At 41.7% G+C, this 144,179-nt stretch overlaps 2 protein-coding genes across 3 annotated transcripts; both read left to right on the forward strand.

Moving 5' to 3' along the window:
* Nucleotides 1-23,374: 23,374 nt before the first annotated feature.
* RIPPLY2 (ripply transcriptional repressor 2) lies at nucleotides 23,375-26,689 on the forward strand. Its single transcript, XM_074946866.1, has 4 exons — nucleotides 23,375-23,687; nucleotides 23,875-23,950; nucleotides 24,314-24,378; nucleotides 26,524-26,689. The coding sequence occupies exons 1-4, from the start codon at nucleotides 23,611-23,613 to the stop codon at nucleotides 26,687-26,689; spliced, it is 384 nt and encodes a 127-aa protein (XP_074802967.1). The 5' UTR covers nucleotides 23,375-23,610.
* Nucleotides 26,690-29,297: 2,608 nt separating this feature from the next.
* On the forward strand, nucleotides 29,298-111,585 carry CYB5R4 (cytochrome b5 reductase 4). 2 transcript variants are annotated; one of them, XM_074948051.1, is made up of 16 exons: nucleotides 29,298-29,421; nucleotides 32,139-32,292; nucleotides 38,807-38,907; nucleotides 42,986-43,070; nucleotides 48,664-48,705; nucleotides 52,991-53,045; nucleotides 54,511-54,568; nucleotides 54,711-54,804; nucleotides 60,733-60,765; nucleotides 61,866-61,988; nucleotides 80,500-80,640; nucleotides 94,278-94,430; nucleotides 95,074-95,224; nucleotides 100,434-100,520; nucleotides 109,714-109,878; nucleotides 110,941-111,585. In XM_074948051.1, exons 1-16 carry the CDS (start codon nucleotides 29,344-29,346, stop codon nucleotides 110,993-110,995), a joined length of 1,575 nt encoding a protein of 524 aa, XP_074804152.1. In that variant the 5' UTR covers nucleotides 29,298-29,343; the 3' UTR covers nucleotides 110,996-111,585. The 2 variants fall into 2 exon arrangements, with proteins under 2 accessions (XP_074804152.1, XP_074804153.1); XM_074948052.1 differs by lacking the exon at nucleotides 29,298-29,421 and adding an exon at nucleotides 31,708-31,913.
* Nucleotides 111,586-144,179: the final 32,594 nt, after the last annotated feature.

Consider the following 144,179-nt stretch of genomic DNA (forward strand, 5'->3'; position numbering starts at 1 on the left):
GTCTTCCAACAGCAGCCAATGCCAGGTGCTTCAGGGCACCAAAACAGGACAAATAGCAAGTGGCAGTCAGAGGCTTTGGGACACCCAGAACATGGGGTTGCATCCCTGACCATCCTGACCAATAGCAATTGATGGACCTATCCTCCATGAATTTATGAAATCCTTTTTTAAAACAGTTATACTTTCGGCCTTCACAACAGCCCATGGGAATGAGTTCTACAGGTTGACTGTGCATTGTATGAGGAAGTTCTTCCTTATGTTTGTTTTAAACCTGCTGCCTATTAATTTCACCCGGTGACCCTGATTCTTATGTTATGTGAAGGGGTAAATAACACTTCCCTATTCACTTTCTCCACACCATTCATGATTTTATAGACCTTTATCATTACCTCAGTTGTTTCTTTTCTAAGCTGACCAGTCCAAGTCTTTTTTTTATTTCTCCTTCTTTGGAAGCTGTTCCATACCCCTAATAATTGTTGTTGCCCTTCTCTGTACTCTTTTCCAGTTCTAATATATAGTTTTTTTAGATGGGGTGACCAGAAGTGCACGCAGTATTGAAGGTGGTGAATCCAGTTTCTTTGGCTTGAGTAGAGCTGCATCACATTACATAAACAGAAAATTTGGCCCTCCATTTTAAAATCCCTTCAGCTTTAATGTAAGTGTAAAATGTAATTAGTAACATGAGAAAGAAATATGTTGTTTTTAAAAAGATTTTTAAAAGATCTGACATTGGTCTTTCATCTCTGACTTCGAATCTGGCTCAGGACAAAAATGAACTGAGTTTTAGACCTTGTCTACACTGCCAAGTTTTTTCGCCAAAAGGCAGCTTTTGATGATGAAACAGTGGAGGTGTACACCCTGCAATGCCACTTTCAGTGACAAAGTGCCTCAGTTTCATCGACCAAATAAAACCACTTCAATGAGAGACATAGGGCTTTTTACGCAAAAGTTTCATCCACAAATTGCCAGTGTAGACACCACGCTTCATTTTATCACTTTAACTGGCACCTAAAGGTGGCACCTAAAGGTGCCCATCCTGACTGTTCTGGTCAGCAATTTCAACTCTGCTGCCCTGCAGTCACGTAAATAACCTTCCACCCCTCTCCCATTAAAGCCCTGGGAATTTTTGAAATTCCCCTTCCTGTTTGCTCAGCATGGAGAGCTCACATCACATCTTCCCAGGTGACCACGGTGGCTCCATGCAGCAAACGCTCTCCTGCTTAGACCAGTGGAGAGCTGCTCAATCTGCTGAGTATTAGGAGAGAGGAAGCAGTGCAGTCCCAGCTGTGCTCCAGCTGTGGGAATTTTGATGCCTGGGGCAGATTCCTTGAGGGTTGTGCAAAAAGGGCTATGATCAGGACATGCTTCAGTGCAGAGCGAAGATCAAGGGGCTGAGGCACACGTACCAGAAGGCAAGGGAGGCCAACCATCGCTCCAGTGCTGTGCCTCAGACCAGCCATTTTTATAAGCAGTTGGCTGCTATCCTCAGCAGGGACTCCAACTTCACCGCGAAGGGCCCTGTGGATACTTAGGTGGGTGTGGAGGCGGCGAAAAGTGGACCTCCCTGTGACAACAAAGTCATTGATGAAGAGGTGGAGGCAGAGGATGATGTGGAGCCCACGGCATGGACGCCCTGTGGTGCATCCAGTCAGGAGCTGTTCTCCACTCCAGAGGTATCTAGCCAGTCTCGGCAGTCTCAATCCAGCGAGGCAGAAGCAGGAGAGGGGACCCCATATAAGTGTTTTTCTTTGTGAAGTGAGTAGGTTGGTTGAGGTCACAGCAACGTACAAGGCTGGCTGTGCTTCTGTGTGCTGGACATTTCCCCGTGCAGCTGGGCAGTGTGGTGGAACAGACCCCGGTCGTCGGTGGGTGGGATCGAACCTGGGACCTCTGGAGCTAAATGCATGAGCTAAAAGCCATATCGCCATTAGCTAAGACTGTAGAGCAGACTCATTAATTTCTCTCTCTCTAAGTGGTCTTGGTGCCATTAGCTGGGACAGAACACCACACCCAGAAGGTGTGTGGGTTACATACTTCCCCTAGCTGAGGAAGTGCGTCCCGTGCTTCAGAGACTTACCAGTTGAAATCCTGGAAGAGCCTCCGCTTATAATGCTGACAGACCCCGGTTGTCGGCAGGTGGGATTGAACCTGGGGCCTCTGGAGCTTAGTGCATGAGCCTCTACTGCATGAGCTAAAAGCCATAGGCCTGTTAGCTAAGGCTGTAGAGCAGACTCATTAATCTTTCTCTTACTCTCTAAGTGGTCTTGGTACCACTAGATGGGACAGAACACCACACCCAAGAGGTGTGTGGGTTACAGATGCACACCAAGATTTCATGGGAATCCTCCAGAGAGATCTCTAGGAAATGTTCCTGGAGGTACTGGGCAATCCTCTGCCAAAGAAACAAAGAGCTGCTTTGTTCCTTCCCCCATTGAAGGAAACTTTCCTGCAATCACTTGTGCAGAGACCAAACCAGCACACCGGTGAGCAGCATAGGCGCCAGGGTGGAAGCTGCAAGAGTGTAGTAGATGCTCCCTTTCCTCCCTGATTACCCTCAGGAGTGAGATGTCTGGCACAACGAACCCTGCCTGTTGAAAAGGGTGGGAAAATTTAGAATATTGTCCGTAGCCCACTACACCGCAATCCTGTTATATTGATTTTCTCCCCACGTACAATGACCCCCAACCTAGGGGAAACTCACCATGCCTGGGGTACTTGCCAGCATGTGGGCTTCTCAAGGTTCAGTGTGGAAATGACTGGTATGTTAGTAGAAGTGTATTTTACTCTCCTGTTTCAATGATGTGTGTGCGCTTAACAATCATGAGTCTGTATATTGTTCTTTGTGCTTCTGCAGATGTGCCCTTGACAGGCACCCCCTACACACCAGCAAAGCGCCTGTGCTGGCTAAGGAAGCACCAAAGATGAAGCAAAGAAGACATGTTCCTGGCAGTGATGGACTGCTCGAAGACCCAAACACAGAGAATGCGGGCAGCGGAGGGAAAAAGAGAGTCGGGAAAGAGCAGACAATCTGGCCTACTCTAGGGCCGCAACGGAGAGGATGATCAAAGTGATGGAAAAACAAACAAACATGCCACAGACCCTCATAATGCTCCAGGCTGAGCAGATGTGTGCCCAACCTCACCTTCAGCACATTCAGAACTCTCTCCCATGCCCTCCCCAAACTCCACCTGCCATTTCCTATCAGCTATCTGGCATTTCTCAGTATCCCACTCACTCCACCCCCATGGAAACATTTTTAAATGAGAGCTGGACTTAAGCACAGCTGTGAAAGTGAGCCCTCCCTCTCCCCACAAGCATTTGTGTGTGTGTGTGTATGTGTGTGTACACTGTGAAGTATTTTTTGTGCACTAAACACTTTTTTTAATTATAAGAACAAATTTCTTTCAAGCAAATTGTGATAGCATATACCAGCAACAAATAAACAAGCAATGAAATCAGTTGCTTACATTAAATCCTAGGCCACAAACATCACAAGTGCTGCCTTGCAAATACCAATTTCATTAAGTATTGTAGTACATGCATAGCAACATTCATTACTGGTTATCATCTTCCAAGTGTTGCCTCAAAGTGTCCCTGATTCAAATCGCCCCCAATTGTGCCCTTCAAATAGCCCTAGTATCTGGCTGCTTGAAAGCAGCTGCCAGGAGTTCTGCCTCAGCAGTCCACCCCTGAGCAAACTTTCGCCCTTACCTTCACAAATATTGTTCAATGTGCAATACGCGGCTATGACCATGGGAATATTGTCCTCACGGAGGTCTAACCTGCCATAAAGGCATCACCAGCACACCTTTAATTTGCCAAACACACATTCTATGGTCATCCTGCACCTGCTCAGCCTATTGTTGAACTGCTCCTTACTGCTATCTAGGTTTCTGGTGTAAGGCTTCATCAGCCATGGCATTAAGGGGTAGGCCAGGTCTCCCAGGATCACTGTGGGCATTTCAACATCCTCTAATGTAATCTTCTGGTCTGGAAAGAAAGCCCCTGCTTGCAGCTTTCTGTATAGGCCTGTGTTCCTAAAGATACGAGCATCATGCATCTTTCCTGACCACCCCATGTTGATGTCAGTAAAACACCCGCGGTGATCCACAAGTGCCTGCAACATCATGGAGAACCTTCATATTGATGTACTCTGTCGCAAAGTGGTCCAGTGAGAACATTGGAATATCTGTGCCATCTATCGCCCCTCCGCAGTTAGGAAAATGCATTGATGCAAAGCCATCCACTATTTCACACACATTGCCAAGAGTCACAGAATCATAGAATATCAGGGTTGGAAGGGACCTCAGGAGGTCATCTAGTCCAACCCCCTGCTCAAAGCAGGACCAATCCCCAACTAAATCATCCCAGCCAGGGCTTTGTCAAGCCTGACCTTAAGAACCTCTAAGGAAGGAGATTCCACCACCCCCCTAGGTAACCCATATGCCTGTTAGCTAAGGCTGTAGAGCAGACTCATTAATCTTTCTCTTACTCTCTAAGTGGTCTTGGTGCCAGCAAGTGCTTCACCACCCTCCTAGTGAAATTTTTTTCCCCTAATATCCAACCTAAACCTCCCCCACTGCAACTTGAGACCATTCTGTCATCTGGTACCACTGAGAACAGTCTAGATCCACCCTCTTTGGAACCCCCTTTTAGGTAGTTGAAAGCAGCTATCAAATCCCCCCTCATTCTTCTCTTCTGCAGACTAAATAATCCCAGTTCCCTCAGCCTCTCCTCATAAATCATGTGCTCCAGAACCCCTAATCATTTTTGTTGCCCTTCACTGTACTCTTTCCAATTTTTCCACATCCTACTTGTAGTGTGGGGCCCAAAACTGGACACAGTACTCCAGACGAGGCCTCACCAATGCCGAATAGAGGGGAATGATCACATCCCTCGATCTGCTGGCAGTGCTCCTACTTATACAGCCCAAAATGCTGTTAGGCTTCTTGGCAACAAGGGCACACTGTTGACTCATATCCAGCTTCTCGTCCACTGTAACCCCTAGGTCCTTTTCTGCAGAACTGCTGCCGAGCCATTCGGTCCCTAGTCTGTAGCAGTGCATGGGATTCTTCTGTCCTAAGTGCAGCACTCTGCACTTGTCCTTGTTGAACCTCATCAGATTTCTTTTGGCCCAATCCTCTAATTTGTCTAGGTCCCTCTCTATCCTATCCCTACCCTCCAGCGTATCTACCTCTCCTCCCAGTTTAGTGTCATCTGCAAACTTGCTGAGGCTGCAATCCACGCCATCCTCCAGATCGCTAATGAAGATATTGAACAAAACCGGCCCCAGGATCAACCCTTGGGGCACTCCGCTTGACATTGGCTGCCATTGATCACTACCCGTTGAGCCCAGCCAGCTTTCTATCCACCTTATAGCCCTTATAGAGTCATGGTCCTTCACAGCAGGATGCGATTAATGGCCCTGCATACTTTTGTTAATGCAGCCCCAAGAGTTGACTTTCCCACTCCAAGCTGATTTGTGACTGAGTGGTAGCAGTCTGGAGTTGCCAGCTTCCACACAGCAATCACTATGCGCTTCTCTACCGACAGGGCAGCTCTCATTCTTCAGGGACAAGCTCAGCACATAGTTCCAGGGAAGTGGCTTTCCTCATCCGAAAGTTCGTCAGCCACTGCTAGTCATCCCAGACCTGCATAAGTATTCAATCCGCTCATTCAGTGCATGTTTCATGAACCTAAAAGTGATGGTCCACCATGTGCAGCTGCTCCATGAATGTCAAAAGCAATCTCATGTTGATCCTATCAGTGTCGGACAGCACATCAGGCAACTGTGACTCCCGTTGACTTCGGAACTTCAAGATTAACTGCACTGCCATTCGCAATGTGCTACTGACGGCTAGCAGAGCATGGGAGAGCAGCGCAGGATCCCTGACGGGGCGGGCAGAAATCAAGGAACGTTGAAAAATGCTGTGAACCAAAGATGGAAGCACATGGAATGCTGGGATGGAAAGCAATGCATCATGGGACAGCAAGCCCAGACCCATGATGCACTGCAATCCACTCCGCCTTCCACCAAGACTTAGCGGCAGAAGGTGAAGAGCTGAATTGTGGAATAGCTTCCCACAGTGCATTGCGCTCACTGTCGATGCTACTGACCCAAGTGTGGACACGCTATGACAACAGAGCAAGACAGTTTGAACGTGTAACAATGATTTTCTTTTAGCGCTTTTGGATCGTCAGTACAATTTTCAGTGAAAAAACTCTGACAATGTAGACGTAGCCTGAGATTACTGAGACTAATCTACTCATGGAGATTTATCTGCATCTGACACAATTCTACTGAATGGTACACTCAGCACTGGAAAAACAGTGATGCTGCAGATAAACACTGAAATACACAGGCAGAGCTGAGCGATAAAATGTATTTTCTCTCTAGCTATAGCTAGTATGATTGTATTGGTTTCATTGACCCTGGAAATCACAGTTATAGGAAAACTATGGGCTACATCATGCTGTTTCATAGAAAAACCATAAGAAAGGGCCAATTTAAGATGGAAATTCAAAGTTTCCAAAAAGTCAAATGTGTATCATGATAATGGGGGTTTAATGCTGCAAATGTACAGCTGCCCCACGATCCATAGGCAAATGTCATCTTAGTGCCAGAGCATCTGTCCAGAGTTCACCACTCTTCACTACTCACCTACCAGCACTGTTCCCTTGGAGTCACGATGGGAGTTATGCTCTCCTTACCACATCTGGGCCCCAAATCCTCTCTCTTGAAATGGGTTTGAAAATTGAGAGCATTAATGCTGGCAGCCAGTGTTATTTCACTGCAGGTTTGTTGGGGAGACGATGCCATGTAGGGGGTCTCCTTATGTTATGATCCTTCCCTCACACACTGGTTATCAGTGCTCCTTTATACAAATGTGTTATATTTATACAAATATTTTATATAAATACATAGCATATTTATTTAAAGGGACACTGATACTTTGTTAGGGCTAAAAATTTGCCATTCAGAATCAATGGAAAATATTTTATATGTTTGATTTATAGTTCATAGGTGTTTATAAGTATAAAAAAAGTGGAATTTTTTTTTATTCCTCAGCATAGCTTTTTTTTTTTTTAATTCAAGCAGGGGATGCTTAACTTGTAGAAACAATAAAGATTCCATTAATAAAATACAGCGCAACAGAGTAAAATGATTTTCCCAAGTAAGAAGTGTGATTAGCACTTCCTTGTTAGAAGCCCTCTCAGGACCATTTGCAAAAAAGGTCTAAGCTCTGTTGTTTATATTAGCACTCTGAAACTTGTCTCTGAGCTGAAACCAGTCCTTTAAGTTTGCTCAGACATACCAGGGAAGTGTTAATGTTTACTGAATTCAGATGCTGCTGCTTAAGAACCTTAATTAAATGGATCGTTCCTGAGTAGCAGAATAATGTGTAAAATGGAGAGATGTGAACTGTGCACTGACAAGAAACCCACTGTGTACTGTGGGTTAAAAAAGTTTATTTTCAATCAAATAATCAACGTCAGAGGGTTTTTTTGCGGCGGGGGGAGGAAGGGGCAGCGTTCTTCATGCACCTAGCAAATCCGATGAAGTGAGCTGTAGCTCACGAAAGTTTATGCTCAAATAAATTTGTTGGTCTCTAAGGTGCCACAAGCACTCCTTTTCTTTTTGCGAATACAGACAAACACGGCTGCTACTCTGAAACTTATGTTCTCAGGTTGTTGTTTTTTAATATATATTGTTAAATGAGACAGTGGTTGGCACAGAGCTGTTCACCTTTAGTTTAGCACTTTGAATCCTGCCTAAGGGCTGGTCTACTCTGAAAAGTTCTATCAACTTAGCTATGTCCCTCAGGAATGTGAAACAGTGGTGTAAACAGCACTAGGTCAATTAAGAATTCTTCTGTTGACCTAGATACCACCTCTCCAGGAGGTGGATTTACTAGGACGGGAGAACCTCTCCTGTTGCTCTAGTGATTGTCTACGCTGAAGTGCAACTGCAGTGCTGCAGCTGTGCTGCTGTTGCATTGTTGGTAGTGACCAGGAACTGTTCTATGATGGCTGTTAGGTAGCGATGAGCAGAATGCCGCATTAAAAAAAAAATCCCAAACCAAAACCCCAATATTCTCCGTAAGTTTAAAATACATTTTCTTTACTTGTGTTCAGACTCATTCTCCATTTTCTTTGAGAGTATTCTAGCAAATGTGTTTATTGGCATGAATGCTCATGAAAACAATGAATGTTAAGCAAATATTGGAGAATACTCATGGAAAATACATTTTTAATTAATATGTATGAATATTTGCACTGGAAACCTGATTGGATGAATGTTGCTTTTACAAACAGGGAACACAGATATATACTATGTGTCCAAACAAAGCTAACTATGCACCAATCTTTTGTATGATAATTCTTGGTCAGCTCATTGCCGTTAAATGTAAGTGAAATCTGAGACGTGTTAATTTCAAATAACAAAGAATTTCAGAATCTGTTCATGGACAATTTTCAGAGAAAAAAAAGAGGTGACGTTCTCAAATACATTATTTGTTGGGAATTATTTTCTCAGCTCTACTTTCACTGGCTTGTTAATTGTAAATTGATTTCAGCTAATTCCTAGTGTTTTCATCATCAAGCCATCATCCCAACTGGTGCCATGGTTTGCAGCCTCAGCAGCAAGGCCAAGGACTGAATAGGCAATGGAAACTGAACTACAATCTCACGCCTAGGTCCCTCCAGGCAGGGTTGGGAGGAAGCTTTCACTGCCAGTGCTTTTGCTACCTCAACTATTGATAGAAGAAAAGACAGTGGGCCAGAGTCTTATTTTCCCTTTGCCCACGGCAGTGGAATTCTACACTGTTGTAAAGCTGGTGAAGGCAGTGAAACTGGTTGCTGTGCCTGCTATGCCACTCCTCCCCAGCATAAAGGATGTGCTGGCAGAAAAATAGAGTGTGACAGGCTGGGCCGGGGCCATAATGGTGCAGCAGCACTCTGTTACACCAATTTTCCACTGGAATAATCTAGAGCAGCCCCTGGAATTCTTTAAATATCTCTGGGGCTGAAACAGGGCGCCATAACTAGCTCTTTAATGTCTCCTCCCCCATTCCTCTGAACTAAGTGGTGCTTGGATGCAGAGGAGAATTCAGCCCTGTTAGTCCAATACTTTTCATGAGCAGTATATTCAATAAAACATGTTTAAACTATGCAGTTAATATGAACTGTCAGTGATTAGAAATAATGACTATGAAGAGGGAAATTGAAAGCTCTGTGTAAAATTTCCCATATGTGTTAGGCATCCAGAAGCCTTTGGGTGTTTTACAAAGAAATGTTGATTATAATTATAGTACTAAAGCATCTTCATCTGCCAAAGAGTCTGCCATGCACCTGCTCTTCTACCTTGGAGAGATGGTGATGAGGGAGAGTAGAGGGTGTGGAAAGGCAGGGACTATTCAGAGAAAATGGAAACAGCAGTCTTTTCCTTTAGAAAAGCACAGCTGGCCAGATCCTACAATCTTTCTGCATACAATATTCCCACTGAGTTCCATGTGGGGGATCAACTGTAACCCCTCCATTGTTACCTCTTGTTCATGCCCATAGACAATCCTTTCAAAAGGCACCTAAATGGTAAAATTATTTTTGAAACATAACTAAAGGGACATTTAGTGGTAGCCTTGGAGCCTGATATTTTATATTTGTGCATAAAGCAGGTAAGGAACGAGCAGTGCCAATCTGAGCTTCATCACAACAGTGATCTATAAGGACAGGTGAGGTGGCAGTTTAGACCTGATTCAGATCCCATTAAAATCAAAAGAAAGACTCTCTGACGTCAGTGGGAGTTGAGTCAGGCTCTACATCTCCATCCACCTTCCATCCTTGGACTCCCTTGTACGTTGCCAAGATGGTGCCAAGTATGACGACTTTTCTGACCAAGATAGGCTGCCCACTAGGAAACGGACTGAAGCACCAACCCACTTCAGATGAGCCGCTCCACAGCTATTAAATGATACTACCTTTCAGTCATTACAAATCTGGGCCAAATTCAAAGTGATAAAGTGAGAGAGAGGCCCCAGTTCATCCATGTCTAACTTGAAGCAGATGAGCAGTCCTACTGAAACCAATGGAATTTCTGACATGCTTAACATTAGACACTTGCTTAAATACCTTGCTGAATTAAGATCTAAATGTCCACGTTCCATGCCCAAGTCCTCTAAATCCTAACACTCTAAATGTCGCATGCATAAAAAATAAATGAATTAAGGCAACCTTAAATATACATATGTAAATTGGTTTTAATGTTATTCAAATCACTTGTTTTAAACAAACAGGCATTTTAAACAATACTATATCTTCTAGTATCAATCTAATGCTGATGATATGTACAGTAAGAGTGATCTCTTCCATTGCTGATCTAATGATCACCCCAGATAATCACTTTTGTGATGACATAGAAAATATGCTGAAAATATCTTGTACTTAAAAATTATTGCTTCATAATTGCTCCAAAATGAAAATGTCAAAAACCTGCTGGAGTCGGGGGTGGGGGATCCAAGCTCCCCTACCAACCCCCTTCTACATTAAGAAGGGACTGACTCCCCACAACCACTAGGTGACACTTCCAACAAACACCAACTATCACATGAGGAACACACAATTAGTGACCACCTGTGAAATGTTTGGTTTAAGCAACTTGTCTAGCGTCACATAGAAACTCTGTGGCACAGGCAGGGATAGCATCCAATTTTCCAGGGTCGCACTCAACTGCCTTAACCATGAGTCTGTCCTTTCGTTTACTGCAGTTTTCTGCTTTCTTCACTATATACTTTCCAATTTCTTCAACAAATGAGAGAGGGGGGTCCCACAGAGAACATATGTCTTCTCTACACATTCCCAATTCGTCCCCAAAGCAGGACCATCCTGTGCACAGGCAGCCTTAATTCTGGCATTTCCTAACGTTTGAGTGTTTGACTTTGCAACCTTACTACTGTTCTTTAAACAGTTGTTTTGTGAGTAACTTCCTAGGTTTTGAAGAAAAAAAAACAACCTTTCCCTCCCCTCTTCCCCCCCCCCACCAGAAATGTCATTTTATGACATCATATTGACACCCAGATGGTTCATCAGCAGGGTTGGGCCTTTAGATCCACTTCATAGATTTCTGTTACTTGAACTAACAGAATAAGTGATAGCAATAGTAGTTGTTATCCTTTATGTGCACGAGCACTAGAGGGGGAAAAAAGGTACACTCTGCCAGTGGGTTACACAGATATTTGCTGACTGTCGAGGAATAGTGAGACTCAGGGATCTCTGATTCCATTCCAGGCTCTGGAGTGTGCTCTAGTGAGCACAGACTCTTCTGCCTGTTCCCCCAAAATTTGAACCTTTCTTCCCCATCTTCTCCAGCCTGCCTCTGTTCCACTCTTGTCTCTTCCTCTCCCCACCCCGGTTCCTCAATCCTAATCCCATTCTATTCACCTAGCTGGAGTCAGTCTCCAATCTTCAGGCTTCTCATCCCAATCCTCAGCAAGTCCTAGTCTGACTCCTCCAGACTCAAAGTCCCAGTCTCCCCCTTGTTGCCCAATTCTTTAGTGGTTATTGATTATTAGTGATTTCCAAATAATTCTGATTTAAAGAGCTGGGGAATTGTAGACTTCTAGTCCCAGAATCAGGCACAACAGAATCAAGGTTATCCTGTTCAATATCTGGTTGTGAACCTTGGTGGGCACAATGTAAACATTCACAGTCAGGGCAAAGCAAAGCTTTAACAACGTTTATTAGCACAAAGTAAAGACATAAACACTCCAAGCCACAAGTAAAAAAAAAAATAGCACAAATACAGAATGAATGCAGTATCTTATACCCTTCTTCACATATATACTTACACGCTTTCTGATGGTGAGAGACAAAAGTCCCACTCCGTCTCTGGCATTCCAAACAGGCCTGAATGATCCAGATCAAGATTGACCGAGTGATCAACCGACAACCCTTCTTAAATGGTGGTTTGATCTAGTATAGGGCTTCGGGCCCATCATGAATATTCATTCAAATACATTCAGTCTCCATGCCCAGCCAGTCCCATTCTTTATCCCTGGATCCTAGTCTCAGTCTCTGCCATAGCTCCGAATCTCCTTGTCCAGCCAGTCCCATTGTCCCCAACTCCCAGTCCCAGTTTCCCTCTCCTTATCCCTGCCAGCCTCCAGATCCATTTTCCACCTGCTTCCCAATCCAGGCTCCTTTTCCCAATCTATTCCTCTGACCCTTTCCCTGATTATTCCTGTCCCCTTTACATTTGAATCAGCTTCCTCCTCCACACTGCCTGGACCCAGTAGTGGGGGGCGGGGAGATGAGAACACATGAGACAGGCCTCGTGTTCTCAGTTAAGTTGCCCAGACCTGAACCCAGCAAAGTCTGCAGCAGCCCAGAGCTGCAATTGCAGGGAAAGTCTTGCTCAGCGCTGAGTTGGAGCATGCCCAGTATGGATCAACTGTTAGGGGAAGTCTCTACTAAATATGTGCGAACTGTGATTTTTCAAAGGCTTATAACTTAGCTAAATTTGGGTGGATTTTTAAGGGAATAGCAAAACAAACACCACCCTTTGCCAAATTTTAAGTCCCTGCTCTAAAGCATGGGGTCAATAGAACTTATTGAAGAAAAGGTTACCAGAATTTTTTAACATGGGCTAAACAATGTATTTTCCCTTAGCCTCATTCTTGGAAATGGCTGAAATTTTCCAAAAATATTCAGTGTGAGGCAGACACCTAGCATGGAAAATTTCAGACCAAAGGGTCAAAGTTTGGCAAAATTATAAGCTACTAAAAGCAGGACCTTATAATGGGAATTACTGGGCAACCTTAATAATAGGCAGTGCAACCAGCTGTGTCTATAATTATTTCAGATACACTGGCCATACACAGTTGTCTTAACTAGGACAGGGAGGCTACTACTAAACTGTTCTACTAGTTCTATATTCCTTGTCTCTATTATGCTATAACTCAGGGTTTCTGGGATTTGAGCATGCAAATAAGATTTGAAATTCTGCTATGATGGAGTTTAGAACTTGAGGATATCAGTGGTCTGAATCAACTCCTTCTCTGTGGGGAAACAGGCGGGAAAGGGCAAAGGCACCAGGGAACTCTGCCAGAATTCCACTTACAGCTCCTGCAGAGAAGCTACTTTAGCAAAAGCCGTAGTCCCATTGTTAGGGGGTGCTAGCCTTGTACTTGGGAAAGTGGGGTTCAATTCCCTTTTCTGCCACAAGGAACTTGGGCAAGTAACATATTCTCTTTGTGCCTGAGTTCCCCATCAGTAAATTGAAGATAATAGCACTTCCCTACCTCACAGGGTGTTATGAGGATAAATACAATAAAGACGCTGGGGTGCTCAGATACTATGGTGATGGGGTGGGGGGCATGTAAATACCTTAGATAGAAAAGTTCTCTCAGCCTTTAAAATGGTACAGTTTGCTCTTCTGCGAGCTGCCTCCCTTCCCAGCTGCACCAGGCGCTTGTTGGCCACAGCTGAAGGAAGATCTGTGTCTTGATCTGTGTACTTGGTGGTGGTGATGCCCTGTTGCCGGAGGTTAAATACCACATCACAGGTTAAGTGTCATCATATGTGTTCCATGTGATGCTCAGTGCTATAACAAGGTCACAGAGCAATAGGGGAAAGGAGAGGACAACACTGTCTCCATCACTGACTATCTAGACAGGGAGGTTATAACTCAGAGTTGGAGTGGGATGATTCTTCTATTATCTAATTTCTTATTCTTTTCTGACTGTATTTGATGTGTTAGAATTAAATGCATCTCTACTTCATTTAACCTGGCTACTTTCTCACTTTTTTAGGGATTATGGGGCAAAGTCTGCCATGCCACACTGCAGGCATTGAGGGCCCTGACTGCAGCAAATACAGTATGATTACGCTGGGTGGTGGGTGAAACACTTCTGCTGAGGTCCACCATCAGTGATGCATCAGTATTTCACCACCCTCATTATCTTAAAAGGTCAGAAACAAGCAAGACTTCCTTAGCTGCTATTCAGCACCAATGCTTCTGTTTGTCTTTCTGTATGTTATTTCAAGTGCTTATAATCCCATAGCAAATAATATGCCCATTTAAAAAAAAAAGTGGTTTGTCACATTAAATATTCTTGATTCTGCAATGTGCAGTTTACTCATCTGGATGCATTATCTTTGCCATTTGCCAGAGTGTGCCTGGGAGCACACAATCTGGTGTCTGGAGTCACATCCTGTCACATATGCACTGAGAAGCCTGCAGTGAACGCACACTCTCTCTGCAGTCCTCAGTCAGATACCCAGAGTAGCAATGTGACCACCATTTAATTTTCAAGTGATCAACAGGATTAAAACACAGGGATTCACAAGACACAAAGGAGAATTTTGTATCTCCAACTACTGGGTATTTCCATAGAGGCATGCTGGAAAGGGAATCCTCCCTGCAGCTCCACAGAGCAGAGCCAATCACTCTGTAGATATTACTTCGTATTTGTTGATGGCATAGACCTAGAGCCTTAGCACCTCTATTGTGCGGAATGGGGCTAATGAATCCATGCAGTATTCGATCTACAAGTCTACCCATCCTGTGTAATTGCACTCAGGGATCCCCATGGAACTTGGCTCTATGGCATGAAGAGGGTGCAAGGATATGTGGCTTCCTGAAAAATTGCCCCTCTCCTCCACGCAGCAGGGCTGCACCAGTTTTGTTTTTTCTGGGACCCTTCACACCAGCCAAGTAGATGGAAGAACATATTTTACACTTTGAGCAAAAAAAGACAGACTTTAAATAATATTACAGTCTAATTCAAAATCCAGGTGGGGCCTTTTACATTGTCTAAGGACAACATAACATAGGATTGAGGGGATGCAGGATCAGGCCCTTTGCTATCAAAATAATGTGGTGACAATTTTAAACCAACAGACATCCTATGTGGTAAGCAAACAGCATATCAGGGCCATAATAGTAACACAGTATCTTGTACAAAATGTACATTTTGTTCATATTTTGCTAAATCTTTTTAAAACTTTGCACTAAGAAGTTGAATTTTAAACCTGTTCATACCCTGTTCTAACTTAAGATAATAATACTTTGTTATTCCTGCCAGTTTACAGCTCATAACCTAATCCTATGCTTATGCACTGCCCAGTTATCAGAAACTATAAATTGTGTTTCAGAGTAACAGCCGTGTTAGTCTGTATTCGCAAAAAGAAAAGGAGGACTTGTGGCACCTTAGAGACTAACCAATTTATTTGAGCATAAGCTTTCGTGAGCTACAGCTCACTATTGGATTTTTTTGTTTAATTAATGGCCCACCCTTGCTCATACACTAGTAGTCCCAATGGCCTGATCCAAAGCCCAGATCAAAAGGCTTTGGTTCAGGCCCTAAATGGGAATCAAAGTATGGCTTACATCCCATGCACTCCCAATTGATTTTAATAGTGTAGAATCTAGTCCATTGTATTCAGAATTATGTCTTCAAATTTTGTGCCACTCTGTTACTGGGTACTTATAGATGCCAATTGACATAGTAAATGAGCACCTTATAATCTTTGTTCCATTTCTCCTCATAACACCCCTGTGAGGTAGGGAAGTGCTGTTATCCAGATTTTACCCATAAGGAACTGAGGTACAGAGAGACTGAGTGGCTTGCCCAAGCTCACAAAGGAAGTCTGTGGTGGAAGAAGGAATCAAACTAATATTTCCCAAATCCCCAGCTACTGCCCTAACCACTAGACCATCCTTCCTCTCAAGCACTTTAGAAATATACTTTAAACCTGTTAATTTTTTTTTAAAATAAGGATCTTTACCAATGGAAAATCAAAGTAAGGGGACATTCTTGTGGTAGCAGATAATGGAGAAGCACTAGGCTTTCTCAGATGGTCTGTGTTAAAGAAAATGTGTGACGAGGTTTTCTCTAACACTCTGAGGGATAGACTGTGCAACCCTTACACGCACACACTTTTGAGTACTGACTCACACAAATAGTCCCATTAACTTCAGTAGGACTACTCATGTGAGTAAGTGCTTGCAAACATGAGTCAGGGTTTCAGAATCTAGCCATGAGAATAAGACTTTTTATTAGATCTCTTTATGAATTACCGCGGGACAAATTGCAAGAGATACTGACCACTTGCAACTTCCACTGATGTCAATGGGAGATGACACCACTCACCATTCTACAGAAGGCATACAACTGGGTAGTTCATTTAAGTTATTTTATTATGTGTATTGGTCATATTGATGCTGCATAACTAAAGGGTATGTCTTCACTGCAATAAGGGTGTATTCTTAAATTGCGATAGCTAATGCAGCTTAAAATAACAGTGAAAACACAGCAGCTCAAGGTTTTACTTAGGTTAGCAGCTTGCATTCAAGTCTAGAGGGTTTATCTGGATGATTGCAAAGCATAATGAGATGAAATGAACTCTGACTTATCCTCTGGACTTGAAAAATATCACTAGTTATTTCAAATACTTAAAAGTGCATTTCTATTGTTTGTATCAAACAATATGGAAACTATAATGGATTCCTGATGTATCAGTATATTCCAACTAACAGTAGCAGGAGTATGGAAACAAGAGATCTTGACTGATAGAGTTTATGCTACATTAAGTCAAAGGGCATAAACAGATATCTTGAATCAGGAACAAGTGTTGACTTATTGAGGGCTCTGTCAAAGTCATAAATTAGTAGGAGAAAATATGACAACAGAAAGAGGGCAAGTAAGCTCCTTTCAAGAGGGAAAGCACCAATTTACAGCCATAAGTAACTTGAGTGGATTGATTTGTTGATTGAGTCTTATTCTTTTTTCAAAACCAAAATTACCTTTTAGTTTCATTTATGTATTTAGGCCCAAAACATGATTTCATTGTATTAAGTGATAAAACTTCCACCTCATAGGAAATGCTGAGCGCTGCCTAGACCTTAGCCCTGTTTTGGATACTTTAATAATATTCTGGAAACTTTTCATCAATACAAAATGTTTGTCAGGGTGGCAGGGTTGGTAACACATTGTGTGCTGTTCTTTGTAAATTCATATCTTGTTTTCAAAGTATATAGGAAAACTGCATTTCTTTCCATATCTGAAAATAAAAAAATATCTGATGCTATGTACTTGAAAGACAGTTAGTACCAGATTTTCAGTCAGGCATGTGTAATTGCATACATACATTTATATGCACCTCATTTGTACATACAAATCCCAGATGCGCAAATGAATCAAGAACTTACATGCATTCATGAGTCATGACCAACCACCTAACTGGCCGAATGTGTAAATAAATGCCTTATTTGTGTACACGCATTGGATAGCTGCATGCATAAATTAGGCAGACACCTAACTTTCAAAATATGTCTGTAAAATTTTATCAGAACTGGCAACATGAAGATGGAAGTGGGCTATAAACTACCAATTACTAAGAAAGTGTTTTCCCCTGATATCAGGATTTCCCCAGCTGACACAGTCTCAGCCAATAGAAAAGTGACAAGCTAATTACACTGGACCTGATCCTGCATTTCTAAATTTATATAGTACTCTTTCCATAGGTGTTGGAACTAGTGGTGCTGCCGCACCCCCTGACTTGAAGTAGTAATAACAACCCAAATACATGGTTTCTACCTTCAGCAACCCCACTATAAAAATTGTCCCAGTACCACTGACTCTGACTACATAAATAAGATCTGTAGGATCAGGCCCATACGTTTCACATGTAAGCTGGTACACAAGACTTTACATAATGTATTATGTTTTATTAATAACCAAGAGGTATCCATTGCTGTTCACAGAGAGGCTTCTATGAAGCCAGCTGAATGTTTTCAGCCCAGCTATTCCCATGTCCAAGTGTGATTAGCACTGTGTTGTCAGATCTTGCTCTGAGCCATTTGGGAACACGTTCCTTGTTTGTAATAGCAACCTCATCTGCCCAGACCTCTGTGTTTACTCTTCTATGTGTCCTATTAAAAGTATATTACATTACCAGGTGTTGAACTGCTAAAAGGTATACAAGTACTCCAAATCAATTTCAGTGAATGAATTACCCTTTGCTCCTGATAAATATTTGCTTGATATGTAGAGCTAAATTGTGTTCTCAGTTGTATTGGTGTGAATCCAGAGTAACTCTGTTTGAGTGACTTGTACTGCCCTTGACATTTTTTAAAATTTAATTTTAACAGTATTTTTTTATAAAAATTGCACTGTGGCTAAATAAGACTGAATCCTGTAAGTTTACATGTGCAGCTGCTTTGAATGGGATAGCTATTAATGATAAATAAATCCTTAATGCTGACATGTTCTGTATATTAGAGACTTTTGGAAGATGTGACATTTAATATAATCCCTGAGTATGTTTTGTTGTTATTTATGAAAAAAGTAGAAAAGCCTCATTTGTTAGTTTCTGTTCCTTTCTGTTTTTAAAGCAGAATGTATTAGAGCATGACAATTAGAATTACTCTATTAGACTTACCCTGGAGTTACATAAGTGTAATTGAGAGCAACATCTGGTCCAATATTCATATTGTGTATTTTTAAAAAGCTGAGCTACAAATATCTGATGCAGAACTAGTATCTGAGGCATACAAAGAGAAAAATTGTGTTAATTTGATTAAGCAAGAATTAATGAGTGACTCAGCCTCAATCACAAAGATTCTCTTCATATTGCACTCAGAACTATACTAGCATCCACCAAATTTAAAAAAGGTTATTTATGAATTGTTTTGTTAATCATAGTTGACCACTATTTCTTAAATGGTTGTAGCATGGTTTTAATGTGGATTAGTGTCTAGCATAGACAAGACATTGTCCTATGTATGCATTGCAAGCTAACATTCCTTTGCTGCCTTCTGTGCTAACCAAACGAGGGAAGCAAAGGGGTCTATGACAGGAGATAAAGCTATTCTTCTATACTGTGTTTAACAATGCCAGTCATACTCAACCTTCTTGCTACTAGGTCAGCCATGGTAAAGTATTGCAAAAATAACTTTATCTTAATAAATGAGACTTCACTACAAAACTGCAAGGCTATGAGTAGTCATGTAGCATGTAAGCACACAGTGGCAACAACAGCTGCTAGTCATTATTTTCTCCTCATCTCTTCAACACCTCTGTGTTTCAGTTTGCTTTATAAGTGGTAAGTCACTCTTTTCTCAAGAGATTTTCTCATACAGGGTAGGTATTAAAAGGAACTCTAAACTCTGGGGCAACTAAGGGTCACCAGCAAAGGAACTCAACTTTGTTTTTTTTCTTTATTTGAACTGTGCATCCTCTCTTCAACCTCTCTGTAGATAAGGTGGCTCACCTTGGTAAATTACGAAATAAATAATGCTGTGGCAATTCATCTTTGCTGTTTTGACAGAGACTCTTTTCTATTTTTCTTCTACAGGCAACCTGGTGTCCACCTCTTTCTTCTGTTCCAAGGCTTGTGTTGATGATTTTCGCAGAACTTAAGTGTGAGCTACAAAAACTGGTTCTCACTTCAGTCATGCAAAAATGTATTCTACCATCAGACCGTCTTTAGGCATCTGATTTTATGCACTAACTGTAGGTTGTTCCATGCTGACAATTTGGTAACAGAGGAAAAAGACAGAGAACCTGGCTTATGATCACACACTCAGATAACTGCATAGACTGCTTTATGCCCTCATCTTATCCAATCCCCTGCTTGAGGATACCAGATAGGTATCTACTACAATGTAGTAGGAGCATTTTGTCTAGTTTAGTTTTAAGAACATAAGAATGGCCATAGTGGGTCAGACCAAAGGTCCATCTAGGCCAGTATCCTGTCTTCCAACAGTGGCCCATGCCAGGTGCTTCTGAGGGAATGAACAGAACAGGTAATCATCAAGCGATCCATCCCTTGTCACCCATTCCCAGCTTCTGGCAAACAGAGGCTAGGGACACCATCCATGCCCATTCTGGTTAATAGCTATTGATGAACCTATCTTCCATGAATTTATCTAGTCCTTTTTTGAATCCTATTATAGTCTTGGCCTTCACAACATCCTCTAACAAAGAGTTCCACAGGTTGACAGTGCATTCTGTGAAATACTTCATTTTGTTTGTTTGTTTGTTTGTTTTTGTTTTAAACAAACAAACCTGCTGCCTATTAATTTCATTTGGTGACCCCGAGTTCTTGTGTTATGAGAAGAAGTAAATAACACTTCCTTATTTACTTTCTCCACACCAGTCATGGTTTTATAGACCTCTATCATATCCCACCTCAGTCGTCTCTTTTCCAAGCTGAAAAATCCAAGTTTTACTAATCTCTCCTCATATGGAAGCTGTTCCTTATCCCTTTTTTTTTTGCTCTTTTCTGTACCTTTTCCAATTCGAATACATGTTTTTTGAGTTGGGGCGACCAGATCTGCATGCAGTATTCAAGATGTGGGTGTACCATGGATTTATACAGAGGCAATATTATATTTTCTGTCTAATTGTCTATTCCTTTCCTAATGATTCCCAATATTCTGTTTGCTTGACTGACACTGCACATTGGTTGGATGTTTTCAGAGAAACATCCAAAATGATTCCAAGATCTCTTTTTTGAGTGCTAACAGCTAATTTAGATCCCCTCATTTTATATACATTGCTGGGATTATGTTTTCCAATGTGCATTACTTTGCATTTATCAACACTGAATTTCATCTGCCATTTTGTTGCTCAGTCAGACAGTTTTGTGAAATCCCTTTGTAGCTCTTCGCAGTCTGCTTTGGATTTAACTATCTTGAGTAATTTTGTATCATCTGCAAATTTTGCCAACTCACGGTTTACCCCTTTTTCCAGATCATTTATGAATATGTTGAACAGTAATGGTCCAATTATAGACTCCTGGGGAATTTACCTCTCTCCATTCTGAAAACTGACCATTTATTCCTACTCTTTGTTTCCTATCTTGTAACCAGTTACTGATCCGTGAGAGAACCTTCCCTCTTATCCCAGGACAGCTTACTTTGCTTTAGAGCCTTTAATGATGGACCTTGTCAAAGGCTTTCTGAAAATCTAAGTACACTATATCCATTGGATCCCCGTTGTCCGCATGCTTGTTGACTCCCTCAAAGAATTCTAGTAGATTGGTGAGGCATGATTTCCCTTTACAGAAATCACGTTGAATCTTCCCCAATAAATCATGTTAATCTATGTATCTGATAATTCTGTTCTTTACTGTTTCAACTAGTTTGCCCAATACTGAAGTTAGGCTTACTGGCCTGTAATTGCCTGGATTGCCTTTGGAGTCTTTTTTAAAAATTGGTTATGTCACATTAGCTATCCTCCAGCCATCTGGTAGAGAAACGGATTTAAATGATAGGTTACATACCACAGTTAGTAGTTCTGCAATTTCACGTTTGAGTTCCTTTAGAACTCTTGGGTGAATACCATCTATTTTAACCACTTCAACTTCATCCACTATAGGAGGGGGAAAAATTTCAAATAACTACATATGTTGCAGTGTAGCAGAGTTAGTAAGGGAATCTTACACTTTAAATATTTGATTTCTTATCCTTAATGAAATTGGGAAATTATATAGCCAGTGTTATTCAGAAGGTCAGATTAGATGATCACAGTGGTCCTTTCTGGCTTGGAATCTATGAATGATTCATTGTGCCATTTTTTACACTGAGAGCAACTTTTGCTTCAAAATTTGCTTCCCTCATACCCCTCTTAGAAGCCAATGAACAGCTCCAATCTACAGATGGTGTACGCCTAGAGATCCAATACATGAAGGTGATCTGGGCAGAGCACATCACAAATGTGCAGACGGTTAAATGCATAGATTAGATAATTATTTCTCTTTCACTGTAAGAGCTTTGCCTTCTTCTCTCACTGATTAAATAGCAGAAAGATGTTAAGTCTGTATCTACATTTCTGACTTGGAGCTCTGGGGGGGGGAGGGGGGAACAGTTACAGACTTAACAAACTGACTACACTTACCACAGCTAACAATATGGCCATTTTACACATGCTGCTGTGAATTAAATAGTATGAACTGCATTGTGCCCAAACACAAAAGGAAAATGCACAAGGAAACTTCTGCCCATATCTGCTTTTGGGCAGAACTTTGCTTGTAACTAGTACCAGAAAGCCAATAGTCTCCCCCAAACAGTGCAAACATGCCTCCTGGTTGTGTCACTGGGCATATTTCATCATTTTGGGGGCTGTGTGTGCTCTAGTTAGCTGGGCTGACCCAACAGGGAAAGGAATGCATACTACACCCCTTAAAAGGGTGGCAGAGCTGCTGTTGAAGCATGCACTCCCAGACCCATGAGTTCCTGCTGTTTGAATCCCCCCAGAAGTGTTGTTATTTACTGGCTCTTCTGTTATGCTCATTGTTTCAGCATCTGAACATGTAACACACAGTATTGAATACAGCCTCACAATACCCTTTGAAGCAGGGAAATTATGTGGATTGTAGTTTAAAGTCTGGCCATTTAGTACCACATGCTGTTATTGCACAGTGTACATTTTCAAAGTTATTTGTAGTTGTGCATTGGAATAAAGCATCATTGCCATGTGAAACAGAATGAATCAATGGTCTGGATACAGGCAGTGCCTTGGGGATGGTGGTTGGGCAGGATATATCCTATAATTTAAGAAACTCCCATAAATTAACAGAATTGTTGATATCCGATGGGGGAATATATAAAGTGCAAAATATTTTCTTTCCCTCGGTTAAGAAGGTAAATATTCACTAATAATAGGTGAAGTGAAGTAGGATTGTACCACAATGCAAAGCCATTCCCACGGGACATGTCACTTTCTCCACCGTCACCATGTGAAGTTCCTTTGTCTGCCTCTCAGCACTGTGTACTGCCCTAGAAATGGTCAAATGCAATTTTAAAAAGTACATTTTTTGCAAAGCTACACTGTGGCTAGATAAGATTGCATGCTGGAAGTTTGCATGTGAGAGCTGCTTTGAAAGGGATAACTGTTAATAAAAATAAATTAATAGATAAAGTAAATCAAATCATGAGGGTTGAAATATTTTCTATATCAGAGACTTGTAGAAGAGATAGCATTTGATATAATTTCTAAGTATGTTTTGTTATTAAGTGAATAAATAAATACAATTTTAAAGGCCTCATTTTTCATTTTATGTTCCTTTATTTCTGCTGAAGCAGCATGGATTAGATCCTGGGCAGTAAGTAAAGCTCCTAGTCAAGCAGACAAGTATTTTTGCGCCAGAAGTGGTGAGTATTTATTCCCTTCAGTGGTAGCAGCTAGGATAGTGCTTCAGTCCCTGCCAGCATCAACCCGTATTGCAAAAAGTACACGAAACTGGGAGAGTCACTTTAGTCTTTCCCACACTCGCCATTTCACAGCCCAGAAGCGTGGGCTTTTTTTCATGACAGCAGCCGTGTCTGTTCAAGTGTGATTAACACTGACTTGCCAAATCTCTCCCTGGGCCATTTGGGACTTGCACGCGTCCACGCTCCTTGTTTACACTGATGCGCCTTCACGCGTAGCCTTTTTGTTTATCTGACTAGCAAAGGAAAGGGAGGGGGTGGACTCCTAAATAGTCATTAGCCGGGGACTATAAAAGCCCCACAGCCTCGGGCTAGCGGGAGAACTGATCTACTTCAGGATCATCATCGGCAAAGCAGCACCACTCCCTCGTCCGGATCCCGTGCTGTAGCGGCGGAGCATGGAGAGCGCACACATCTGCTGCTGCCCTCCACTTCACGGGTTTAGCTCCCGGGGATGTTCCAAAGGACAACACGGGTATCCGCACTTCCTCCAGCCCAGCGCACGCACCGCGCCTTCCTTCCGACAGATCTATTGCACTTGTGATCACACGCCTGGTTTCCCCATGTCTCTTTCACCCATCGGGCTGTGGAAACTGAGCAGCCAGTCTAGGGTTAGGTGAGTGTTCATCTCTATTTAACAGGCTGTTTCCTTGATTCCGCAGGGCCGGGGAATTCTGGAGGCCTTGGATCCCCGCCCAAAGCGATGCAGAGAGACAGCTGAGAAGAAATCAAAGCGTGGTAAGTGTCTCAAATCTGCCAATAATACTGCCCTGGCAGGGAGATGGAGAGGACCAAGCAGGTTTTCTTCCATTTGACACGTTCAGGATACCGTGCAGGTCTGTGACTAAAAAATAATAATAATAATAATAATTAATAAAAAAATTAAAGCCCAAAAGCAACAAACTATCTATCTCCCAAACAAGATCTATTTGGAAAATAATCTGTGCAGCAGTAGTGAAGAGCATTTCTGAGGTTAAATGGCAATGTGTAGTTTAATAAACCAAGAATACTGAATACGGCAGTAAATTAACCTGTACTGTTTGCCATGTTATATTTAACAGGCGAGGAGTAAATTTTGTCTCCTCTTTTTTTTAATCCTAGCTGTACAGTCCATGTGGGATGTCAGAAGCCTCAGGAAAACTTACCCAATATACACATCCAGTTAGGTAAGTTCCTATTCAAGGAGTAACAGGCTCTTTAGTGACCCTGGTGATAATTAATTTTACAGCTGTCATGCTTCTGAGGCAGACTTTATGGCCTTTAGTCTCCACCCATAGCACCAAATGTATTTGTGGTTGTATGTACATTAGATGGTCTGAAACCAGTTGAGCAAAGAGTACAGCAACCTTTTCCAGAAATGTGCTGTGCATTATAGCCCCTGTCTAGCAAAGCACTTAAGTACCTGCTTACTTTTAAACAGTGTGAGTAGTCCTATTGATATCCATGAAAGTACTCATATGTTTAAAGGTATGCAGGTGCTTAAGTGCTTTGCTGGATTGTGGCCTACCAAAATAAATGTTAAAAACTATCATACCAATGATACTTTGCATTTATAAAGCTGCTATTATTCCAGAGGATCCAAAGGCATTTTACACTTTTCAAACAGAACTCTCCTCACCCATCCCCGAGGTGAAACTTGACAGCTGTTTGATAGCACACACCACTAACAGCTCAGGTCAGGAAGTAAAGAAGATTACTATAGCTGAAACTGTAGAGGATCTATCTGTTGCATGTAATGAGAGCTAGTCATTATGGTATCCAGGTGATTTAAGAAGGCAGAATGTAATTACATAAATTAGTATTTTAGGTAGGACATAAAGTGCTCACAAATTTAGGCCCCGATTCTGTACACACTTGAGTAATTGTATTGACCTCAGTGGGACTACTTACATGCAAACGTGTGAGAGAGTCTCTTCAGAATTGTGGCTTTACACACTAAAAGTGAACAGGAAATGTGATACGGACTACTTGAGTGAAAAAGATATGATGTTCAGAAGAAAGATGTAGCCTAGTATAATTTGTTATTTACAACTGACTTAGAAAGTATTTTTTTGAATAAGTAAATAAACCTCCTCTTATATTAATTTTGTTTCTGTTATGGATGATATGTAACCAGTGTTTATGAATCATTGCACAGGGAAATATATTAAATGGTGCTGGTGACAAAGTGGTTAGTGTCCATTTATCTTTAGAAACTTATGTTTCATTTCTTTGCTTTTTAAATTCACCTCCCATTTTTGCTTGCAATTTGTTGTGATTAGTTGATAGTGTAAATTATATTAATTGGCTGTCCCTGCCAATAAGGTAGGAAAAAAGTCTAATTGTCGTCATTGGTGTTTATAATCAGTGGGCACAATATGGGAGATCAGTTTGAAAAACTAGACCCACCGGACAAGAGTTGCATGTAGTCCACAAGTGGGAAGAAAATATAGGTTTTAGTTTCATCCTGAGAAGTTTCTCTTGCTCTGAATGCTTTCTTTCAACACCGTTTTATTGTAAATGTGTATAAACCTTGTTATATTGTCAAAAATGAAAAACAGTCCACATACTGTACATACATAATAATGCACTGTAAACAATATAGCATACACAAAGCAAACCAGTATAGCTCTCAACTGACATTTGGATTATATTATTCCCTTTTCTCCATCTTTGAAAACACATGTTATATACTCTGGTGTAGATCAGGATCTCTGTAGTTAGTGAAGTCACACAAGCGTAAACCTGGTATGAGAGGCAAATCAGACCTCGTGATTTTTTTTTTCTTTTAGATTAAAACTATTGAGTTCTGTGGTAAAACCCATGGGCCTGATTCTCTTCTTACATCAGATTTACACCTTTGTAACACCCTAACTTCAGTAAAGTTGATCCTGATTTACATGGGTGTGAGAAGAGGATATGACCCTTAGTAACAAAGCAATGCACACAATTTATGTTAATCTTAAATAGTCTTTGGACCATATTGTAGAACTTCAATTAATTGGGTAGCATGGAGGCTGAGTTACAGAAGTGGATCTCAGGATTCAGGTTAGTTTTTGATTCTACATTTTGTGTGGTAGTAGATTTGAGGCTTCTATTAGATCTGTGTTTTTGACAAATTTTAAATTTCAAAATATCTATCAGATATTCAGATACAAGAGAAACTTTTCTAGTGCTGACTCAGCAAGTGATAGTTGTGTAGGTTGGGGGGAAGAGTTGGTGTCTGTTAGAAACACAGAAGACTTTCCTGTCCTCGGAGGCTGACAGACAAGAAACACAAAGGATAGTATCTAACAATAATAAATACACAAAACATTGTATATTTATTTCAGACTATTTTGGCCCAAGTCAAGGTGCTATGATTACTTATATCAAGAAGCTGAAGCACTTCTGAAAAACTTCCCAGTTCAAGCCACAATTTCCTTTTATGAAGACTCAGATAGTGAAGATGACAATGTTGAAATGGAACAAGATTCAGGAATAGAATCTGATTGCTAACTATATGGAGTGCTAATGCCACCTCTAAAACTTTCTAATTTAAATTTGATGTAAAAATGTATCATAGTATTTTAAAGATAATTTATTTGAATGTAAGTTATTGGTAATAAAAAATTGAAATATTTTGTAAATGTTATAGTATTTTTGTCTTTATCTTTTCTAGTCTAAGGATTGTTTTTGCTTTTAAGGGAGAAAAGGTACAAATTTGAACTTCTTAAAACAGCCGAATAATGTATTATATATTAGAGTTCTAGCTCCTATACTTTGTAGTCCATAACTGACACATTCCCAAATTGCAATTTTAAAATTTACTAAGTTGCCTGATTATTCCTTCCTTTACACTAATTTTTATGATGATGTGACTCTATTGACTTTACCAGTGTAAAAATGGTGCAACAGTATGGAAAAACAGGCCCAGTACAGTGGCTACACGATGAAAGTTTTCTTTATAGTTTTGGTGGAGCATATCAAGTAATTAATCTGGAACAAATATTCTTAGATCATACACTCACTGATTAAATGAAGTTGCATACATGTGCATGGAAACAAGCAGTTTAGAAAAAGGACAAACAACATGACTTTTTCAGTGTAAACATTAGGAACCAAATTCTGCTGTCAGTCACACCCATGAAACTGGGGACAGAATTTAGGCTTGAGAACTGAATCATGCTCTCAGATACATGGGCTTATATTGCTGGATATAAAAGGGGTGGCCAACCTGAACCTGAGAAAGAGCCAGAAGTTACCAATGTACATTGCCAAAGAGCCACAGTAATACATCAGCAGCCCCCCATCAGCTCTTCTCCTCCCAGCGCCTCCTGCCCATCGACAGCCCAGCTGATCAGCGCCTCCTCCTCCCTCCCCGCACCTCCCAATCAGCTGTTTCATGGCATGCAGGAGGCTCTGGGGAGGAGCAAGGGCATGACAAGCTCAGGGGAGGGGGCGAGAAGGGGTGGAGTGGGGAAAGGTCCTGTGGCAGAGCCGGGGTGAGCAGTGAGCACCCCCTGGCACTTTGGAAAGTTGGCACCTATAGCTCCAGCCCCGGAGTCGGTGCCTATACAAGGAGCTGCATTTTAACTTCTGAAGAGCCACATGTGGCTCCAGAGCCACAGGTTGGCCACCCCTAGGATATAGTATAAAAATAGTTACTGATGATGCATGTAAACCAGATGACAGCAAGAACTAAGAAACAAAATTGTGCTCTGACTAATGGGGTTCCATTGCTACAGCTACAAGTAGAATTTGGCCTGACATACAGTAATACATGCCTGCAAATGTGGAGACAGCTGTAAATTAATATAATTTATAGCCAAATAATCATTTGGGGTCCAAGTCTGCTACCCACACTCATGAGTAGTAGTACTGTGCTCAGTCAGTGTTCCCCTTGAAATTACTCAGAGTAAGGTACAACACAGTGCAATGACAGCAGAATCAGACACTTGATTAAAATGTTTTTTTTACAACCAGTCCATTCTCTCCATTTCAAAACCTTCAACATGTGACCTGGCTGTGACTACCTGAATTTGCAAGAGAGCTTGAAACAATAAATATGAGATCTGAACTACCCTGTTGAGTTCAGTGTGTGCTAATTCAGATGTCAATGATGATACTTTATACCTCAACATTAACAGCTGTACCGTTCATCTAAGCATGAAAGAAAGGAGCATTCTATAAGACAAGATTGCATAGATCTTCCTGACTGACTGCTCATGTTGGTGCTGAAGTTGGGTGTGATTGGTTTAATTTTCTTTCTTTCAAGAGTTTGGGAAACTGTCCAGCCTATTAGCAGGCACACTGTCCTTTCTATGTTTTATACTGTACCTCAAGGTCACCTGAAAAGTTACAATGCTTAATTGTGGACCTTAAATTTGATTCAGGGGCAGAATGTCTTTGCATCATGCTCAGGTTTTCTCCCTCTTCCAGATTAATGCAAATAGCTCTTTTCTTCTACCTCTTCAAGGGCATACAAGCTTAAATTTCTTATGACATCTCACTCGTTATATTTTAATAATAATAATAATAATAATAACAACAATATTTTACACTTATAGGGCACTTCCAATCTGAAAATTTCAAGCACTTTACAAACAGTAACGCATTAAACCTCAAAATACTCTGTGGAGACCATATCCATGGCCCACTCCAGTGAGGGGTGGGAGGCATTGTGCTGCTGAGTGGCAGGCAGTCCAGTCAGATGTCCAAGCGAGGTCTTGGCCACTTTTAGCCGATTCCCGGGGCTGTGTTACGAGAGCCGGGGCCACCTGACTCAGTGGTGTCCCGACAAAAAAGTAACCCGCGGAAAGGCCCAATGCCACGGTGAAAGGCGCATCACTGCACAATCCAATGGGGGGGCGGGGCGCAACGCAGCAACCGCAGCAGGGTGGAACGTGGAAGTTGTTTTGCCCCACGTCACAGCCCGGCGGGGGAGGAGAAGGTCTCGCGGGGTGAGGGCGGGACGCAGCACGTCAGCACCGGCCCGTCTCTGCGGCCAGTTGGCGGCTTTGTTTTGCGCGGCTCCAGAAGGAGGCGGGGTCGCTCCCCCGGCTGCTGGGTGGGCTCCGCCTCCCGCGCCTGCGCAGTCCCCTCGCGGCCCGGCCGAGCGCGGAAGCGGCCCGGGGGGTGAGGGCGGCTGGGCGGCCGCGGAGCGGAGCGGGATGCTGAACGTCCCAGCGCAGGCCTTCCCCGCGTCCGGCTCCCAGCAGCGGGCGGCGGCGGCGGGGGGGCGCAGCAAGGTACGGGGCCGGGCTGGCAGGGGGGGCTGGCCTCGTCTTTCCCGGCGGTGGCGGGGCGCTGCCTGCAGGGGGCGTTGCGCAGACCCGGCTGCGGAGCTTGGGCAGCGCCGCCGGAGGCGTGTGTCGCGCGGTTCCGCCCGGGGCCGGTGAAGCGCCGCGGGGGCCTCACAGCAGCCGGGCAGGGAGCAGCCAAGCGGCGCCGGGACGCTGTGTGCCCTCGAGCCTGGCCCGGAGTAGTGGGCAGGCGGGGGCTGCCCCCGCCCTCCCCGGGGGCCTGGGCTGCCGCCCTGCCTTGTGTTTAGATCCAGCTGTGTCCTCGCATCGAGCCCCTGGGGATCGGGCACCTCTCGCCTGGTCACCCGCTTCACTTCTGTAGAGTGGGGGAAGCCTGCGGGGTGCGGATCAGTTCCTCTAAATGCGAAACGCCAGAGCTGTCGTGCAGCGTTACTGTCAGGGACTGGCAAGAACAGCTCACGGATTTCCAAAAGGAAAGTAGAAAGAAAAGGAGGACTTGTGGCACATTAGAGACTAACCAATTTATTTGAGCAGAAGCTTTCGTGAGCTACAGCTTGCTTCATCGGATGCATTCCCACTGTATTTTCCACTGAATGCATCCGATGAAGTGAGCTGTAGCTCACGAAAGCTTCTGCTCAAATAAATTGGTTAGTCTCTAAGGTGCCACAAGTCCTCCTTTTCTGTTTGTGAATACAGACTAACACGGCTGCTACTCTGAAACCTGTCAAAAGGAAAGTGGCAGTTATGGATGTGCAGCAGGGAAAACCTCTGCTTAGTGAAACGTGGTATAATTGGTCTATGGGACTCATTGCCACAAGATAGCAATTCCATGAGTATAGCAGGATTTGGCATCTTATACATAATGAAGATAGTCCACAATTACACTGTTGTATTTTTAATAATTTTATAAGGTTAAAGGGTCTATCTCCTTGCGTTTCAGGGCTGAAGTTAAGGAGGACACTTGCCCTATGGGCTGACTATTTTATAATTGCCCATGTGAAGGTTCTTGCACTTTCCTTTGAAGCATCTGGTACTGGCGACTGTCAGAGTGCAGGACTAGATATATTGCCAGTCTGATGGCAATTCCAGTGTTAACCATAACCTATATGTATTATTTTTGTTAGTTTTATTTATTAAATCTAAACTTACATGTAGTATTTATCAAGGTATATGCTATAAAATTATCTTCTGGGATTTCCTGATTTATTTTTTTTACTTTAATGTTGCATTAATGCTTTTTTCTTCTTTAATTTTATGTAATTTGCAAGTATTGGTGGAACCATTGTGCTGGGTGCTGTACGAACATTTGAGAACATGCATTCACTGTCCTTAGGAGCTTATGCTTGCTTGTTGCATTTTTGTTTCAAGTTTGTTACACTCTAATGATAGCAAAGTGGTAGGAAAGACATGGGTGGTAGCGATAAGACCAGATTGCTACATAGGTTAGGTATCTGCACAGCCTTATGGTTCCAGATAACTCATATTTGTCTTTAGAGAAAGAAGACCCTTACCATTTCCTTGCTAGATTTTCTAGGTTATCTCAGTATTTATAAAGCATAACTCTTCCGCTGATGTTAACGTCACATTTTGCAGCTCAAACTCTACATGAGGATGTTTATATCCAATAAAGCTCTTCTGTTTAGGTTCCTAAATAAGTTGGGCCTGGCTTTCAAAAGCCCTGAGGACACTTGGCTCCTGTTGGCTTCAATAGGAGCAGGGTTTGCGCAGCGTTTTTAAAATAAGGCTCAATTTATTTAGGAGCTTAACTTATAGGCATCTGCTGTGTGAAAATTTTGACCATGTCAAATTTTAAATTCTGATTTCTTATGCAATATTCTCCAGTCCTCTCTTTTTCTCCATATTCTCTTCTGTACCTTCACATGCTTTTTCACCTCTTTTGCCATATGTAGGGCTTGAAAATTAGATCAGTGGTTTAAACCTGCTAGGCACAGATTGGTATTAAAGGTATTAAAGATCAATGCCCAGGTGAGATGCCTTCCGCACCTCCAACTTTTGGGAAAGGGAAGGTCCTGCTAGGATGGTGTCCCTGGATCTTTCTTGCGAATTTCATCTTTTTGGTTTTCTTTTTGGTCAGTCAATGACCAGTAAACTTGAAGATGTTTTCTCTGGGTGCATGAATAGAGGAGGAATAGGTGTATCTATCTCTTCTTGAGCCTCTTAGCTGCTACGCAGTTTGGTGGAGATTCTTCTATCTGATTGATGTGAAGTGTGTGTTTGTAATACTCTCTCTCCCTAAACTGTATTCTTGACTCCCTTCTTTCTGTGAATAGCTCTGTTTCTTTTGCTATTCATAGACTTCCCAGCCAGCAGCAGAATGAAACTGGTGTGACTCTTCACTACTGCAGTGAAGATTTGGTGTCTGAAGTCCAGTTTGTTGTGGACAAATATCTTCCCAGTGGGTGCTCATGTTGGCAGTTGAAGGGCAAGGAGAGAGTGGAGAATGCCACTTGCCTTGAGTGAGTAGATAGCTGTCCTAAGTAGTTTCTCTTTGGTCCATGGTGTTCCCAATAGCAGCAAAGAAAACAAACAAGAGTGTCTTCACTCTATCCATACCCTCTTTGTAAAACAAAACAAAGTAGTCTTTTGAATGTGCACTTTTCCAATAAAAGGTATTACCTCACCAACTTTGTCTCACTTTTCCTTTAGCATTTTACAATGTTAGCCTACATTTTACTTTTTAGGTCCCTTTGAAACCAGGCAGAAGTCTTATGGATTGGATTCGACTAACTAAAAGTGGAAAAGACTTAACGGGACTGAAAGGACGATTAATTGAAGTGACTGAAGAAGAGCTTGCAAAACACAGTAAAAAAGATGATTGCTGGATATGTATAAGAGGTGGGTTATTCATACAAAAAATACATATAAACAGTGTGACAGTATGTGTGTAATTTCTGCTCATTCATAAGGTGGTAGTTTGGGCATTGTTTTACAACTTAGGCCAAATCCACTTTTGGCATAAGTGGATATAGCTCTGTTTAAGTTAAAAGTTGAATTGTTTAAGCCAGGAGTGAAATCTTATTTTTAGTGCACAAATTACAGGGATACCCATTTACCTTATTTCCTCTTCTGCCCACTAACCCCATTATAGATTTATCCTAAACAGAAGACATTAGAAAGGGGCCTTCAAAACAAGAACTGCAGCCATGGTAAATTCCCATGTTGTCAACTGTGACTTGCAAATTGGGAACCCTGGAAGTTGCTTCTTACGGAGCTAATGCATGGTGTGTAGCTGAGCTTCTTGGAAGAGGTGTGCAGCTTGAACAGTAGTATCAGAATGCTTTGTGCTTATGAAACTATAAAGCCTCCCTGGCTCTTGACGGGGTGTGTTCAGGTACTCCCTTGCTATAACTTTTTAGTGAGACTTGGTGTGTGCTTGTTTTCAACTCAGCCATCATGTTGAGGTGAGACCATGTCCATTCCAAGGTCAGTCTATGTTAGCTGGTCCCTGTTGGAGTGTTTGTCACTATACTTTTGCATACCCCACTTGGTGGGTGTTCCATATGGAAAACTTTTTCTCTACTCTCGCTTCCCTCTAAAGCACTCACAGAGCTGAGCATATTTTAGTCCTGTCATATATTTGTATATTAAAATGACAGAATGCAGTTTCTTAAATGGGATCAAACTAAAACCAATATGAAACAGCAAGATCAATATAAAAAAGTTGGCAAAAGTATGAAAGTCAAAATGCTGACATGCAGACAATCTTTACCCTGTCAGAGTTCAAAAAACACCAACAGATGAAGGAGCATTAGTAATAACTTTTAATATTATTGTCTTAGAATATCATGTAAATTTAAAAAAATTTAAAGGGAGAAGTAAGCATGTGTGTAAGCACATGTTTGTATCCTTAGGTCTTCAGTTTAATAATGCAAATTACAGTTGTTTACATTTAGCTGTAGCAGATGTCTGTGGCAGCGAATTTTTTTTTTAAATGACTTCTACTGAATCTGAGACCAAACATTCAGTAAAAGCACCCTATCTTTCTTTGTAGTAATTTAAATAAATGTATTGTGAAAACCAAAGCTCTTGGTATAAGCAGTGTTCTTTTGGATATTGGTTGCTTGTATGCAGCTCAATGGTTAGCTGAGAATAGCATATTGAGCATGTAGCTGTTTGTGTTTCTTTTCCTAACCAATTTCCTCCAAAAATGGCAAAGCATATGTTTGCAGACAGTTTATGAAGATTGAGGTCTAGAAAGAATGACTAAACTCATCTAACATAAGTGTGATGTGGGGTAGCAGTGCCTTCATAGAAATAGCCCCTTACTTTCTGGGCTAGGAGAGGTTGGAATTGTCCTGGGGTAAAGCACTACTTCCTTGAGAAGAGGAGAAAAAGTGCTTTGTCACTATATCGACTTTTTCTGACTCTTTAAGGAGTAGCTTTGATATTCTCTGAATGGAGTTTATGCCATTCAGAAGTTTACTGCCACATGCTTGATCTTGGACATACTTGCAAAAGTATAGTGGTAGTGTAGTCAAAAGAAAGCTTGACTACCACGGTATCTTGCATTTCAATCTTCTTCCAGAAGATCCTCTTCCTGTAGTCAATCCAAAACACAGCTGCAAAATCTTTCTTTCCTGCTGTTCTGACAGTCTCTCCCCGTTCTGGCTTCGCTTCTCCCAAAACATTCTTTAAGGTTCACATTTTTACAGAACTCGATCACACTGCTTCTGCATACACCTCTGCCTTTATTTCCTCCTACAATCCCACCCATTCTTTATGCTCTAAGGCTTTTTTTTTAACTAAACATCTCCCTTTGCATTTTTCAGACTCTCTCCTCATCCCCAAGCCTAAATACTCTAAAACTTTTAAACACCCTTACTGCTTGAAACACTCAGGCTATATTGTCCTGTGTTGTATCAAATGTACTTTTGATAATAAATTCCTCCAGGAATGGTCTTATTACAGTAGAACTTCAGAGTTACGGACACCTTGGGAATGGAGGTCGTTTGTAACTCTGAAGTGTTCTGTAAATCTGAAGAAGAGGTATGAACTTCAGCCACAGGTGGGGAGGGAGGATGTTGGGGCTGCAGCTGCAGGGTGGGGGGCATCGGGGCTTCTGACCCTCGGGGTGGTGGTGGGGCTCCGGGCTGGGGGATCAGGGTTTCTGCTCCGCGGGAGCACTAGGGCTCAGGACTTCAGACCTGGGGGGAGTGCTGAGGCTTGGGGCTTCAGCCCTGCAGCTCCATTCCCAGTTTCACCCTCACTGACGGCGCCGCAGCTCATGGCTTCAGCCCCACAGGGGGCTGCTGAGGTTCGGGGCTTCAGCCTCCCAGCTCTGTTTCAGCCTTGTGGGGGGCACCAGGGCTCCCCATGGCTCTGCTTCCGGTTTCAGCGGGGGATGCTGGGGCTCAGGGCTTTAGCTACAGGGGGAGCGCTGGGATTGAAACCAGGCCCCCCTGTAGCTAAAGTCCTGAGCCCCAGTGCCCCCCATGGGGCTGAAGCCAGGAACGGAGCTGCGGGGCTGAAGCGCTGAGCCCCAGTGCTCCCCACAGTGCTTCCGAGGGTCAGAAGCCCCAAGGCCTCCCGCTCCCAGTGGCTGAAGCCCTGAGCTCCCGAGGCAGTACATATTTGCTGGGTTGGTGGTTTGGTTTTGTTTGTCTCCACTGCTGCCTGATTGATTACTTCCAGGTCCACGTGGCTAAGGCTGCGATTTAGTGCAGAATCTGGTCGGACAGATATGAGATTGAATGGGGGGGGGGTCAAACTGGGGGCTGAGCGGTGGCTTTGTGAGTCTGTCAAACTGAATGTAGCAGCAGGATAAGAATGGCCATACTGGGTCAGACCAAAGGTCCATCCAGCCCAGTATCCTGTCTACCAACAGTGGTCAATGCCAGGTGCCCCAGAGGGAGTGAATCTAACAGGTAATGATCAAGTGATCTCTCTCCTGCCATCCGTCTCCACCCTCTGACAAACAGAGGCTAGGGACACCATTCCTTACCCATCCTGGCTAATAGCCATTAATGGACTTAACCTCCATGAATGTATCCAGTTCTCTTTTAAACCCTGTTATAGTCCTAGCCTTCCCAACCTCCTCAGGCAAGGAGTTCCACAGGTTGACTGTGCGCTGAGTGAAGAAGAACTTCCTTTTACTTGTTTTAAACCTGCTGCTCGTTAATTTCATTGGTGGCCCCTACTTCTTATATTATAGGAACAAGTAAATAACTTTTCCTTATTCACTTTCTCCACACCACTCATGATTTTATTTACCTCTATCATATCCCCTTAGTCTCCTCTTGTTCAAGCTGAGAAGTCCGAGTCTCTTTAATCTCCCCTCATATGGGACCCATTCCAAAACCCGAATCATTTTAGTTGCCCTTTTCTGAGCCTTTTCCGATGCCAGTATATCTTTTTTGAGATGAGATGAGATGTATGCAGTATTCAAGATGGGGGCATACCATGGATTTATATAAAGGCAATAAGATATTCTCCGTCTTATTCTCTATCCCTTTTTTAATGATTCCTAACATCCCGTTTGGCTTTTTGACTGCCACTGCACAGTGCGTGGACGTCTTCAGAGAACTATCCACAATAACTCCAAGATCTTTCTCCTGATTAGTTGTAGCTAAAGTAGCCCTGGTCATATTGTATGTATAGTTGGGGTTATTTTTTCCAATGTGCATTACTTTACATTTATCCACATTAAATTTCATTTGCCATTTTGTTGCCCAATCACTTAGTTTTGTGAGATCTTTTTGAAGTTCTTCACAGTCTGCTTTGGTCATAACTGTCTTGAGCAGTTTCGTATCATCTGCAAACTTTGCCACCTCACTGTTTACCCCTTTCTCCAGATCATTTATGAATAAGTTGAATAGGATTGGTCCTAGGACTGGTTAAATAGTAAACTTTTAACCACACAGCTAGTTACCCCTCTCCATTCTGAAAGTTTACCATTTATTCCTACCCTTTGTTCCCTGTCTTTTAACCAGTTCTCAATCCATGAAAGGATCTTCCCTCTTATCCCATGACAACTTAATTTACATAAGAGCCATTGGTGAGGGACCTTGTCAAAGGCTTTCTGGAAATCTAAGTACACTATGTCCACTGGATCCCCCTTGTCCACATGTGTGTTGACCCCCTCAAAAAACTATAATAGATTAGTGAGACATGATCTCCCTTTACAGAAACCATGTTGACTTTTGCGCAACAATTTATGTTGTATGTGTCAGACAAATTTATTCTTTACTATTGTTGCAACTAATCTGCCTGGTACTGAGGTTAGACTTACTGGTCTGTAATTGCCAGGATCACCTCTAGAGCCCTTCTTAAATATTGGTTTCAGAGTAACAGCCGTGTTAGTCTGTATCCGCAAAAAGAACAGGAGTACTTGTGGCACCTAAGAGACTGTTACATTAGCTATCTTCCAGTCATTGGGTACAGTAGCTGATTTGAAGGACAGGTTACAAACCATAGATAATAGTTCCACAGTTTCACATTCGAGTTCTTTCAGAACTCTTGGGTGAATGCCATCTGGTCCCGGTGACTTGTTACTGTTAACAATAGCTCACCTTACCTGATCACTTCCGTTACAGTGTGTATGGTAACACCCATTGTTTCATGTTCTCTGTGTATATAAATCTCCCCACCGTATTTTCCACTGAATGCATCCGATGAAGTGAGCTGTAGCTCATGAAAGCTTATGCTCAAATAAATTGGTTAGTCTCTAAGGTGTCACAAGTCCTCCTTTTCTTGTTGCTGTTAAGTTTCTCAATTAATTCCAAAACCACCTCTAGTGACACTTCAGTCTGTGACAATTCCTCAGATTTGTCACCTACAAAAGATGGCTCAGGTTTGAGAATCTCCCTAACATCTTCAGTTGTGAAGACTGAAGCAAAGAATTCATTTAGTTTCTCTGTGATGACGTTAGTCTTTAAGAGCTCCTTTTGCATCTAGCTCATAATAATAATGTGCTAATAATCTGGGTTTTCACTGACTAAATGTCCTCCTCATATGCAGTATTCACTACTGCACACTAGATGGTGTAGTTAGCAAATCCAGCAGAAAAATCATCTTTTATAATCTTGCAAATATCAAGGTATATGTTCTGCATTTTCATTGTTCACCCATTTCACTTATATCAGTTTTCTTAATCTTATTGAAGTTACAATTTTATCAAACTATCCACAGGCAGCGTTCTGTTTTTTTTATATCTATTTTAGGCAAGAAGCGTCCACAGTCTGCAGACTTCTGGACATATTGTCACAGAAATTGATAGTAAAAACAAAGCAAAGTATAAAATACTAAACACTGTGAATAGTAATATGGTTGGTACTCGAGGGAGGGAGCTTTTTTTCCCCCTTAACATACACTGATTTGCACACAGCAGAAGAAATGTAATTTAAGTTAGGAACCAGTAATATAGGCATGTGTACTTAATACTTCATAATATTTTGCTTTTATATATAGCAACTGTGGGAGATGTAAAGAAAGAAGCCAGTTCAGAGAGAATCTCTTATTATTGGTGGGTGGGGAGATATTTTAAAACAGGGGTTCTCAAACTGGGGGTTGGGACCTCTCAGAAGGTCGCGAGATTATTACATGGGGGGTCGCGAGCTATCGGCCTCCACCCCAAACCCTGCTTTGCCTCCAGCATTTATAATGGTGTTAAATATATAAAAAAGAGTTTTAAATATATGTGGGCGGGGAAGGGGAGGTCTCACACTGAGGTTTGCTATGTGAAACGGGTCACCAGTATAAAAGTTTTTGAGAACCACTGATTTAAAAGAAGAAATCCTTTAAAATGGACAGGATGTCATATTGCTGAGGGCATGAAGAAGGTCAGTTTGTTTTGGTTTTTTTAAGCTTAGAAAAGTTAAATTTTGTGTAAAGGTATCTTCCTAGCATTCTTCTAAGTTAGGCATATTTTTGGCGCAGAACAAATTTAGTCACTTTTTTAAATCAGTCATCTGTTGTATCTTGATTTTAAAATTTAGACCTTAATCCTGCCGAAACTTGAGCAGTTGACTAACCTTAAACATGAGAGTAGACCCATTGATTTCACTTGGACAACTCATGCTTAAGTCTTTGCAGGACTGGGATTTTAGGCTGCTTGATATTACTTCATTTAATTAAACAAAATAGCTGTTGTATGACATGTAGGGATATGGAATTTTCTAGTCTGCTTCATTTTAACATTTTTCTCCTTGTTTGTTTTTGTATTACTGAGGATTGACGTATAGTGCAGTATTATTTCATAATATTTTTTACGCCAAGATCTCTCTGCTGTTTCCCATGACTGAAGAACATTGAAATACTAACTTATTTGGAGAAAGCAAATTTTAATTTTAAAGTACACATTTTTAATTAGCGAATTATTTGCTATGATTTATATCTCCATTCTTTGATGCAGGGCTTGTTTATAACGTCACTTCATATATGGAGTATCACCCTGGTGGTGACGATGAGCTAATGCGAGCGGCAGGAACAGATGGCACAGATCTCTTTGATCAGGTAAGAATACTGGAAGTAAATGACACTCACTTTGTTACAAGGTGTTCTGAAAACTGCACATTTTCTGAGTTTAAGGCATTCGGTGCATGGGGAGGGGGAAAAAAGTTATTAAAACATGTGCAGGATTTAGGTTCCAATACAGTAAAGCCTGACCATTCTCCCATTTCCACTTGGGTGTTTTAGACTATAGAGTTTGAGTATTTCTCATAGCTAAAGCTCTGAAGAACTAATGAAAATTAAAAATCCTTAGTTTCTCAAATCCTTTTGTAGCAGGAAACTTGCTATTTATCTGGTTTGTAGATCTGACTAATTGTGTTCCCACTTTTTCCACTGCATTGAACTTCTTGTCCTTGATTTCAAAGCCCTACTAGACTTCTATCATGTTATGCCCCATTTCCTCTTCTCCACCCACTGTGTTGGTCTTGATGCACTGTTTGTCCCATTGTCCCACAATGGTTTCCATGCCTTTTTTTTGTATTACTCCTTATCATGGAAACTGTCCCAATTCTGGTCTGATAAATCACTGCCTTTTCTTCATTCATAGGACTCCTTAAGATTAACTGCTTCTCTGATGCCCACAACAGTTGAGTCAAATCATAGAATATCAGGGTTGGAAGGGACCTCAGGAGGTCATCTAGTCCAACCCCCTGCTCAAAGCAGGACCAATCCCCAATCAAATCATCCCAGCCAAGGCTTTGTCAAGCCTGACCTTAAAAACTTCCAAGGAAGGAGATTCTACCACCTCCCTAGGTAACGCATTCCAGTGTTTCACCACCCTCCTAGTGAAAAAGTTTTTCCTAATATCCAACCTAAACCTCCCCCACTGCAACTTGAGACCATTACTCCTTGTCCTGTCCTCTTCTACCACTGAGAATAGTCTAGAACCATCCTCTCTGGAACCACCTCTCAGGTAGTTGAAAGCAGCTATCAAATCCCCCCTCATTCTTCTCTTCTGAAGACTAAACAATCCCAGTTCCCTCAGCCTCTCCTCATAAGTCATGTGTTCCAGACCCCTAATCATTTTTGTTGCCCTTCGCTGGACTCTCTCCAATTTATCCACATCCTTCTTGTAGTGTGGGGCCCAAAACTGGACACAGTACTCCAGATGAGGCCTCACCAATGTCGAATAGAGGGGAACGATCACGTCCCTCGATCTGCTCGCTATGCCCCTACTTATACATCCCAAAATGCCATTGGCCTTCTTGGCAACAAGGGCACACTGCTGACTCATATCCAGCTTCTCGTCCACTGTAACCCCTAGGTCCTTTTCTGCAGAACTGCTGCCTAGCCATTCGGTCCCTAGTCTGTAGCTGTGCATTGGGTTCTTCCGTCCTAAGTGCAGGACCCTGCACTTATCCTTATTGAACCTCATCGGGTTTCTTTTGGCCCAATCCTCCAATTTGTCTAGGTCCCTCTGTATCCTATCTCTGCCCTCCAGCATATCTACCACTCCTCCCAGTTTAGTATCATCCGCAAATTTGCTGAGAGTGCAATCCACACCATCCTCCAGATCATTTATGAAGATATTGAACAAAACCGGCCCCAGGACTGACCCCTGGGGCACTCCACTTGACACCGGCTGCCAGCTAGACATGGAGCCATTGATCACTACCCGTCGAGCCCGACAATCTAGCCAACTTTCTACCCACCTTATAGTACATTCATCCAGCCCATACTTCTTTAACTTGCTGACAAGAATACTGTGGGAGACCGTGTCAAAAGCTTTGCTAAAGTCAAGAAACAATACATCCACTGCTTTCCCTTCATCCACAGAATCAATAATCTCATCATAGAAGGCGATTTAGATTAGTCAGGCATGACCTTCCCTTGGTGAATCCATGCTGACTGTTCCTGATCACTTTCCTCTTGTCTAAGTGCTTCAGGATTGATTCCTTGAGGACCTGCTCCCTGATTTTTCCAGGGACTGAGGTGAGGCTGACTGGCCTGTAGTTCCCAGGATCCTCCTTCTTCCCTTTTTTAAAGATTGGCACTACATTAGCCTTTTTCCAGTCATCTGGGACTTCCCCCGTTCGCCACGAGTTTTCAAAGATAATGGCCAAGGGCTCTGCAATCACATCCGCCAATTCCTTTAGCACTCTCGGATGCAACTCGTCCGGCCCCATGGACTTGTGCACGTCCAGCTTTTCTAAATAGTCCCTAACCACCTCTTTCTCCACAGGGGGCTGGCCATCTACTCCCCATGTTGCGATGCCCAGCGCAGCAGTCTGGGAGCTGTCCTTGTTAGTGAAGACAGAGGCAAAAAAAGCATTGAGCACATTAGCTTTTTCCACATCCTCTGTCACTAGGTTGCCTCCCTCATTCAGTAAGGGGCCCACACTTTCCTTGGCTTTCTTCTTGTTGCCAACATACCTGAAGAAACCCTTCTTGTTACTCTTGACATCTCTTGCTAGCTGCAGCTCCAGGTGCGATTTGGCCCTCCTGATTTCATTCCTACATGCCCGAGCAATATTTTTATACTCTTCCCTGGTCATATGTCCAACCTTCCACTTCTTGTAAGCTTCTTTTTTATGTTTAAGATCCGCTAGGATTTCACCATTAAGCCAAGCTGGTCGCCTGCCATATTTACTATTCTTTCGACTCATCGGGATGGTTTGTCCCTGTAACCTCAACAGGGATTCCTTGAAATACAGCCAGCTCTCCTGGACTCCTTTCCCCTTCATGTTAGTCCCCCAGGGGATCCTACCCATCCGCTCCCTGAGGGAGTCGAAGTCTGCTTTCCTGAAGTCCAGGGTCCGTATCGTGCTCCTTACCTTTCTTCCCTGCAAATAACCTTGTAATTCAGCTGTGATAGTGTGTATATACCTAAACTGTATGATCTTATTGTTCTTCTTCTTTTCTGTTCTTTGTTACTCTTATACATCACCTCTAAACTAGTTTTAGCTCTCTGGGGTGGGGGCAATATTTCCTATTTGTCCTTTAAAATACCTAGCACACTGACTTGGGTCATGTAAACATAATAAAAATTTACAGTAAATAACTATTCAAAGAATCCAAGAGTAACTTTAAAGACTGTTGAATCCAAATACTTGCACAGCATGAAATATAGTGTACAAATTACCGTATCTCCCATTTTCCAAGGGTCCAGGAAAGAAAGATGACCAGTTGTCTTCCACTACAAAAGACAATGAAGCAAAATGGACGTTTAAAAAAATCAAACTCTGATTAATTAAAGGTCCTTAGATATGTACTAATACCTTTGTAGCCCTGATGTTTCTGCCTGTGTTGATGAATATAGCACAAGGTGGGCAAACATTTTGGTCTGAGGGCCCCATCTGAGTATGGAAATCGTATGGCGGCCCATGAATGCTCACGAAATTGGGGTTGGGGAGTGGGAGAGGACTCCAACTGGGGGTGCAGGCTCTGGAGTGGGGCTAGGAATGAGGAGTTGAGGGTGTGGGGGGGGGCTCCAGGCTGGGGCAGGGGGTTGGGGTGCGGGTGTGTGTGTGTGAGGGCTCTGGCTGGGGGTGCGGGCTCTGGGGTGTGGTGGGATAAGGGGCTAGGGGTGCAGGAGGCTGCTCCGGGCTGGGACTGAGGGGTTTGAAGGGTGGGAGGGGGATATGGGCTGGGGCAGGAGGTCAGGGTGCAGGCTCCGGGCGGCGCTTACCTCAAGAAGTTCCCGGAAGCAGCGGCATGTCCCCCCTCCGGCTCCTATGCAGAGGCACGGTCAGGTTCCCAGCCAATGGGAGCTGCAGGGGCAGCGCTTGGGGCAGGGGCAGCTTGCAGAGCCCCCTGGCTACCCCTATACATAGGAGCCGGAGTGGGGACATGCCGCTGCTTCTGGGAGCTGCGCAGAGCCAGGACATGCGTGGAGCAGGGCAAGCCCCAGACCCCACTCCTCGGCAAGAGCTTGAGTGCAGGATTAAAATGTCTGATGGACTGGATGTAGCCCGTGGGCCATAGTTTGGCCACCCCTGACGAAGCATCTCAAAATTTAACAAGTGTTTTGAGTCACCAAAATAAAAACTGACCTTCATTTTCTCACCGTATAGTTTCTCACACGCAGTCAAAATTATAAATATTCTTAAGTGTATGAAAACTACTCTTTTCCTCCATGCAGGTTCATCGTTGGGTCAATTATGAATCCATGTTGAAGGAATGCCTTGTTGGAAGAATGGCACTCAAACCTGTTGCTGCTACTACAGGTATATTTTATAAAATGGAATATTTTAAAATCAAATACATGCAAAATTAGATTATTTGAAAGTCCTGGGACACCTGAAATCCTCAGGTTGTTTGAGAGTTGTCCCTCTGAAGTGAGGGAGAATATTTAGTTACCCATTTCAGACTTTCCCAAAACCATCTGGCTAAAGATGGAGCTATATTATAAACATAGATTTCTATACCTTGTATCCCTCTGTTTAGCTCCAGTTTGTCAGTCACTGGGAAGCAGGCAGTTCAGATAGGTCATCTTCTCTTTTTATCACAAGATGCTACTTTTGATTTCCCCACATCCTGCGCCAGCTCTGCTGGGTTACTCCCTTTGCATAATCTAGAGCAGTTTGTAAAGCTTCAACTCATTTTCATGTGGTATTTCCATTAGATAATGTTTAAAGCCCAAGTGTCAATTATGGGATCACACTTCCTAACATGTACTTTGTGTTTTATTAAGCAGGTTGAATAAGCTAACTACTCAGGTGGTAGTGCACAAGAAAGTGTGTTTCCCTACCTGTGCTTTTTGGAGTTAATTCAAGCTTTGAGGCTTGTTTGGTCTTTTTATATGGAAAAACATATTGGAGATACCACTATTTGTTCTGCTTAAAAAATGCTTGCTTACAGAAATCCAAAACTGATCATTGCTGGATCACTGGATGAGATAAATAAGTTGTCTTAAAAAGTGCTGGTGTGGATTCACAGAGGCTTCAAAGTCAGTTATATTCCTTTTGCCTTCTAGTAATGATCAAGTGGCTAGTAATAGCCCCCACCCCCAAAAAATATTGCTGAGCAGCAGGCACTGTTTTTGAGTAGTAAATATGAGAAAAGTGGTATGGAAACAATGACAGAGTTACTATGTAAAACTGATTTTTGTATGTATGTTGTATGTAGCTAATTCCACTGTAGAATTTTGTACTTAAATGCTGGAATATATGAATGAACCAAAAAAACCCAAAACAAAACCAACTTCCAAGCTAATGGAGTTGAGCTGTGACAGATGAGTTGCTGCCACTTACGTGAATAATCTTTCCAGAAGTACCACTTACATTAATAACCTTTTCAGAAGTACATTGACATAATTAAAAATAAACCAACCTCAGTGGAATCTATTGAATCGATTACAATCTAAACTTCCCTGCAGTGGGAGGGATGCAGCTGGAACTGACAAGAATTTCAGCCAGTCAGTGGGTGATATACAAACTTTGTTCATCAACCGCATGATAGCTCGCTGTGTTAAACAGCTGTGGCCACTCATCTGTTTGCTCCAGTGCCATTTCTTTCCTGTGTTTGTTTGGCTTTTCTCCTTGCTTACTCCACCATGGCATGCTGAAAGCTTGTCCTTCTTAGCAATATCTGCAACACAGGACTTCACTTTGCAGTGGGCCAGTAGTATGAAAATGACTAACTTGTCTGTCTATTTCTTTGAAAGAATAAAATGTTAAATATTTTACTTTAAAATGGATCAAGGTGTATTTGCTGAATGTTTATTGCTACAAGTAAGTAGCATTAACAGATCTGTTTTCCACAATCCACTGCTGTTTATAATCATAATATTAGGGTCTCTGATAAATACCCGTCAGTCAAGGCTATGTTTGACGTTTGAAATATGACAATATTCTTTTTTAAAAGTGAATATAAAATAAAAGCTTTTCAGAAGGAGCAATTTCCTTCAGGGGAAAAAAATCATTTAATGTAGAATTCCATAGCAAAAGGTTACTTTGCTGTTCTCAGCAATTAATAAATTAGCAAGAATAACTTAGGCCTTAAAGTGTCTGAAAGTTAATATAAAGTTGAGAAAATTATCTTGCCAAAAACCTTTTCATTGTGAAGTTGGTGATATTTTTCTAGTCTGTTTATAGTTCAGTTGTGATCACAGTTTGATGAGTAATGAAAGTACTGCTAGCCCTTGACAGCAAAGGGCAAATATTAAAGTCTGTCCTGGTTTTATCCCAGTTTTCTAGACAATGATAAAATAGACAGCTATTGTGTGTATTACACAGTTCTGAAGGGGTGTTAGAGTACTCGCAGATGGGATAACGTTTAGCATATTAACGAAGGTTGCTCTTTAAAATTAAACACTTATGAACAAATACAGGCTAATGGACTGCAGTTATTCACTGAAACTACTTGCTGAATTTTCATGAATAATTCTTGCTGTGTAGCTTGTTTGTGAGCAATTCATGAGGTATTTGAAATCTGATCTGCTTGATCACCTTGGTCTGATTTTGTTCTCTGGCAGAACATCTATTAGAGTCAGCATTCTATTAGAAATGCTCTTGGAAGGGGAAATTAAATTTGCTGTCCATGAATAGCATAAACTTTAAAATTTGCTATTTCCACAGACACACCTGTCATTAAACATGTTTGCTAAAATATTGCTGGAAAGCAAGAACACAGGGTGGAGAGTTAACTAGATTTAAAATGTGAACTAAAATTAGCAGTACACTTTTGCAGTATTTATCCAGCTCTTGAAATTGCTATATTAGCACTAATTTATTAAATTATACTGTAGAATTAGTAAATTCCTTCACTACTTCTCTCTCCCATCTTAAAAAAAAAAAAAAAAGTAGTACCACCTATAGGTAGCATGTTCTACATAGCAATACATGTGGTATATGTAGTGGTTGTAGAAGAAAATATAGTGTGGCATCCAAGAAACTTTGCTTTAGTATTGGACAGAGGTGGGCAAACTACGGCCTATGGGCCACATCCGGCCCACGGGGCCGTCCTGCCTGGCCCTTGAGTTCCTGGCTGGGAGGCTCGCCCCTGGCCCCTCCCCTCCTGTTCCCCCTCCCCCTCAGCTCACTGCACCACTGGTGCAATGCTCTGGGCTGCGAGCTCCTGGGGTAGCGCAGCTGCAGAGCTGCGGCCTGACTCGGTGCTCTGTGCTGCGCAGCTGCCTGTCCTGGTGCAACCATGCTAACAGCCACCAGTAAGGGGACAAGGGGGGCAGGGTTGGATAGAGGGCAGGGGAGTTTTGGGGATGGTCAGGGGCTGGGGGTTTGGATGGGGGTCGGGGCAGTCAGAGGGCGGGGAACAGGGGGGTTGAATGGGAGCAGTGGTCTGGGAGGGGCAGTCAGGAAGGAGAGTGGGGGTTGGATGGGGCGGCGGGGGGCAGTCAGGGGTGGGGGTTCTGGGGGCTGTCAGGGAGAAGGGGTGGTTGGATGGGGCAGGGGTCCTGGGGGCCATCACGATGGAGAGGGGAGGTTGGATGGGGCAGGCAGTCCGGGGGCGGTCAGGGGACAGAGAGCGGGGGTGGATGTGGCAGAGGTCACCGGGGGGCTGTCAGGGGGTGAGAAGCAGGGGGGGTTGGATAGGGGGCGGGGGCTGGGCCATGCCTGGCTGTTTAGGAAGCACAGCCTCCCCTACCCGGCCCTCCATACAATTTCAGAAACCCGATGCGGCCCTCAGGCCAAAAAGTTTGCCCACTTCAGTCTAGGATCTTCAGATGACATTGTGTGCTGTTTTGATCAGTTTCCTTTTGATGGTGAAAAATGGGTGACAGAGGGTAGAGGGTGAATACTCAGACAATGGCTGAACTAATTTGAAATAATAAACAAGTATATCAAGTATAAAAGACTTTGGAAAATCTTGAGTTCATTTGAAATGTTTTAGAGCAATAATGAAGAATGGTCCTAGAAGACAAATTGACAGACTGAGAAACAGAAACATGAATTCCAAACAGCAGTATACTTGTTTTAAAATTGAGCGGTCTGTCTGATATATTTTCTCAAAGAAGCTAACAAATTACCTGATTAAGCCAATTGTATTACCTGAGGTGCTTAGCTACTGTCATGATAAATAGTCGGTATTTCATTTTTCTGAAAAACCAACTAATGATGCTACTACATAGGCTCTTTGGGGATAGTTTTAATACATTAAATATTGAATATATTAAAAATGGGACTATCAAATACACTTGCCAGTCATCAGCCTGACCCATTTTTATGTTGTATCTCCTTCCCCACTCCCTTTTCAGTTATTTTTCTTTAGATAGTCTGACTTGAAGAGTTCACAATCTTACTATATGATTTTACAGTGCCTAACATTCCTTAACTATTACAATATAAATAACATCACCGTTATCCTTGAATCAGTACTGGAATTCTAGGACCAAATTTGTTTTCCAAATGTAAAGATCACACTTTCTACAGATGACTACATATACTGTTTTTATGAAAGATGGACTGTCTGTCATGATTGAGCAAATATTTGACCAGAACCTACCTGGACCATTTTGTTTTGTATCCTTCACTTGTAAAGTCATTACATTTTTAATATGTCTCTCAAAAAGAAAAGGAGTACTAGTGGCCTCAGTGTATTTTCCACTGAATGCATCTGATGAAGTGAGCTGTAGCTCACGAAAGCTTATGCTCAAATAAATTGGTTAGTCTCTAAGGTGCCACTAGTACTCCTTTTCTTTTTGCGAATACAGACTAACACAGCTGCTACTCTGAAACCTGTTAGTATGTCTCTGTAGCTGTCATGTAGTGAAAATGTAAATGAATAGGGAAAACAGTTGTCTAAGTTTAGCTCACCTAATATTTTTAGGTGAAAAGAGCATTTTTCTACTTGTGCTCAGCAGTGAAATGCTTGTCTTCTAGGTTGTGATGTTGGAATCATATTTCACCCTTAAAAAGATTTAGAATAAGGACTGTAAATTTGAATGTTTAATCCAAATACGTATCTTTATTATAGGCAGCACTATCAACCTGTACTTAACTTGCCTGACACTTCCCATTATAAGATAGTGTTTTCAGTTGTCTATAACTTTGTCAATCTCTAACAGTTTGGGCTAAAACTTTCAATGCTAGGTGTTTGACTCACGCTTACATTTTTGAAAGTTTCAGCAAAGTTGTTTCTGAGAATTAGAGGAAAAAATACATTGTCTCATGTGATACAAATAAATTTTTGCACTATTTTGTTGAGAAGCTCTAGTGCTGCCATGCTGTGGATCAAGGACTTGAAATTTGGCAGGGGAGTCACTCTTGTGGCAGGGATGTGCCTTTTGCTTTTCCCATGGAAAAACTGCATGTATGTCCAAGTTAAAGCCTCAAAAAAAATTTGATTCCACGCATGTTTAGTAGAGCCTTGTTAGTTTGGCAGCAAAATTCTCTGAAGATTCCATCTGTGCTAAATATGCTCCATCCCAGGGCTTTCCCTGCAATTGCCTATGCAACCATAATTCAGTCCCCTTGTGTACATGCATTATATAAAGTCTTTAAATACACGATCACATATTTTTTTTCCACGGGATCTGTCTCATTCAGTACACTGGCAACCTTAATTCTGACATTTTCTAACTTTTGAGGGATTGACTGTGAAACCTTAATTTTCTTCTAAACATAGTGTTTTGCATGCAATATATAAAATAGCATCATTTCATTTTGGCTGTTTTATTTCTTTGAGAAATGTTGTTCTGGTTAATCTGTTTGAATACTGTGTTGTAACTTGATTCTTTACTCTTTTATTTACTTTTCCATGACCAGAGCTTTTTTTAGTCAAACATATTTGAGTACTGTGTCTTAACCATAGTAGCTGTCTAGTATTTTAGTCATTGTTGGCTTTCTTGCGTCCTTGCAGAGACTTGCTGCACTCTACCTGAAGAGAAGAAACTCTTAAATGGTAAGTTTTCAGATGGTAAGAATTTGAAGCTTAAACTAAGGAATAGCCAAAGAAGTTAATAGGAGAAGCAACATCTAGTTCAGGGGTTCTCAAATTAGGGGTCGCAACCCTTCAGGGGGTCACAAGGTGGTTACATGGGGGTCGTGAGCTATCAGCTCCGTGGGGGTGACAGCCCCTAACCCCCATTAAATTAACACCCCAATTTTTAATTTATAAGTGGGGATCACACTCAGAGGCTTGCTTCTGAAAGGGATCACCAATACAAAAAGTTTGAAAACCATTGCTAGCTGGTGAACTCTGCATTATACATTTCAATCTGTGGTGTTGCTGCGGTAGAGACAACTGTGAGAATTACAGTTCACAAAATCCTACGTAGGATATGTGAATTTAGCACTGAAAGATGTTTCACCCTAAAGAAATCTACTTTTGGGTTCTAAAATTCTGAGTACAGCTATAAAAATACAGTCCTGAACTCATCTTTGATATCTCAATTTATCTGCTCCTGCCCGCTTTGCTGCTTTAGTGATGCTCTGTCCTCCTGTTTGTCATCTCTTATCTGCATATTGTCTTATAAAGTGCCTTACAATATTCCAGAACAGTTCAGAGTGATGAGTTTGGTAAGGCAATGACTCTGTAGGCAAATGTAACAGGCAATATGCATTCTGCTGTAATTAGTTTATTCACAGTCTTTGGAACCTGTTTTATTGAGACACAGAAAAGTTGTCTGGAACATAAGGTTTATCAACAACTCTTGTTACAAAGTGCTGTTGGACTTTTAAGTTGGAAGTGGAAAAAGGGAGTAACCCCAGTTTTAGTGATCATGTGAAAAATGTCCCGTTTTTAACAGTTCATCAGACTTCCTGTCCCATTTTGTTCATTGGAGCATCAGGTTTGGGTACAACTATAGCAGGGGTGTGCAAACTTTTTGGCCTGAGGGCCACATCCGGGTTGCAAAACTTTATGGAGGGCCGGGTAGGGAAGGCTGTGCCTCCCCAAACAGCCTGGACCCTGCCGCCTATACGCCCCTTCCCACTTCCCAACCCCCCCTGCTCCTTGTCCCCTGACCACCCCCTCCCAGGACCCCTGCTCCTAACTGCCCCCTGGGACCCCACCCCCATCCAACCCCCCCGCTCACTGTTCGCTGACTGCTCCAACACCTATCTACACCCCCGCCCCCTGTCAGGCCTCCTGGGACTTCCACCCCCTATCCAACCCCCCCTGTCCCCTGACTGCCCCAACCCCTATCCACACCCCGCATCCACACCCCCGCCCCTAACCGCCCCCCAGGATCCCACCCCCTATTCAACTCCCCTGTCCCCTGACTGTCCCCTCCGCAGAACCTCCTGTCCCCTGACTGCCCCTCAGGACCCCCTGCCGCTTATCCAACCCCCCCTGCCCCCTTACCATGCCGCTCAGAGCGGCAGGAGCTCGCAGCCATGCCGCTGCCCTGCCCGACAGGACAGCACCGGCAGCGCAGCGCACTGAGGCTGCGGGGGAAAGGGAACAGCAGGAGAGGGGTCGGGGGCTAGCCTCCCCGGCCAGGAGCTCAGGGGCCGGGCAGGACGGTCCCGCGGGCCATAGTTTGCCCACCTCTGAACTATAGTGATCCAAATTCTCTTCTGCCTGTGCACTACCTTCTGCCAGCTGTGAATTGTTGCTTGTTAAAGTCATACCAGACATCTCAAATGACTTCACTAAGGCATTCAGGGGTTCAGCTTCACTAATACACGACATATATTGCAGTACCCGGATACATGTGGAAAAGTAGCTTATGCCATGAATAGGCCCGTTGAAGACAATGACATTACAATACTTGTGGCGTAGAGTACTAGTCAGTGTTAGCAAATGTGGCATAGTGGGGTTTGATAGAAGTGGGTGAATAATTTAGAGCATGTGAAATGCAGAGTTGTCAAGGAAAATTCTATTTTTAAAATAAGTCTCAACTGTAAGATATTTAACTCTTTTGGATAAAAACTGCGTTCCACAAACATAATTAGAAAGGTCAAGATTAACATGGTAATGATTTATTTTTTTAGGTCATCTTCAAAGTTCTGTTCTTGCTGTAGCTTCATTTGTAATCCAGACAAATTCATTTTTGTTATATATGCATGGAGTTACAGAACCCACAAATATCACACCAGAATTGTTATCTTGTTTGCTGGTGTGTATATATAATCCTCACCACAATATAATTTCTAAACTAAGTAGGAAATGCTTCTAACTTTAACTGGAGTTTGATTCTTCTCCCCCTTCCCCGCCCCCCGCCTAATTTATAGCTTGTTAAATACAGAGTTTTTAATAATATGGTATCAGTGTTTCCATGAGGGCGTCAGTTGGGAAGCAAGCCTCAGATTTACTGGGTGGTGGCTCTTCTTTTGGAAGAGTGTTCTTTTTTAGCCCCATCTGCTTTGGCAGCTGCTGTATCACCTATGGTATATACAAATTTAGGAGCAATGCATAAGGATTTGCATTTATTTCGCACATGGTGTTCCCTCCTTGGTTAGTCATAGGTTTGTAAGGCCAGAAGAGACAGTTACAATCTAGTACAGAGGTCGGCAACCTTTCAGAAGTGGAGTGCCGAGTCTTCATTTATTCACTCTAATTTAAGGTTTTGCGTGCCAGTAATACATTTTAACGTTTTCAGAAGGTCTCTTTCTATAAGTCTTTAATATATAACTAAACTATTGTTGTATGTAAAGTAAATAAGGTTTTTAAAATGTTTAAGAAGCTTGATTTAAAATTAAATTAAAATGCAGAGCCCCCCCAGACCAGTGGCCAGGACCCGGGCAGTGTGAGTGCCACTGAAAATCAGCTCGCGTGCCGCCTTTGGCATGCATGCCATAGGTTGCCTACCCTGATCTAGTAGTTTGATCTCCTGCATGACACACACAACTTCTGCATCAAGCCCAAAATATCTGGTTGAACTAGAGAACCTGTTTGATGATTGGTTTAAATGGGAAAATGAATACACTCCCTAGTTACTTATCCTTGTCCATTATGCATAACCATCTCTCGTTAACATGGTTTGTTTTTAATGCATCTGAAACTGATTTTGAAATAAAAAAAAATGGGCACTTCTATCTGAAAGGGATGCATGATAGATCAGAACATGCTCTGTTCAAGGTAATCTTTGTTCTTATCGTGAAAGTGTGCAAGACAGTACTGGCTATACATCAAGCTAATTTTAGGAAAACATCACATTGGTTACTCAGGAGAGTGGTCTTGCCTGACATAAAATCCTTGCTCTTGTTTTGATAATAACCAGCCATCCACAGCAATAACCATTCCTTCCCAACTCTATTTTAACCCTTCTGCCTAGAGTGTTCCACCAGAAATCCTGCCCTCCACTTGGTGTCATGGACCACATAACATTTCAGGTTGTTCATTTTTCGCCGTGCCCACAATGATGCAGTTCAGCTTCTTTTTAGCATCAGTGTTTAGGAAGGAGAATTCAAATCACTTTAACCTATGTTCTCATTTCAGATTGTTGCCTGAATATTATTCTCTCTGTCAGCGATCAGTATTGTTGCTCTCCAAGCAAACTGAACAGTGATTGTTCTCACTATTAGTTTCTCAGACTTCGGTCAAGGTCATTGTGATTAAAAAGTAGAAAAACACTAAAATGAAAGCTGTTTATGAAAGCAGCTAGCTGAATACTACAAAGATCTTGAGCAAGGTGCTTAGTGTAAAGCAAGATTTAAAATGCCTGAAAGTTTCTGCTTGGCTTACTGATGTTAAAGCTGAATTAGTGTATGACATTAAGTTACATACCTGAAAGTCACATTTTATTTTATTTTTATTTTTGGAACTCTAAACATGTCTAAGTCTTGTTTGGGTAAGTTATCTGGGGCTAGCATTCTAATGCTTTGAAAATTAAATAAAGTAAAGTATAAGAGACAGTTAAAGAATATGCTTATACATATAGCTACAATTACATACCACTGGTTTCCTAGACCATATTGCACAAACAGATGCCAATTCCGTGGGAAGCTCATACATCAAAGTTTTTTGTGGTGTACCAGTTGCATGAAAATGAAGTATATGTGAAGTGAAAATTTTTTGGGGGCTTGGAATTCATTTCTTGGGGGGCAATTGTTAAAAAGCTTGTGGCTGCCCGATTACCAATGGAAATGCAAACACCAGGTATCGAGGAGCTATAGCTATTGCATGCATTTAATTTTAAAACTTTCTGGATTTCATTCCTACTAGGAATAGATGTTAACACTCTTGGATGCGTGAATATCAATGCAAATGTGTTAATAAATTCTGATGGGTTTTTTTGTAGGCATGCTTCCTAAAAATAAAGTATTGGATACTTCTTCCAAAGATTTGACTCCAAGGTACTGGTCTATATTTTTATAGTACACTTTTTCTACACATTTTATTAAATAGTGTATACTGTTAGCAAATGCAGAGTACTGACTAATCCATAGAGCTCAAAGTGCTTTATGTAGGTGGGTAGGTGTCATTATCGCATCTTACAGATAGGGAAACTCATGCTCAGTTAACTTTAAATGTTTTACTCGAGGTCCCACAGTGAGTCCGTAGAAATGTGGGAGAATAAAATGTATATTTAGTGACTTTGCACTAGCCTCTGCCCTATGCTGCCTCCTATATAAATATAAAGTTAGTTCTTGATTCAGGATTCCTCCCCATTTGTGGTTTTCTACAGTGCAATAAATATTACTTACTTGAATTTTTCTACATTTGAACAGTATCCAGTATTTATTTTGTTAAAGTATGGAATTTTCTGATATTACATTTTTTAAAGGATAATGGGTAAGGATAATACACTTTGAAGTATACCCACCAGTGTATGATGCTGTGGAGGTTCCCTGTGCAGGAGTACTGATGCAGTTCTGCGGCACGAGGGAAGATTGGCTCCATATACGCTAGTGTAGAATGGGAACAGAATACTATGGAATATACAAGAAGTGGCCAACGGGACTCTGATGACATTGATCTAATTGCTAAAAGCCCAAGGAACAGTGACTGCAGGGGGCTGTTTGCAAGTTGGGGTTGATTCCATTCCCACAACCACTTAATTTTTCTCCTTTTCCTAGTCTACCTCAGGGTTTGTGCAATAAGTTGTGAATCCTATCATTTGGTATGGGGACTGAGGTAAATAGGGAAGAGAAGACAACTCAGACAAACTACAAAAAGAACTAATCTACTTGCAAACACTCTCATTTGCAGTAAGTTTCAGGGTTTTGCTTTCTTGTCCGTTAGTCTAAAAGATAAATATAATAATGTAAGATTAAACTCAAATTCCTGTTGGAACTTAAATACTGTATATCTAATACTTAAACATATTGTATATCGAATACTGAGACATCCATCCTAGAAAGGGGACAGGATCCATGGAAATGAAAATAGGGGTGAGAGTAGTAATATTTATTCTACATGGCCAAAAGAGTCCTCTTAAATGATTTCTGTTCATCCAAAGAATGAACTGCTCACTTTACTCAAATGTCTTTCATCAATAACCAGTTTCTTTAAACCAGTCATGTGCAATTGTGTACACATTCATACAGTTAGTACAAAGTTTATACGCATTCTTGCTTAATCGTACTTTCTAATAATATGATTAACTACTGTATGCTAACTAGTGATGGATAACTAGAGTTCCCGTTTTTTAATGTTTGAATATCTTTCTTAAAATAATCAGTTTTAGAGTTCTCGTCAGGATATAAAAATATATATTGGTATATTATTTCATAGAAAGGTCTGCTTGGAAATTCTTGCCATTTAAATGTATTGTTTGCCCACAAGAATAATTCCTTTTTTTTCCTTATTATTTTTCAGCTATGATTGGTTCCAAACAGATCATTTGGTCACTGTTGTCATATATACTAAACAAAAGGTAAATGCATTTTATCAAAATAAAAGAACCATGAAATCTTACTGTGAATATGACCAACTATGTTCTATGAGTTCTTCAGCATTGTTCTTATGTTCAAAAAGTATTTGAAATTAAATTGAAATAATTTCCTTTTCTATATAAGGGGATGAATTCAGAAATGGTGATAGTTGACCATCAAGATGGTAGACTGAGAGTAGACAGCATTCTGAGGGATTATTCCTATCTCTTGCATATTGGTAAGTGCTTTAGTTTTGCTTTGGAAAACATTAAAATTGAATTCTATCGAGAGTTTAATTTTACTCCTCCCATGTCCCCCCCCCCCAGTAGTTAGTGCATTTGTGTATTTTTATATCTTATGCTTCTACATTTCCCATCATCATGTTCCTATTACGCCTCTGGCATTTAGGACAGTGACGAAGTTCCTCCACTCCTGTCTGTTTCTGGCAAGTCTTTCAGTGGTTCCCCAGCTTTGCCCCAGGTTTTTCAGTTCAGTTTCCACCAGGGTGGATTTGATTTAAATCAAATTGATTTAAATCACTAGTCAGGAAGACTCGATTAAACATGGATTTCTACATAAAAGTGCATTCTTGTTGGTTGTTATAACCTTAATACATATTCTTCACAACTCAGAGATAGATGTAGGTTTTATTTTTAGAAGGTACACACTATACATTTTGAAGTGATTTTATTTTGAAAACTTTTCTGATTAATTTGCAATTATATCAGAAAATGAATGATTGTTTGCTTATTTCATTTACCAAAGGTAATTGAAGCAGATATTTATGAAGTCATTGGGAGGTGAACTATCTCCAATTCAACAGGTTAATCATTAATATTTGGAGGATTTTCTTGCCATGCTGTATTAGGAGGAGAACATCACCAGACAGACATTTAAATTTTTATTTAATTAAAACAACAATGCTATGTATTCTGGATTTTTTCCTTCAAAAGCAACATATAACATTTTAACAAAACAAGCATATGAATTTTTGAATTTAAACATTCAGGATTTTTAAAATGAGGTTTGTTTTTTTTTTAAATTGTGTTAACTAAAATAGTTAAATGAAATATTTAAAAAAAAAAAAAAAAACCAAACTTAAATCGACTATGTCAGCCAGGTCAACATGAGAAACTTAAAATGTTGGCTTCCACAGCTAACTCAGTCATCTTCACCTTCACTTTCCTGTTTGTTCATAATCTGGAAAAGAAAAACAAGCTTTCCTGCTTTTTCAAGTCCCAAACGATTTCTCAATTTGGAATGAATTAATCCAAAGGAAGAAAATATTCTTTCTACACCGGCAGAAGAACTTACTGCTGTTAAAAGTGAGATTATCACTTCAACAGTCTCTGAATCCAAGTGCTTAGGTGATTTCCACCAGTTCACTGGTGTGACTTTCTTTAAAACATCAGCAGCAAACATATATTTCTTGAATGGTTCACCTTTAGCTCTGAAGTTTATTATAGTTGGCATTATGGAGGGATGATTGCTGGATGTCCATGTCATAGCTTCGTCAGCAGTTAAGGTTTGACCCTGGTACCAAGTATTGAGAATATTTGCTAGAAAATGAGCTGGGGATAGTGCTTGTCCCATTCGTTTTTTTTAGTGCTTGTAATTTAACTCTGTCATTGCATATTTCTCTTTTTAGGATCTCACTCGGTTCCTTCCAAATTTCAATAGCGTCAGCAATAAAACAGCTATTTCCCTGCATTTTGTTCAAGGCTACAGAAATAGACTTCAGGGTACTCAGCATGTGTGCAATATGTCTCTTAAGCCCAATGTTGAGAATCCTGGCTGTGACAGTGCCATCTATTTTTTCATGATTTTGTTCACAAACTGTCATCAGATTAGGCCAGTTCTTGATACAGTGCTCAAAATAGTCCACTACTGAGTTGCATCCCATGTCCTGTGGGAGGGTTAGCTTGGTTCCTCCCACTTTTTTCAGAGCAGCTGCTGCAAAGTGGTTGTTACGGAAATATATTGCAATTTCAACAACATTAGCCTTTATTTCTGGAACACTGAAGTCTTTGGCTAGGAGGTGCGTCAAATATGCACTGCAACCGTATGTTGTTAGCTTGGGACTCTCTTCTAAATTTGGTTTCACCTTGGATCCATTTGTATCATTGTCTGTGACCAAGCTGCGTACCAGACATTCGAATTTTTTTTCAGTTTGTCATAGCTTTTACTGCTACTTCTTGTAAGTATTCTGCTGTGTGTGCATTTCTTGATGTATCAATTATTTCTGTAAGGAAGACATTCCCTTCTTCTGTTGTCACACTAGCATATAAAACAGGATCATTGTGGACATTGTTCCACCCATCAAGACTCAGATTAACAATTTCACCCTCTAGCCTTTTGCACACTGCTCAATTTCTCTTTCATAGACTTTATCCAGCAATTTGCCTGCAACATCTGCTCTGTTGGATGGACTGTATCCTGGTCTGAATGACTGAACCATGTTAATGAAGTGTGGGTTCTCAATCATAACGAAAGAAGCGTTTGTTGCATAAACAAACTGGGCAATTTTTTCATCAATTACCTCTTTTTCTAATCTACTGGTTCTTATCACAAGCTTATCTATGGAGGTTTCTGGATGACTGAGCTTTTTTTTTTCTTTTTGCTACAGGAGATATACTGTGGCTATGTGACACACATGATGTGACTGAAACACTACCATTAGCAGATCACTCTGAACAATAGAAAATGATGGTGATCTTGAAGGTGGATAGTCTTCAGAATCCTGCATGTTGAGGATGGATTCTCCTCAACAAAATAAGTCAATTCAGTTATTTAATTATTATTACCATACTGCTCATTTAGTGTTATTCATTGCATTCACTGACACTCAGTACTACTTTAAAGGTGAAATTGTAAAAGGAAGATCTTCTTATTTCAGCTCTTTATTTTGTATCACAACTGCATCTAAAATGATCGTACCATGGAGTAACAACTATATTTTTTGCTCAAACATGAGAATTCAAGAAGAGTCCAGAAGGCAGACAGGCAGTCCTTAAGAAAGAAGTATGAAATAAAAAAGTTTACCAACCTGAAGATGCTACACGTTCCTTTCATCATCTTCAACGCAGTTTCCTCCTGAGAAGGAACACTTCTCATGATGTTGTTTCATGCGGGCAACCAGGCCTTGCATTTCTTTGTTGCACTGTTTGCATTTTACATGCATGCGTGCCCTACCCACAGGTAGGGGAACTTCATTAAAATATTCCCCAACGGGGTCTCTTTTACGGCCTGCTGCCATTATACATTTTCCCTTCTAGTGAGAGAATGGTATGATAGATCTCAAATCAGTGACGGTTATGTGCAGAAAGATCTCAAGCCTTCTGGAATATGCTGCTCAAACAGTTTCACTTTTGTTTCTACTGCCTGTCCCTCCCTTCTTGCATTTATCTCCAGACTTCTTCTCCTTGTTCAGATCTATTCCACCCCCAACAATCTTCTATTCATTGAACTTTTTGAAACTTTGCACTTTGAGAGAGGTAAGGGATTGACTACAAATTTGCAGAGGGACAATAGGGTTGAGGTCCATTATTTCTCACCTCTATATGTTTGTTTTAAAACATTTTTGCTGTTAACAAGCATGTTATCTCTGGAGACAAATCCACAGTTTGAGAACTGCAAAACTAAGCAGTATCTTCTAGTATCATCAGTATTTCTGATGGTATCTTCTAGACTGAGCACTGAGTCCCATTGGGTAGATAGAAAGATTAACCTAAATAATCTATGCAGAAGACCATAAGATTGGGTCCCTAATCCATGAAGTATTGGAACTCATTTACAAAACTTTTCTTAAACATTACGTTAATATATTGTTTCATACGATAGAATTAGAATATATAATCCCTATTCCATGATGAGATATCTTTGAGCTATAATGTATCTTAATTAAAACTATCTTTAGATAAGGTTTTTCTTCAAAAAATCCGATTTAAATAAATATCAATTCCCCTCCCCTTTTCTCCACCCCCCCCCCCCCCATTCAAAATCATTGATTTTTATCCAGCCTGGCTTCCACAGCTCTTAGCCATGTTGTTTTCAGGCGGTCTCGTTTTCGCTTGCCTTCAGGTGTCCATCTTATTGCTACTCTGGTGATGGAATCAGTTTCCATCCGAAGCGCATGACCGATACATTTCCAACGCCTCCTGGAAATGATGGTGCTCAGATCTTCTTGGCTGCACTGTGTCAATAGATCTTGGTTTGAGATTGTTCTGGGCTAAAAGATATGGAGGATTTTTCTGAGGCAGGTTGTATGGAATGAAGGCTGTATGGACACGTACTTTCTCATTCCCCAGCATTCTGCACTATAAAGTAGTGTTGAAAGTACGTAGCTCTGATAAATCTTAAGTTTGGTTTTGGTGTTATATTTTGATGATTTCCAGACTGTATTTAAGCTCCTGAAGTTGTTCCTGGCTTTTTTGATTTTGTTCTGGATGTCCTAGCTACATTTCCCATACAAGATGTTAATTTATATCATGATATTCTGGAGTTTAAGTAAATTGTGACATTTGTCACCTTACAAATATTAATTTACAGTGAATGCTTACCTTTTTGCCATCTAAAGTTCTTTGTATTGTTCTAAGCTATATGGAATGAGCTGTAATAACAAAAACTTAAAATGTTTTTTTGAGTCACTTCACAGTAAGTGAATAATGCTGTGATTGAGTGCATGGATGGGCCATACTCGGGGCAGACTGCAAGAAAAAAGGCAGAAAAGCCCCAGAACTGATGGTTTATTCTAGGTTCATCAAATTAGTAACAAAAGAGTTGTAGTACTACACTAGTTAGCAAGAAGCCAAACACAGTCCCCTTTAGGCATAACAGCCCTTGGCTCCCATCTAGACAACCAAGTCTAATATAGTGAGAGGTCACTGGAAATGCTATTCACTATACTTAAAGTTGTACCAATCCCAAAGGGTCAGACACTTACCCTCTGGTCAATGTGAATCTCAGATCTTGTCCAAAAATCACACTGTCAGGCAATCCTTAACTAAATCTAAGATTTATTAAAAGGAAAAAGAAAGAGGAGTTATAAATGGTTTAAAAGATCAATATGCATACAAATGAGTGTAAAGTCCTTAGGTCAGTTTCATAGCAGAGATTGTAAGGCTGCTGATTTGTAAAAGTCTCTCTGGAATCAATTCAAAGGGTTATAGTCTAATAGGTAGCTAAGGTGTAGAGTCTGTTAAACTTTTTTTCCATGAGAATTCCAGGGTAATCCAAGTCTCCCTGGAGATCTCGGTGCTATGGCTTAGACCTTTCCTGTTAAAGTTTAAGCAGGCCTGAGATGAAAGGATCAGGCCCGAGGTTTCACTTCTATAGCTCTCTAGCAGGCTGACAAGCCTCCTCACAGCAATCGTCACAGCAGGGCTTCCCCCCACCCCCTCCCTGAGGAAGAATAGGCAATGCAGCTTGCCTGTGGACCTTTGCTTTGAAGCTAATCTTCTATTTCTTATGCATACACAAGTAAACTAGGTTTCAGAGTAGCAGCCGTGTTAGTCTGTATCCGGAAAAAGAAAAGGAGTACTTGTGGCACCTTAGAGACTAACAAATTTATTTGAGCATAAGCTTTCGTGAGCTACAGCTCACTTCATTGAATGCATGCTCAAATAAATTTTGTAAGTCTCTAAGGTGCCACAAGTACTCCTTTTCTTTTTACAAGTAAACTAGTTACACTCATTCTCATAAAGCAGTTAGCCAGCCCTCCATTATAACATAGTTTGTTAAACTGACGGCAATGTAGATAATGTGTTCCTGCAGTATCTCGCATCTTTGATCTTAAAGTTAACTGAACTATTCACATACATAATGTAAGGCAATTAAGACATGAAAAGGAATGAGTATGTAGAAGCTAATTTGGCTACATTTACACTTCTAACAGGATATTGGTAAACAGACAAATACACTTAGCATCTACACTGGATTTCTATTACTATAAATTAACAGGTTAGTGATTGCTAGTCTAGTACATCTCTTTGAAATTCACATACAAGTGAATTGACTGGATACAATTGTAATGCCTCTTAAGTTGTTATGGGTCATACACAGGTTGGCTGGTTTGTCAGTGTCACAGATGCTGATAACTATAGAAGGAGAAGGCAATTTGATATCCAATTATATCTAAATAAGATGATGTGCATTTTCTTCATTTTAGAGCTGAGTTATGCTGTTCAAGAGGACATTACTGGTAAGGTGTTTCCTTCCCTCCTGTTCTCTACCCCATTAATTTCAAAACATGGAAACTTAAGTCTATCTACTTTGTTCTGCCCTTCTCCATCTGGCTAGCACATATTCAACAGATAAATAATACCTTTGCCTATGAATAATGCTTTGACACAGCATGCTATTTTGAACAGTCAAACAAAACTTAATTTTTTCCAGTATTTTTGTATTTGAAGCCACAGGAATTAATGTATCATTTTCAAGGGATTTTGCATGGCACTAATGTCATGCTAACATTAAGAATATAGTTCTAAGGAACAGTATTTCAAAAGAAAATATAATTATGTCAGGGAAAATCTTGGTGTGCTGGGAGTGAGCCTCCATATTTTTTCTGCATACATATATCGTTTATAATAAGGGACTCTCCGTAAAATTAGACCAATATTCAGTAAAGTAGTTGGAGAGTGAACATAGTGTGTATGGATTTTTAAAAAGTGTTCTATATAAGAGTCATATAGGGCCAGCTGCCTTCCTGAACTGTCTGCTTTCTTGAGTCATCACAATGGATGCTCAAGTTTTAAAGTGAATACATCTAGATGCCTTGGAAATATTTAAGACAGAATTTCAGCATTATTCTGGTCCCCTGAAGCATCTTTAAAATGTATTTCTTAGTGATTAGAAACATATTCTGTAGTATATTTGCACAAAGGACTTCGCATTAGATTGGATTAATCAGTTTTTGAAATTAATCTGCATATTAAAATAGTCATAAAATAGAGGGGCTTGTCACTTATGCACTACAGAAAAAGTGGTACTATTTATCAATAATTAACTCTGAAATCATAAGCATTAACTTTTTGACCAGAAGAGCAAAATGTAGTTACTAAATATACAGTAGATGCTTTATTAGTCATGCATACTAAGCTATTGTTTTTAATAATACACTGAAACATGTCAAGGAAGTCTGGAAGTACATTTGATTTGACATTTTAGTGTAGCAGAGTAATTTTGTATTTTTTTTTTAGATTATTAGATACTAGCCCTTGCTGAACTTAATGACAATGAAACTAAATAAAATAACTTTCTTCAAAATTTCACCAGAATTCTTTTTCTTTTTTTTTTAAGTACACATTGCTGAAAAAGTGGGAAAAGTGGAGATTGTCCTGAAGAAAAAAGATAATATTCCTTGGAGTAAACTGGGACAGCCACTCGAGAGTCATAGTTCATTTATCAAGTGCACAGACAGAGGTAAACAGTTTCATTTGTTATACAGGACAGTGCGTTTCTCTTCTCAACCACATTTGAGGCAAGTACCTTCCAAACATATTTTACCAACTGGTTCAAAACAGGATTCCCAAGGAATGGGGGACAGAAATGTGTTGTCTCCCTTTGCCTTTTATAGTCAAGCCTTCAGCCTAATGTAAAGAGATTTTCTGGTTGAGAGTATTACTCCTAAGGAAATTCTGTGCCAAAAAATAAAAATTATGTGCACAATATTTTAAAATGCTGCCAAATCTGCACATTTTGTTAGTAAATAAATGTGGCTCTAGCATGGCAGTGGGAAGCACAGGTCACTGGCTGCATTGAGGTGGGAGATTACCCTGAAGGTGGGAGCGTCAGGGTAATCTCCCACCTCCACCGGTACAGGGACTCCGCAGAGAGGCTGCAGCTGACCATGACACAGTTCCAGAAACATCCTGGGACCCTGCCCTCTGTGCCAGGTGCACCAGGTGTGGGTGGGCTGGCTCAGCCCAGCAGGATCCAAGTGTTGAGGGGCTTAGCATGGGGGGATCCAGGTGTAGGGTTACAGGTTTCTGTGTGGGGCAGTCTGGGTGCGGGTGACTCAGTGGGAGATCTGGATGCACAAGGGCTCGTTGTGGGGTTCCATGTGCAGGGGCAATGGGACTTTGCAGGGGATCCAGGTGAGTGAAGGTGGTTGGGTCTCAGCAGGAGGGGGTCTGGGTGTGGGGGGCTCATCAGAGAGGTCCAGGTTTAGCGGGGTAGGGCTTGTCAGGGTGATGGTTCAATGGCCCTGCTTAACAGGGGAGCCCCAGCTGCTGCCAAGGGGATGCCGCATACCTGGCTCCCGCTTCCCACCGCAATTCGCCTTTCTCCTTTTCTTCCCCATTTCATCCCCCTGCCCCATCCCCGCTCTTCACTTCACATTCCCCTTCCCCTGCCCTATTCCACCCCTCTTCCTGCCCCACCATGGACACTCACTGTTACACAGAAAACAGGAAGGCTCCCAGCACACACAAGGGGAGCACGACTGGCACTAGGACCCAGGAAGTGACGTTCAGTTGCAGAGTCAGCAGAGCTGAGATGCAGCCTCCTTCAGCTGGGCAGCTACGCACTTGTAGAAATGAAGCGGGGGGGGGGAGGCGCAGTGGCATGTAGCCCCGTGCCTCTGTTTGGGGGGGGGAGGGAATCCCTCCCCCAAAATTGGTCGCGTGTCTGTCCCCTCCCCCCCACATGGCTTTCCTTTGCTTCCCTGCCATTTTCTTCAGAGAAGAGCAGGTATTTTCTGTGGGACTGCATGCCCGCAGAATTCCCCAGGAGTAGAATATGTAGAAGCTCTGTTAGATGGAGCTCAACTGAAAGGCTTCCTTTCCAAGGGAAGAATCGAAGACCTTTCTTATCTGCAGAAAGCACATGGGAGAGCCAGCAGGTAGCAGCTTGGACCATTCTGCCAGTGTTGGATCTCATCATAATACCTCTGTTTCATATCTACTTGAGGATACCTAAGTGGACACTGACATCCCAGTAAAATAAGCAGTGCAGGGAACATTGCATTTGGGTGATGGATGATCTCTGGGCCTCTTGGTTGTAGTGGTAATCTGATGGTAACTGTCAGCTAAGGAATGGATTTCTAAATGCCTTCAACTCCAAACTGTGGTGACTGCAGATACATCTCTTTTGGGATAGTGAGATCATGCGGATAGACGCTGTGCCCAGGGAACTGGGTGTTTTGAGGGTGGGGCTCAAATTGCCCTTTTTTTCTTGAAATCCGTCTTGCCAATGCTTAAACTGTTTTGTGGTGTGCTGATTGGCCCATATTGACCCCTCTGCATGCCTTTGTTCAAAAGTTACTTGGTTTGAGATCATCTTGTTTCATTTGGCAGAAAAATGGTGGGTTATTATGAATTAAACAAAGGTAGATTAATCTCTTTGAAGCCTCTTTGCCTCATCATGTGGTGCTTTACTGTTTGATCCTTCCTATCCCAAAATTAAGAGCCCTGGTGTCCTGGAATATTAATGCGGTCTGACAAAGCCAGTGGAAAGCTACTTTTGAGGTATTCAGTATCTCTGAGCTTATGTTTCTTATGTGAAAGCTCATTTTCCTGATGGTAGTGAGTTCAGCTTCAGAATCTGTTGACTGTTCCTCCCTGAGATCAGATTTTATAAATATAAGAGATGGTGCTCATAGCAAGAAAACTTGTCTCAATTTTTCAAGTGGAGATAGCTCCGATTAACCAAGTTATCAGCTACCTGGAATATAACCTGAGTTGTTAACCTTCCTTTTTAATATTTCTGAACTATACATTATTAAAATAAAATGGAATGTTTAAAAAAAGAAGAAATATCCTCACAGGCCACGGTCATTTTACAGATGACCCTATGAATGAAACCAGGGGAAGGGATAACTATAGGCTGGTTGCAGAGGTCCCAGTCTGAATCAGAACAATTGCAACAATTTTTGAAGACATATTCCACAGATGTACTGAGACACAAGTGTTTTTGGCTCCAGCATGATATATGTGAAGTCACACAAGGCGCAAGTTGTGATAAATGGGGAGGGGAGGGGAATGCATAGCTCTCTTTTATGGACACGCAGCCATCCAGTAGCTATAAAATCCTTCTTGGTAGCTGTTCTCTAATGGCTCTGCCTGGAAAGGGTTAAAAAGCCTCACTGCTATGCATAGGTAAAAGGAAGTGAGTGGGCACCTGGCCAAAAGAGCCAATGGGAAAGCTGATTTCTTTTCTTTTTTTCCCCCTCTTTCTCATCTCTTCCCTGAAGATGGGGTGAAAGGACTTGAGGGTACCCCACAGAAAGGAATTCCCAAGCCTTCCTGGGTTCTCAAAGGGGTTCTGCGCTTGGGTGGTGGCAGCATCTACCCTTCCAAAGCCAAATAGAAGCTGTAACCTTGGGAGTTAAATACAAGCCTGGAGTGGCCAGTATTAATTTTTAGAATCCTTGCTGGCCCCCAGCTTCTGCACTCAAAGTGCCAGAGTGTGGAATTAGCCCTGACACACGTGTTCCAGGTGGTTTAAAGAAAAGGAGTACTTGTGGCACCTTAGAGACTGACACATTTATTTGAGCATAAGCTTTTGTGAGCTACAGCTCACTTCATCGGATGCATGCCAGGTAGTTTAGTTAATCAGAGCTGTCTGCACTTTAAAATTGTTGTTTTTTTTTTTCTGTGAGGAGTTTTCTGGTTATTTTGTGGCTTTAAATTGCATTGATTTGAAAGAAGCGTGCTGTGTCTATGGGATTCCCCCATTTCTAGGGTTGGAAGAAAGGAAAGAGAATCTTGAAAACAATTTTAGGAGTCTCAGAATGAATGCTTCTAAACACCTCTGATATAGTTTGCAGAAAAAACCTTCAAGATCCAACCCCCTGACTCTCATAACCCTAAAATTTGAGCCCCTTTTTCTTCCCTTGACTTAGTCCTAAATAGCCCTTTCAATCTATCTACATGGTGGTAGTAAGTAGTCCCTTACTCTGAAATGCCCTGCTTTTGCTATTGCCTCTAAATGAGCAAAGTATGATGTTAAAATAACAATGTGGGAAAGTGGTACTTCCTTACAGTATAAGGAATTCTGTTCGCTCTTATGAAGGGTAATCTCCCTGTCTTTGAGTGTAAAATTATCTGTGGGTATGCAAAACCATCTTTCTGAGAGAGAAACAAATTTCCTAGAGAATTGTTGTTTGTACACAAATCTGAATAATCTAGACTTTCAGATTAATTAGTGAGCAAGTACATAGACAGTAATGAGCAAACTTTGTGTAAGAGGTTCAGTAGTTCTTTGATGGGAAGATCTGATAAATGAAGTTGAAGTTTATTCAAGGCAGGTTATTCCTAATTGGACAGGCTACAGATATCCTTGATCAGAAGTGTAGTAAAGGAGAATCTCTGAATATGATGTAGCCAGTTATATAAATAATGCATCTTTTGATTTAATGGGGCTATGAAAAAGAAACCTTGTGTACTAATAGAAATCTTCAGGTAAAGAGATGACTTCTTTGATCAGAAATATGGAGCCAGAGACTTAACCCCTAATTCTGCAAAAACATACCCATATGCTTAAAGTTCTGCACTGAGGTGGGTTGTCTGATCTGCGAGGCCACTTTGGGGCATACAACCACCTGCCCTCTTCCCACATATAAGTAGGGGAAATGTTTGGGAGGGGAGTGGGCATGACCCTTGCGCATCTTTAACTTGCAGTGGAGCCAAGAGGGAAAGGTTCAGGGATCCTCAACTGGCTCCCTTCAGCCATCCCTCTCCACCAAATCTCTGCTTACACTCTTCTCTTTGTTTTAAATATGAATTAAGTAATTTTTCAAAATGTTTCTTTTCAGATATAACTGTAGGGATAAAAAAAAATCTATGGACAGATTGGGAAACAGTCATGCTGTCTTGAGATATTATATTTCATATTGGATTTTGTTTAAGATTGGCAGAATGCATTTTGATGACGTTACTGGTGTGTTCCAGTGCAAGCGACCATATTGCTTCAAATGTTTCCATACTATCATATAACTTGAATGAGAGATCCTGTTTTTGGATGCAAGGTTACTTGGTTAGGTAATGGTCTCTAAACATTGGTAGTGCGGTTTCCGTTTATGCTGTCTCATTTTTTCCCAACTATTGTCTTGCTGTTTTTGTGTTTCCTGTTGATTACATCATGTAGTGAGGAGACATTTTCTTTCATAAAAAATGCTTTGGGTTTAATGGGAGAATTTTTCTAGTGCCATATAAATTCTGACTTACATTTCCATATAATATGTAAGAATTGTCTTGCTTTTGGTTTGTTTCTGTAGCATTTACTTGTTTGAATTTTTAAGCAAGCTTCTGCTATGCTTTCAGGGTCTCTATATATAATATTTATTTTATTCATTTAACTGTAGTGGGACTTGAGACTCTTGTTTGCACTTGTCTGGTTTTTTTTCTAGTAGCTATTTACTTGTATGTATATTCATTTTAAATATCTATCTATAAAAAGGGGAACAAGGACAATCCAGGGTATTATAGGCCAGTCAGCTTAACTTCAGCATGTGGAAAGATAATGGAGCAAGTAATCAAGCAATCGGTTTGTTTAGCAACCGATTTGTCAAGAAAAAATGTCAAAGCAGTATAATATCCTTCTTTGTTAGGTAACAAGCCTTGTGGATAGGGGGAAGTAGAAAATGTGATATATTTTAGTGTAGGGCTTTTTATACTAGCTCACATGACCTTCTCATAAACAAACTAGGGAAATATGTAGCCTAGATGAACTTACTATAAGGTAGGTGCACAATTGGTTGGAAAACCGTACTCAGAAAGTAGTTATCGATGGTTCTTTTTTGAGTGATGTCCTTATGGGTACTCCATTGTAGGTGCGGCGGCAGCACACCCTGCGCCTGGGATTGGAGATCTTCATCAGTAGTGCGCATTGGAACACACGTGCACCTATCCCTTCTTGCTGTGAGCGGGACGTATATACAGCACTGTGCAGTCTGACCACCCCCCAGTTGCTTCTCTACCGCCTTTGGTCTGGGACAGAATCCACAGTACAGCCTGCTTCTCCCTTGGCCTCCTTTGATAGTGCCTTACCTGTTAGTTTTAATGTAGTGTAGTACTTTCTTTTTTTTTTTTTTTAAGATAGAGGAGAGAAGAAGTGTGTGGTGTTTTCGCTTTGCCTTAATTGTTACTTCATAGTTTAGGTTTTTGTTTCCTCATTTCCTGCCCTTCCTGACCAGGAAGCCTTTTGACCTCATCCATAGACAGGGGACATAGCTCCAGGGCCTGTCCGAATCTCTCCGGTACTGGAATGAAACAATGGTCTAAAGAGCCTAACTGGGCAGACTTACAGCCCTTGGCACCATCTCTTGGCTCTGGAGACCAAGAGAGCCAATTTGGGAGCTATGGCAATGACAAAACTGCCGGCACCGATGTCTCTTTCGGCACTAACCAGGACCTCAGCACCCATAAAGCCATTGGCATTGAGCAAGTCCTCCGCATCAAGAAAGTCCTTTGCACTGAGCAAGACTTCAGCTCCACCTGTTGGCTGCTCAGAAGAATGTCTCTCTCCCTGGGCACTCAGTCATGCACCTTCCTCCTCCCCAGGAATTCAGATACCCTAAAGGCCTACTTGTATCTGACATGCCTGAGTCACCATTGCTCAGACACAACTTCTCCCCCTTCCACCCTCCTCTCCGGACACTTGACATTCTTCCCTTTCTTCTTTGAAGATGGCACCTCCCTTTCCCAGCGATGAGGAGGAGGAGAAGAGGAGTGCTCCATCATGTCCTCTTACTCAAGACAGGCTCAAGCAACTTCCTCTGCATGTCCTCACTATTCACAGTCCATACCTGGACCAGAACCCAGGTATGGACCACCGTGGATGCAATCCCACATTCCACTCCCTCCACATTGGCCATACTGGGACCCCTGGGCCATGTATAGGGCACAGTTCGGGAAGACTCTCATGGAGCAAAGCTGGAGAACTACACCTTTGCCTTCTCCATCAGTTTCTTGACCACCAGAGACTGAGCCTCCCCCAGTAACAGATGAGGATGAAGAACAGGAAGAGGAAGCTCCACCAACACTATTTCTCCTCTTTCCCTGATAACCTTATCATAACTTCACCTTCTACTGCTGCTGACGACTTCAAACTTCATCCGGATTCCTTTGGAGAAAGTGAAAGATGAGCAACATAAATTACTTGATATCCTGCACACATCTTCCTCATCCAGAATAGCCCTACCTATTAACAAGGCCCCTGCTAAAGTGTTTTGGCAGACCCCAACATCTATCCCTCCCACCTGAAAACGGGCAGACAAAAAATATTATGTTCCCGCAAAAGATATGGAATTTCTTCTCTCATCCCACTAAAAATTCCTTAGTAGTTAATGTGGTGCAAGAAAAAGGATGCCAATATCAACCTCAATCCACCCATCAGGACAGAGGCCGGAAACGATTAGATTTATTTGTATGCAAGGCTTATTCATCTGCCATTCTCTAATTCTTCATCTCTAATTACGAGGCTCTTATGGCCAAGTACAACTACCTCAACTACTCTAAGGTAGAGGATCTCTGCCAAGACCTTCCTGATGCCAAGAAAGAACAATTCCAAGCGCTTATATCTGAGGGACACCTTTTGGCCCGTACAGCCTTAGAAGTCTCTCTAGACTCTGTGGATACTTCTGCCCATTCCATCGCGACTGCAGTAGTCATGAGGTGGCTGTCCTGGCTGCACCTCTCTGGTCTTCCTAAGGAGGTACAAACTAGTGTGGAGGGACCTACCCTTTGAGGATCCCAAATTATTCATGGAGCGTATGAGTGATTCACTATACTCCCTTAAAGACTCCTGAGCTACTCTCCGCTCTCTCAGCATTTACACATCAGTTCCAAAGAGACACCTGCAGAAATACCAACTTATCCCACGATCACGGCCAGTGGCACTATGACATTCAACGCTGGTGACAAAAGCCCCCTACCAAATGCAGACAGGCAACTCCTCAAGGAGCTACTTATCACGCACCTCTAGCCAAACAACAGTCTTGAAGGTGTGGTCAGATACCTTCTCCTGTTCCAGTCACACCAACCATCTTGACATCTCACCAGTTTGGCGACTGATTGGCTCCTTTCTTTCCATCATGGAGGCTAAATACCTCAGACTGGTGGGTTCTAGAGGTCATCAGGGAAGGATACTTCACCCCTTTCCTATCTATCCTGCCCCGCCACAATTCCTCCCTGTCCCTTTTCAGGAACCCATCTCACTACCCCATTCTATGAGAACAAATAGATCTTCTGCAACAGGGAGTCATAGAACTGGTCCCTTCCCAATACAGAGGGTTTCTACTCCCATTATTTTCTGATCCAGAAGAAATTGGGTGAGTGGTGACCAATCTTGGACCTTCAAAACCTACACAAGTTAATCAAACTGCAACACTTCAAAATGGTTACTCTGTCTACCATTATTCCAGCATTGGAACAGGGAGACTGGTTCTCGGCCATTGATGCATCCAAGATGCATGTTTCCATATCACAATACATCTGCCCACAGATGTTTTCTTCAGTTCAGCATGAGCACTGACCATAATCAGTACAAAGTACTGCCTTTCGGACTGTCAACGGCCCATTGTGTATTTTCCAAGATCCTTGCAGTAGTTGCTGCCTACCTCCGCACACAGGATGTCCTCATCTTTCCACACTTAGATGACCATCTCCTGAAGTTTCCATTTGCAACAGATGCTCTTCATTCCATCCATTTGACAATGGACCTTTTCACGAATCTCAGCCTTTGTGAGAACTTGGAGAAATCTACTTTAGTGGTGGTACAATCCCTAGAGTTCATCAGGGCACAGTTGGATGCCATAGAAGCCAGAGCCTTTCTTCCAGCTCACAGATTTTCGACCATTGTATATATGGTACGAGCCTGCCCCCAAATCTCTGCCAGGACCTATCTCCAGCTACTCATCCATATGGCAGCGGCCACGTTCATGGTAAAGTACACACGGTTACACGTGATATCTTCAGGCATGGCTATGCACAGTATACATACCTCACAGACAGCCTGCACAAATTCTTATCCATGCCAAGGAGGGCCAAGGACTCACTACCCTGGTGGACACAGCCCAAGGACATCTGTGTTGGGGGTTCCTTTCCTTCAACCCATGCTGATCATGGTTCTAATAACTGATGCCTCCTTAATCAGTTGGGGAAGTGTACCTTCACACTCATACACTGCAGGGCAGATGGTCCTTGACCGAATACACCCTACCCATCAACCTCCTAGAGCTATGAGCGATCGGAATGCCTGCCGACATTTCTTCCCACTTATTACACATTGCACCATCAGAGTTGTGATGGACAATGTTGCCTGCCTGTTTTACATCATTTTACATCAAGGCAGAGTAAGGTCCTACTCTTCATGCTTGGCGGCACTGAAATTATGGAACTGGTGTATCCAACACGACGACATGACCTCGGCCACATACCTCCCTGGAAACCAGAACACTGCTGTGGACTCATTGAGCAAGAGATTATCCCACAAGCATGAGTGGGAACTGGATACATGAATCTGTCATCTCATCTTCAACTGCTGAGGATTCCCCACTATAGATCTTTTTGCCACACTGCAAAATTCTCGATTTTGCTCGAGATAGCAGGACCGGGACATAGATATCTGGGAGATGCATGCCTCCTCTCATGGGATGCGCTACTGCTCTATGCCTTCCCTCCCTTCACCCTTCTGTTTTGAGTACTCCACAAGATACAGGGGGACCAAGCCTGTGTCATCCTTATAACTCCAACATGGCCATGACACATCTGGTATACTTACCTCCTTCGCATGATGGCATGCCAACCGAGCTCTCTCCATCAACTCTGTGAGTCCTTTCACAGGATGCAGGTTGCATCCTCCACCCTAATCCATAACTTCTCCACCTGAAACATGGCTCCTCCATGGTTCTGGGATTTGGAAATAACCTGTTTGGAAGCAGATAGACAGATACTCTTGAATAGCAGTTGCAACATGACTAGATGCACTGTACCTCCACCAGTGGGTTAGATTTCAGTGCTGGTGCGCCTCCCATCAGGTCGACGCAATAAGCTCTCCACTACCACTTATCCTGGATTATATTTTACACCTTAAACAATCAGGATTATCTGCCAGCTCCATTCGTGTGCATTTGGCAGCCATCACAACTTTCCACTGCCACATAGATGCCCACTCTGTCAAACACCCACTCATGAAACATTTCCTGAAGGACCTCCAAAATATTTACTCTCACATACAGGATCCAACCCTGACCTGGGACCCTGGCCTCATCCTACGCTCTCTTACTAGACCTCCATTCAAACCAATGGCAACATGCTCCTACGTTCACTTATAGATGAAAATGGCATTTCTTGTTGCTATCATGTCTGCCCGACAGGTTGGCCAAATTGGTGCCCTTACAGCATATCCTCTGTACACACTTTTTCAGAAAGACAAAGTTATGCTATATCCACATACTAAATTTTTACTCAAGGTACCATCCTCTTTCCATATCAGTCAACCTATCCACCTTTCCTTGCTTCTTTCCGAAGCCTCGAGGCAGCACTGCACACCCTGGACGTCAGACGTGTGTTAGTTTTCTACCTGGACAGAACTAAGCCTTTCCAAAAATTGCCACGTTTATTCCCTTCAACGGCCAAAAGATCCAAGGGCGCAGCCATCTCTAAAGCAATGCCTTTCCAAGTGGATCTCACAGTGTATACATCTGTCCTGCCAATTACACAGTTGACAACCTCCTATTGGAATTAGAGCACATTCCACCTGCTCGCTCTCCACTTTCATTGCTTTTCTCAGTAACATCCCTGCTGCTGACATTTGCAAAATGGCCACAAAAGCATCAGCAGACACCTTTGCCCGTCACTACACTATTACTCACAACAATGCAGCAGATATTGTCCTAAGACATACTGTCCTATCATCTGCAGTAAATGCTGCTCCAAAGCCCCAGCCTTCCAGTGAGGGGCACTGCTGTCTAGTCACCTACAGGGGAGCACCCATTGGGACATCATTCGAAGAAGATAAGGTTACTTACCCGGTGCAGTAATTGAGGCTCTTCGAGATTTGTCCCTCTCTGGGTGCTCCACTACCCACCTCCCTTCTGCTTTGGAACTGAAACATAAGCTCTGCAACAGAGAGAGAGAAATGGGGGGTGGTTGGATGCTTATATAGTCCTGTTCACGGCGCTAGAGGGGGAGGTGCACATGTGTGGTCAGATGGGCACTGCAGATGATCTCTGATCCCAAGTGCACATTTTTGTTTGCCAAACATCACCTCCAGCCTTAGCTATCGTTTTGCAAAAACATTTTTATTTAAATGGAAGAATGAATAGGTTTCCCTGTGGCTCACCCATCACTGACTAGATAGCTTGAGAATGAAGCAATGGAAAAATACTTCTTCTTAATTTAAGGAATTGACTTGTTTGCTGTAGATTTTAGCTGACTTTCTGATTGAAATAGTATGGTAATTTATTTTGGTGCAGTTATGGCCTTCTGTATGTAAATCTAGACAAATAGACGTGTGAAAATCCAGACACGTATGGAAATGTTATACCAATAAAATAAAAACCAGCAGGACCTTATTAAAGGGAATAAGGCAAAATGTCACATTTATTGTGAATACAGAAAGAATCATAGTAAGCAGTTAGTTATAGCTATAACATTCCATTCAGTTTCATATTTATTCACACATTCATTCATACACATACACAGGTTCTGCAAGGTTATCATAGTTACCATCCTTAAAGTTGCTCATGCCAAGCCACTAGCTAGGTGGCCTGGACAGGAGAAGGGAGCAGGGCCTTGTCAGATGCTCATCTGATGCTCCTGGAAGTTGGTTTGCAGAATCAGACCCCAAAGTTCTCGCTTTCTAGAGTCCATTTTTATAGGCATTTACTCCTATGCCAGTCTATGGGAATTGCTTCATCATGCTGTTGGAATCAGCAGATGGCACATTCCTGACGGCTCCGTGCTGCCAGATGTTATCTTGTTCTTTGGTTCTCCCATCCTTGACGCTGTTGGGTGGATTCCAGTCTGCCCTCTGGGGGACCTCTGGTGGTTTCCACTTGACGCCTTCTTTGGCCGATGGACGCTGGATTCTTAGGCTAGCACCTCCCTGATCGTTCATTTATTATCCACACCAAGAATCAATCCACTACATCCTCTCTCTCTATTTTAATCACAATTGTTAACAAAGTGAGATAAATACAACAAAAGGGTGGGGAGTCTGTGTGCTGTTTCTGTTACAGAGTATTGCTTTGAGTCTCTGTGTATGTGTGTAGTTGTTGTTTCAAAGCAATACTTTGAGAACAGACTCTGACTTAGGATATACTAACACAATTAGCAGCTTGCAAGTTTCACACAGAGGGAGAGAAACAGTAAAAATAAGAGGCCAAAAACCAGGAGACCTCTTAATTAGTAATACTCTGGAATTTAAACTATGGGGAATCAAACTCATTTGTGATTTTAATACAGAACTTCTTTAATACGATCCAACATAACAGAAATCTGAACAAGTCTGTGACAAACTCTTCAAATTTGCTGCAGAATTTTTTCTTTGTGTGTTGGTAAAACAGAGTCAAGTTAAATAGTTATAGTAATCTAGGAATTATGACAGGTAAACTTGTAAAGGGAACCAATTTACGAAAAAATTTATTTCAATATTTCCAAGAAAATACACAGTTATACCTCAGGACTGATTGATACAGAGAAACGCTTCAAGTGAAATCCTTTGAGATTTTAAGACGTTTATTCCACCAGGCTTATTCCTCATTTTTTTTAAAGACCAAGTGCTAGAGATTTTCTTGAGGAATAGTTATTTATAGGTGTTGACAGTGCCCTCTCTTTTGTTAGTTTTTGTTCTATGTTGCAATGTAGGTGATATTTGAAGTCAAATGTTGTATGAAAGGTATGTTTCAGCAATCATCTGATACTTCAAAGAGAATCAATTGAATAATTAATTGATTTTAATCTTAACTGTAGTTAGGCATATCTTTCCAGTAAAGTGTAAACAAAAAACTGAGGGCCATGGTACTGGCATTCTGTTAGAACATATATTTGTAGAATAAAGGCAGCATGTACCCATTGAAATACACTTAGTACAGTGGTAGAACATAGCAACTGTTCTATTCTTCCAGTCATTGAGACGTGATTTTCTTGTAGGTGGTTTTCTGGAAAGTGCATGGTATGGAAATCTACCCATCAGGAGATAGGTTGAGATCATCACAACCTATTCATACTGCTGTGCCAGGCGGGAATCGAACTCAGGCCCCAGGGGTGACAGGCAAGCACTTTAACACTATGCTACTGACACCAACTTTATATAAGAGACTCTTTAAAGAAACACTATTAGGCAAAAATCATACTTAGTAAAATATTTTTGTTACTTATTACTTAAATTAATCCATATTAAACCATTTAAGTAACTTTTAAACTTTAATGCTTTTTGTTTACTATTTGTACTTCATTTAGTTTGGACAATGAAATTAGATTTTTCTGGCTTCTTTTCCTGGTTCCCATACACGAGCACAGTGATGCAACTTTTGTGGAAAATGCTGCAAAAAGCATTTAATTCAGTTTTTTTAAAAGTGTGAAACATTATGGCTGATTAATGATGAAGTGAACTGTAGCTCACGAAAGCTTACGATCAAATAAATTGGTTAGTCTCTAAGGTGCCACTAGTACTCCTTTTCTTTTTGCGAATACAGACTAACACGGCTACTATGAAACCTATCATTATGGCTGATCACCATTTCAAAACTGGTGAGTGTAAATTCATCTAGGGACACGCGCGCACGCGTTGGAAGTTACTATACAAACTGTGAGAGGGGGAGGGGGAGAAAACCTGGATTTGTGCTGGAAATGGCCGAACTTGATTATCATACACATTGTAAGGAGAGTGATCACTTTAGATAAGCTATTACCAGCAGGAGAGTGGGGTGGGAGGAGGTATTGTTTCATGGTCTCTGTGTATATAATGTCTTCTGCAGTTTCCACAGTATGCATCCGATGAAGTGAGCTGTAGCTCACGAAAGCTTATACTCAGATAAATTGGTTAGTCTCTAAGGTGCCACAAGTACTCCTTTTCTTTTTGCGAATACAGACTAACACGGCTGTTACTCTGAAACCCATCATAGGACCTAATCACATTAGCCACGCCATCAGGGGCTCGTTCACCTGCACATCTACCAACGTGATATATACCATCATGTGCCAGCAGTGCCCCTCTGCCATGTACATTGGCCAAACTGGACAGTCTCTACACAAAAGAATAAATGGGCACAACATAATATTCAAGGAATCATAACATTCAAAAACCGGTAGGAGAACACTTCAACCTCTGTGGCCACTCAGTAAAAGATTTAAGGGTGGCAATTTTGCAACAGAAAAGCTTCAAAAACAGACTCCACCGACAAACTGCTGAGCTTGAATTAATATGCAAACTAGATACCGTTAATCTGGGTTTGTATAGAGACTGGGAGTGGCTGGATCATTACACATATTGAATCTATTTCTTTAAGTATCCTCACACCTTCTTCTTGTCAACTGTCTAAATGGGCCATCTTGATTATCACTACAAGTGTTTTTGTTTTTGTTTTCCTCTCCTGCTGATAATAGCTCATCTTAACTAATTAGCCTCTCACAGTTTGTATGGTAACTTCCAACTGGTAACTTCCAACTTCTGTGTGTGTGTGTGTATGTGTATGTGTATGTGTATGTGTGTGTGTATATATATATATATATATATACACACACACACAGACACACACACCTTACTATATGTTCCATTCTATGCATCCGATGAAGTGAGCTGTAGCTCCCGAAAGCTTATGCGCCGATAAATTTGTTTAGTCTCTAAGGTGCCACAAGTATTCCTATTCTTTTTGCAGATACAGACTAACACGGCTGCTTCTCTGAAAACTGATACAGGAGTGAATCCATAAAGGATTGAGGGTTGGCAAGGTGGACTTCCCAAAGGGAGAGCAGTGAAAAGTAGTCAATACTGGTGTAAAGAATGGAGTGGAGATGATCATCAATGTAACAGCATTGATGAGACCGATACTGGAATATTGCTTACAGTTCTGGTGCCCACGTTTTAAGAAGGATTTTTGAAAAATTGCAGTTGGCGCAGAAAAGGGCCATAAAAATGATTCCAGGACTAGAGAAAATGCCTTATAGTGAGAGACTTTTAGAGCTCAATCTTTAGTTTAACAAAAGGAAGATTGAGAGGTGAACTGATTAGTGTCCAAGTACCTTCATGGGGAGAAAATACCGGGTAGTAAGAGGGCTCTATAATATAGTGGAAAAGGGCATCACAAGAACCAATGGCTGGAAGCTGAAGCCAGACACTTTCAAATTAGAAATTAGGCACCCATTTTTAACAGAATGAATAACCAGTGGAACAAACTGGCAAGGGAAGTGGGGGATTCTCCATCTTTTAGAGTAGGGGTGGACAAACTTTTTGGCCCGAGGGCCACATCTGGGTATGGAAATTGTATGACGGGCCATGAATGCTCACGAAATTGGGGGTTGGGGTGCAGGAGGGTGTGAGAGCTCCAGCTGGGGATGCGGGCTCTGGGGTGGGGCTGGAGTTGAGGAATGGGGGGGTGCAGGAGGGTTCTCTGGGCTGGGACCGAGGGGTTCGGAGGGCGGGAGGGGAATCAGGGCTGGGGCAGGGGGTTGGGGGCATGGGAGGAGGTCAGGGGGGCAAGCTCCGGGCAGCGCTTACCTGAAGCAGCTCCCAGAAACAGTGGCATGGGCCTCCTGTGGCTCCTATGTGGAGGCGCGGCCAGGCAGTTCTGCGCACTGCTCTGTGTGCAGGCACCGCCCCTGCAGATCCCATTGGCTGCGGTTCCCAGTCAATGGGAGCTGTGATGGGTGGCGATTGGGGTGGGGGCAGTGTGTGGAGCCCCCTGGCTGCCCCTACATGTAGGAACCGGAGTGGGGACGTGCCGCTGCTTCCAGGAGCTGTGCAGAGTGGGGCAAGACCCCGATTCTGCTCCCCGGCTGGAGTGCTGGAACAGGGCAAGCCCCAAACCCTGCTTCCTGGAGACAGCTCGAGGGCTGGATTAAAACGTCTGGAGGACCGGATGTGGCCCCCGGGCCGTAGTTTGCCTACCTCTGTTTTAGAGGTTTTCAAATCAAGACTCGGGCACCTTCCTGGAAATTTTTTTTTTTTTTAGCCAAGCACAAATTACAGTGGTAGATAGCTGGGTGAAGTGTAATGATCTGTGTAGTGCAAGAGGTCAGACTAGATGATGAGGCCTTTTGGCCTTTAAAATTTATTAACACAGACTTGGTGAGAGAGGAAGGTCCAACAACAGTGTAGTCTAGTAGTGCAAAGGGTGCTGGATTGGGACTCGTGACCTAGGTTCTTTTCTTGGCTCTATCACTGACCAGCTGTGTAGTCTTCTGTGCCATCTGTTTTCTGTCTTGTTTTAGATGGTAAGAATTTAGAGTAGAAAGTGTCTCAATATGGTCCAGAGCTCAGTTGAGGTCTTTAGGTGCTACTGTAAAATGAATAATAATCTTGGGATTAAATGCTGGATTTGGACCAAGATCTATGATCAGTTCCTGGTTTTGCCACAGGCTTTGTGTGACCTGAGGCATGAGCCACTGAGGGTATGTCTATGCTGCAATTAGACACCTGTGGCTGGCTTGTGCCAGCTTACTTGGGCTCACAAGGCTCAGGCTAAGGGGCTCTTTAATTGTGGTGTAGACATTTGGACTCAGTCTGCACCCTGAGCTCTGGGACCCTCCCACTTCATAGGATCCTCGAACCCAGTCTCCAGTTTGAGCCCAAACATCTACTCTGTAGTTAAACTGCCCCTTTGCCCCAGCCTCATGAGATTGACTCAGCTGGCACAGGCCAGCTGTGGGTGTCAGATTGCAGTGTAGACATACCCTTAGTCTGTTCCTGAGTTCCCAGTTTCAACACTGAAGTAATACTGCTTTACCTCACAGGTCTGTTGTGAGAATAATATCATAAATGTTTGTGAGGAACTAAGATTCTGTGGCAAAAAGAGCTATTTAGCTATTTGAATACATGGGGGGAAATTTCTTCAGGTTTTGAAATTGAAGCAGCAGTGTGAGCTTTCAGATGAGATTTAGCAAGCAGGTCATGCTCCCTTCAGATAATTAGGCATTCTGTGGCACAGTACTGTATTTAAAACTTGGCTGAAAACCATGTGATAAATGTAAATTTGTTTGTTCCAGATATCTTTGAGGTAATGTTAACTAATCAGGTAACTAACGCGTGTAAATGAATGCATTAGAAGTGTTTTGCAGTAAATTCCATGAAAATTAACTGAGAGAAAGTAAATAAATTTGGCCTCTATAATATCACACTCAAACTATTGCATTTTTGGGATTTAATGTCTTAATGCAGAGCTTTCCAGATGCTTCTTATGAAGGTATGCAGAATCTGTAAAATTCTTGGCATATATTGATGTCTTTCAGTGAACATAGTGATTTATTGTGTCTCCAGGAAAATATGGAGGCACTGACTGTATCTGCATAGTTAACGTTGTAATGGGGCGTAAATTCGTGTTTTTCTTTATATATAAAGTTAGTGTGGAAACGTCACTTGTGAGTTTTTGTACAACTTGAATTTTTGTGTATGTTTTAGTTTCTCTTCATATGCTTTTAATAGGAAGTATTCAAAATTGATCTCGTACTGCAATTTGTGGAAGTTTTACTTTTTGTTGTATCGCTAAAACAAAATTGTGTAACTACACAAAAATTGATAACTGAATCTTGAGTAGATCCTGATAAAGGACAGTTTTTGAAAATGTTTAGCATTACAAGTCACTTTTTGTCATTTTTCCCTAATGATTGAAAATGTATACACAATGTATAAAATAGCCAATGTATAAAATCTTTTCCATTGTGTACATAAAATCTTGTCCATCAGATAAAATTCTTCTCCATCAGCCGCTACACCTTTCTAGAAGATTTTTATCCTACAAAAGAGTTTATATGCAGTACTGACTGAGAAGGTTTTATGTGCTGGAATATAGCTGCTGATATCTTGCTGAACCTTGAAATGATCATTTCAGAATATGAAACTCCTTTATTGCCTTTTCAAATAAAATGATGTAGGAATCCTGCTCATACACCCAAAGCATAACATCTGGAGTTTTCTTTTCACTCATCCAAAGCAAGCTCTTATAGGATATATTAGACAGAAACCATGAAAAAATGTTTATGAAAAATATGTTCGATATCTCAAACGTATTACATTTTTAAGCAGTTTTCTATAGTGATGATCTCCATATTAATGGCTATATGTTAAAGTAACTCAGTGCAATAATATATGCAGCAAAACACCATAGAAAATGATGACATGTTTCAATAACAGTAATATGTAACTAGCAAATTAGACTCTAAATTAGCCAAATTACAAACTTTGAAAATTGCAGAGCAAACTGGATGGACAGTATCCTGCACATACGCTTGCAGGTATAATAGTATGGTCAGATGTTCTTGGCTCTTTTACACGTATTTGATGCTCCTTGAAAATAAAGCAATTGGGGACATATGTACAGACACAGCTCAGCTGGAACAGTTTGTTTTAAACGCTTTTACTTTAATCCAATAAAAATGTCCTTTTTGCTATAAAAACCCTTTTTCTGTTTAGAAGCTCTTGCTTTTACTACTATTCAGTGAAATTTTCCAAGACCAGAAAAGTATAGGCTTTTATCATTAGTGATCTGAATGACCTGTTCTGTAAGGAAGAAAAGTGCTATATACTGTAATGGTAAAGTGCTTAGATTTAGTGGCACCAAGAGTTATATGAGGAGTTTTTCGGTGCTTGAAGGTTACGTATAATTTTTGCGTGTATTTACTTATTTTTAAATGAAAACTGAACATAAGTTTTGTATCTGTAGAAACCCCATAAAAATATAGTTGTTTTCTGAATACTTTTGCATGTCAGAGCCTAACTTGGATGCTTTACCAGGCATATTAAAAAACAAAAAACCTCTCAATCCTTCTTTTAGGGCTGTGCTACAGAAGGTGCAAACTGATTTCTAAGACAGAAGTCACCCATGACACCAAACTTTTCTGCTTAATGTTGCCACAGAGTACTCATCTCCAGGTTCCTGTTGGGCACCACGTTTACCTCAAACAAATTATTGCAGGTAAAAATAGCTGAATCTATCCACTAACATTACTTAATAAAAGTGCTTTTTTTGGATCATTAGCAGTGTGACAGACATCTTGACAATTTCTTGCAATATCCTTAATGAACTTTATTGAATTAAGGTAAACCTTATTGAGGTTCATTGTATTAAACATGCAGTTGTTTATGTGTTATTGTGGAATTATATGAATTTAACTTCTCTAGGAGAGTGACTAATGCAGTCTCTGGCAGGTATTAGAAACTTCAAAGGGGTTTTTAGATTAATGTGTAGGAAGTGGATTTCCTAGGGGGATACCTCGGGATAAAGGGAATGCAAATGACCCACTTCGAATCCACTCTTTTGAAACTACTACCTGAGGAGGAAAACCAATTACCTGCCCTGGAAAGTCCAGATCAAAGACCGCTGAACTGTATAAAGCAGTAATTCTCAATGTTTTGTATTGGTGACCCCTTTCACACAGCAAGTCGCTGAGTGTGATCCCCCCCTTTATAATTTTTATTTTTAATATTTAACACTATTATAAATGCTGGAGCTGAAGCGGGGCTTGGGGGTGGAGGCTGACAGCTCACAACCCCGCACATAAACTTGTGACTCCGTGAGGGATCAGGACTCCCAGTTTGAGAAACCCTGGTATAAAGGGTGGACAAAACTTGTTATGAATGTGCTTATTCTGAGCTGGTGCAGTGATGCACCACAAAAATAAACCCCTTGGGTGAGGTTTGGAAGGACTGCTCCAGCCAGAGTCCATGTCAAGGTTGGAGTGATCTCTGATAAGCTTATTAGCATTTGTGTAGGTTCTTTTATTGTTTTTAATGTACTTTCTTTGTAGTGCTTTTACCTTAAGAATAGAATAGGCTTGCGTAGAAAGAACTGTGAGGTAACTTATAATTGTTGACAGAGAAAGCAAGCTGCCTGTCTCTGCTAGGAATAACACAATGAAGCAGGGAAACTGTGCAGCCTGGAAATGCCCCCTCAGAAGGGTCCCCATCCTAGAAAAGAAATTGGCTGGGGAGCTGGAAGCCTGAGGCAGGGGTGCCCTTGCTGGATGGCTGTGGGAAAACACAAGTGCAGGTGTCCTGAACTGTGACCAACAGAACTCATATCCAGTTTTATTAATAAAATAAAATAAACCAGCCTGTTAAATACCTGCAAAAAGTCAAGGGAGTCAGTTACTCTGTTCTTTTGTATGAACTCTTTCCTTAACCGTACCATTTAGTTACTGTTTGTCTGTTCCCATTGTCAGATATCCAGCATTCCAGTTAAGTAATCTACAAGTATCTCCATTCTAGAGAGGGTTTGGCATTGAGTGCTTATGTAACTTTCCTGAACTAAGAGGTATACAGTTTTTTTTTTAATGGATGAAAATAAATGACTCCTTTAATTGGAAGAGTTGCAGTAGGGAGCACAGAACAGCAGCTGCTGGTGGCCCTATGATCTCTGTCCAGCAGCACCCATCTTTCTCACCATGGAGGCATACGTTCATTACTAATGAAAGGTACATATTGGGGGGGTAGACAGCCTCTATCTTCAAGTGCCACTAGCAGCAGCTGCGAGTTATTTCATTCTACGTGTGGGGCAGCTACTTTAAAAAATCAGACCTGAAGGAGAGGTACCAAAGCAACTAATCTAGCTGTAACAGCAGCTGAAAGAATACGAGGCTCAGAGCCTGTATCATCTTTTCCTTTTCCCTTTCAGTGTCTGCTTGCAGTAGCAGAATCTGGAAGTCACAGCCTTTTCCCTACTCAAAAGGGGGAAAGGAAGATAAAAAAGCAAAAAGCTCCAAGTGGCCTGTTGGTACTTCGTAGCCAATTAGGCAACCAAAGTAAAGGGGCCAGCCTATTCTTGAAACACCTGATGTCCTGTGCGCCTTATGTTAAAAACTGCACCTGTAATACTGAAGTGAACCATGGGTAAAAGTAGCCAGAAAACACAAAACTAGTTACAATAGAAAGTAGTTTTTCATTCCAGCCCTAGATGCTTATTCTCAGATTGGCACAAAGATGTGGAAGATGGAGCCCTTAACCCTTTCTGATCATCTTTCAGGGTGTTAAGAGATGGACAAACCTCTTAGATCAAGTGCGTTGTCTGGCAAATGTAAATAAAAAAAATTAAATTTTAAAAAATAGATGCAGAGTCATGCATTGTTTACGAAGTTTGTGAAGCTAACATCACTTATGGGGCTGTACTGAGCCTTCATGATGTCAAAGATGGACAATCAGATACATCCGCAGATCTAATATATGGGCGATCTGGATTCTGAAGCAGGCAAAGGGAAACAGCAGGATTACTTTCATCTGCTATCCATTACTAGGCCTCTTACAAGGATTAAAAAGGATTAAAATCTTGCAAAGTCACGTGGTGTTAAGTTAGGAAGTGCCAGAATGAATGTTGTGTGCATGGAGTCTTAATTTGACCACCTTGTGTGTCTGCGTTATGACACAGGCCTGGTCTACGCTAGAAAATTAGGTCAACATAATATGTCTCTCAGGAGTGTGAAAAATCCACACTCTTAAGAGACGTAGTTGAGTCAATTTAAGTCCCCGTGTAGACAGTGCTAGAATCCCTCCCATCAGCGTAGGTGGTGTCTACACTAAAGCACTGCAGTGTTTTAAGTGTAGACAAGCCCACAGTCTTCACATAGTGTTTTGTTTGTTTTTTTTACCCAGGATCCATGGTTCATTGAGTGCACAGGGTGGAGTTGCTCTAGGGATGAATCAAGGTTTCAAAGTGAAGGCTGTTGTCTGTAATACCCCTGTTGCATTTGTTACAGAAGTTGGAATTGTCAGGCAAGAGTTAAAATTTAGCTAACAGCTAAAACAGAAACCGCAGATCAAGCAGAAATGTTTCAGTAGCCCAAGGACACTAACAGCTGTAAACACTAGATAAACTTATATGGTCAAATGTCCGCCCAGTAACTCAGCTCTTAGAACAGAACAAACCTTCCCTTCACAGCCCAATGGATATCTGTAAGCACTCATCCCTACCCCCCCATCTTTCCCCCGCAAGATAGCCATAAATACTTATTGTAATCAGGACAACCGCTATATGTACATACTGTTCCTTTTTTTATCTTTGTTCAAAGTTCTCTTAACTTGTAACAGTGTCTGTCTCTGTATGTACAAATAAATGCAAATAAATTAATTTAAAAAGTGTATAACTGGCCACTATGGCACCATATTTTTAAAGCTGTTTTTCAGTCTTCCCCGTACTGTGAATAAGCCCCCTTCAGTAGTGTCTGTGCCTGCCTAATTCTTGCGGAGGGGGAATCTTTTTGCCTAACAGAAGACTTGTACTGAATGAGGCAGGGGACTGCAAGAAGAGAAAGGGAAGTTGAATGCCACCCTGGAGACTTGGATTTTATCCCTGCCTCTGCCACAGAGTTGTCATGTGATGCTCAGCAAGTAAAGTACACCAAACTTTTCATAGGTAGTCAATCTGTGTGCAAGTAGAGTCTGCATCATAATGCATAAGCATCGGGGCCAAATTAAGGCTGCAAAGACAATGTTCGCTATGGCATTTCCTAACTTTAGTGCTTGACTTTGTTCTCCTTATTAAATCCTTAACTTTGTATTTCCTACTTTTTATGTATTGGTTGGCAGAGAGGAACTTTAAGTAATGTTAATGAAATATTTTGTGAATTTCTTTACATTTTAAGAGTATCTTTTATATATGTGCTATTTAAATAATAAAGCACTTACTCGTTTTAGAGCTTCTATTTTGGAGAGTACATTAATAACAATTTTTGAGTCCCATGGGGATTTCCAAAAATCTGGGCTTTTGGGGACTTTCATTTCAGTTTATACTGGAAAGAGAGTAATCTCTTTGTAATATTCCTTAGTTTTCGTGTTGTACTGGTTGTGGTACTTTGGGGGTTCACCCAGACCGGTAAGGGGTTGTCACCACCTACTCTGTAACCTTGGGTGCTTCTGTGCTGTGCAGTTTTGTCTCAGAGCAGTCTGGTTACCATACAATGACCAGCCTGGTTAATCCTTGTAGCGTGACACCAACAATCCTGACTCTATCCAATACTATCTCCTTTGCAGTGCTCAGTCCCTCTCACTGTAGCACTTACAAAACTGTATCAAGTTCCCTGTGCCTCTAAAGAGACACTCCACAGCACCAACCGGCTAGTTTGGCTGTGGATTTTAAAATTCTTGAGTTTGAAACACTGTGTGGCAACTACTGTGTGATAAAACAATACATTTTTTAACAAAGACAGCTGTTTAAGTGATACCAAGTAGAATTGGGATAGAAATGGTTACAAACAAACAACAGTAAAAATGCGCTTCTAAGACTAAAACTTAACAAACTAGAGTCTTTTGTTCAAAGTAGTTTTCTTACCATGATTATTCTTGCAGCATGGCTGGGCAGTTCTTAGCCAGGTTCTAACATAGAGCTCAGAGTGCTAGGTTTCTTTGTCTCTTCAGATGAAGGATGCCAAAATGTTTTTTCTCTCTGCTTATATCTTTAAAGTTTTATCTGTGGTTATGCCTACACTACGCAGCTTTTAGCAACATGGCTGTACAGCCATGCCGCTAAAGGTCACGCAGTGTGTAGCCACTGTTTGAGCAGTCCTGCCAACAAAAAACTTCCATCCCCGACAAGCAGCATTAGTGTTGTCAGCAGGAGAGCGGTCCTGCCGACACAGTGCTAGTCATACTGGCACTTGTCATTGGCAAAACTTTTGTCTTCTGGGGGTGTGTGTGTGTGTTTTAACACCTCTGAATGACAAAAGTTTTGTCTTTCACTTGCCTGTGTAGACAAAACCCCAGTTTTCAAAACCCACAATACAAAAAAGGGAATTTCTTATCCAATAAACACTGAAAAAACACCAGGAATGGTTACATGTAATAAGGGTTTGTCTACACCAGGGATTGGCAACCTTTGGCACTCAGCCTGTCAGGAAAATCTGCTGGTGGGCTGGGGCGGTTTGTTTACGTGCAGCGTCTGCAGGCTCGGCCGATCGCAGCTCCCACTGGCTGCGGTTCGCCGTTCCAGGCCAATGGGAGCTGCGGGAAGCGGCGTGGGCCAATGGATGTGCTGGCCGACGCTTCCCACAGCTTCCATTGGCCTGGAACGGTGAACCGCAGCCAGTGGGAGCTGTGATCAGCTGAATGTGCAGATGCTGCAGGTAAATAAATTGTCCCAGACTGCCAGCGGATTTCCCTGACAGGCTGTGTGCCAAAGGTTGCTGATCCCTGGTCTACACAAAGCACAGGGGTGTGATTTCTAAAGTGCGCTAATGTGTTGCACGTTAATTGGTCCACGTAGCCCCTGTTGGTTCACACTGAAGGTTCCCAGGAGCACTTTCTTGTAGTGCTGTGACCCTGAGAGCACCCATGTGCCAGAGGGAAAGGGGCACCCCAGCATGTAGTAGTCAGCCAGCTGGCCTGACCAACTCATTGTCATAATCTGCATCTCAAAGATGTCATGTAAGGTATCATATGTGAACTGGTAACATGCTGATCATTAGCATCACTGCATGGTGTACGTAGGGGTGATATATGAAAAGTTTCAATGTATTTGGCAGACAGAGCTTACATCACCCCACCCTAGACAAAGAAATGTGGTCCATCTGCTTGAATGTGTACTGTCTCCAGTGTAAACTGAAACAAACAATGAAAGCACATTTACATAAAAGGTAAACAAAGCAGTCAAATGATTGACAGCCACTTAATTATCTCGACGGGGAGGAGAATGCAAAAATTAACATGGCATCAGCTCCATGATGGACACAGGAAGCTGAGCCTCCAGGAGGTATTCTTTTGGTGTTTACTAGTTAAAACCTAAAATCAGAAGGCCTAAATGGTGGTTGTCTTAAATGTGTGTTTTATTGTCATCTTTGAAGCTCTGTATTTCACCACTCAGTGTCATATTGACCAATATATTGCAAGTAATTAAATTGTTTGCAAACAAAGCATGTTTTTAATGCAATGTCGATGTTACTGCAGCTTCTAAATGACAGACTTTATAACTGGGTAACCGTTTGAGTAGGGACTCATGTCTGTAATTTCCCATTCTTTAAAAAGGTAAATTTTCAAAACCATAACCTCCAATTTGTAAGAAGCATAACTAATAGATGGAAAGGAGCTGTAGTTTTGTTGCTTATTTTCACGTAACCCTTCTTGAGAACAAGTAAGAATTACCATTTGAAAAGGGAAGGAGTACTTGTGGCACCTTAGAGACTAACCAATTTATTTGAGCATAAGCTTTCGTGAGCTACAGCTCACTTCATCAGATGCATGCAGTGGAAAATACAGTAGGGAGATTTATATACACAGAGAACATGAAACAATGGGTGTTACTATACACACTGTAACCAGAGTGATCAGGTAAGGTGAGCTGTTACCAGCGGGGGAGGGGGGAAACCTTTTGTAGTGATAATCAAGGTGGGCCATTTCCAGCAGTTGGCAAGAACGTGTGAAGAACAGTGGCGGGGGGCGGGGAATAAACATGGGGAAATAGTTTTAACCAGTTGGAGAGCACTTCAGTCTCTTTGGTCACTCGATTACAGACCTAAAAATGGCAATTCTTCAACAAAAAAAACTTCAAAAACAGAGACTGCTGAATTGGAATTAATTTGCTAACTGGATACAATTAACTTAGGCTTGAGTAAAGACTGGGAGTGGATGTGTCATTACACAAAGAAAAACTATTTCGCCATGTTTATTCTCCTCCTCCTCCTCTCCCCCCCGCCCTTCCTCACAGGTTCTTGTCAACTGCTGGAAATGGCCACCTTGATTATCACTACAAAAGGTTTTCCCCCCTCCCCCGCTCTCCTGCTGGTTATAGCTCACCTTACCTGATCACTCTTGTTACAGTGTGTATGGTAACATCCATTGTTTCATGTTCTCTGTGTATATAAATCTCCCCACTGTATTTTCCACTGTATGCATCTGATAAAGTGAACTGTAGCTCACGAAAGCTTATGCTCAAATAAATTTGTTAGTCTCTAAGGTGCCACAAGTACTCCTTTTCTTTTTGCAAATACAGACTAGCATGGCTGCTACTCTGAAACCTGTCGTTTGAAAAGAAGTAGTGTAATTTACAGTTCAGACTCAGAGTACAGTAGGAGCTTATCTGAACCCACTCTGTTTTGATTACTGTTCTTTGTGGGCCCCTTCTCTGCAAAAATGCTAGTCTTCTGAGGCAAATCAGTCATCAAAGGTAGCCATGACAACCAGGGCAAATAGTGATTCTTCCCAAGTATGCCAATTAACTGGAGTGATTGAGGGGCTGAGTAGCTCTGATGTCACAATGTTACTGCATAGCAGGCAGCAGAAGTTCACTTTTTGGGGGAAAATCAACATACAAACACAAAATATATATTGGAGATCAAATGTTAGTTAGTGTCTGAAATTTGGTTCAAATTCCCCATTGCATATTTACTAAAAAGGGTTCTGAAAAAGGTGAGACACTGATGTAAAGATTCTGTAAAAGAGAAAATTTTGATGCTTCCTTAACTATGCAAGACCATAATGAAAGGCAGGGTGGCGATAGGAATATTTTAGGTACAGTAATGGGAAGAGAATTGCTGAAAACTTTACTTCAGTTACTTCTTGTAATACTGAGTTGCTTAAAAAAATAAAATGCATCATGCCAAAAAAGTGCTTGTATTTTAAACAAGGACAAACATGTTTTTTTTTCCTTCTCTTCACAGCATTTAGTTTAGCTTTGTCATTCACTGATCAGTTTTATGGTTGGGGGACCTGTGTCAATGTTGTTGTTTGGAGTGATGAAGAAAGCCTTCCAGTCTCCCTCCATAATAAATCTTTCATTTAAAGATGAAGGGGAAGTTGATGATTCCCAAATTTATTACTTTGAAGTAGGAAAAAATCCTCAAATTGCTGTATGTTGATGTCTCCTAGTTCTTGCAACCTCTTAGGTTTTACATAAACAATAAGGAAGTGATGACCATTAAAACAACATCACAGGGAAATGGATCATTTGTTGCTAGATAAAAATTGAAGTTACGATACTTAAGTTAAATGCCAAGAAGATTTTCGCATTCATTGTGAATTAGAGTCTTTATTTCTTTCTGACTTTATTTCTGCTATGCTAAGTGATTGATTTACTAGAGTTGTCACTGAAGACTGTCGTTCAACTAGTAACTGAGGATTGGCATTATGACTCGCTGAGAGAATAAAGTGTGGAGCTGGCGCTCAGGGCAGGGGCAGCACGCAGAACCTTGTGGCCCCTTGCCTAGAAGCCGGACCCACTGCTGGGGTGCAGCCCAGTGTCAGAACAAGTAGGCACTAGCCTGCGTTAGCTGGGCAGCACCGCCAACGGGATTTTTAACAGCCTGGTCGGCTGTGCTGCCCAGAGCAACCCAGTGCCTTACATGCCGTGACCCAGTACTGGGTCGTGACCCGAACTTCGAAAAACGCTGATCTATGCAACAGTTTTGATTGGCTGGTTGAGGGTTTGATTCCTTTTATTCCTCTGATTTTTATAGTTGCACCCTTTTGCCCACTTCCCTCCATTTGGGGACCACCTTGTCCATTTCCGCCAGACTTGGGAGCGGATCACTATGGACTAGTGGATCTTGGAGATCATAACATTGGACTGCACCATCCAGTTTTTGACCCTTTCCCCACCTCTCTTCAGGCCTGCCTCTCACGAACTTCTACTAAAACAGGAGGTGGACTCTCTTCTCCAGCTAGGAGCGATAGAGCCAGTTCCTTCTTCTTACGATGGCAGGGGGTTCTATACAATATACTTCCTAGTACCAAAATAGGACTGAGGTTGGAGGCTGCTCTGAGGTAGCTGAACAAGTTCATGAAGCCTCAAAAGTTCAGGTTGGTGAATCTAGCAGCTATAATTCCTACACTAGAGGAAGAGGATTGGTTTTCGTTCCTCGACCTACAAGACACTTATTTCCATACAGCCACACACTGATCACACAGCAAATACCTGCAATTCGCTGTGGGCCAAGATAATTTCCAGTACGGCGTGTTCCTCTTCACTTCCAAGGGTGTTCTTGAAGTTTCTAGCCATAGTGGTGGCTTATCTTCATTTTCCCATAGCTCGACGATTCGCTTCTCAAAGGCTGCTCTTTTGAGACAGTGTTGTCATCCACTCAGAAGGCTCTTGCTCTGTTCTGAGAGTTGGACCTACAGCTGTAACATAAAGAAATGCACGTAAGTACCAATGCAAGGAATTCAGTTTCTTGTACTCAGTGACAGCTAGAGCATACTTCCTTTAGACAAATTTTATGACTGTCGGGACTGGAGGGATGATTCAGGGAAGCTCTCAGACATCAGTAAGGAACTATCTTCAGCTCCTCATGGCATATGGCAGCATGTACCTTTGTTAACAAATCATACAAGGTTACACCTCTGCTGCTTCAAAGGTTGGTTGAGAACTGCCTATTCTCTGACCAGGGACGTCTTGGACACCCCCTTGCACATAAAGAATTCCCTGAACTTTGAACAAAGCAACTCCACATCTGCAAGGCTGTCCCTTTCCACCTTCCAGACCTGTCAGTGACTCTAACAACTGAAATATCCCTGTTAGGTTGTGGAGCCCACCTTGGTACCCTGGTAGTTCAAGGCAGATGGATGGCCCACAAACTAGTCTCCGCATCAACCTGTTGAAGCTCAGGGCAGTCAGAAACGCTTGCCTTCATTTCCTGCCCTTCATCAGGGCAAAGCAATCAGGGTCATGATGGACAACTTTTCCTGCAAGTTTTCCATCAACAAGGAGGGAGAGGCAAGATCTCCCTCCTTGTGCATCAAAGCTGTAAAATTCTGGAACTGGTGCATAGCCAACCACATCCAAATTTCAGGAGCCTACGTTCCAGGCATCTGGAACACCACTGTAGAGGCCCTCAGCAGACACTTCTTTCCCATGACTATGAATAGGAGCTGGACGTGCAGGTCTTCAAAGACATATTCCAGAGATGGGGATGGCCAGAGATAGATCTTTTCATCATTTCTGAAAACAGGAAGTGTCGTCTTTTCTGTACAAGGGGGCATTTGGGTCAGCTCTGCCTGAGGGTGCCTCTTTTCTCCCTTGGAAGAAGTCTGTTTTGTGTCTTTCCCCTGACACCTCTAATTCTAAGGGTGATAAGATCAGGCAGGTCAAGGCTGGAGTTTTTCTCATAGTACCTACCTGGCTGAGATAAGCTTGGTACCCTTTCCTGATTTAGCTGTGTGTCTAACTGCCAGTCAAGCTCCTGACCTTTCCTCATCCCCGTCTCGGACGTGTAGTGTGCTTTACCACAACCTGGCAGCTCTCCATCTCAGAGCATGACTCCTGGATGGTTCTTAGTAATAGAGGTTTTCTGCTTCATGGAGGTTTAGCACGTGTTATATTGCACAGTAGGAAAACATCAACCTGCGAACTTGCAGAATTTGAAAATATTTGCTGACTGGTGTGGTCATCAGTACCTCCTACCTGAATTGGGTCCCCTTTCCCTTATCCTGAATTATGCCCTGGATTTGAAGACATCCATGTTATCCATCGGATCAGTCAGGGTACACTTGGCTGCCATCCTCCAGTTGACGGATTCTCCATTTTTGGTCACCCAGTGTTGTGCAGATTTATGAAGGGTCTGAGTAACCTATTTTCCCACTTTAGACACCCACTCCATCCTGGGACCTCAGTTCAGTCCTCAACAAGCTCACGAGACATTTGTTTGAACCAGTGGCTTCCTGCTCCCTCCTTCTTTTGTCTATGAAGACTGCCTTCCTAGTTGTTGTCATGTTGGCCTGTAGTCAAGGAAATCTGAGCTCAGATGGCAGATTCCTCTTTCACCATGTTCTTCGGGTAGAAGGTTTCTTTAGCTCCACATCCCAGGTTCCCATCCAAGATTGCGTCGGATTTTCATCTTAACCAGTCTATCCATCTACTGATATTCTTTCCAAAAATCTCTCAATTCTCAGCCAGAATCTTACTTTCATACCCTGCATTTTAGAAGGGCCTTAGCCTTCTACTTGAATACAGCTAAGTAGTTGAGGAGATTGCCTAGGTTCTTCATATCTTTTGTGGATAGTTCTAAGGGTATTTCTATTCAAAGACTTTCGAGATGGGTATCAAGTTATATCTATATCTGTTACAAGTCTACAGGTGCTCAGCCTGCCCCAGGGGGGTGAGAATGCACTCAAGTGACATCTACTGCATTTTTGAAGAATATCCCAGTTTCTGAGATATGTAGAGCTGCTACCTGGGCCTCAATCCATATTTTTTCAAAGCATTACGCCCCGCTACATGCTGTCAAATCTGAAGTGGCCCTCGGCTCTGCAGAACTATCTTCAGTTGTGGATCCTGTTTTGAAGCTCCCTCCTTCTGGGGATTCTGCTCAGAAATCACCTGAAATTGATCACTCATAGGGGTCACCTTTGTCCGGCTTGTCCTTGTCCGTCCCTCCATGAATGCAAGTTGACGCCACACCATTTTCTTTCGTTGCGAGGGAGTTCTTTCCATTTATGGCCATAGAATTTTGTCATGGGATCGGCCCAGCGCATTTTCGGTCTGTCCAGTGATCGCATGTGGTCTCTGGGGATCCAGTCACTAATGCAGATTGTCCACCTATTGTCTTGCCTGTGGACTACATGACCTGCCCATCTTTGCTTTGCGTCGTACATTGCCTATGCTACATCGGTTACCTTTCTACAGCTTCTGATCTCCTCATTCGGTATATGATATCGGAGTGATTATCTTACACATTCGCCTTTCCATTGCTCACTGGGTGACAGGGAATTTTTCTTCCTCTGCTTTCATCATTGACCAGCTTTCTGCTCCGTACATCATTGCTGGTAGAACAGTGGAGTTAAACAGTTCTTTCCTTTTCTTCATGGGCAGCTCATCATCCGTTAGAGACGTCTTTATTTTGTTGAAACTTGCCAACCCTGCCTTTCGCCTTCTCCTGCATTCTCCTTCGAATGAGTTGTCTCTGCTCAGCTGCTGACCCAGGTAAATATATTTGTCGACCTCCTCGATTTCTTTTCCGTTTACAGTGATGATTCCTTCTGCACAGTGCTCATTCCGCATCCACTTCATCTTCAATGTGTTCACTTCCAACTTGATATCATGCGAAAGTGTTTGCAGTTGCTGGAATTTGTTCTCCAGTTCTGCTGTGTCCTTTGCCAGTAGTACACAATCATCAGTGAAGAGAAGATGCGTTAACTGTTCTCCATCAATTCTGATTCCTTCTTCCCAGTTCAATTTCTTGAACAGAAACTCCTGTGCTGCTGCAAACAGCTTTGGTGAGATTGTGTCACCTTGACTGACTCCTCTGAGATAGTAATAATGCAGGGGACATTGAATAATGTTATCTCTGTCGAGAAATTGCGGTTAATTTGTTCCAGGAGGTCGATGTACCTCGGGTCAATTCCGATTTCATTGAGTGCGTTGAGCACAGCCTTAATCTCCACAAGTCAAATGCCTTTTTGTAGTCGACAAATTCAATACACAATGGTACTTTATATTCCTAGCATTTTTCAGTGAGCTGCCGAACTGAGTGGATGTGATCAATTGTCGAATACCCTGAGCAGAAACCAGCTTGTTCTCTGCTTTCATGCATTTCAAGATCCTTCTTAATCTGATTGAGTATGACGCGGATGAAGACTTGTGAGAGGAGTGTGATCAGACAATAGTTGCTCAGTTCTTCTAGATGGCCTTTTTTCGTCAATAGTATTGTTTTTGATTTCTTCCATGCACCTCGAACACGCTTTCTATTGATGTAAAGATGGTGAACTGTTGCGCCAATGCTTTGAAGAGAGCAACTTCCCCTGCTTTGAGATACTCTGGCCAAACATCGTCCACTCCCAGACTCTTCTCTCTCTTTTTATGTTACGAACTGCGTATTCAGTTTCTTCCCACATAACGTTGGGAACTTCTTCTGTAACCTGCTGCCTTGATGGTGTATGCTGGTGTGCAGTGTACTCATAGGGATGCTACTCAAAAAGGAGGAAACATTGCCTTGTGCAGTAACTGTAGTTCTTCAAGATGTATGTCCCTACGGATGCTCCACTGTTGCCGTCCTTTCCCTCTGCTTCGGTTGTTCCTTAGAGGATTTTCTTACTTAGTAGAGAAAAACTAAGGGAGGGTTGCGAGCACACCCATGTATAGCCTCGGTGTCTGCCATGAGGAGGCATAGGGCATGTGTGAAGGCTGAACAGGCAGTGCTAGCTAGAAATCTCCAATCAAGGGCACGAGAGGCAAATGTGCATCTGAGGTGAAGCACCCATAGAGAGACACATCTCAAAGGGTACGTGTGTGTGTGTGTGTGGTGCTATGTATTAAGAGAAACTTTCTTTTCAGTTTAAAGTAATTGTTTGAAATAGGTTGGAAAGGCTCTGGGTGGGGATGCGGCTACATTGACACATTTTACCCTGAGTAGTAGGCTTAGTCCTTGAGCTAGCTGGAGTTAGTAAATTAGCTGAGACTTGTTTTATAATTTCGTATAAATCTGAAATAGCTCTTGGCTACATTTACTTTTCTTTGTTTGTGTTTAATGCTAAAACCTGTTTTATAAAAAAAAAAAAAAAAACTTGAAAATTTGAAACAGCTGCTGAGAAATTATAGGAGTAGACAGGCTGCTTAATGGATATGATCACATTAAAATCATTTGGTATGAGTCTTCTTTTGTGCTATAAGTTTCATTTTGCCCTTTTCTTCTGTTTGCATAGGAACTGAGATAGTGAAGCCATATACACCTGTATCTTGTTCTTTGAAATCAGATTTCAAAGAACCATCTCACCATGATAGTATACACCTAATTTTAATGATCAAAATTTATCCCAATGGACTTTTCACACCAGAACTTGACCACCTGCAAATTGGTAAGTGTTTTCTTGCACTAAATCATTTATATGTATCATTCCCACTACAGACTGTTCAAATTGGTACCCACTTACATATGTGTGTTTTCTCCTTTGTGCCCTTGTTACATTTAATATTTGAAACCTTATTCCTTTAGCCATATCCTATCTAGTTTTGTAAGGAACTGTGTGCTGTAAAATATTCACATTGGGGTCTACTCTTCCAGAGTTTTCCCTAAATAATTATAGCTAGCTTATTGTAAAGTTTCATTCTATGTACATTATTTACAGTTTCTCTGATACTTGGGGGAAAAAACCTAGGTTTATTTTTGTGTGATTGATGTTAGCACAAACCTCAATGCCTACTGCTCCAAGTGCAAGACACACTTTTGACTTTGTCATCACTAATCTAAACCATGGCTGTGTATTTGTACAAAAAACAAAAACAAACCCAAACACCCTATCAAAACATTACATTGCACATCCAGTTTTTCGTTGGTGACAGAATGAGAGAATGAACCATATATGACAGATATTAGTCATGTCAGTGCTGTTCTTGAAAATACTACAGTGATGAGGGCAGCATAAGAGCTTGTATAGAATAGATCATCAGTATTCTGACTTCCACTTCAGTAACATATACTGTTCTGTTTTTGTTATATAGGAGACTATATTTCCGTGAGCAATTCTGAAGGTAGCTTCAAGAAGTCACAAGTTCAAACTTTAGAAGATCTCTTTTTATTGGCAGCAGGCACAGGCTTCACACCAATGGTTAAACTACTGAACTATGTTCTGACTAATGTTTGTAGTCTGAGGTTAGTATACTCCTTATGGCTTAGGCACCAAACCAGATTAATCTTCAATGAGGAAGTAGAGGGTAAATGACTGAAATCAGTTGTACAGGAATAACAGAAAATGGATTAGGAAGTGTTGTACCTTGGTATACTGTAAAGCCTGGTCTGTTTCAGGGAAATTTTTCCCTCATCTGTGAACTTCAGGAGCTCAAGCGTAGATGGTGACTGGATGCTGCAGGTGTTTCTCATTGGTAGCAGATGGTATATAACTGTCTCTTGCCTTGTGGAACCTGAAAAATCAGCTTCTTAGTTAACTGGAAGAACATTTGGATAGTACTGCTAGTTAGGTGTGTTGGGGATCCCTTATCCTTAATTCTGAGAAAACAAGGCCTTGTTGGAGGGTAAAGGTGGTTATGGAGGTGCTATCATTCTTTTGCATTCCCTGCTTATTCACTACTGCTCAGCAAGTCCACTAACAGTGAAGCATCTTGGCATTAATTTTGATCTTATCCTTTCCATAGAAGACCATTATTTCATACACAGTATAGCGTGCATAGGCTCTTCTCTTATTTATCCTATGAACTTGCTGAAGGAATCCAGAGTCGCTTATTGTGGTGTTCTCAACAGGGTTTCTATTACCTTGTTCAAAGTGCAGCAACATGTTTTCTCACTGGTTTGAGTGATTGATTATTTTCTGCTTGTCTTCTGGCTTTTATAAGGAATACCTATAAAATGTTGGATTGACTTTAAGTTGGTACCATTGGTATTTAAATTGGTGGTGGACCATGTGTATTTCAAACAATCTACTTAAACTTGGTTCTGACCACAATTGGCTTCTTATTACCTGTCCTTCGTATTTCTTGAAACCCCACTTTCTTTTCTAAAAGTTGCAAGAGGAGTGCTTTTAATTTTTATATTTTTTTTATTGCGTGGACTGTGAAGATGGATGTGTGATATAAAACCAAATTACATTCATAACTCATTTTTTCCACTGTATTGTGTTCTAAAAATGTCCATGTTAAATTACCCCATCTTTGGTCCCCAGATTTTCTTATGTTCAGACATCTTTCTTTTAATATAACAGAGAAAAATACCTTTAGATCTGACAGTTTAGCTATACAACATACTGTAAAGTATTTGACAATGATAAAACTGATGTATGAATTGCCAAAAAAGGCTTTGTAGAATTGTGGCTGTTAAATTGGAAGGAATTTGCAGATTTAATTATTTGATGCTGATTTCTGTGTATGACTGGGTGAGTAAAAAAGACTGACTACTTTTTTAGGAAGAGAGGAGGTGGTAGAAAATCAGAACTTGCAGTAAAACTAAAAACGCTTTATCTTTCCAAGTGAATATTATCACAGTCTTAAAGGTTATATTCTAGAAATACACTTCGGACCTCATTAAGAGTCTGGCAACTTCAATTTTATTTTGTCCTGTGACCCCAGAGTATTTTGCAGTTTGACTACCAGTAAGACCACTACATGCTCCACGGATTATTTTTAGAAATAACATCACTGGAGAATGGTGCCTCTAGGACAGGTTAGCTAGTTTTTTATATTGTTCCCAGAATTGAATCATGGCATGTTATACCATTTGCAATCACTTAAAAGTACTGAGCTGTAGTGTGGCAGGAGTTAGCATCCCCAGTGCCTTACCAGCAAGGGAGCCCAATAGCATTTGTTCCCAACCCCCTTTCTCTGCCAGATGCCCTCATTCTCCAGGAAAGTTTTCAGTAATTACTGGCCAAAGTAACAGATGCTAAAGTGGGACACAGCGTCAACATGTTTGACAGTGCTTAATTGTTGTAACAAACTTAATTTTCTTCATTTCCAAGGAAACTGAGATCTAAGGTTTTATATTGAACCTAGTTTGTTGTGTGCCAACCACTCAACTAGCATAAAAATTATTTCTAAAATCTCTTTATTGGCCCCTAGCTGACTATTTCCCAAAACCCTATATACCATTGAAACTCTTTTGAATTGTGTGAATTTCGTGGAACTCTTCCCTTCTCCATTTTTAACTCCAGTGATGAAGTAGACGTGACACAAGAACTGTTTCCTTTTTTTCCAGAAGCAGAAAATGAACTTGCTTTTGATAGCAGGTCGTTCTCTGCTTAAGTTATGTTTGGCTTCAGTCAATATTGGAAAGAGAGGTTTCCCAGAAATGGGAAGTATGCCCTAACTGCAACAGAGAATATGAAATATTGCACAATGCAGCATCTTCAAGGCTGCATATATGCAAAGCAGACAATAAAGATTACATGACTCTCTTAAGGGCTTGTCTACATGGGGAAATTAACTGGCATAGCTGTTCTGGAATAACTCCCTCTTTGGACACACTTTTATCCTGGAATAACTCTAGCAGTTTAAATGCACACTCTACCCTATTCTGAAGTAATTTCCCTATGTAGACAAGCCCTAAGAGTACCTGTGATAAGGGGGGGAGGGTAGCTTCCTTTTATGAACACCCAGCCAGCCAGTTAGCTATAAAATCCCTCTTGGTAGCTGTTCTCTACTTGCTTTACCTGTAAAGGGTTAAAAAGTCTGACTGCATGCATAGGTAAAAGGAAGTGAGTGGGCACATGGCCAAAAGAGCCAGTGGAAAGGCTAGAACTTTTTAAAATTGAAACAAGACTCCGCTTTTGTCTGTCTTATTCTCCAGAGAGAGGAGACACAGAGCAGGAACAGGGCTGAATTGTGCTGTAGGAAGCTTTAAGCCAGCTATGAAAAATCATACCTAGGAATTGCTTATTTGAAACCTCGGGTATGAAAGTAAATCAGGGAATGTCTAGGAAGACACGATTAGGGTTATTTCTTTTATTTCTTATTGGCTTGTGGACTCCTCTGTGATAACCCTCAAATGCTTTTGTTTTGCTTGTAACCTTTAAGCTGAACCTCAAGAGCTAACTTGATGCTTAATTTTTGTAATTGTTTTTCTTAAGATCTAGTAAAAAGCTTAAATTCCAGATGAATTTTTTCTTTCTTTTTGTTTTTAATAAAATTTACCTTTTTTAAGAACAGGATTATTTTTTGGTGTCCTAAGAGGTTTGTGCATATGTTGTGTAATTAGCTGGTGGCAGCAGCTGATTTCCTTTGTTTTCTTTCTCAGCTCTTCCCCAGGGGTGTGTGTGTGAAAGGGCTTGAGGGTACCCCAAAGGAAGAAATTCCGAAGTGCTCCTTCCTGTGATCTCAAAAAGTGGTGGTGGGGAGGGGGAGTTTGCACTTGTGTGGTGGCAGCATCTACCCATCCAAAGTCAGAGAGAAGCTGTAATCTTGGGAGTTTAATACAAGCCTGGAGTTGCCAGTATTAATTTTTAGAATCCTTGCGGGCCCCTACCTTCTTCACTCAAAGTGCCAGAGTGGGGAATCAGCCTTGACAGTACCTTTGGCCCAGATTGCCCGTTTTCTCCTGTCTTCGTTGTTTTTTTTTTTAATGTGCTGCCTGTGGTTAGTTCTACGTACTCAGGATTAGGATCAAGACTCTGAAGATGCAGTTTCATAGCCATATAAATTGCCACTGAATTGTAGATTATTTTCAAACTTCCACATAATTGTGCTCCAGAGTGTAAGCATTTAATTTTTTTAGAAATAGTCTCTAGACCTTAAAATATAAGTGTATAAATGTGAACCTAATGTAAATATTCATGTCTGCCTGATCTTGCAGGCTACCTAATACAGTAGGACTGAGATAGGTATGAACTGCCTGATTCATGTCAATGGGATGTTAAATCTGAAGTATGATAACTTAAATGTCTACATTAACTCTTTAACTGCAAGCTAATATGATTACTTGTTGTTGTTAGATAGAAGGAATTCAAATCTGCATCCCTCCATCAGATACAAACTTTTGTCTATGTATGTTTGCATCAGTTTAGTTAAACCTGTTAAGTAAAATGCAATTGCCAAGAACTATGGAATGTGAGCAGATTTAATAGATTTATTACCTATATGCTGGACTAGTAATTTATTTTAGATTTTTTTTTAGTTTTAAACCTGTTCCTAATTGTTTTATGCTAAATTGAAATAAGCCTGTGGTAGACTGAAGTGTTGACAGAGCCTTTTGTACCGTTTTAACTGAAGTGTCTTAAAATTGCATCTTAATTTAAATGGGTGCAATTCTGCATCTAGGCAAACTCTTAGTCATTCTGCCCCTGCCCCCAAGGAGGGGTTAAGAGGGGGTGCAGCCTTCCCAGTGTCAGAAACTTCACCTGCTTCCTGAATACTCATCTGCCCCAAACTAAAACCATCTTTTGCCCTTTTCTAGTTGCCAAAAGCCTCTGCCCCTTACTCAGCTCCCGTCACCTCCAGCTTCCTCAAATAGCTTTTGTGTTGCAGTTACTTATCAATAGAAAAATCTGTAGTTTGTTAAAATTTGAGGGCCAAGTAAAATTTCATGTAAAAATAAATGACGCTTAAAAACACTGTATTGATTAACCTAAACTGGAGTGCTGAGAGAGGAGGCAGTGCAGCATCATATAGGTCTAATCTACCACAAGGACACGGGGAGCCTTGATCAGTGTCGTCGTCTTGTTGCAGCAAGTCACCCAGAAGGTTAGCTGCATTTCGGTGGTAGATGAAGTGACTCGTGTCTGTTTTTTCTATAATGCCCATCAAAATGATATCTGACCACTCTGTATACCTGTAGTTTGTAAATTGTTCTGGGGTCATTTGGGATGGCGGATGTTATTTAAAATTAAGGGCATAATGCATTGGTACTGGGTCCAGTGAGAAGCCATTGTTGGACTATTGTGTTAGTGTCTCATCAGCACCAGTTTTCACCTAAATATCTTCAAAACCAGATTACTTTAAGACTAGGTAATGTACTGTAATTTATAAAGCTAATGGCAAATGATGAAACCAGAATCCATCATCACCATTTTGAAACTCAGTTTATCTGTACAACATGGAGTGTATAATGTTCAAATTATTTAGAGGTGTGCAGGGTTTTACTTTCATAACGTTTATTAAAATAGCATAGCACAGTGACACTTAGATACTGTTGAGACACTTTTAGGTAGGTATATAGTCCTGTTACTAAAGCCTGTGGAATTCCTAAAAAATATGCCATTCTTGTCCTTAAGAGAATATAGGTCTTAAATTGCTGCATAATTAAATGTGTTCTGGAGATGTGCAGTATTTTCTTTCTATTTAATAGTTGCTACACATTCATACGTCGTTGAAAGCTTGATATTGAAGTTGTGTGGTTTTTTTTTTTGTTTTGTTTTAAGGACAGTGAAGTTGATGTTCTTCAACAAAACAGAAGATGATATACTTTGGAGAAACCAGCTGGAGCAGTTAGCCCTGAAAGATAAAAGGTATTAAATAGTTTTATAGAATTTCATTCATAAATTATTTATTATTTGTATTATTGTAGCACCTAGGTGCCCTAGTCAGAGTCCAGGACTCCATGATGCTAGGTGCTGTACAAAAACAAAACAAAGATGGTCCCTGCCCTCAAAAGCTTACAATCGATGAATACTAACAGACAGGGGAGTACAAAGAAACAATGAGACAATACTGTCCAGTATGATAGACAGTGGTCTCTGTTCACCAGCAGTTTAACCATTGTGAAGGTTCTTTTGTGAGCATTATGGAAAAGGAGAGTTTCATGGAAGACTTTGGAGGATGATATGCTAGTTTTTGCAGATGTTTATGGGGAGCTCCTCCCAAGCACGAAGGATAGCATGGGAGAAAGCGCAAAGGTGTTTGTTTGAAAATGTAACAAGTAGGTGATGGAGACTGGCATGATGGACCAGTTGGAGGTGGAAGCTGACATCTTGATAGTGTGTGAGAGATCATAGGGTGGGGATATGCCTGGAAAGTGAAGACAAGTAGTGTGTGTTTGATGGAATGGAGAAAAGGGAGCCAGTGGAAGAATGCAAAAAGAAGGGGTTGACATTGTCAAACTAACAGGCTAGGGAAATGATCTTTGCAGAAGAATTTTGAATTATAAAGCAATCATAAATTCTACCATATTTACCACTTATCTGGAGAGTGTAACTCTTTTTTAAATGGGTAAGTAATATAGTGGACATCATCAGTTTGCCACCACCACAGTAAGGGTAGAAGGGATGGGTTTTAAGCTTTCACTCGTAAATTTTCATCTTAATTTAGCTGTTTATAACATGAGCTGTTTAACATGCATATGTGCCTTTCTCAGTAGGGATAGACTTAAGCATATGCTCAAATACTTAGCTGAATTTGGGCTTTTGAGGAGTTGAAAATCAGTAGATAGCACCATGTGATCAGCCAGCTAGGCATGAATCACTAATAAGTTGTCCACCAAACACTGCTGTTCCATGAACCATGTTTCAAGAATAGCTTTTATAATTATGTCTGTACACTACTCCATTTTAAACTAGATGTTCAGGTGATGTTTCTAGGACTTGAAAAGTGAATCTGCATCTTGGGAATGTAAGGTGGGAAACTGAGTGTACCCAATTTAGGCTTAATCAATTTTCACCTTTATTCGTAAAATTTCAGACAGAATTATTGTCACAGTGTCTGAACATATATTTATGCCAGACGATAAACATATAAGATGGATTCGATTGGGGTCCCCTGTTACTGCATTCTGGAGCACTGGGAAGTTCTCCTGTACATCAGGATGGTCATCGCCTCCTCTGATCCCTAGTCTGGTTCTTCAGGCCAGTTCCTTCACTTTCTGGCCTGGTATTCCTCCATCTTGGGCCCTCCTTCCCTTATATTCTCAAACATGTCCACATTACCTATTCCTTAACTTTTCTCCAATCAGCATTAAGCATTTGTCTTATGTAACCCATACAATACGCATACACAAACTTTAATTTAGGAATCTATAGTTGTGTCTAGACTTTTCATGTCATTACATTTCCATGTCACCCTGCTCCTGGGTTTTCCCAGAAAAAGGGGACTTTTGTCATTACAGGTTTGTGTGTTTATTATACTAATTAACTTCCCTTTTACCTAAAATCTTCCAACATAACACATCACCTTTGTCCTGTCTAAGTTACATTATTTTAATCAAATCAGCCAATCTATGTTAAGAGGCGAAGAACTGGCAAAACCACATGCATTGCCAAGCAAATTTAGGCTGAGGGCTTGGCCTAAATGTTACCTCATCTAAACTCATTCACTATCCATAATTATAAATTATTAAAGTATACCTAAAGGCTCTTAATCTTACCATTTAGCAATTCTTCATCTTAAATTAGTGTGTATATATATCATAACCCCCTACTTGGGGACAGGGGAGTGTTAAAGAGCACTTTGACCCCAAAATGTCAATATTTTCTTTGTATGCACTTTTGTGGTAATTGTGTCCGTCTCAGGATATTAGAGATCCATGGTGAGTGAGGTAATATCTTTTATTGGACCAACTTCTACTGGTGAGAGACACAGGCTTTCGAGCTTACACAGAGCGTTTCTGCTGACCAACCATTTTCAGATCATTCAGTACTTTGCCTCAGTCTGCTGTCTCAGCCATCCACAACAGTTCAGATATGCCTGAGGCTCTTGGGCCACATGTCCACTTGCATGTAAGTGGTCCAGTTTGCAAGGTTGCACCTTCACTCCCTCCAGATGTGGCTCAGGACAGCTTAGTGTCAATGGGAGCTGTGGGACGTGCTCGCTGCCGCTTCCCGCAGCTCCCATTGGCCAGGAATGGCAAACCGTGGCCACTGGGAGCTGTGGGGGGCCATGTCTGTGGACGATTAACATAAACAAAATGTCTCGCAGCCCACCAGCAGATTACCCTGATGGGCGGGCCGCGTGCTAAAGGTTGCCGACCCCTGCCCTAACTATACAGAGTGTATACTTGTGGGGTGGGGGCTGGAGAACCAGGTAAAGGTCAAGGTGTAGTATTTCTTCCAGACAGACTGAGAGGGGTTATCAAGGATACATGCTCTCCCACAGAGGCTATAAAAATACCAGAGTTCAGTAAACCTAAAGTTCATTCTGGCAAGAAGATTAGATAACTTATGTTGGATAGCCGTGTCTTTGTGTGACCGCAGCTGACATCCACACTTACAAAATGACAGAGTTTAATTCCTGCTCCCCAGTCTACTGTAAATAACATCTTGGTATTATAACCAGGTTTGGCTAATGTGGGAGAGTAGGAAGCCAAAGACTGCTTCCTAATCTGAATATCCCACATGATAAAGCATATTGATGGAGATGTAAAGTTATCCTCTGTCCCACCCCCACAATCCAATACTTTTAATTCTAATGAAAATAACAGCCCCACTGAGGTAACTCAGAAATGATTTTGTTTAATTAAAGACAAATTTTCTGGTTTTGGGTGAATAACTTTTCATTTAACCTCAGTGAAGGGAGAGAGCAATTACCTCAAGTACACTCCAGAACCAGTATATAACTTGCTCGGATGAGCAGAAAGCTTGTGTGCTGTGAAAGTCAACATCAATCAATCAAACAAAAAAAATCGCTGTACTTATTTGGGTTCATATATCAAAATTTCTGACTGGACTGAGAAATGGTGTAGCCTTTTGTGTGTTTTTTATATTCCTTATTGGTCATGAAGTTTGGTGTGGGAGGAGACGTGGCACCTATTTTTCAGCCAAATCTATGTGATAGTTGTACAATTTTGGAAGAATTTAAAAAAAAAAACCACAACCTTCCACCTTCCAGCAAAATTATGCATAGAGTCTGGAACATCTGAACTCATCCAAGTGCTCATGAAGTTGTTAAGAGGCATTGCTTGTTGGTGCTGTCTGCCTGCAAAGGGTGATGTGATCTGGCTAGAGTTTCTCTGTGGTTCTGCTAACAGCTGTTAGTGCTTAATTGTTCTCTGGCACTTTACAGTACACTTCAGAAACAGCCAAAATATCTTAAAATTTTAAACACAGACAAAAAGGCCTTTTGGATAAGATCTCAAATAGTAAATTAGAACCCAGAGTTAAAGGAGGTGGATATCTATATCTGTTTGAAAATTTGGTTGCTGATTTTTTTAAATTTGGGATTATAAAATATAGAAATAGCAACAGAATGGCTTAAAAGCTCTTAGAAATGACATCATTCTATGTGCCGTCCAACATCTGAAAAAAATGATAAAAACTGAGAAAGCTTCAGAATATTAAGATCCTTAAGTGGGGAAAGTAATGTTAATATTTTAATTATATGTAATATTTTTTCCTCAGATGATAAATGCCATCAGACTGCCCACCACAAAGAATAAAAAATCCAATGAGATTTTTCAAATTTACAGAAAATGCACAGTTCAGGATTAGGGCAAATTCTTTGAAATTAATGTGATCTTTATCAATAATGTTCATTAAAGTTACTGAGCAAACAGATGTAAAGGCTGATTATTGGAGAACAATTTATTTTAGGGGCAGTCAATAGGGGGACCACGGGCCAAATCTCGACTGACAGACACTATTGAGTGGACCACAAAAATCTTTTTATTTACTTATTATAGTAAAAGCTGTTTTATCTGGCATGATGGGAGAGTGCAGGTTAGAGAAAAATGCCAGTTAACTAAGGGGGAGGGAGTTTGGGTGTGGGGCTGGGGGTGCAAGAGAGGGTGCGGAGCGCAGGCTCTGGGATGGAGTTTGGGTGTGGGAGGGGGCTTAGTGTGCAGGAGGGGGTGCCAGTTGCCGGATCCGGGGGCCACTTACCTTGGCCGGCTCCCCACAAGCGGCGGCCTGTCCCAGCTGCTCCTAGGCAGAGGCACGGCAGGTGGTGCTACGCCCTGCCTCCGTCCCATCCTGCCCTGCCCAAACGCTGACTCTGCAGCTCCCATTGGCTGCGAATGGGAGCTGTGGGGGCGGTATGTGCTGGCGGAGGCAACGCGCAGAGCAGCCGGGACAGGTCGCCGCTTGTGGGAAGTCGCATGAGGTGAGTGGCCCCTGGATCTGGCACCCCAGCCCCGTGCCAACTAGAATGAAGATCAGAAATGCCAGTTTATAGAGCTTCCCGGTTGGTGAAGTGTCGGATAAAACAGGTTTTGCGTTGTGAAAAATGTTCCTCTGGAGTCTCGATCTTGGCTTGACGAAGAAATTTTCACCTTGACAAAAAATAGACTACCCCTAATTTTTTTTTTTTGATTAAACAGGGAATGTGTGTAAAATAAGACAAACAACGTCAGGGATGTTTTTCTTTAAACTTTTAAAGTGGGAGATGAGATTTAATGTAGCAGAAAAATGTGTTTCACACTAACAACTGCAGGGGGTTACTTTGCTCCAATGTTCTCTTAATTAATTAGGACTAGAACATTCTGGGGTCTAGAGAATGTTATGCTCTTGCCGGTACACCATACTGGACCGGACCAGCTTACTTTCACCTCTGCCATCAGCCCTTCTGGTCCTGAGCCTCCTCAAATCCATCCTTCCTGGGTTCTTAATTACCAGACACCTGGACTTTCCCCCTCTGGTTTGTCACCCCAAAGATGTGAAACCAGTCCCCCAGTTATCAGTTCACTTGGGCCCCCACGCTCCACATAGCTTGTATAACAAACCCTGCTTGGGGTAAAAATAAACAAAAGGTTTATTTAATAGAAAAAGATTCAAAGATGAAATAAGGGACAGCAAACATACAAGTTATACAGTAAATAAACGGACAAAACTTCAGGCTTTACACTTCTGTATTAGACAAAATCCCTTTTCTAATACAAGTTGCCTGTTGCCTTTGAACAGTTTCCCAGCTTACACCCTAGCCATGGGGAGGATCCAGTATTCACAGACAGCCTGCCACCTTTGAGACTGTCCCTCAAGTTCTGGAAGAAAACTCCAGTTTTAAGCCACCTGTTTAAAAGACTCTTTTCCCTTTCTCCTGGCATGGAGACTCATGGTTTTGGGCAAACACCTGGCTTGGTAGGTGCCACTCCCTGTCTGATAACTCACTGTCCTACTGTGAGGTGGAGCCAAAGTTTAAGCCCAGATCTCTCTCTATATAAATTCATCATGGTAGCCTTTATCCATATCCCATAATGATTATTAAGTTTAGAACATTACAAGCTTTCATAAGACCCTAGTCAACATTTGTCTAACACAATAATATTATATACAATCAGTTAATTCAGCTGCTTATTCTTTAGTGTCCAAACACCTGTTCTCCCCTTGGGGTGTCTGGACCCTGACTGTCACAGTCACTTCCTCTATGACTTGTCAATTATGTCTTGTAGCTTAATACACAAATCCAATTTTCTTCTTTTCCTACTACATGTATCAAATTGCTCTGCATACCAGTGCAAATTTAAAACTGAATTGAATAGGATGATCAGGCAATGTAGTGCCTATTTTACAAAAGGAGACTAAGAGCTTGGCATATTTAGCATCGCAAAATGAAGGCTGAGATGAGGGGTTATGATTTCTCTCTATAAAAGACAAAAATACATTTGGGGTAAACACCAGGGAGAGAGAAGAGTTATTTAACGTCATGGTCAATGTTGACACAAGAACTGGCCATGGGTACATTTAGGTTGGAAATTAGAATGTTTCTAACCATCAGAGGAGTAAGCTTCTGGAACAACCTCCCAATAGGAGTAGTGGGGGGCAAGAAACATAGCTGGTTTTAAGATGCAGCTTGGTAAGTTTATGAAAGGGGTTATGATAGGGTTGCCTACAATAACAGGAGACTAGACTTGATGATCCAGGAGGTCCCTTCCCATCCTATGTTGTTGTCAGGTAGTGACTGTCTTGGCAGTCAGCCTTTAGCGGAGGAAGAGGTCAGTCAGTATGTCATAGAAATCGTTAGCTCTGAGATGAATCAGAGCAGATTTATTTTAAATCAGTGATTTATATCACCAATTTTAACCATGATTTAAATCAGCAAGTATGACATCTTGATTTAATTAATCAATTTTAATCTTGTTTTGCATCTTGCACTTTTAGTTATTTTCCAAAAGAAAGGTTGATTCTCATTGGTTGGTAACCATCTAAACATATTGAATTGCAACTAAATGTGGTGCTTCTTTTTGCTAACCAGGAGGATACGTTATATTTATATACATTTTGTGTTTCAGTTTTCATCAAAAAGTTTAGTAGCAATTGGACATCTAACTTAATGAATGCCAGTGAAAATGAGGTTGGATCAGAGGCTAAAACAGGGAAAGAACAAGTTAAAAATTACTCAGACAAGTTAGATGTTTTCAAGTCCCCAAGGCCTGATGAAATACAGCCTAGAATACTCAAGGAACTGACTGAGGAGTTATCTGAGCCATTAGCGGTTATCTTTGAAAAGTCATATAAGATAGGTGAGATTCCAGAGGACTGGAAAAGGGAAAATATAGTGCCATCTATAAAAAGGGAAATAAGAACAACCCGGGGAATTACAGACCAGTCAGCTTAACTTCTGTACCTGGAAAGATAATGGAGCAAATAATTAAGCAATCAGTTTGCAGACACCTAGAAGATAATAAGATAAGTCACATTCAACATGGATTTGTCAAGAACAAATCATGTCAAACCAACCTAATAGTTTTCTTTGACAGGGTAACAAGCCTTGTGGATAGGGGGGAAGCAGTAGATGTGGTATATCTTGACTTTAGTAAAGCTTTTGATACGATCTCGCATAACCTTCTCATAAACAAACTAGGGAAATACAGCCTAGATGGAGCTACTATAAGGTGGGTGCATAACTGGTTGGAAAACTGTCCCCATAAAGTAGTTAGTGGTTCACAGTAAAGTTGGAAGGACATATCGAGTGGGGTCCTGCAGGGATCAGTTCTGGGTCCAGTTCTGTTCAGTGTCTTCATCAATGATTTTAGATAATGGCATAGAGAGTACACTTACAAAGTTTGCGGACGATATCAAGCTGGGAGGGGTTGGAAGTGTTTTGGAGGATAGGATTGAAATTCAAAATGATCTGAACAAACTGGAGAGGAGGTCTGAAGTAAATAGGATGAAATTCAATAAGGACAAATGCAAAGTACTCCACTTAGGAAGGAACAGTCAGTTGCACACATACAAAATGGGAAATGACTGCCTACGACGGAGTACTGTGGGAAGGATCTGGGGGTCATAGTGGATCACAAGCTAAATATGAGTAACAGTGTAATACTGTTGCAAAAAAAAAAAAGCAAACATCATTCTGGGATGTATTAGCAGGAGTGTTGTAAGCAAGACATGAGAAGGAATTCTTCCGCTCTACTCCGCGCTGATTAGGCCTCAACTGGAGTACAGGCAGTCCTCGACTTTACAACATTTGACTTACGTCGTCAGTGCTGTTCATTGTTTATGAATTCACACCCTGATTTGACTTACAATTGGTTTCGACTTTATGACACTTGGTCCTGCAATGGAGTGGATTGTGGTTCTAAGTTACAACATTTCGACTTACGACGCAATTTTCAGGAACGAATTGTGTCATAAATCCGAGGACTGCCTGTATTGTGTCCAGCTCTGAGTGCCATATTTTGGAAAAAGTCCAGTGAAGAACAATAAAAATGATTAAAGGTCTAGAAAACATGACCTATGAGGGAAGATTGAAAAAAAAAATTAGGTTTGTTTAGTCCTGGAGAAGACTGAGCAGGGACATAACAGTTTTCAGGTACATAACAGGTCGTTACAAGGAGGAGGGAGAAAAATGGTCCTCTTTAACCTCTGAGGATAGGACAAGAAACAATGGGCTTAAATTGCAGCAAAGGCAGTTTAGGTTGGACATTAGGAAAAGCTTCCCAACTGTCGGGATAGTTAAGCACTGGAATAAATTGCCATGGGGGGGTTGTGGAATCTCTGTGCTCTAAGAATTTTAAGAGCAGGTTAGACAAACACATGTCAGGAATGGTCTACATAATACCGAGTCGTGCCATGAGTGCAGGAGACTGGACTAGAAGACCTTTCGAGGTCCCTTCCAATCCTACGATTCTATGATTTATTTAAACAATTACATAGTTTAACTTACATTTATTCATATTCTTAATTTTTATGTTAGAAAATGGTGAATGATGCATTTCTTACGAGGTGATTAATTTTTTACTTGAGCTTTGTGTCAAGCTCTATTTGGATGGAAATTCAAAGTCAATTTAAAAATGGACAAAAACAGCATTGTAAAATTGTGTTTATTCATTAAAATATGCTGGATACGTAAGAAAAAAGAGTTTATCAATGTTTCAAAACAAGTTTTAGATGTAAAACTGATTTATGAAAGAAAATAATTATGGAACCGATTTTTTTTTCTGGCCACTGTGTCCTTCAAGATTTTAGAACAAATAAAGTTCAACTACGAATAAAAAATGTGTAAGAGGAAGTGGAAAACATCTTCTTCAACTCCCAGTTGATTTCTTAACTTTGAATGAACTAGTCATTCAACTGAATTAGTTGAATAAAGTGAAATGAAGAAAATATTCTTTCTATACCTGCAGGAGATTAGTGCCGTCAAAAGATGGTTTAGAACTTCAACAAACTCTGGTTCCAGGTGCGAAGCCAGTACATTTCACCAGTTCAGTGGTTTGACTTTCTTTAAAATTTGGCAGCAAACATATCTATGATTTTTATCTACCCTGAGATTCATTGATAGTGCTAAAGATGTCAGTATGGAAGCAATATTTTTACATTTCCTCCTGTTTTGCAGGTTTGAGGTTCAATTTATTCTCTCAGAGCCAAAAAAAGAAGGGACCGGCAAACAGGGAAAAATTTCTTCATCTCTCCTTTCTGAGTTTGTGAAAAGAAGCAAAAAAGACTCCAAAATACTTATTTGTGTCTGTGGTCCAGCACCTTTCACAGAGCAAGGAATACAGTGAGTGTAAAAATAATTATTCCTGTGCCTGAGGTGAACTGTATAATTTTACCCCCTTTTAGAATTTCTAAAAGGTACTTTGAATTTTCCTTATATGCAAGTTAAAACCATTTTTGTAAATATTTGTGTTTATTAAGCAGTAGATAGTTACAAAAGGATAGAATACAATCATAGGGAAAATCTTGTTTTTTAAACTAATGTTCCATACTACTATGTGCCGTTCTTTTTATGTCATTTAGGTTACTAAAATTTTATGACCACATTAGCTTAAAACGTATAGAAACATCCATTCATGCAAATATTAACTACAGCCCAAGTTTCATCAAGTTGTTAAAGCTTTTACTCTTAGCAAAATATCACTTTCCAGTTATTTTTTGTAGCTACGTCACACATTTTGGTAGATCTAAGTGCTGTTTAAGAATTTTGAAATTTACCACTTTCTCCAAATGGGATTATGTCTCTGATATACAGGAATTACTGAAAAGAGGTGCCTAAGTGGTGCCTGTTTCTGATAGTGCCAGCTGAGTCAGAGTTGAATTTGAAGGTGGTGTTCTATTAAAATCTTGTGGAGACATTAAAGCTTTCAGTGTATTTATATTCATTTTATTGCCGTACTAAAAACACATGGAATATAAAAAAGAAAAGATGCAAGTTTAAACAAGCACATCCATCCTCCAAACATTGGGCCAAATATCAATGCTGGTTACATCTCTTGAAGTCAGAGCAGTTTCATAGATCTAACAAAATATTGAATCTGACCAATATGTTTTATCTCTGAAATCTTTAAACAAAAACAAACACCACAAAACAGTGGGAACTAAATCTGAAATACTTCAAAATGTTACACATTCTTTGGTTTTTTAGAACTGGATACTGCACAAAAATACTAATATGATGCTATATGTATGAAATTCTGTATGGACATGTCGTTTGTTCTTAATGTATTTTCATAGCCAGAGTGATTTCAGCATGTCATCTTTTGGAAAAAGAGACTGTTGCTGAACTGTAAACTGTTTAGCTTTCCCTACATGTGAAGTAACAAATTTGATTACTGATTTTCAGGTTTCTGCAGGATCTTGGATATTCCAAAGAAGAGGTCCATAGTTTTACTGCATAAAGCAACATTGAGGATATGACTGTTTAATTCATCGATCTTCATTATTTACATTCATAAATAAGTTTAAATTCTTAAAAAGAAAAATATTTTGTATGCATTAAAATTTGACTCTTGGTATGAAAATATTTCTTGAATGGCATGTGCATTTGAGGTAAAGGAATTTTATACTGTTTTCTTGCTTTTGTATTTTTGCTAATACTTACAATTCATGTAGGATATTAATTTATTGCAGAGGCAAGTAAATATGTACAGTACATATTAGATATTTAATTTTGTTAACCTAGAACTCTTTCCTTCTAGATCTGATTTATTACCTTCTAAGTACTGATTATATAGATTTTTACTTGAAACACTTTTCTTTACTGTAAAATGTCTTAGCAATACTGTCTGAATTTATGTATTGCACTGTTAACTCAGGTAAATGATCACTTACACTATGTTCTTATTGATATTCTAAAACCGTGTTTGACTTTTAAGTGATCAAAACATGTTGTTGTTCTTGTACATAATATTGATAAATAAGGTGCTCATATGTATGGCAAACTGAGTAAAGATGCACTAAGTAATAAAAAGGTAAATAATGGATTCTTGTTACACATGATGAGTGGAGTATCACTGTCATATATGGTAAAGTGAAAGGCAGATGGGAAGGATGGTCCAGTGGGCAGGGCACTAGCCTAGGACTTGAGAGTCCTGGATTCAAGTTCACCCTGCACCACAGACTTCCTGGGTTCAAGTTCATGCTGCACCACAGACTTACTAGCAGAATGCTTCAGACATTTTCTAATTATAGTAATTAATGGTCCCTCGATTGGTTTAACAGTTGCTCTGTTTGGCTTGATAGCTGGTGTTTGAACCAGAGTATACCTTTTAGAAAGACCTCCAATTTTGATTTAGGCCTGGTCTACATGGAAAAGTTTCATCAGCATAGCTACATTGGTCAGGGGGTGTGAAAAAGCCACACCCCCACCTCTGTCTGAGGGGTTGGAGCAAATGTGGTTGTATCTTAGAGCTTGTATACATGTAGGCATAGTTATACTTACCTACATGCCTCCAGTTTTCCCTCGATTACAGACCTAAAAGTTGCAATTCTTCAGCAAAAAAACTTCAAAAACAGACTCCAATGAGAGACTGCTGAATTGGAATTAATTTGCAAACTGGACACCATTAAATTAGGCTTGAATAAAGACTGGGAGCGGATGGGTCATTACACAAAGTAAAACTATTTCCCCATGTTTATTTCCCCCCACCTACTGTTCCTCAGACGTTCTTGTCAACTGCTGGAAATGGCCCACCTTGAATATCACTACAAAAGGTTTTTTTCTCTCCTGCTGGTAATAGCTCACCTTACCTGATCACTCTCGTTACAGTGTGTACGGTAACATCCATTGTTTCGTGTTCTCTGTGTAATACAGTTCTTCCCAGTGTATTTTCCACTGAATGCATCTGATGAAGTGAGCTGTAGCTCACGAAAGCTTATGCTCAAAAAAATGTTAGTCTCTAAGGTGCCACAAGTACTCCTTTTCTTTTTGAACTAGATGGATCGTTGGTCTGACCCTGTATGGTTGTTCTTATGTACACTAGTTTAGTGTAGCTAACCTAATTTCAGGTCCTTCTATTGTGGATAGTCTGATTATTTTTGTCTTACTTTATCCCATATTATCCAGAATTTGCATCCATAAATGTCTTTGGTATGTCTACAGTGCAGCTGGAAGTGTGCTTCCCAGTGCATGTAAACACACATCCTAGATCTGCTTGAGCTAGCATGCTAAAAATAGCAGTGTGGCCACAGCAGCACGGGTGTTTGCTTGGGCTAGCCACCTGAGTATGTACTTTCGGGATGAGGTGTGATTGAACTCAAGTACTTGAGTTTTTGCTGGCTGTCTCAAATATTTTTTTTTCTGAATTTGCAAAATTGTGTAAAACTGCTTCTTACCAATATACACTGAGGATTGTAAATGATTTTCAGTGAGAGAGAGCAGTAGTAATGGTAACGCATGGTTACTGATCTCAAGGGTCATAACCCTGGGACTTGATCAAGGAAGGAGCTGTGCACACTTGTGAAGTTCAAAGCACCCTTGACTGCTGTTGAAGTCAGTTGAAAGTGATGGTGCTCATTGCACAGGAATGCCCAGCACTGTGCACCCCAGAGTGAAAAGGAGGGGTCTTACTGTGTTAGGTGGAGCCCAGCCTATGGATTTCATCACCACATTTTGCCACCTTTGGCAGGAAGGGGAGTTGCCCCTAACCCAGATGAATTTCTGGGCTGGTAGGTACACGGCCACTGCTATCTTGAATAATGCCAACATGTACATATGAAATTCTGAGTGTGCCTTCAAATCTTCTTCTCTACCTTTGCTTTGTTTTTCGAGGCAACAATAATTTATCTCCATTTTACATATGGAGAAATGGAGCTATTGACTTGTCCAAGATCACACAATACATCTGTGGAGAGCCAAGGGTAGAAAACAAATTGTTTGACCCCCTCCCCTTCACCACCACCTGTCATTTAACTTCTTGACCATGCTGCCTCAGTGTCTAGTTTCCATGTCTAGTTGATCACTGAAAACCCTTTTAGAGCACAAACCTATTAGTAGAGCCACCCTAGTACATGCCATCAATGTTTCAGTATCCTAGCTGAAGTCCAAAATCTGATCAATCCTTTAGCCAGAGCTACTATTCCCAGTTCTTTCCTCCAGGGCACTACAAGTATTTTTAATATAATTTCTCCTCCTCCTACTCCCCCTCCTCCCCCCATTTCCTTCTTCCTAGCACAGTTTCGGGTTTAACAAGCTCAAGTTTCAACACAAGCGTAGGTGTTTGGTTCCCATGGAGACAGTTTACTGTCATCCCACACAAACTGGAAGCTGGGTTGCTGTGGCAACGTAGATAAGAACTTCATTTAGGATCATTAGAACTGTCAAATCAATGCTGAACAATGGCCCATCTTGTCCTGTGTCTTGTCTCCATCAGGGGGCCAATGGTGGCTGCTTCAGAGGAAGGTGTAGAGGTGTCCATAGCGCAAATAACTGCAGTATGTTAAAATTGCAGAAAATTTTAGTTTATGTATTAAAGCAGAAGTGATGATAGCCTGTAAAACTTAATTTTATCTCTTTCCTCCATATTTTGTTGTCTTTTGTTGTTCCCTATGAGAAGTCTACACATGTTTATGGTGAGTGCTGACAGTCTACCAAGTGCTATACTAGAGACAGAAGGCATGGTCCTGCCTCTGAGATATTTACAGCCAAACTAAAGAAACTCTTTAAAGTGTACTGGAAGACCAGAGATCAGTTTAGTCACAGTGAATTAAAATAAAGGTTTGTTTGTTTGTAGTGGGGAACACACCCACACTGCTCTGGGATGAGAAGGGGTTAAGGTACTCCACTGATTACAGCTAAGAGGAAACAGCCTCACCCTGCATAAATTGCCTGGCTGTCAAACTTGAAAGGGAGGCTCTCCAATAACAACTACTTAAGAACTGGAAATAAAAGGAAGGGTATGGTTAGAACAGGAGAATTACAGAAACAGTTCCCATATGGGAGTAGAAGAAACCTTGGGCTGATCCCCTGAGTTCCAATATCTAATATCTTTTACGAAAAGACCATCCTTGCTGTCCTGTGGACTCCCCATAGAGCAACATCTTACAACTACTGTGAAAGTGCAGCTTGTCAAGAGCACGCCAACTCACTTAAAGTGGTGTTCAGCCTGTTACACCCGTGTTCATTGATCTTCACTGAGTGAAGTTTAAGGTGTTCATTTCAATCTGTCAGGCCTAAATGGCTTGGATCTGGCTACTTCAGGAGGAGAGGTGAGTGAGTGGGAGAGCATGGTGCGGGAATGTGATTTTAGGAGAGATTGGAAGGTCCTGTTTTCAGGTATTGGCCCAATTAAGGGAGAGTATAGAGGAAGCATTTGTTTTGGGTGGGTCCAATACATAAGGCTTTGTTTTAACAGACTGCATACGTAGACACCTTTTCTGCATTCTGGGCCCTTTAAAGAAATCTGATTAAGTAATGCATATATGATAGAAAGGACAATAAAGCATGGGTTTCCGCATCAAATTAGTTAGGCAAAAGAAAGCAAAGGTCAAACAGTGACTGTTTGAGAACAGAATAAAGCACAGAATGACCAGTTTTCTGAAGAAACTCTCATCTCCAGTGAACAATGAAGATTTCACCTGAAGAAGGACAAATAATTATAAGTAAGGACAAATAGTTATCTTTATGTGAAGATAAATTGATCTTTATAGAGGCTTAAGCTGTTCTTATGAAAACACTAAAAACTAGACTCATACTAATGCTGATGTCAATCGCAAGGATGCAGAAGAACTTCTTCATCTGGCCAGACATACTGAGTTGCCAAGCAAAAAATGGAAATGAAGGTCAGATGGGATGCCCTGGTTATAAAAAATATTCATGGTTTAAGCAATTAAACGAAAGATAAAATGTTGCAATTGTTAATGTAATTGCATGGTTCTGAGGGATTTTAGCTCTTAACTCCCTTTCTGGGCGTGTTAACTGAAAGGGTTAGATTCTTAACTTGTGTAAATTCTCATAGCTCTATTGAATTCACTGGAGGGAGTTATACCAATTTGCACCAGCTGAGGACCTGGGGTAATACATTTTATCCTTTATCTTGGCTTTGGAGACCGGCTCAGGACACTTGTATCATAAAAAGCTGCAGGAAGCACCTTGTTAAGGGGTTTCTGTTGACTATTGTGTAACCTATGCAAAGGGGAGGTAAGTCAATCTGCTTATCAATTCTATGCTACAGAGTTCCTCTCTCTGACTTAAACTATTTGCACAGACCATGAATTCCTATCCTTGCAAGAGTCTACAGCGGGATGTTCTATAGGAACCTTTCCAAATACTAAAAGTGGAAATTATAATAGGATTCACTTTCCTTCTCTTCTTAGGAATCACCGGTACCAGTCTTCACCATAAAAATAGTTACACTCACATACAATTAATAATTTCACATTTCTTTTTATGAGTAATGCACCAAAGGTAAACCATTACAGCACAGCAGTTACCGTGCACCCTAACTGGACTAACATCACTCACTAGAGATATGTTGTTTTTCCTTTAAAATGGAGACTATAACACAGAACCTAAGCCTGCAAAATATATATTTATTTATAATATTTTACAAAATCAATATAGGGATTAAGTTGGGACTCCTGACAATCGGAGATCATCTGCTTTCACGTAGGCTCACCCTGGATATTACTGTTGACATTTAAGTAAAACATTCAGTTGTACTACTTAACCCATTGTTTCAGCATCCACATTACTGAGCAAATTCAAAACTTCAAATAAAGAAAAAAACATTTAATTACTGCAGCTGTTAAGCTCTCTCACACTCTCTGGTTTAATGACATAGTACACCTCCTGAAGATATTAGGACTCCAGTTTGCAATTGTTCCTTTATGGTATTTTCCAGGTTTCAATCCCACTGTCTCTGTAAAATTATAGGAAACTGATTGAGATCCAACCCACAGATCAGCCTGGGTTACCCTGGACAGCTTTCTCTTCTCCCTGCAGGACTGGATTAGATCTGAGCAGTACTCAACATGGCTGCCAGTTTTGTACTGCTGACAGGACTCTCTACTGACCGGCCAGAAGCTGCCAGCCTCTAACTAAGGAGGTATGTGTGTGTATATGCAGGAATGTTTGTCCGTAATGAAGCCTTCCACCCCAGGTTAAAAATAGCTATTGAGTAGGGTTAACAACTTCCTGCACACCCTCTAGTATTCAAAGAAGTAGTTGCTATTTCAGCAGTCACTCAAGGTTGCCATCTTGTCTGAGAGCAAGTAGAAACAGCAGCTGTAATTACAGCAATAAATCCAGGTCTACACTATAAACTTACATCGCTTAAACTATGTTGCTCGGGGGTCTGAAAAATCCACACCCTGAGCAAAGCAGTTAGACTGACCTAACCCACAGCATAGACAGAGCTATGCTGATGGGATAGCTTCTCCTGTTGACGTAGCTACCGCCTCTTGCAGAGGTGGATTAACTGCGCTGATGGGGAAGCTCTCCCATTGGTGTAGTGGCATTTTCACTACAGTGGCTCTGCTGCACCAATATAGCTGCCACGCTTTTTAAGTATAGACCTGCCCTGAGTGTTTTTGGATGATATCATGGGGCACAACAATCACCACTGGACTGGCTCCTCCTCCTGGTCTCTCTGGGGATTAGCTCAAGGATGACACCCTCTGTCTGCAATTTGCACCCCCTAACTCTGTCTCTGCTTCCGCTGGCAGTCTCTCCAGGAACTGCCACTTCCTCTTCATGGCTCAGCCCTCTGGCTCTGTCACCTTTTGTGTTTTCCCCTTTCCTGGGGTCAGTATCTCATAGTCCATTCATCCAGCCACTTCCCTCAGATGCCCTCCCATCCGTGGTTTGCACCCTGTCACTCTGCTACTCAGTCATAACAGCCAGCTAGGAGCTTCCTCTCGCTCCCCCGCTCCCTGCCAACGACTGCTCTGTCCATGGGGCTAGCACCTCTTTCACCTGCTAGGAACCAAGTCCTTACCCCTGGAGCCCCAGGCCGCAACTGCTTGACTCTGGCCCTGCAGCTCCTTTTACATGAGCCCTGCTGAGCGCAAATTGGTTGCTCACTGCAACTTCTCTCTATGTCTACACTACGAAATTAGGTCGAATTTATAGAAGTTGGTTTTGTAGAAAGCATTTTTATACAGTCGATTGTGTGTCCCCACACAAATGCTCTAAGTGCATGTAGTCGGCGGAGTGTGTCCACTGTACCGAGGCAACCGTCAGCTTCTGGAGCATTGCACTATGGGAGGCTATCCCACAGTGTTGGATCATATTAAAGAAGTTCTGTATTAAAATGACAAATGAGTTTGATTCCCCATAGTTTAAATTCCAGGGTATTACTAATTAAGAGGTCTCTTGGTTTTTGGTACTGTTTCTCTCCCTCTATGTGTGAAACTTGAAAGCTGCTAATTGCGTTAGTACATTCTAAGACAGAGTCTGTTCTCAAAGCAATTCACACAGAGAGAGACTCAAAGCAATACTCTGTAACAACAGAAACAGCACCCAGAGACTCTCCCCGCCCTTTTGTTGTATTAACAATTGTGATTAAAATAGAGATAGAGGATGTATGTGGATGGATGCTTGGTGTGGATAATAACTGAATGATCAGGGAGGTGCCAGCCTAAGAATCCAGTGTCCATCGGCTGAAGAAGGCGTCAAGTGAAAATAACCAGAGGACCCCCAGAGGGCAGACTGGAATCCACCCAACAGCCTCAAGAATGGGAGAACCAAAGAACAAGATAACATCTAGCAGCACGGAGCCATCAGGAATGTGCTATCTGCTGATTGATTCAGCAACAGCATGATGAAGCAATTCCCATAGACTGGCATAGGAAGAAACTCCTATAAAAATGGACTCTAGAAAGTGAGAAGTTTGGGGTCTGATTCTGCAAACCAACTTCCAGGAGCATCAGATGAGCATCTGACAAGGCCCTGCTCCCTCCTCATGTCCAGGCCACCTGGCCAGTGTCTTGGCATGAGCAACTCTAAGGCTGGTAACTGTGATAACAACCTTGCAGAACCTGTGTGTGTGCGTGTGTGTATGTATGAATGAATGTATGAATAAATATGAGATTGACTAGAATGTTATAGCTATAACTTACTGCTTACTATGATTCTTTCTGTATTCACAATAAATGTGGTATTTTGCCTTTTCCCCTTTAATAAGATCCTGCTGGTTTTTATTTTATTGGTATAACAACAGTTCCCGCAGTCTCCGCCGCCCATTTGAGTTCTGGGTAGAAATCCCAGTGCCTGATGGGGCTAAAACATTGTTGCGGGTGGTTCTGGGTACATATCGTCAGGCCCCTGTTCCCTCCCTCCTTCCGTGAAAGCAAGGGCAGACAATCGTTTTGCGCCTTTTTTCTTGAGTTATCTGTGCAGATGCCATACCATGATAAGCATGGAGCCCGCTCAGCTAACCGTCACTGTATCTCTCCTGGGTGCTGGCAGACGCGGTACTGCATTGCTACACAGCAACAGCTTATTGCCTTTTGGCAGCAGACAGTGCAGTATGACTGGTAGCCGTCGTCGACGTAGTCCTGGGTGCTCTTTTAACTGACCTCGATGAGGTCGGGGGCACCTGGGCAAACATGGGAGTGATTCAGCCAGGTCATTTCCCTTTTAAGTTTGTCTCATGGCGATTGAGTCCTACTGGCAGTGCACTGTCATTTAATCAGCAGCCAGCAGAAGATGATGGCCAGCAGTCATACTGCACCGTCTTCTGCCGAGCACCCAGGAGAGGACGATGGCTAGTGGTCGTACTGCACAGTCTGCTGCCAGCAAGATGTATAAAGATAGATGAAGTGGCTCAAAACAAGAAATAGACCAGATTTGTTTTGTATTCATTTTCTCTTCCCTCCCTCTGTGAAATCAACGGCCTGCTAAACCCAGTTTTGAGTTCTATCCTTGAGGTTTTGTTCTATCCTTGAGGGGGCCATTCAGTTTCTCGCAAAGCCACCCCCTTTGTTGATTTTAATTCCCTGTAAGCCAACCCTGTAAGCCATGTCGTCAGTCGCCCCTCCCTCCGTCAGGGTAACAGCAGACAATTGTTCCGCACCTTTTTTCTGTGCAGACGCCATATCAAAGCACATTAGGAGCACATTAAACACCACACACGTTATCCAGCAGTATATGCAGCACCAGAACCTGGCAAAGCGAAACCAGGCGAGTAGGCGACATCAGCATGGTGACGTGAGTGATGAGCACATGGACAGAGACTTGTCTCAAAGCACGGGCCCTGGCAATGTGGGCATCATGGTGCTAATGGGGCAGGTTCATGCGGTGGAACGCCGATTCTGGGCTTGGGAAACAAGCACAGACTGGTGGAACCGCACAGTGTTGCAGGTCTGGGATGATTCCCAGTGGTTGCAAAACTTTTGCATGCGTAAGGGCACTTTCATGGAACTTTGTGACTTGCTTTCCCCTGCCCTGAAGCGCATGAATACCAAGATGAGAACAGCCCTCACAGTTGAGAAGCGAGTGGCGATAGCCCTGTGGAAGCTTGCAATCCCAGACAGCTACCGGTCAGTCGGGAATCAATTTGGAGTGGGCAAATCTACTGTGGGGGCTGCTGTGATGCAAGTAGCCAATGCAATCAAAGATCTGCTGATATCAAGGGTAGTGACCCTGGGAAATGTGCAGGTCATAGTAGATGGCTTTGCTGCAATGGGATTCCCTAACTGTGGTGGGGCCATAGACGGAACCCATATCCCTATCTTGGCACAGGAGCACCAAGCTGGCGAGTACATAAACCACAAGGGGTACTTTTCAATAGTGCTGCAAGCACTGGTGGATCACAAGGGACGTTTCACTAACATCTACGTGGGATGGCCGGAAAAGGTACATGACGCTCGCATCTTCAGGAACTCTGCTCTGTTTCAAAAGCTGCAGGAAGGGACTTTATTCCCAGACCACAAAATAACCGTTGGGGATGTTGAAATGCCTATATGTATCCTTGGGGACCCAGCCTACCCCTTAATGCCATGGCTCAGGAAGCCATACACAGGCAGCCTGGACAGTAGTCAGGAGCTGTTCAACTACAGGCTGAGCAAGTGCAGAATGGTGGTAGAATGTGCATTTGGACGTTCAAAAGCGCGCTGGTGCAGTTTACTGACTCGCTTAGACCTCAGCGAAACCAATATTCCCACTGTTATTACTGCTTGCTGTGCGCTCCACAATATCTGTGAGAGTAAGGGGGAGACGTTTATGGCGGGGTGGGAGGTTGAGGCAAATCGCCTGGCTGCTGGTTACGCGCGGCCAGACACCAGGGTGGTTAGAAGAGCACAGGAGGGAGTGGTGCGCATCAGAGAAGCTTTGAAAACCAGTTTCATGACTGGCCAGGCTATGGTGTGAAAGTTCTGTTTGTTTCTCCTTGATGAAACCCCCCGCCCTTTGGTTCACTCTACTTCCCTGTAAGCTAACCACCCTCCCCTCCTCCCTTCGATCACCACTTGCAGAGGCAATAAAATCATTGTTGCTTCACATTCATGCATTCTTTATTAATTTATCACACAAATAGGGGGATAACTACCAAGGTAGCCCAGGAGGGGTGGTGGAGGAGGGAAGGACAAGGCCACACAGCACTTTAAAAGTTTAAAACTTATTGAATGCCAGCCTTCTGTTGCTTGGGCAATCCTCTGGGGTGGAGTGGCCAGAGGCCCTCCCACAGCGGTCTTGGGCGTCTGGGTGAGGAGGCTATGGAACTTGGGGAGGAGGGCGGTTGGTTACACAGGGGCTGTAGCGGCAGTCTGTGCTCCTGCTGCCTTTCCTGCAGCTCAACCATACGCTGGAGCATATTAGTTTGATCCTCCAGCAGCATTGAATCCTACTTCCTCTCATCATGCTGCCCCAACCTTTCAGCTTCAGCCCGCCACTTACTCTCTTCAGCCCACCACCTCTCCTCCCGGTCATTTTGTGCTTTCCTGCACTCTGACATTGTCTGCCTCCACGCATTCGTCTGTGCTCTGTCAGTGTGGGAGGACAGCATGAGCTCAGAGAACATTTCATCACAAGTGCGTTTTTTTCACCTTCTAATCTTCGTTAGCCTCTGGGAAGAAGAAGATCCTCTGATCCTTGAAACACATGCAGCTGGTGGAGAGAAAAAAAAAAAGGAAAGTGGTATTTAAAAAGACACATTTTATGGAACAATGGGTACACTCTTTCATGGTAAACCTTGCGGTTAACATTACATACTGTGACAAAGTTCCTGCTCTACCTTGGTGGGTCTTGCGCTTATTGGCGGATTTGCTCGCCTTGGAGCTTCATGGCAGTGCTCACCTTGACCGTTTTTCTGAATTCACAATCCAGGTTGACTCCTCCTGTGTCTGACCAGGAGTTGGGAGGATTTGGGGGGAACCCGGGCCCACCCTCTACTCCGGGTTCCAGCCCAGGGCCCTGTGGAATGCAGCTGTCTAGAGTGCCTCCTGGAACAGCTGTGCGACAGCTACAAATCCCTGGGCTACTTCCCCATGGCCTCCCCCCAACACCTTCTTTATCCTCACCATAAGACCTTCCTCCTGGTGTCTGATAATGCTTATATACCTCAGTCCTCCAACAGTCCATGTTCTCACTCTCAGCTCCAAGTGCCTCTTGCTCCCAGGTCCTCACACGCACATCACAAACTGAAGTGAGCTCCTTTTTAAAGCCCAGGTGCCCTGATTAGCCTGCCTTAATTGATTCTCGCAGCTTCTTGATGGGCTGCAGGTGTTCTAATCAGCCTGTCTTAATTGTCTCCAGAAGGTTCCTGATTGTTCTGGAATCTTCCCTGTTACCTTACCCAGGGAAAAGGGACCTACTTAGCCTGGGGCTAATATATCTGCCTTCTATTACTCTCCTATAGCCATCTGGCCCGACCCTGTCACAATACATAGCACATGTGCTTTCATTCCAAGGTCGCATTTTGCCTCCCCACACCGCGTGGCTAGCCCCTCATCCCTCCCCCGCTTCAGCCATAGGCAAACAGCCCAGCAGGAATGGGCACCTCTGAATGTCCCCTTAAGAAAAGCACCCTATTTCAACCAGGTGACCATGAATGATATCACTCTCCTGAGGATAACACAGAGAGATAAAGAACGGATGTTGTTTGAATGCCAGCAAACATACACTGCAATGCTTTGTTCTACAATGATTCCCTAGTACGTGCTACTGGCCTGTGTGGTAAAGTGTCCTACCATGGTGGACGGAATAAGGCTGCCCTCCCCAGAAACCTTTTGCAAAGGCTTTGAGAGTACATCCAGGAGAGCCACAAATGCCAGGGCAAATTAATCATTAAACATGCTTGCTTTTAAACCATGTATAGTATTTTAAAAGGTACACTCACCAGAGGCCCCTTCTCCACCTGGCAGGTCCGGGAGGCAGCCTTGGGTGGGTTTGGGGGGTACTGGCTCCAGGTACAGGGCGAGAAACAGTTCCTGGCTGTCGGGAAAACCAGTTTCTCTGCTTGCTTGCTGTGAGCTATCTACAAGCTCATCATCATCATCTTCCTCATCCCCAAAACCTGATTCTGTGTTGCCTCCATCTCCATTGAAGGAGTCAAACAACATGGCTGGGGTAGTAGTGGCTAAATCGCCTAAAATGGCATGTAGCTCATCATAGAAGCTGCATGTTTTGGGCTCTGAGCTAGAGCGGCTGTTCGCCTCTCTGGTTTTCTGGTAGGCTTGCCTCCTTAAGTTTCATGCGACACTGCTTTGGGTCCCTGTTATAGCCTCTGTCCTTCATGCCCTGGGAGATTTTGACAAATGTTTTGGCATTTTGAAAACTGAAACAGAGTTCTGATAGCACGGACTCCTCTCCCCATACAGCGATCAGATCCCGTACCTCCCATTCAGTCCATGCTGGAGCTCTTTTGCTATTCTGGGACTCCATCATGGTCACCTCTGCTGATGAGCTCTGCATGGTCACCTGCAGCTTGCCATGCTGGCCAAACAGGAAATTGAAATTCAAAAGTTCGCAGGCCTTTTCCTGTCTACCTGGCCAGTGCATCTGAGTTGAGAGTGCTGTCCAGAGCGGTCACAATGGAGCACTCTGGGATAGCTCCCAGAGGCCAATACCGTCTAATTGTGTCCACAGTACCCCAAATTAGACCCAGCAAGGCCGATTTAAGCGCTAATCCCCTTGTCAGGGGTGGAGTAAGGAAATCGATTTTAAGAGCTCTTTAAGTCAAAAAAAGGGCTTCGTCGTGTGGACGGGTGCAGGGTTAAATCGATTTAACGCTGCTAAGTTCAACCTCAACTCCTAGTGTAGACCAGGGCTCTGATTGGTTGTGGCCCACACAGCTGCTTTAGGCTACTCGGAGGACTCATCTCCACTGCTCCCTCCTGGGGTTAATCCCTTCCATGCTGGTGTGAGGTAGACACTCCATCGGAGCTGAACGCCAAGAAATAATAAAAAGAAAGGGGGCTTACAATTGCATGGAAGCCACTTATGCTATTTTGGTAGGCTTGTCCTGTTGAGAGATCATTTATCCAATAGTAGTTTAAAGGCATTCATTAATACAGGTGAAGATTATGCTGAAAATGGGCCCTATTTGATCATATCAATTATTTGTCCCATATCTTTCAAATGAAACCTTCATATATTTTCTCCTTTATATCTTTTCTGTTGTATACAGGTATGTATATTGTATATTTCTGCTTCTTATGGCAGTTCCTACACATTTACAGAAAAGAAGCACATTTTTGCGTTATTGCGAGTAATAACATTTTGTTGAAAACAAATACTTTATACAGTATCAACTCTAACATAAAATCCACAAATTACAGAACATATATCTATAAAATAGCTTGTCTTTGAGATATTGGAGATTTTTATATTAATAAATGTATCCTATTTCTACTGAAATTGTAATACGTAGGAAATTGCCCAGAGGACAAATGAAACTCTAGTTTTGTCCTAACATTCATTAGCTATTTGAAGATCATGTGTTGACTCATTTACGCTGATAAAACATTGATTGGTTTTCTTTAGAAAAGTATCCATGTATAATGTACACATTCAGCTATAACAAGCTGTCTAATGCTAACATTGTCCTCAAGTATTTTAAATGATTTGGTGGGTAGAAACCCAAGTGTTGATGTTACTTTTCCAGTTATATAATCCGGACTACGCTTCTCTGTCTTACCTGTTATGTACCTCATGCTGGGCTTTTCTCTTCTACTTCTCTTCTGAGTATTTTCTCTTCTACTTTTGAGAAAAGGGGGAGGCAAAACCATCAGAATCTGGCCCCTGACCCAAGATGGGGCAAAAATGAGTGAGTGCATGCTTCACAGCTGGCACTCTCAATTTGAATTCTGTGTAGTCAAGTACCCACAGGTTTCTCAAGGACAGGTAGGGAAGGGCAAAACAGCTGAACTCTGCAGCATTCTCCCCTGCTGACCCTGAAATATCAGATTCCGTATTAAAGCTGCTTGAAGCAGCATCATTACTGATGTAATGTTGCTACTCAAAAGTTAGGGAATGAGTTGGTCAGTGACGCCATAGCTCCTTCAGGAGGCATGCTACCAGGGGAGGTCAGGCTGCTGGGTCAGAGGTACAGGCCCTCCAAGGATTTTCCTGAGTTTTATGTGGTCCTTGGACCATCTGCTACTCTGGTGAGAGGGACAAGTTCCCTGCTCATTCTGCATCATGGTTTTTTGATTATGCCTTATATAACATTTTAAAATATTTAAGATTAAAAAAAAATTATTAGGACCATTTTCTAGTTTTCCAAACCTTGTTAGTGCCAAAAGCCCAGTCAAGCAAACCTCTGAGAGAGAGAAAGAGAGTGAATACATAGTTCAAAAAACCAAAACCGCTGTCCAAGATTTGAATAAAGCAAGGAGCCTGAAGTTAGGCCGCTACAAGGGTTATTTTTCAAAGGCACAAATGGCAGTCAGTGAAAATCATGGGAGTTAATCTCCTGTCAGCCATTTGTACCTTTGACATTCTCTCCAACATCTGTATTTGGGCTCCTATAGGAGGGTCTGATATTCAAACATGTCCAGTAACTCTCATATGTCAGAACTGTTTCCAGCCCCTCAGACGTTGAGAATTTCAAGGTCAGTCTTCCTTCCTTCCTTCCTTCCTTCCATCATCCTTAGCTTTAGCCTCTTAACATGAGTTGACATCACAAAAACATATATCTAATAGCCCAAAAAGTGCACAAATAACCCATGTAGATATACATTTCAATCCAGCAATGATTCTATGTCTCATCCCTTGGAGGAAGAATAGGCGTATTGACCCAAAAACCCTTCTGAAGTAAACATTCTTAATGAAGAATTTTGTTTTCTGTGTAGAAAACCAGAGAAACCTTTCAACAGAAAATATTGCATGATAATTTTTTTATCCATAGGTTTCTTGAGAAATAAGCTTTTTTTCTGGGGGAATTGTATACAGGAACCCCTCTGCACTTCCTGAAACTCTCAAAAAGCAACCATAGCAAGCTTAATAATTCATAAATCCCCCCAGTACTCTTTTCACAAAATGTAGATTTGCCAGCACAGCTTGAGAGTTTCCTGGGGAAACTCTTGTTCTGTCGTCTTTGTAAGAAATGGCGGGCGGGACGGTCTTACTAGTCAGCATGAAACTTACAGCCTGCAAATTATGCAATTCCTTCCTGACTACTAAGAGCCTCTCATTATTCTTACGGTGTAAGATCTGCAAACATTGTAAGGTTACACAACACCTTCAGACGTTGTAAATTCTATAAGGACGGACCTTAAAAAAGCTGCAGGATGGTGTTTGAATGTTGTAGACTTCAGGCAACACCTATGAACACTTTTGAAACAAAAAGTACAGAACTTCCAAAGCCCACAATCCATATGAGAAAATAACAAGCTGTGGACTAGCTTTAGTTGGAAACCAATCTGGAAAGCAAATATGAAGCCTTAGACCCAAGATGAGTCTGATTTGTTTAGATAAAGCACTAAGTTTTCAGAAAGAGGAAAACTGGGGGTTTTTCAAAACTGTATAAGTTAAATTGTTCAATAAACCTTAAATTTAAGAACACTAATCTTGTCACGTAAAATTTGAATCTGAAAGCACTTAATTTAGCTAAATTAGGTGAGAATAAAAATCATATCTATAGCAGATAATGTTTTATTGAGTTGTTACCTCTGCTTTGTAATCAAATAATGAGTCAGCTTTCATTTCTGTACCATTTTTCTATGCAGTGTTCTCTGTGATTCTAATTGGATCAAAAATTACAATTTCTAGAACCTTACATAGTGGGCTCAGCTTGCTCTCAGTTCTAGTCGCTCTCTTGACTGAGATCATGAGCTGTTACTAAAGCCTTGTCTACACTACAGATTTAAGTCGACTTAAGTTACATTGATGACCATATGCCGCTTTAATTACATTGGTTGTGCACATCCACACAACGCTCCTTGTGTTGGCAGAATGTATCCACAGTTGATGTTCTTGCATCGACAGAGCGTTGCATCATGGGTAGCTGTCCCACTCTACAACTTGCCACCCTCTGCTGCTGGGAGATCTGGGAACGGATCACAGTGCATCATGGGGGGCATGCTTACCATACCATGATGCAGTTTTTTCCATCCCATCATTCCATGGGCTTCTGATTTCATGTCATGCTGTTTTTTAACAGCCCCTGTTAACTGTGCACCTGTCATCTGTTCCTCAAAACAGGATCCTGAACTGCTGACCAGACTGGTGATGAGCATTATGACCACAATGCAGCTGGTCCTACAGTATTTCATGAGCTGGGAAACAGAAAGTGAATCTGTGGTGTCTGCCCTGCTGTCTACAATGGAAAGAAACAATTCAAGATTGCTGCTGGCATTCACAGAGCAGCTCCACATGGTGGACTGTTGGTACTGGGCTCGGGAAACAAGTACTAAGTGGTGGGATTACATCCTGATGCATGTATGGGGTGATGAACAGTGGCTGCAGAACTTTTGGATGTGCAAAGCCACCCTCCTGGAACTGTGCACAGAGCTCGACCTTGCCTTGTGGCGCAAGGGCACCAGACTGAGAACTGTCCTAATAGTGGAAATGTGAGTGGTAATTAATTGCTGTGTGGAAATGGCTTATCCAGACTACTACAGGTCAGTCATGAATCAGTTTGGAGTTGGAAAGTCCACTGTGCGGGTTGCAGTGATGCAAGTGTGCAGGGCCATTAATCGCCTCCTGCTATGAAGGACTCTGACGCTGGGTAATGTGCAGGAAATAATTGATGGTTTGCAACAATGGGATTCCCGAATTGTGGTAGGGTATAGATGCCATGCATATCCCAATTTTGGCCCCAGACCATCTTGTGACAGTGTACATCAACCAAAAGGGCTACTTCTCCATGGTTTTGCAGGGCCTAGTGTCACTGGGGCCGTTACACTGACATCAGTGCGGGTTGGTCAGGGAAAGTTCATGATGCACGCATCTTTAGGAACACTGGACTGTACAGAAAGCTTCAAGCAGGGACTTTCTTTCTGGACCAGAAGATTCCAATGTGGGATGTGCAAATGTCCATAGTTATCCTGGGAGACCCCGCCTACCCCATGCTACCATAGCTCATGAAACCTTACACCAGGAACCTAGACAACAGCAAGGAGCTCTTGAACAACTGGCTCAGCAGGTGCCAAATGACTATTAAATGTGTCTTTTGCAACAAACTGGTGTTGCCTTTTTGACAGGTTAGACCTCAATGAGGAAAATACGATGATGGACATAGCAGCCTGCTATACTCTGCATAACATTTGCAAAGCGACGCGGGGAAAGTTTCCCCAGAGGTGGAGGGCTGAGTTGGATCGTCTGACTGCTGATTTTAGCAGCCAGATACCAGGGCAATTAGAGGGGATCAGTGTAGGGCTATTAGATTCAGGGAGGCTCTGAAGGAGCATTTTGACAATGAGCACCAGTAGTGTGTCTTTATGTGATGCATTCAGTTAGGCAATGTTCACTTGCCACCTGAAATGACCCCTATAATGCTTACTTCCTGAGCTTTAATTTTAGTGAGCAAATGTTCCTGTCAATAGACACCGTTTGAATTTTAGCAGCAACTACCATGTGTATGACACAAATAAATACTAATTTTGTTTCAAATACTAGACTTTCATTAAAGGATAACACACTTTTTTTGCAACCAGGGAACATGACAATCAGGGAGCAGTCTCTCAGTTCAGGCTCTCTCAGCTGTGTGTAACTCCAGCTTTCATCATTAAATCAGTCTCTAGGGGTGGATTGCAAGGGGTGTTGCAACAGAATGGGAACATGTGAGAAATGAGTTGGGGGAGGGCATGGAATGGCATTCTCTATTGGCTGCAGGGGGAATCATGCGTGCATGCGCTCACACTGCAGTGCTATGAGGGACATGAATATCTTTCTGTTCCTCCAGTAGCTTTATCATCCACTCCTGTCCATGTCTCCTTTTCAGGCAAACCAGCCTGAGTTTTTCATTAATTCTCTCTCTCTCCAAACACTTGTTTTGCTATGTGCAGCATCTGTTGACTGCAGCACTTCTCTAAACATATCCTCCTTACTCCTCCTAGTTCACCTCCTAATCTGTTGAAGGTGCTCCACCACTGGGTAGGGGTTGGTCCTCAAGGGCACGTCTGCAGAAGTCAAAGAAACAATCAACAGAGACAGTATTGAGAGTGCCCACAAAGCCATAAATCGCAAGTCACATACACCTCTTTCTCACTATTCCTTTGGTAGCACACAGCTCAGTGAGAGTCTCAGATATAGTGAGGTTGGGGGTGGGGTGGGAAGGAAGAATGAGCAAGAATGGGCAAAGTTTGGGTGATTTGCAAAGAGGGTCACTACACACATGTAGGGAAAGTATTCTGAATATTGGCATCCTTTTCCACAGGCTAGGGTAATAGAACCCAATACCTCACTCCTGAGGATAACCCGGAATGCCAGGGTGCATCTCCTGCATGCATGCAGCTTCAGACCTGGTCCATATGCAGCTTGCCTGTGTGCAGCTTTGGTCCCTGCAGAAATAATAGCCAGTTGGCTCAGCAAAGTTTCCCACAATGGGGGCAGAAACAAGGCAGCTTTCCCTAGGAACCTTTGGCAGAGGATTGCTGAATATCTACTGGAAAGTTTCCGAGAGATCTCTATGGACGATTCCTGGGACATTCCAATGTACATTAACAACTTTTCTGCCAGGCCCTCACAGGATAGCTGCATAGGCTCTGTTGTTACTTCCTGTCCTTTATCCCTCCTCTACCATATAATAAAGTAAATGAGACTTCAGTCTTCTATCACTGTACATTATCAATGCAAGATGCAGGCTTACTAGAGCTCGCATCCCCAGCTTCATGAGCACCGGAGCCAAAGTGCTGGGATTGGCTAGACCCCTACAGAGTCAAAAATAGGTCCTGGCTTGCCACGCCACCAGAAGACCCTGTCACATATCCCATATCTTCCTCCAACTCCCCTTCCTCATCCACCACTTTCAGGGTTGACTCCCTTGGCCGCTCCCTCCAGTCCCCCTGAAGTATCCATGGGGCTCATGGTGATGGGGTCAGCACCAAGGATGTCATGCAGCAACTTGTAGAAGTTGCATGTCTTCAGCACTGCACCAGAGCGACGGTTGGCCTCCCTTGCCTTCAGGTACGTCTGCCTCAGCTCTTTGATCTTAGCATGGCACTTGCTGCATGTCCCTTTTGGGTCTCTTCTCCTACATGCCACTAGCAGTCAGCCCGTAGATATCAAAGTTTCTACAGCTTGAGCAAAGCTGTGACTGCACAGCCTCCTCTTCCCACAGACCCAACAGATCCAACAGTTCTGGCATGCTCCATGTGGGAGCGCATCTGTTGTGGAAAGCCGGCGTGGTCAGCTGGGAAGATGCTGGGTGAACAGTCTAGGGGAGTTAAGTCAGTGGAAGGAGCATTGTGTGTACACCTCCACTGTTTTGTTCAGGAAAGCTGACTTTTGTTGACAAAACTGCAGTATAGACAAGGCCTTAGGCTTCATCTTGTCTTGAATTCAGATGTTTTAAATGACCATCTACAGGGCTAATTGAAAGCCTTTTCAACCCATGCCTCAGATTCCCACAAGTATAATAGATAGATAGAAAGGACTTCTTTCACAACTATAATTTTTTATCTAACTAAGGGCATGGCTACACTGGAAACTTCAAAGCTCTGTTGTGGGAGCGCTCCGACGTACGAATGTGGTCCTGCGCGAGTCCTGGGAGAGAGCTCTCCCAGCACTCCTGGTACTCCACCTCCACGAGGGGATTAGCTCCGAGCGCTGGGAGCGCTCCCAGCATGCTCGGAGCCTGTTTACACTAGCGCTTTAAAGTGTTCTGACTAGCTGCGCTCGGGGGGTGATTTTTCACACCCCTGAGCCAGCAAGTTAGAGAGCTATAAAATGTAAGTGTAGCCAAGCCCTTCAAGTTACAAAAGCTAGGGAATTGACTGGAGAGCCTAGTGCTGTCCTTACTGTACACAGAACTGAATCCTCTCATCTGCATAATAGCCAGGTAAATAAGCTTTGCTCAGGAGTTCTGTGACTTCGTAGGGGATGAAGGAGAGGCAGAATCCGCGGTATGTATTGTCTTCTGCACAGAGGGGCTAGTGTATCCACATATTCATATCAACCAGTCATGCCTCAGCCTCACAGTTCCCCTCTACAGTGGTATAACCAAAGTAGTTTATCTGCATCCTTTTCTCTCCGTACCCCTACACACAACATTCATAGAATTTAAGCCCTTCTCTGGGACTTAACTTGGGTTGACAGATGTGGCTCACAGTCATTAAAACAAAGCACTTCATCATGTGTTAAGGATGTGAGAGCCTTCACCTTGTGTACACTAGCAAGTGTTCGCCAGTGCAGCTACATTCTGCAATATCGGCAAAAGTTATTTTACCGCCATAGCTATGACAGTTAGGCTTGTAATTTTTTTTTTAACCAACATACCTATACCAGCAAAATTTTAAGTTTTAACTTTCAGGGTTAATGTTGTTGAATCTCTGACACAATTATCTAAAGGTGATTGCAAAGGAAATAAAAATTAAGCATGTGTCCGTCCCCCCCATCCCCTCTTCCTCCATTTTATGATAAAGAAGGCGTGGAAGGGGTTTTCTCTACCCTGAAGAATTCTATGGATTCCAGTGAAATACTTGCATCACAGGACACTGAAAAATGAGTAAAAATGAATGAGTAAAAATGTTTAAAATGCTTAGTTTTTTGTTATCACCTATTTAAATCTAATGCCTAATGAACATTACAGAGAAATGATGCCTCTTATAGTAATTACCTGTTTACTGAAGGTGTGAGAACTTGCAATACACATACCATGAGACCCCCAAGAGGTTCTCCAGCAAAATCAGAGAAGACCAGTCTTAACATTCCTGATATTTCTCATGAGCTGCCCCCTGCTGGTTGATGGTATAACAGGTCAAGGGAAATGTAGCCGTAAAAGGAGGTTATGTTCAGAGAGAGGGGCTCACATGAAGGACTTTGTTTATATCAGGACAGTGACCTTGAACTGAACTCTGAGAAAGAGTCAGTGTCCTTTGTTGCTAGGTAGATTGGCGGCTGTATTTTGTACAAACTGGAGCTTTCTTGGGCGTATGGGGCTTCATTCCTAGCTATGAGTTGCTGTAGTCCAACATGAACAGCATGAATATGTGGAACACTGTGGCCAGGGTCTTTGTTTGATAGATTTTAAGGCCAGAAGGAACCACTGTGATCATCTAGTATGCGCTCCTATATAGCACAGGCCATAGACTATCCTCAGAATAATTCCTAGAGCATATCAAAACATCCTGTCTTCATTTAAAAATGGTCAGTGATGGGGAATCCACCCCTTGGTAGATATATTTCTAAGATGTGGGTTATTTCTTGGAGGGACAGCCAGCCTCCTAAAAATAAATGTATTTTTTCTCTCACATTGACCTGCCAGCTACACTGTATTTTCAAATTAATTTTGTGCACTCGGGAGAGAGAGTGTTAGGCTCGGAATTTATGTCCTTTAAAACTGCATACTGTGCAACACAGACTGGAAAATGCTAGTAAAAATGCATAATTTACGGACTGCAGTGGAAGTTTCCCTTGGTGGATCCATTCTACCCTGATTCTGAGCGTGACAAAAATGCTTTAGGAAAAGTGTGTGGAGGCTGAGCTCTTTGGAGCCAAATGTGATTGAGATCAGAACCCTGTAAAGAGAGGGCTGTTCTTTGAGTATATGTCAGAGTGGATCCCCCGGTACATGCACATGTTCGTCATCTGCATGAGATCAGAGTCTTTTGACTAACTGTTTTTGTTGGGGGCTACACGTGCACCCTGTACCTCCTTGTGCTCCTGTGTGAGGGCATAAAGGCTGGAGCAACCACGACCCTCCCTCAGTTTCCTTTTCGCCATCTATGGCAGCCTGATGGAACCTGGCCTGTCTCTGACCCGCTACTCCTTTGAGATTTCAGAATTGGTTTCCAACTACTTTTAGTAAAGAAATCTTCTACGGTCACACTCCCACTTCCTGAAATGTAGACATTCCAAAGAGACAGAAAAAGAAAAAACAGGGCAAGACACTTTATGTCAATCACCAATCACCACACCTCCTGGTGGACACCAGACTACCAGGGTTCAAACCCTGCTTGCCTTGTGATCGACTCATTTCCCTTCAAGGTTGGTTGGAGTTGATGCCTCTTCTGCATGGGGGAGATACGCATCCTGAATAGGTGCTCTGTGTGAAAGTCCTTTTCTGCCATATATAGAGATACTCATTTCAAGCAACACCTGCTGAAGCAGTCCAGGCAGGTTGCTTCAGACCCAGAGGTGATGGTAACGATGAAAGGCTGGATAAGTTCACATTGGCTAGTGGTCCCTCTAGCACACATTGTACCCTGGGATCAGGAAGAGAAGAGGTGAAGTGGATGCCAATAGGGGTAGCACCGGTCACTTGGACACTGACCATCTCAGCATCAGCAAAATCTTTGGCACTGAAAATATCAGCAAAGGCAGCCGCGGTGCCCAACTTATCCACTACCCACTACTTTTCCCATCCCTCAAGTGACCCTTCTGTTGAGAACCAAACAGAAATGCCCTAATTGCTTTGCCCAAGAGCCATATAAGAGGGAGAGAAACTTCTTCTGTCATCCTTCCACTTATCCTGAGAAGAAAGGGGGTCTTCATCCTATCCTAGACCTGAGGAAAGTGAACAGATTCAGGATGGTAATGCTTGTCTCTATTATCCCATCTCTTCAGGCTTAAGACTGGTTTGAAACTCTCAACTTAAAGGATGGGTGCATCCACATAGACATCCACTCAGCCTACAAGAAACACTGAAGCTTCATAGTGGGGCCCAGCCATTAACAATGTATTTTCCCTAGTCTCATTCTCAGCAACAGCTGCACTATTTTGACACATATTCAGCCTGAGGCAGACACCTGGCATGAAAAATTTTAACTCAAATAGTTAATCTGGTAAAGTTATAAACAACTGAAAATAGGATCTTATAATAGGAAGTGTTGGGCAACCTTAATGAGTGGTGCTACCAGACTCCTCTAATACATAAAAAGGCCTTTAAATAAGTAGTGGAATAGAATGTACATTTCTAATATCAATTTTTTTAAAAAAAGTGAAGTTCTTTGCATGTTTTATTTAACAATGAGTTAATAGACAATAATCCACTTTACTAAACACTAACTGTGCTGTCCTTTTTCTCGTACTAGAAATTGCTAACTGCTTGACTCCTCCTGGTGATTATCTTGGTTACTACTTATTTATTTTTAATGGGGCCATGTGGATACTGGAACCCTTTCTCCAAACTAAAGCTCGTTCAAAAATGAAAAAAAATTGGGAGGTGTGTTTGTTTTTCCCCAACAAAATTCAAAATTTCAGTGACGCACTTAGTTTGAAAGTTTTGCTTACTACTGCTACTCCAAACACCTCCAAGCTTTGGTGGTTTGCCTAAAATAGAAACTGGATCCGAGCTACCCTGGGTTTTTAGTATTGATAAATTAAAATCTGACTGAGGTCATGCAAAACTGAGATAAAAATGTGATTTCTTTGACCAGTCTCTTATTCAGCTGTAACTACACTTGTCCAAACACAATTCTGATATCTGAATGTTACATGTCATTATTTCTTTTATTTTATTACAGCAGCACACAGAGGCCCCAGTTAGCCTCAGGGTCCCCGTGCACTGAGTGCTGTATAAACACACACTACGAGACAACACATTTAACCTGTGGAACTCTTTGCTAGAGGATGTTGTGAAGGCCAAGACGATAACCGGGTTCAAAAAAGAACTAGATACATTCATGGAGGATAGGTCCATCAATGGCATTTAGTCAGGATGGGCGGACATGGTGTTCCTAGCCTCTGTTTGCCAGAAGCTGAGAATGGGCAACAGGGGATGGATCATTTGATGATTACCTGTTCTGTTCATTCCCTTTGAAGCACCTGACATTGGCTGCTGTCAGAAGCAGGATTCTGGGCTAGATGGACCTTTGGTCTGACCCAATATGGCCAGTCTTATGTCCCCTCTCTGAAGAGACAGGGGCTTTTGAAAATGTTACCTTGTAAACAACTTAGGAGCCCAAGCTCCATTTTCAAAAGTGACTTAGATGCTTTTGAAAATTTTACCCACAGTCTAATATAGTGTTTTAGGACAGTATATGTGTCAAAAAAAAAACAAAAACCCAAACAAACAAAAAAACCCCCACCTCTCTACCCAAACAAATGGAGGGATAATACGGGTAACAGCTCTGGGAAAATGCAGTTACATATGGGCCTAATCCAAAAGCCATTGGAAATGAGTGTTTAATTCTTTCTTTTTTTTTTTCAGTTTAACCTGAACAAAAATATTTTTGACGACATTAAACACTACTTCTGTACTGAGATTTGCTTTGTCTCAATTTAACTTTGTTCTTTATTATGTCCACTTTCTTGGGTCCTTGGATATTCTTGTACAGTTCAACTGTATGTGTCTTTGATTCTTGACATCTGCTTTCAAATATACCTTTGCAAATAATGTTGTACCTAGTAAAAGAGTCAGTTTCTCACTGGTGATGGGGAAAACAGACTGTTACTTTCCGAAGGTGCGATTAAAGATTCATAAATGCACTGGGTGTATATTCCAATATTTCTATATGTATATAGGATCAACCATAGAAGGAGACATCAGTGAAATAAATGGTAATGTTCACACACGTTCTGCACCCCAGAGAACTATAAAAAGAAAATAGTATAAAATAGTGTATTGTGCATGCATATATCAAAGAGACTTTTCCTCAGTATGGATTATAGAGGCCTGATTCATAGCCCACTGTAGTCAGTGGGTTTTTCCATTAGTTGAGTTATCTGAATGCAGAAGCAGCTTCTAAAAATTTTCTTAATTGAGCATGGAAAAGAAGCAGAGTTTTTTCATTGGGTAAAGCAACTGCTGAGCAGAATTTAACCAAATTATCCTTGGCCTCAAACCTCTCGTGCTTGTTCTTGTCATATTTGTCAAAAATGTAAGGGCTTGATTATATCATTTATAACAAATTTTACCTTGCCTATAACAATAATTTGATTCTGTAATGAAAAGAGCTATAATTATCTCAAATGGAAGATGTCAGAGTTACACAGTTCAGACTCCTCATTTTCGTGGAAGAAAGGGCCTGCTGAATATATATATATTTCTCATATTTTAGAAAATATAAACTTTTTAATAGGGCTGTCGATTAATCGCAATTAACTCATGCTTAACTCAAAAAAATTAATAGTGATTAATCGCAGTTTTAATCACACTGTTAAACAATAGAATACCAATTGAAATTTATTAAATATTTTGGATGTTTTTCTACATTTTCAAATATATTGATTTCAGTTACAACACAGAATACGAAGTGTACAATACTCACTTTATATTATTTTTATTACAAATATTTGTACTGTAAAATGATAAAAGAAATAGTATTTTTCAATTCACCTTATACAAGTACCATAGTTCAATCTCTTTATTGTGAAAGTGCGACTTACAAATGTCGATTTTTTTTGTTACATAACTGCGCTCAAAAACAAAACACTGTAAAACTTTAGCGCCTACAAGTCCACTCAGTTCTACTTCTTGTTTCTCTGAGCAATTGGCTGAACAAGTTTGTTTACATTTATGGGAGATAATGCTGCCAGCTTCTTATTTACAATGTCACCTGAAAGTGAGAACAGATGTCTGCATGGCACTTTCATAGCTGGCATTGCAAGGTATTTACATGTCAGATATGCTAAACATTCGTATGCCCCTTCATGCTTCAGCCACCATTCCAGAGGACATGCTTCTATGCTGATGACGCTCGTTAAAAAAGAATGCATTAATTAAATTTGTGACTGAACCTCCTGGGAAAGAATTGCATGTCTCCTGGTCTGTGTTTTACCCGCATTCTGCCATATATTTCATGTTATCGCAGTCTCGGGTGATGACCCAGCATGTTCATTTTAAGAACACTTTCACTGCAGATGTGACAAAACACAAAGAAGGTACCAAGGAGAGATTTCTAAAGATAGCTACAGCACTCAATTCAAGATTTAAGAATCTGAAGTGCCTTACAAAATCTGATCGGGATGCGGGGTGGAGCATGCTTTCAGAAGTCTTAAAAGAACAACACTCTAATGCGGAAACTACAGAACCCAAATCTCCAAAAAAGAAAATCAACCTTCTGCTGGTGGCATCTGACTCAGATGATGAAAATGAACATGCGTTGGTCTGCACTGCTTTGGATCGTTATCAAGCAGAACCCATCATCAGCATGGACGCATGTCCTCTGGAATGGTAGTTGAAGCATGAAGGGACATACGAATCTTTAGCGCATCTGGCACGTAAATATCTTGCAATGCCGGCTACAACAGTGCCATGTGAACGCCTGTTCTCTCTTTCAGGTGACATTAAGAAGCTGGCAGCATTATCTCCTGCAAATGTAAACAAACTTGTTTCTCTTAGCGATTGGCTGAACAAGAAGTAGGACTGAGGGGACTTGTAGGCTTTAAGGTTTTACATTGTTTTATTTTTGAAAGCAGTTATATTTTGTACATAATTCTACATTTGTGAGTTCACCTTTCATAATAAAGAGATTGCACTACAATACTTGTATTAAGTGAATTGAATTTTTTTAATTTTACAGTGCAAATATTTATTATAAAAATAAATATAAAGTGAGTACTGTACACTTTGTATTCTGTGTTGTAACTGAAATAAATATATTTCAAAATATGGGAAACATTCAAAAATATTTATATAAATAGTATTCTCTTATTGTTTAACAGCATGATTAATCGTGATTAATTTTTTTAATTGTTTGAAAGCCCTAATTTTTACATGTTAGTTTAATTTACATCTGCAATGTGTAATGACTCTCACCCCAAAGTGCCCTGCCCACTATGGACCTGATCCACATGGATGGATCCCTTTATGTGGCTTTGCTGACTTCAGCTGTGCTATGTGCAGGTTCAAGGACCTGACACCAAGGTTCATCTTTCAGGAATGGGCTCTTTATATGTACCTCACCACTGAAATGCAGCCATTGCTGGAGGGGTATGCAGCAGAAAGATAATAGTGCACCATATAGTGCAGCACGCTCAGCTAAAAAAGACAGAGAGGGCACAGTAGGGCAACAAGGCTATGTCAAATCTATCTATCTAAAAGAAGAGATGCAAGATCTTTATTGACCATGCAGAGCAGAAAGGACCCCTATTCTTTCTTTCTTTCTTTCTTTCTTTCTAAAGGTGTCATTTGAAGACAATAATAAGCAACGATGGTCTGATGTAATGCAAGCTAAATTTACTTGGGTAGGAACAATTTGATCTATATGTAGTCAAAGCAGTTGACTTGCCATTTCCTTTCTGGGACATGTTCTAGCTCTTTCACAGCTAATTCCTGATGTATTGTTGAATTACTACCCTGTCACGAAACACTCTGTTCTGTTAAATGGACCTGTCAATAAAAGTGAATATCTTGTATGTGCTCCGTCTGACTGTAGTTATTCTTCTGAAGTGGATACGTACTTAATGTACTTAATGTGCTAGATCAGACCTGCTGAGAGCACATTTACATTGCCCCTCACTTCTATTCCCCAGTTACAGCTATATCACTAACACAATATAAATATTTTCATTTTCAGCAGTGGTTTTTATTTGGTACAGAAAAATGGTGTTTTCTGTGGCACCCAGCAATATCAACACTGTAATGACACATGCAATTATCGATCAGTATATATCAGCATGATACCTAGGTACTTATGTGCCTATTGCCATAATACCTGATTTGTATTTCTGCACAGTTCTATTGCACTTTGCATCATGTCTCTTTTTTTATTCTTGTTCGTGGTTAGAGCTGCATATTGATGTAAGCAGAGTCAGGATGAGCTCCACCCTGACACCTAGTGGTGAGGTGTGGCAAGTTGTGGAAAAGAACTTCAGGGGCCGATCTCATTTGCATAGGCACACCCACCCCGCCTAGAATGAGGCCATAGCTGCCCAAATGGTCACTTTGGCTGTTGTGGGATCCCCAGTGTCTCTGTTATTGGGGCAGGAAGAATAAATTATTACCCTGATTATGGGACCTGTGCTTGGAACTGTACTTGGCCTTTTGTTCTGATGGAGGGACTCACCATCAACTAAGTAGCACTCGCTAGGCAAGGGACATGGGTTCCAAAACTTTGTGAATTGAGAGAGGCTTGAGACAGGTATTAGTACCTGGTGGTGTGGGCCCCTTTGTGAGGGCCTGAAACACCAATTGTACCTCTGTCTCTCTCCACTGTGGAATGTCAGAGCTAATTTTAGGTCTATTAAGAGTCTTGCTACAGGTACTGTGCTGAATTCACTTTGGCCTTATGGTGCACTAGCACTAAGGCTCCCACTACTATGAGCTGAAATCACTGAGAGCTGAAATCACTGAGCACTGTGTCAACTAGTGGGGAGCTGGAAGATCTAGAGTGCAGTGGTGCTGTTCGTGGATAGGCTGGCGGAGCATTCGTGAGACGGTGAGCTGAGCTGTGCAGAGCGGAGCTGTTCGGAGCGGAGCTGTTCGTGAGATGGCGAGCTGAGCCGAGCGGAGCCGTTCGTGAGGGAGCGGAGCGGAGCCCTGTGGGGCAGTCAGCTTCAGGTCACCTAAGGTGCCCCTTACCTCTTTCTCCCCCCACACAGGCACATTTTTAGCCAGACTGGGGAGTAACACTCTGCAGATGAACTTTTGAATTCTGGGGCTGGACTTTTTGGACTTTGGATGATTTGTGGATTGCTGGACTCAAGAGACGTTTGGGTTCTGGGACTCAAGAACCCGAGGGAAAGGATGTGGCCCAATTTTCTGGGGTGGGTCTTTGCTCATGGTTTGGTTAATGAACACTAGTTGTGGTGTTTCCCCAATTTAATGCTGATGTCGTTTACCTCATGTTAAAGATTCTCTGCTACACCGAGACTCTGTGCTTGCGAGAGGGGAAGTATTGCCTCTTTGAGGCGCCCAAGGGGTGTGTAAGATTTTCCCAGGTCACTGGGTGGGGGCTCAAGCCAGTTTTGCATTTGCTTTGATGAGAGGGAACCCCTGTGTACTGAACCCGGCCCTTGCTGCTATCAACTTGGCCTGCAGAAGGGTTACATTTAGTTTTAGGGAAAGTTTAAATTAGATAATTACTTCTAAGGTGGTTTTTTTGGGGGGAGGGGGCAGATTTTCAGAAGTCCTTAACATCCAGAAGCTTCCAGGTTACTTTTGAAAATCTGTCTGCTCAGTTTTGCTTGAACTGGAGATGAGCTGTTTTGAAAATTTTGGCTTTAGAGACCCCTTCAGTGCCTCATGTAGAGCATAGAATCATAGGATTGGAAGGGACCTTGAGAGGTCATCTAGTCCAGTCCCCTGCACTCATGGCAGGACTAAGTATTATCTAGACCATCCCTTACAGGTGTTTGTCTAACCTGCTCTTAAAAATCTCCAATGATGGAGATTCCACAGCCTCCCTAGGCAATTTATTCCAGTGCTTAACCACCCTGACAGGAAGTTATTTCTAATGTCCAACCTAAACCTCCCTTGCTGCAATTTAAGCCCATTGCTTCTTGTCCTATCTCCAGAGGTTAAGGAAAACAATTTTTCTCTCTCCTCCTTGTAAGAACCTTTTATGTACTTGAAAACTGTTATGTCCCCGCTCAGTCTTCTCTTTTCCAGACTAAACAAACCCAATTTTTTCAGTCTTCCCTCATAGGTCATGTTTTCTAGACCTTTAATCATTTTTGTTGCCCTTCTCTGGACTCTCTCCAATTTGTTCACATCCTTCCTGAAATGTGGTGCCTAGAACTGGACACAATACTCCAGTTGAGGCCTAATCAGTGGAGAGTAGAGTGGACTAATTACTTCTCATGTCTTGCTTGAAACACTCCTGCTAATACATCGCAGAATGATGTTTGCTTTTTTTGCAACAGCATTACACTGTTGACTCATATTTAGCTTGTGGTCCACTATGACCAAGCATGATGATTAGTTTTGAGTAGACGTCCAAGTGTCCACATTTATTTCCTAAAAACCAGTGGGGCAGGGGAATGGCAATTATTGCTGTAGCATCTTATCAGCATGCTCCCAGCTATCTTCCCTAGAGTCTTCTCCAGAGAGAAAGGAGTGAGTACACCACAGCTGAGTATGGACACTGAGATTCGGAAGCTGGACAGAGAGGACAGAGGAAATATAAACTTGGAAAGTGCCAAGTCTGTAACTGTTACATCAATTAGGTTAGACTAAATCCTGGAAGCTTTGTTTTTCATCTAATAATAGCTGTATACTGTAATTATTTCTAGCAAGTAATAGGTGTAAGTCTGCCTGTTGTCACAAATAGGCAATATCCAGAAACAGCTGTCTTAAGTGATGTTAATCATATTCAGCATACAGTCTGATGGATAGCTACACTTTGAGTAATGCTGAATTGGTCCTAAAATAATTTGTCAAGTATCAGGGGGTAGCCGTGTTAGTCTGTATCCACAAAAACAACAAGGAGTCCGGTGGCATCTTAAAGACTAACAGATTTATTTGAGCATAAGCTTTTGTGGGTAAAAGCCTCTTCTTCAGATGCATGGAGTGAAAGTTACAGATGCAGACATAAATATACTGTCACATGAAGAGAAGGGAGCCACCTCACAAGTGGAGAACCAGTGCTGACAGGGCCAATTCGATCGGGGTGGATGTAGTCCACTCCCAACAATAGATGAGGAGGTGTCAATTCCAGGAGAGGCAAAGCTGCTTCTGTAATGAGCCAGCCACTCCCAATCACTATTCAAGCCCAAATTAATGCTGTTAATTCATTTGCAAATGGCAGGCTCATTACAGAAGCAGCTTTGCCTCTCCTGGAATTGACACCTCCTCATCTATTGTTGGGAGTGGACTACATCCACCCCGATCCAATTGGCCCTGTCAACACTGGTTCTCCACTTGTGAGGTAACTCCCTTCTCTTCATGTGTCAGCATATTTATGTCTGCATCTGTAACTTTCACTCCATGCATCTGAAGAAGTGAGGTTTTTACCCACAAAAGCTTATGCTCAAATAAATGTTAGTCTTTAAGGTGCCACTGGACTCCTTCTAAAATAATATGGTGTATCTGAATCAAGGGGCTATTTGAAAAGGCAGACAACTGTAAAATTAAATATTTTGTAGAGTCATTAGACTCAGCACTCTCTTGTGTTGCACACAAATCCTTTTACTTTAATAACACAGCTTCAATAATAAACAATGGAAATTGTGGTCATTCTCATCTCAAACTGTAATAGAAGAAATCTGCTTTTCATTACCATAAGCTTTACGGCATGTTCTTTTGGTTAAAAATGCTGTTTGTAAATGTCATGACATTCTAACAGCAGTAATGAAAATGCAATGATTAGCTTTCTGTGAAGGAAAAAGATTGCATTTAAATACAGCATAAGAGGTAGAGTGCATTGCCATGCGCTCTGTCATCACATGGTTTATCAAATGTAGGGTCCCTCACTCAGCCTCTTGCTTCAAAGGAAGATAAGAGCAGAATACTTCATTAATAGGCTCCTAGGAGTAATGATTCTTGGGTCACTTATCCCTTAAATCATTAGCTATAGTGTAGTTACTCAGACGTTCAGCTGCCAGCAAGGACCGAACTTGAGATCTAATCTAAAACTACAGGCCTTTAACCACTTGAATTAATGGAGTTCAGTATACACCTGTATGGGCTGTGAACAAAACATCTTTGGTAGAGGTTAAGAACATAAGAATGCCCATACTGGGTCAGACCAATGGTCCATCTAGCCCAGTATCCTGACTGCCAAGGGTGGCTAGTGCCAGATGCTTCAGAGGAAATTAATAGAACACAGCAATTTTGAATGATCCAGTCCTTCTTCCAGTCCCAGTTGGAGGTTTTAGGACATCTGCAGCATGGTGTTGCATCCCTGACCATGTTGTTTAATAAGCATTCATGAACCTATCCTCCATGAACTTACTTAATTCTTTTTTGAACCCACTTATACTTCTGGCTTTCACAATAGCCCATGGCAGTGAGTTTCACAGGCTGACTGTGCACTATGTGAAGAAGTACTTCCTTGTGTTTGTTTTAAACCTGCTGCCTATTAATTTTATTAAGTGACCCCTCGTTCTTTTGCTAAGTGAAGGGGTAAATAACACTTCCCTATTTACTTTCTCCACATCATTCGTGATTTTATAGACCTCAATCATATCCCTCCTTAGCTGGTTCTTTTCTAAGTGCCAGTTTTTTAATTTCCCCTCATAGGGAAGTGGTTTCAAACCTCTGACCCTTCTGTAGCCCTTCTCTACCTTTTCCAATTCTACTATATCTTTTTTTGAGATGGGATGACCAGAACTGCATGCAGTTTTCAAGATGTGGGTGTGCCATGGGTTTCTGTAGTGCATTATTATATTTTCTGTTTTATTAGCTATCCCTTTACTAATGGGTCTATGGTTTTAGAATCAATTCCTGAAAAAAAGAATGAAAAGAAGAAGAAAAAAGATTTAGCCACTGACTAAGCATCTTGCAAGACTACTCTTTCATGTAGCCATTTTCCTAATAGATTGGCAGTCTCTCTCTGCTAGCACTTGCTAACTGTCCCTTCAGGTAAGAGATTCTGAGGGAGGAGAGCTACTCTCCTCTTATTTGTGGTCTCTGACTGTAGAAATATGTATTTATTACCTTATATATGGACACTAGGAGCTTTAGAAACTGATATAACTCTATTTCTGCCCCACATCCCAAGTACCTCGTCTCTGAACATGGGCAAGTCAAACATTGCTTAGGGAGGTTGTGGAATCTCCATCGTAGGATATTTTTAAGAGCAGGTTAGACAAACACCTGTCAGGGATGGGCTAGATAATACTGAGTCCTGCAGTGGACTGGAGTAGATGACCTCTCGAGGTCCCTTCCAGTCCTATGATTCTACTGAAGCATTTCAAGGTGCAGCAAAGTTGTTAATGTGAATAAGTGTTGTTCAAGTGCATCAGGAAAATATGCACCTTTAAGCCTATTATGTAGTCTCTTGTTTCATTTTATTTTACAGTCCTCCTCTGTTCATGTTAGAGAGGACAGAGTGACGAAAATTAAACAAACCATTTTATTGTCTCATGTGTAAGCTTCCAGGTTGTCGGATGACTCATTCAAATCCTGACTTGAAATATCTTGCTCAGAATGAGCTAGAACATCCCTGCTTTTGTTGAAACATTTCTGCTAATTCTGGCAAACACAGAATTTACCT

The sequence above is a fragment of the Natator depressus genome, chromosome 3, assembly GCF_965152275.1.
Source record: "Natator depressus isolate rNatDep1 chromosome 3, rNatDep2.hap1, whole genome shotgun sequence".
Taxonomy (NCBI): Eukaryota; Metazoa; Chordata; order Testudines; family Cheloniidae; genus Natator; species Natator depressus.

What these genes read in the sequence shown, in the direction of transcription:
- CYB5R4 (XM_074948051.1), top strand. Translation starts at nt 29,344, where the DNA reads ATGCTGAACGTCCCAGCGCAGGCCTTCCCCGCGTCCGGCTCCCAGCAG. An exon ending in CGGCGGGGGGGCGCAGCAAG is followed by an intron (nt 29,422 to 32,138) that starts GTACGGGGCCGG and finishes TTTACTTTTTAG; the next exon opens with GTCCCTTTGAAACCAGGCAG. An exon ending in TTCACAGAGCAAGGAATACA is followed by an intron (nt 109,879 to 110,940) that starts GTGAGTGTAAAA and finishes ACTGATTTTCAG; the next exon opens with GTTTCTGCAGGATCTTGGAT.
- RIPPLY2 (XM_074946866.1), top strand. Translation starts at nt 23,611, where the DNA reads ATGGAGAGCGCACACATCTGCTGCTGCCCTCCACTTCACGGGTTTAGC. An exon ending in TGAGAAGAAATCAAAGCGTG is followed by an intron (nt 23,951 to 24,313) that starts GTAAGTGTCTCA and finishes TTTTAATCCTAG; the next exon opens with CTGTACAGTCCATGTGGGAT. An exon ending in CAATATACACATCCAGTTAG is followed by an intron (nt 24,379 to 26,523) that starts GTAAGTTCCTAT and finishes TATTTATTTCAG; the next exon opens with ACTATTTTGGCCCAAGTCAA.